Below are 144,179 nucleotides of genomic sequence, written 5' to 3'. Positions count from 1 at the left end.
TCTCTCTATGCTTGGTGTTGTATTTATGACAGAAATACACTATAGAATTTTTTAAACTTTTTTTTTTTGTAGATTTGAAAACTTCAAATCTTTTTCCAGGAAAAGAACTTGACCACCGATTGTCTTATTATCCATACTGATTGGGAAATGCTCTCTGTGATTTTTAGATGGAAGTCTTTTTCCTGACCTATTCGAAATGGTCCAAGATTAAGCCAGAGAGTTTCTGCATGCAAAGCAGAGGGCCAACACAATTGTTCACATTATTAGTCTTCAGAATCAGAATAGAGCTGGAAGGGACCTTGGAGATCTTTTAGTCCAGCCCCCTGCTCAAGCAGGAGACCCTATACCATTTCAGACAAGTGGCTGTCCAGTCTGTTCTTAAAAACTTCCAATGATGAAGCACCCACAACTTCTGAAGGCCAGCTGTTCCGCTGGTTAATTATCCTCACTGTTATCTTGGAGACACCTTTGAGAATTCTGTGGAGAGAAGACTGTGGAGTGTGTGAACAATTTCCTTTATATCTGGCTTTGGGAAAAGGTTGGGATCGACTTGAATCATATCACATTGTGGATTATTTTTATTAGTGTACACAATTCATTTTATTGCATTATTTGAATGTTATATTTCAGGAAGGTGGAGATGCTGTCTCTACTACGGTGACAGCTAGTCAAAATGCCAACCTTCTATATGAAGGTCAAGTATTTGCTTTTAAAATGCTCACTGTATTTTCATTGGCAGTCAGAGCTAATATGCCTGCTCTTGAATCTGAATAGAATAGAATAGAATAGAATAGAATAGAATAGAATAGAATAGAATAGAATAGAATAAACTTCACTCATAATGATGAAATTAAGGTATTGTTATAGAACAATTAATATGTAGGTGTTTCGAAGGCAGTAGAAAAAAATTATAGTTTTAGCTTACAGAAATCATTCGATAATAAAGATAGATTTTATTAGCATGCCTTGCTCAGAAAGCTTTTAAAAAATATTTAGAACATTGGAAAAGACACCCTTTTAAGAAAAAAAGTCAAATCTGTTCAAGAAATATTACTAATGTTTGTCTTTACATCAGAAGTAGCACATCACGGATATCTTAGTTTCTTTTCTCAGGAAAAAAAATCAAATACCCCCTCTCTCTCACACACACACCCCTTTCTGCAGGCATTCTGTATATCAGTCTGTTAAGGTCCTTGATTCTAAAAGCTTTGAAAAGCCAGCTTCCTTTAAAAAAAAAAAAAAACCCGAAAGGGCAGAAAAGTGTCTAAGCAGTTTACAGCACAGCTTCTAGAAGCTCTTGGAGATTAATGCTTTTCTAAAAATGAAATCTGGGAATTACAGCTGATTCAGAGATCAACTATTTTCTCACGGATGCCCTCTGCTAAATTATTGAGTAGTCCAGCACTCACAGGAAGAAGATAGGAGTCAGTATTGTTTGCTATTGTCATTACACATAAGGTATCATTAAGTATATACCTTGCCAAAAAACAGAGGCATTCTAAAATGTTTGCTGTCATCAAGATGTTAAGGGGCATGCATAAGTGCACAAAAGTGCCTACCGTTCCTGTCCTATTGTTTCCTTTCAATATATGTGCTTGTATATAATGTTGTGACAAAAATAAATAAATAAAAAGATATTTACAGGCTCAATTATATGTGTTTTAGAACTTCAGCCCATTTGTTCTTCATGCCAAAGGCAAGAGTTCAGTCCTTGGAGTCTCCAGGTAACTATGGCGAAACCCCAAAATCTTGATTGCTGTTGCAGATAGGCTGTCTCAAGGGTGCTTTTTCAAAAGGCAACTGGTCTGTTGTTGTCTTTTTCTTGGAACGTGGATGAAGCTTCTTGGATGAGAAGCGAAATGTCTTCTTCTTCTTCCTCAAGGAAAAACAAAACAGTCCCGGTGCCTTTTGAAAAAGCACCTTTGAGACAAAAATGACTTGAATGACTGAGAATCTGCACAGACAAATAGACTGTCCTTTGTATCAATCTAGAGCAGCGTTCCCCAATCTTTCCAGCTTGGCTGCCCAGCCCTGCATGGGGGTGGGTGGGGGTGAGTGGTAGGTGCACACCGGTGGTGGGCTGCCCCCGGTTTGGACCAGTTCACAAAAACTGGAAGTAAAACCAGTGGGAGGCTCTGCTCACCGACCTGGATGTCATCAGGAAGTTTTTACGCATGTACAGGAGTGCGCCTGGTCCCATTGCAAACTGGTAGTAAGGGTAAGTAGAACCCACCCCTGGTGCACCCAGTTCCTTTTTTTAAAAATTTGCATTTATATCCCGCCCTTCTCCGAAGACTCAGGGCGGCTTACACTATGTTAGCAATAGTCTTCATCCTATTTGTATATTTATATACAAAGTCAACTTATTGCCCCCAACAATCTGGGTCCTCATTTTACCTACCTTATAAAGGATGGAAGGCTGAGTCAACCTTGGGCCTGGTAGGACTTGAACCTGCAGTAATTGCAGGCAGCTGTGTTAATAACAGACTGTCTTAGCAGTCTGAGCCACAGAGGCCCATTTGTGTGAATAGTGGGCATTGCGCACCCTCCACTGACGTGAATGGAGCTTCGTATGCATGAGCTTGTCCATGTCTCTTGTGACCTGGTTTCAAACAGGTCACAGCCCAGTATTGGGTCGCGGCCTGGGGATTGGGGACCCCCTGGTCCAGAGGGAATCATAATCTGACTCAACATAATGGTTTCTTACGACTTTTGAAGAAACTTCTTTGGTGAGCTAGATTCTGGTTCTGCCTCCTCCTATATCAAAACTTGGTGAGTGAAAAAACATTCCCTGATAATGTACTTAAGAACAAGAGAAAATAGACTGTTTTAGCTCGTGAGTAGATTGTCAACTCCATCCCAGTCATCTGAGGTAGACACTAAGGAGATTAAAACAGAATATAAGGCAGAGAGGAATTGAATATACAGTATGCTTGTGAGTTTATCGTATCATTATAGCTAAGCAATACAGGTTCCTATAGATCCAACTATTACCATTCCTTCTTTATGTCTGGAATTTATCCCATCTTACCCAAGATGAGTTTGGACTTAACTATATTGTTGACTATTACATGCTGGACAAGAACCATTACTGGAATGAGATTCTGACTTGTCATTCCTACCCATGTCAAGGAGGGTATCTGTTTGATGAATGATGCAAAGTGGGAAAGATCAAAGGGTATTTCAGACCTGATTGCTTCATAAAGCTTGGAGTGGGCATCTTATTTCTCACTTGCAGACCACTCTATTTAATGTTATGTCAGTCTCCCAGAAGTGCCAGAAAACAAAACTACGAGGTGATAAACTAGCCAGAAGAAAAATATTCAACCTTTAAAACAAATTGGAGAAGCTGGGCAGAAGCTTTCACAAAATAGTAGCGTTCTAATTTTAATGTTCTTATTTTAGACCTTGATTTAATCACACACAAAAAAATAGCCCTGTTTTACACAACTCAAAATGTTGGCAGCCTGATCCTGTAGGTCGTGTATGAAAGGGGGAGATAATTTGGCTCTGCACCAGCTTGCTATTATAAGAGAAAGGTAGAATAACTAAACAGTCTTCTGACATTTTCTGAATGTAAATTTGGGAATTTTTTCTTTGGGGGAATGAACAAAACAGCCTGAAGTGCAACTAAGCAAACAGGATAGACAAATGGCAAAAATGCCCTTGTTGTGGTATTGAAAACTGACATAATAGTCTGCTAGGAATTTCCTTTAATAAGTGAAAAAGAAGGCTAATGCACACCTGTTTAAAAAAAAATAAATCTGAAAAAAGGAACAGAAAAAGTGGGTCATCTCCCTTGACCTCTTCTGTTTGAAAGACTTCTTAATACACCAGAAATTACAGAGGGCAAAAATTCAACACAGTTCTACTTCAAATGGAGTTAAGTTCTCTTACTGTTGGGACATGTAACCTGTATTTGTTTGGCGCGTATGCCATTGATATTTAAATGAGATGTTTTCCATGGAAACATTTCAGTGCCTCTCCTAGTTAGAGGCTTTGGGCTGTTTTTCCAGAAGGGCATCAGCGTATAATCAAAATCAGCCTTCTAAGGGGCTTCAAGTCAATTTCATGCCTGGCTCATTCATGGCATGGGGGCATCCAGAAGACAATCAAACATTCAGATGTGCCCTCCACAGCAGGGGTCCCCAACCTTTTGTATCTCAGGGACCACCAAGTTCATAATTTTAAATCCCGCGGACTACTCATACGAATCCAGCACGCCGCTTGCTGAAGCGCCTGGACTCCCAGTGACGGGATTGGGTCCTTCTGGCACTGTCCTTCCTCTTTCTTTCTCTCTTTCTCCACCCTGTCTCCCCCCCCCTCTCCCACTCTTTCTCTCTCTCCCCCCCCTCTCTCTCCCACTCATTCTCTCTCGTTCTCTCATCTCTCTTTCTCCCCCTTTCTCTTTCATTCTTTCTCTCTTTCTCTCTCTCTCCCCCTCTCTCATTATCTCATTCTCTCTCCTCCCTCTTTCTCCCACTCATTCTCTCCCTCTCCCCACTCATTCTCTCTCATTCTCTCTCATCTCTCTTTCTCTCTCCCCATCTCTTTCTCTCTCCCTCTCTCCCACTCTTTCTCTCTCTCTCTCTTTCTTTCTCCCCTCTCTTCCACTCATTCTCTCTCTCTCACTCTCACTCTCTCTCTCTCAATCTTTCTCTCTCTCTCTCTCTCTCTCCCCTCTCTCATTCTCTCTTTCTCTCCCCCCCATCCCATTCATTCTCTCTCTCTCCCACTCTTTCTCTCTCATCTCTCTTCTCTCTCTCTCTCCCACTCATTCTCTCTCTCTCCCACTCATTCATTTCTCTTTCTCTCTCTCTCTCTCTCCCTCCCCTCTTTCTCTCTTATTCTTTCTCTCTTTCTCTCTCTCTCCCCCCTCTCTCCCACTCATTCTCTCATTCTCTCATTTCTCTCTCTCTCTCTCTCTCTCTCTCTCTCTCTCTTCCACTCATTCTCTCTCTCTCACTCATTCTCTCTCTCTTTCTCTCTCTCTCACTCTCTCTCTCTTTTCCATTCTTTCTCTCATTCTCTTTCTCTTCCCCTCTCTCCCACTCATTCTCTCTCTCTCTCCCACTCTTTCTCTCATTCTCTCTTCTCTCTCCCCTCTCTCCCACTCATTCTCTCTCTCTCCCACTCATTCTCTCTCATTCTCTCTCTCATCTCTCTCTCTCTCCTTCTCTCTCTCTCTCTCCCACTCTCTCTCTCTCCCCCTCTCTCCCACTCATTCTCTCTCTCTCCCACTCATTCTCTCTCATTCTCTCTCTCATCTCTCTCTCTCTCTCTCCCTCTCTTTCTCTCTCTCTCTTTCCCACTCTTTCTCTCTCTTCCCCCCCTCTCCCACTCACTCTCTCTCTCTCTCCCACTCTTTCTCTCTCATTCTCTCTTTCTCTCTCTCTCCCCCCCTCTCTCCCACTCATTCTCTCTCTCCCACTCATTCTCTCTCATTCTCTCTCATCTCTCTTTCTCTCTCTCTCTCTCTTCTCTCTCTCTTTCTCTCTCTCTTCTCTCTCTCTCCCTCATTCTCTCTCTCCCACTCATTCTCTCTCTCTCTCCCTCTCTTTCTCTCTCTCTTTCCCACTCTTTCTCTCTTTCTCTTCCCCCTCTCTCCCACTCATTCTCTCTCTCTCTCCCACTCTTTCTCTCTCATTCTCTCTTTCTCTCTCTCTCCCCCATTCTCTCGCTCTCATTCTGATTCTCTCTCTCTGATTCTCTTTCATCCTGTCTCTCTTTCTCCTTCTCTCTCTGATTCTCTGTCTCATTCTCTCTCTCATTCTGATTCTCTCTCATTCTCACTCTCTGATTCTCTCTCTGATTCTCTCTCATTCTCTGCGTGTCCCTTTCAGAGCCAGGCAACTTCGAGCAAGAGCTGCAAAGAGAGCGCCCCCCCCGGGCGACATCCCTGGGGAGGCAGGCAAGCTGGGTGGTGGAGCGACCTATGCGTTTTCCCTCTGGCTGAGTAAGCAGCTCAGAGACTCCGGGAGGAAGAGGAGGCGGGCAGAAGCAGGAGGGGGATGGAGTGCTCCAGAGAAACAAGGCAGGCCAGGAAGAATCGCTGCCTGCTGCACCGACCTCATGAAATTGAGGTGGTGTGATCGATACTTAATGCAAGTCATCCCCCTTCGCCCCCCCCTCCCCACACTTCTTTCAAGGAGGCAGTGCTCTCTCTCTCATGCTCATTCTCTCTCTCTCTTATTTTCTCTCTCTTTCATTCTCTCTCATTCTCTCTTATTCTCTTTCTCTGTCTCTCATTCACTCTCATTCTGATTCTCCCTCATTCTCTCTCTTTTGCCTTTTGTGACCTTCTGACTTTGCTTGTCAGAAGGTCACAAAAGGGGATCACCTGACCCCGGGACACTGCAACCATCACAAATATGAGCCAGTTGCCAAGTGTCTAAATTTTGATCACGTGACCATGGGGATGCTGCAATGGTCATAAGTGTGAAAGATGGCCATAGGTCACTTTTTTCAGTGCCGTTGTAACTTTGAACGGTCATTAAATGAATTGTTGTAAGTTGAGGACTACCTGTATTACAAGAGTGATGGGTTAAGGGAGAAGCTTTGGATAATGTCTTTCCATTCTGCAAAAATGTCCCGGAATGAGGAGCCTGGCAGAGATGGCATGATTTATTTCTCCAGCTAAATATACTAAACGTTTCATTACAACAAATATATGTATTTAGCCCAGCCACCAAATAGTTTAGAATCCATACCTGTATTTAGTTGGTATCTTGGAAGATTTGTGGGGGTGGTCAGTACATTATAATCATATAAAGTGGGCCATACAAAGGAGGTAGAAGTGGTTTCAAGTCCCTCCCCCCAGGATTACCCCTTCAGAGAATCATCTTCTTCTTCCTCCTCCCCCCTCTTCCTCCTCCTCTTCTTCTTCTCCTCCTCCTCCTTTTATCTTCCCCTTCTGCTTTGTCTAATACCTGATTAAATGAAGATATTGTCAGTATTCCAAGTAATGCACCCACAGAAAACAGAATTTTGAGGCAGGGAGGTTCCTCAAAAAACAGTGTATTGGATACTTCATATTGGCACAACTGGTGAAACTGAATTTTTCCATGGCTTTGACCTATTATATTTTTCGGAGTATAAGACGCACCAGAGTATAAGATGTATCTTAGTTTTTGGGGAGGAAAATAAGAAAAAGGCTGATTGGTAGGTGGATTGGCCTCCCGAAATACCCCCAATCAACTGTTCCCAGAGGTGAATTTTAGCAACAGGTCCCTTGGCTGTGAGCTCTGTGCCTTGCTTTTTTTTTTTTTTTTTTGCTTTTTTTTCTGCCTCTGAAATTTCTGAAACTCTGTTTCAGGAAAAAACAAATCTGCCTCTGAAAGCCTCCGAAACAGCTTCAGAAAAAAAGCCTCTGAAGCTCTGTTTGGGGACTTCTTTTCTGAAGCTTCGTTTCTGATGCTTTTTTCAGCCTCTGAAACCTCCATTTGAGAAGCTGGTTGTGGCTATATTCAGAGTATAAGATGCACCCAGATTTTCACCCTCTTTTTTTGGGGGAAAAGGTGCGTCTTATACTCTGAAAAATACGGTAATTAAAAATAAAAGTTTCCCCTTTTTCCCCAATTCACTGATCACACTGTCCAATCCAAGTGCTGGCTGGTTGCTTGGTTACTTGCTCCTCCTCTGGCCAGCCACCTATGAGAATATCCTTGGTTCCCACAGAAAACTTTATCCCATCTATTTATTTATTTATTTATTTATTTGATTTTTATACCGCCCTTCTCCCGAAGGACTCAGGGCGGTGTACAGGCAAAAATAAACAGATAATACAATATACAATTTAAAAAGCAGATTAAAAAACTTATTTTAAAATTAGCCTGATAGGTTAAAATATACTAGACTAAAAAACCCCATTTAAAATTAATTAATAAAAATTTAAAATTTAAAATTAATAAAATTCAATTCAATCCAGCCCCACGTGAATGAAAAGATGTGTCTTCAGTTCGCGACAGAAAGTCCGAAGGTCAGGTATTTGGCGTAACTATTTTTATTTATTTATTTATTTATTTATTAATCAAATTTTTATACCGCCCTTCTCCCGAAGGACTCAGGGCGATTTACAGCCAGGTAAAAACAGCAAACAGAATAAATACAGAATAAAATACGACTTAAAAACTGATTCAATTTGGCCCGAGTTAAAATATCACTTAAAGAATAAAACCCACTATAATTAAAACTGGACAAGCCACTGGACAAGGTTCGAAGGTCCGGAAGTTGGCGAAGTCCTGGGGGAAGCTCGTTCCAAAGGGTGGGAGCCCCCACAGAGAAGGCCCTACTTCTGGGGGCCACCAGCCGACATTGTTTGGCGGACAGCACCCTGAGGAGTCCCTCCCTCTCATCATTGTGTGACAACCCTGAAGCCTCCAAGATGGCTTCAGCCAGGTTCACTTCCGGGTTGACAGATATGTTTGCTCAGCTGGAAAAATCCTTGAACTTTTTACAAGAGTGCTATGCACAGACAACTTATTTTCTATTATTCTCAGCAAATGGGTAAGAAAATGGGAGCCTGAGCTACTTACTCTCAGGAAAGAAGCAGCCATGAGAAGTAGAACTGGAAGTAAAGGGTTACAGTAATTGTGACAAGCAGTGGATGACCAGAACAATTTCTCAGCTTTACCATTGCAGCCTATACCTGAAGGGACTTACAGAATTGAGTGCTTCTGTCTATGAACGCACAGATGAGATAAAAAGTTCTGAAAGAGCTTCAGACTGATTCATTAATCTTCCTCTGCAAGTATTTTTTCTCCGTAGTGAAATATTTAGTCTTGTATGTCACTCTGGAGTCAACTGTCTGTAAGACCTATTTATCAATTCTATGAAGCAATTTTGGGTTCCTCCAAAGAGCAACCGAGGGAGCACTCAGGCAAAGACCAAGGTCTATAAGTAAGGAAGGAAATGAATTCTCAAAAACATTCTTTTATTACTAGAAGAGAATATTTGTAGCTCAGGGTTGAACTGTGGGGTTCTTGGTGTTCTCTGAGCTTGGTGGTTTTCTTGCAGACATTTCGTTACCCAAGGTAATATCATCAGTGTTGGAAAGGAGTGGGATTGGTTCTCTGTTCATATACTAGTGGCTTGTCCAGTCAATCACAAATGAAGGTAAATATTACCTGTCCCAGGGTAATGTTGCAGGATCCAATCTGGGATGGTCACCAGGACCAGTCTTCCAAACTTTTGGAGTCATACTGGAGCCCATCTTCAGGGAACTGAAGCCAGAGAGAAGTTCCCTGAAAATGGGCTCCAGCATGAGTCTGAAAGCTCAGAAGACAAAACAACCCAGATTGGATCCTGTCCTGTCAGTGTTGGTGAGAGTGATCTTGGTGGTTCCTTGATTAGGCTCTTGTTTACTGTTAACTTGTTTGTCCAAGTTGTTAGTTACCTGTTTGGGGTATTATTTACTTCTTGATTGTTGGTCTAGCTCAGTGGCTCTCAACACTTTCTTTCACCACAGATCCCCTTTAAATACTGTGACCATGGCCATAGACCACCAAAACTTAACTCAAGATTAAATCATAACATTTCTTAAAGGTTTTGCAGACCCCACCCCGTGACAACATTGTGGGGTGCTCAGGGATCCACAGACCACAGGTTGGGAACCACTGATTTAGTGTTAATCTTGGTGTTAACTTTTGCTCATTTGGGGTTTGATTCAGAGGTGGGTTTCAGCCGATTCTGACCAGTTCTTGCAAACCGGTAGTGGAAATTTTGAGTAGTTCGGAGAACCGGTAAATACCATCTCTGCCTGCCCCTGCCCCCAATCTATTCTCTGCCTCCCAGTCTCCCAGCTGATCAACTAGAAGGAAAAAATCAGGGCTCACTTTTCAGCCAGGAGATTGCTTGACAAAGAAGAAGAAGGGGAAAAAAACTCTAAGATGCCGTCACTTTAAATTGACAAGCCAAGAAGCAGCTGCTGGAAGGAGGTTTTTACTTGCAGAAGCGAAGTGACATTCAGCCGTTTGTTTCTGGGTCAGCTGAACAACAAACTGGATAAGAGGAGGGATTCTTATATGATTCTATGTTTTTGAAGTTTTGGGGTTTGTGCAACATGGGCTTTGTGTTTCTAAAAAGGTTTGGGAGATTTCCATTGTGAAATATCCTGTCTTGAATGAGTTTTCTGCCTGCTTGTAAATGGAGCTGAACTTCCGGCTTCCACTTTATATTATCTCTAAGCACCGGTAGCTGTTTTCTGCTTACAAAGTTTCCTTTATGCAGCTGGCAGAACTGTGGAATGAGCTTCAGGCAGGTTCCTTTGTTAGCAGCTTGATTTTTCCTTGCTTTTCTGGGAGCCTTTTTTTATGAGTAATATTTTATTTGGGGAAATGAAGAGGGGGGAATTTGATTCCTTCCCAGAGCAGGTTAGTGGGGTGGGGAAGGAATGGGGATTTTGAAGTAACTCTCCCCAGGAGTGGGGAGGGAATGGGAATTCTGCAGTATCCTTCCCCTGTCATGCCCACCAAACCACGCCCACCAAGCCATGCCACACCCACCAAGCCACACCCACAGAACCGGTAGTAAAAAAATTTGAAACCCACCACTGCTGCAATGGATTCTTTTGCTAATCCTGGGTCTATCGATGTAAAAAGTATTGTGATATTGAATGAAACTCTGAGCCCACCATTTTCTATTATCAGGTCTTTTATTTGATTTTTTCGGAGGAATTTTTCCCCTCCTCCTGCTATTGAACTACAATTACCGTTCCTATTATGGGAAGGGAGAAAAGGACCAGTGAATGAGCATATATAAAATAAATCAAAAGAAGCATTGTGTATAACACATACAGAGCCCAGAACAGGGGGAACGTGTAAGCTCCAGAGCGGTTGTTCTTCTTTCCCCAGGAGAAGGGAAGTTTTTAAATTAATCATGAGGGAGAGGGAAATGAGTGGAACTCTCTCCCATACTTGCTTTCAACTCAGGAGACTGCCTACCTGTGGAAATTTAAAGAGTTAGAGTTCGTCCTTTTCAAATTTACTCTTCCACACTTCTGAGAATTCTTCTGGCACACAAGGACATTACTTGAATTCATTTGAATTTTTTCACAGATAAATCTTTATACGTTTGCCATTTCTAATGTGCCTCAGAATTAGACTGCCTTCCAGAGTAGCTGTTACCACATGCCTCCCACCGACCTGTACGCTCCCACAGAGAGGGTCTCCTCAGGGTGCCGTCCGCCAAACAATGTCGGCTGGCGGCCCCCAGGGGCAGGGCCTTCTCTGTGGGAGCTCCTACGCTCTGGAATGAACTTCCCCCTGGATTGCATCAATTGCCTGATCTTCGGACCTTTCGCCGTGAGCTGAAAACGCATTTATTTATTCAAGCGGGACTGACTTAATATTTTTAATATTTTTAAATACTTTTAAATCTTTTAACCGGGGTTTTATCATTTTAGGGTCTGTAATTTTAAATTTTAAATCTTTTAATTGGCCATTTTTCTAATATGCTCGGTTTTTAAATTGTTGTTTTAATTGTATATTTTCTATGTTTTTTATCTTTTGGCTGTACACCGCCCTGAGTCCCTTGGGAGAAGGGCGGTATAAAAATTTAATAAATAAAATAAAAAATATATATATACAATATGACAGAAAGTCATAAAAACTCTTTGGACGGAAGAAGGGATTTTTTTAAAAATGCAACCAAAAGAGAAAATACCACAATACTAGCTGGAAAATTGGGAATTATTAGGATAGCCTGAAGAAGGTGAGTGGGGGACATAAAAGGGTAGGATTTAATCGGGATTTATTTTGTGGAGGAGGGTACTATGGATTAATATTACCATAATAGAAATCAAAAAACATCTTGCAAAATGATTTAAAATGTGCCTGTGTCTTTGCCTTTCTAGCTGATTACAGTCCACCAGCAACAAATTACAGCAACAAATTACTGAATCACAAAAGGTTAAAAAGTCTATATCATGGTTGTTTTCTTCCAAAGTGTGTCAATCCTAGAAGAATTTAGGGTAATTAATGAAGCAAAGGAGACATAGAATCAAGCATGGACACCACTAATGAGGTACAAGTTTGCAAGGGATGATTTAGATAAAATTGGTTTGCTTGTTATTTTTAAAGGCTCAGTTTTTTTAGATTCACAGAAACAAGATTAGACTTAGCTGTCAGCTTCCAAAATATAAAAGATGCAGAAACAATGCCATTATCACTAGTGGTTTTAAAGACCTTTCTTGAGGCATGGAGATATAAAAAGACATTCCAGAGAATGTTATTTTCAAGTGCCAAACAAATATCTACTAACAAAGAAAAGAATTCATTTGCTAGGGCTTCCCATTTGCTGAACTCATTTATAACAAGACCTTAGAGATTTTAGTTTACGGATTTCATTTGCAAAAATCACCCGCAGAATCAAAGACAAAGACAATTCCTGTTTCCCCCTTGCAGGGCAGGCAATTGGAGTGCTGACAGTGATGGGTTGTTTAGCTTTCAAGTTCACGTCATATCATCTTTAGGCTTTCAATAACTATTTTTCAGTAAAAAAAAAGTGAGAATATATCTAGTAGAGAACCTGGGTTATCTCAGTTAGGGTTCATTGCACTTTCTTTCTTTCTCCTACATTTGCCAAGTTTCTTATAGTTCTAGTGCATGGGTCTCCAACCTTGGCAACTTTAAGATTTGTGGACTTCAACTCCCAGAATTCCTCAGCCAGCTTTGCTGGCTGAGGGATTCTGGGAGTTGAAGTCTACAAGTCTTAAAGTTGCCAAGGTTGGAGACCCCTGTTCTAGTGCATTTTTAGAAAACATTTTGTTAGAAGGTATTGGCAGCTGATCCTGCTTAAACAACAGAATGGAGACATTTTTCAGGATATGCTGTACCACATCATGCTCTACAGCAGGGGTGTAAACTCGTGTTCTCATGGCGGCATCACATCAGGTATTGGGACTTTTTCCCCCTTTGTTAAACTGGGCAGGGGCATGGCCAGCACGTGACGCATCCGGCCCATGGGCCATAAGTTTGCCAGCTCTGCTCTACAGTTAATCCTAGTTGCTTGCTGACCCTAGCTCTTGCATGGATGTCTATGGAGATTCTCAGTCATCCAGGTCATGGTTGTCCCAAAGGTGCTTTTCAAGAGGCAACTGGACTTTCTGGCTTTTCTTTGAAGACGTTTCGCTTCTCATCCAAGAAGCTTCTTCATCTCTAAGCTGAAGAAGAGCTGAAGAAGCTTCCTGGATGAGAAGCGAAACGTCTTCAAAGAAAAACCAGAAAATCCGGTTGCCTCTTGAAAAAGCACTTTTAGGATCTTGCATGGATGGTGCCAGATCAAAAATTCAACGTAAATTAATTCAGTTCATTTTGAATAATTATGAATAAATGACCACGTACACCTATTTGCTGTTTTGAAATTATTTTCACGCAACTAACACTTTCTCTTTAAACTAATAAAAACCATGTCCTTTGCACACTGTCTTCTACCAGACAATTAGGAATGAGAACTTTTTACAGGAAGGTGATGATAAGTAGCCAGATAGCCAGAGTTTTTTCAAAAAGTTGTTATGGACTGAAAGATTCATAATTTAATTTTTGAAGTTGGAGGATTCTTTGTTTTTAAGGATAATAGAGTTTTTAACAGGCAGAATGGAGAGTGTCTCTCCTCTGGTATTTGCAGTTGCTGCAAAACATAGTTTGCTTGTATAAGAAGTCATAGCCCAGTTTTAGACCAAAAAAAAATCAGCAAGTATAGGAACATTAAAATAAGGACAACAGGAGGAAAAGTAATACTTCTTCATGAAATAATAAGAAAAAAAATTAAAGGCCTGGGGAAAGTAAAATATTTTCAGGAATGAAGGCAAATATACCTGTCTGAGGATAAGTGTACTGCATAAAATTATCTACCATAATGTCTTACCTGTCAATGACTACTTCAGCTTCAACCACAACAATACACGAGCAAATAATAGATACAAACTCAAGGTAAACCGCTCCAAACTCGTTTGCAGAAAATATGACTTCAGTAACAGAGTGGTCAATGCCTGGAAGGCACTACCTGACTCTGTAGTTTCTTCCCCAAGTCCCCAAAGCTTCAACCAAAAACTCTCTACCACTGACCTCACCCCATTCCTAAGAGGTCTGTAAGGGGCGTGCATAAGTGCGTACCGTCCCTGTCCTAATATTCCTTTTTATTCTTACTCTTTCATGTATTCATGTTTATACTTTTGTCTGTTATCTTATATATGATTGACAAAATAAAATAAATAAATAAAAATAAAATAAAATAAAAAATAATGTTGTAGGATACAATCTGGGTCAATCACCGGGACCACAGGTTTAGTCTTCCGAGCTTTTGGACTTGTACGGGAGCCCATCCTCAGGGAACTTCTCTCTAGCAGAAGACATTCCCCGAGGATTAGCTCCAGCACAAATCTGGAAGCTTGGAAGACTAAACCTCTGGTCTCGGTGACCATAAATATTTTCAGCTGGCAAAGCCACTTGAAAGACATGGGAGAGGTCTCTGGCAAGCTACTTTGAGGAAAACATTTCATAGTTAAGCTATGTGCATTCAGAAGAGTCCAGTTTTTGTGACCACAAGGACCCAGAAGAAGACTCCTCAAAAATTCTTAATTCTGAATCCCCCAGGAATTACTTGTGATATTAACTTGCTCAAAAGTTAAGGAACGTTCAATGGAATTATTTGAAAAAAGAAACACCAGCCGTTGAAATGAGTATAGAATGGTCACATTTCATAATCTTGTTTGGGTTTTTTTAAATAATATATTTAGAAATGGTTTAAAATTAAATGGGAGGATTACCTAAACATTACAAAATTGCCAGGCAATTTTAGTATAAGAGGAGCACCAGGAGCAGCTATTAATTTTAGATTAAGACTGTGCCAGTGAGTGATGGCTAATCCATTAGAGTAAAGTGGCTTTGATATAAAGCTAATGTGAATCAATGTCACAAATTATTAGAGGTTACTGATCAATTATAACGCCAAGATCAAATAGAGGTCTAAAGGCTTTTGAAAGGCTTATAATGAATGTAAATAGAAGAAAGCCTCAGATTTCTTTTCAGTTAATATTTGATTGGATTATCAGATGGAAAGGGATTAAATATATGTCAAGAAAAGGTCATTGGGAATTCAGAACAATTCCCAGCAATTCAATTGTTTTAATAAGAATTTCAACAACCTGTTATTCTACACAGCATGTCATGATTAGCTAATGATTTGCTTTAGCTTCCCTGTCAGGAAGTCAGTGAATGGTTTCCTTTTGAACAATTCAAACAGGTTTCTGACTCTGATGCATTTGCTAGCCACCTGGGATGGCCGGGATTGTCGTGATTTTGAGAAAAGCCCTAGTTAGGCATAATTTTTTTTTTATTTGCATTTATATCTCGCCCTTCTCCGAAGACTCAGGGCGGCTTACACTATGTCAAGCAATAATCTTCATCCATTTGTATATTATATACAAAGTCTATATACAAAGTCAACTTATTGCCCCCAACAATCTGGGTCCTCATAATAATTTATTTACTATTTAGGTTCTGTATTTGGAACAGCAGGTGGCTTGTACCAGTGGTGGATTTTAAAAATTTTTGCTACTGGTTTGGTGGGTATGGCTAGGTGGGGGGGGGCATATGACTGAGTGGGCGTGCCCAATTTGACATCACTCATGGCCTCAGTCACATGACACACACCCCAGCCACGCCCGCAGGAAAAACTAAGAAAAGTTTTGGAATTTCCACCTATCTACCCCTGTCCTCCCTTTGCCAGTCACCCCCATTTCCCCTCCTTTAGCGGCCCAGGCTCTAGCCCCACTTCCTCCCCCATCACCTCCTCTTTGTTCAGGCTGCTTACCTTCTGTGGCGGCTGGTCCAGAGTCCGGAAGGCAAGCTGACCGGAGTTTTTGGCAGCCCCCAGCCAGCTGCTGCTGCTGGAAAGCGGCTGACAAAGAAACCTCTCTCTCTTTGAGAGCCACTTTGAGATTGCAGCGGCTGGCTGTAGGCCGCCGAAAAGTACCGGAGGTCACGGGAAAAAACTGCTGCCGTCGCCACCATGTTCTTTGTGCATGCACATCCCATTGGACTTGCAAGGCAATGGGCTGTGCATGAGCGAAGAACATGGTGGTGATGAACATGGTGGGCGGGACAAGGGAGCGGAGACCGGGGGACTGGTTTGGGGGTGTGGCCAGCTGGCCATCTCTACTGGTTTGGTGACCTTGGTCAAATTTCTGCCAATGGTTCGCGCGAACCAATGCAAACCAGCTGAATACTACCTCTCGCTTGTACATTACATTCAGCTTTAAGGACTTCTCCCTGCAACCTCTTGATCCTGAAAGTCAAAATTGTTTGCCCTCAGCCACCACTACCTATGGTGCTACTCTGGAAAAGGAGCAGAGTAGATGAAAAGAGGGGCAAAAACATTTTCTCACTTTTATTGATTAACTAAGTGATTGATGTTCTTTTTCTTCTCAGTCACAATAAATTTGGTGGCATGAAGCAGATGTGTCTCAGGCACAAGGCCAACTTTCTCTCTTTCTTATCTTGACTTTCTATAGGAAGTCCTCAATTTCTACCATTTGTTTAGTGGCTGTTCAAAGTTATAATGGCACTGAAAAAAGTGACTTACAAACAGTGTTGGCATTTTTGACCTTCTCAGCATCATGTGATCCAACTTCAGGCACTTGGTGACCAGTATGTATTTACCTTGGTTGCAAAATCCCAGAGTCACATGATCACCATTTGTGACCCTCCCAGACAGTTTCAGGCAAGCCAAGTCAATGGGGGAAGCTGGATTCAATTAACAATTGTGTGATTCATTCGCTTAACTGTGGCAAAAAGGTCATGAAATTGAATGAGACTTACTTAACAACCACCTTGCTTAGTAATGGAAATTCTGGTTCTAATTGTGGTCGTAAATCAAGGATAACCATTACTGGGAAATAATATTAAATTATAATCCCATTCCTGAAAGTGTTTTTTCCCCCTCTAAATTACAAAAATGTCCTGCATGCTTCCATACAAAAATGAGAGGACGAATTTTAGTTTGATTTTAAATTAAATATCTAACCTTAAAAGAGAGAGTGGTCAACTTCACATACATTAAGCATGAAAGTTTTGGGGGTGTTTCGGTTTTTATTTAGCATGTTGCATAAATCCAGCCACTGAGGTTGAAAATCATGAGGTTTACGATAAAATTTTGTAGAATCACAGTTGAGATTTAATTGATAAATCGTGGTTAATTCAACCATGATTTAGCACAATATGTGAACGGAACCAGCAGTTGCTAGGCATACTTTTTTTAGGAAACATATCACAACCCGAATTTTGAATTGAGAAGGAGAATATTTGTAGCTCAGGGCAGTGGTGAAATCCTCCATGGTTTGCCACCGGTTCGCTGCCCGCCCATGTGTGGTGCACACCAAATGCACGCTGTGGGCGAGCGCACATGCAATGTGCACCAAACACAAGCTGCACGTGCGCATGCGCAATGTGTGCTAAATGTGCGTTTTGCGCAGAAAACGGTACACTTAACAAGGTAAGTAGAACAGCGAGAAGGGGGGGACAGCTGTGCCGCGCTATTTAGATTTGCTACAAAGCAGGATTTCCTGCTTTCTAGCGAATATAAATCATGCAGCACAGCTGATTGTCGGAAATACTGGTTCGGACTAACTGGTAGCTTTTTTTCACTACCTTTTCTCCCGAACCAGTGTGAACTGGCAGGATTTCACCACTGGCTCAGGTTCGAAATGAGGGATCCTTGGTGCCCTCTGAGCTTGCTTGTTTTCTTGCAGATGTTTCATTATCCAAACTAGGTAACATCATCAGGACTAGCACAGATGATGTTACCTAGTGTGGGTAATGAAACATCTGCAAGAAAATAATCAAGCTCAGAGAGCAACAAGGACCCCTGAGAAGGCTCCTTATTGATTGTCATCCATCATAATAGAATACAATGAGCTGGAAGGGACTTTGGAAGCCTTCTAGTCCAGCTTCCTGCTCAAGCAGGAGAACCTGTACCATTTTAGATAAGTGACTATCTAAACACTTCTATAAAAACATCCAGTGATGGGGCACCCACGATTTCTGGAGGCAAGCTGTTCCACTGTTTAATTGCCCTCACTGTTAGGAAGTTTCTCCTTAATTCCAGGTTGCTTTTCTTTTTGATTAGTTTCCAATTATTGTTCTGCCCTCAGGTGCTTTGTGGCCGCCCTTCAAATACTGGAATACTGCTATCATGTTGCCCCTAATTCTTCTTTTCTTTAGACTAGCCAGACCAAATCTTGCATCATCAATTCTCAGATGATGGGTAATCTGAAGAGCACAACAGCATGACAACATATTTGGGCCATATGTTAATGACCTCTCTCTTTATATCATCTTAGTCTTCTCACAGAAAAAAATAACCAAGGACAGACCTGCCTGATGTTTTATAGTTTATCAATTGTACTTGTCAAGATAAATATAATCAGAGTTATGGTATTAAGAGGAACAGTGAACTTGGACAAAGCCCATCTTGGTTCTTAAGTTGATCACAGAGGACCTTCTGGCTTTCTTCCTCCAATAAGCATTACTCCCTCGCTTATCTGGTCAGATAAAAAACTTGCAAAGCCTTTATTGTAACAGCAATGCTGTGTCTGAGTCTTCAGAGATAAAAGGCTGAATCATGCTCCCTTCAGAAGGAACGAAGGGGGTCCTGGGGTTTTCAAAACAGTTGAAATTAGATAAGTTCCATTTCCTTGTAAAAGACCACCCACAATCCATTTTTTTCATGGGTTCCCTCCTCTTTAAGTAGCAACATGTACACTTGCACACTCTTGTTTTACAAGTTTCACATTTGGCAAATGAGTCCTGTTTCCATCCTGATTAATCCAGATAAATCTAGCTTTTCCTCTAAAGTCACTGCAGGAATTTGAGCAATACCTAAGAGTCAGTGTCCAGAGGAAAGTTTTTTTCAGCAGAGTTTCCCTGGCAACAGAGATTAAAGGACACATTATGTCTAAAACATCTTTTTATTTTAGGGTCATTGTGTCAGTGCTGGGCATAGAGAAATCTTTTTGCTCCGTTATGGAATGTTTATTTCTTTATGTATATTCATCAGAATTTAAGATGGAAATTAAATGGCCAAAGAGACCGTTTTTAAAATGTTTGAATCCAAAATAAAATTATTTTAACAGAGAGTTTGCTTTCCTTACATCGTTTTTACAGTTGATGGTGCAGTAGACAAATTTGTCACCAACTACATCAGTAACATAAGAGTCACCTTTTGGGCAGCCATATAAGATGGATAGATATAGATAGATAGATAGATAGATAGATAGATAGATAGATAGATAGATAGATAGATAGATAGATAGATAGATAGAAGACCCACCCAGTCCAAACTCTCTGATTATTATTTTTCTTTTCTATCTTTAACTTTTTTCCTTTTTTTGCATTCTTTTTCTTTTCTTAGTGTCTATTAGTGCTAGCTTTTATTTTCTTGTTTAAAGATTTTAATAAAAATTATACTCAGACTCTTGTGTTTATTAATATTGTTAACATCAAACTCTGTGTTTATTAATGAACTGAATTCAGAATAGATGTTTGACTCCCAATGTCTGAGTGTAGAGGAGCATGGTAATAATGGCATCTTAACTTGATTGAGAGTGGGCCCAGGGATTCTGTGTTTTCTCTTTAGAAAATGATCTGTTTTCTGCTGAATTCCCTCCTAGTCATCACGTTGGCAGATGGATGTTGCAGAGTCTTTGAACATATAATATCGTTCCCATGACAGTACTCAATGTGGAAATGCAATCACATATTACGGATGTAAGAAAAGAGGGCAGTGCCCCTTTTCATGTGAATATCTTTACCTAAATGGATTTTACTGTAATATCCACAGGAGCAGCAAACCGTAGCTTTCGTTCTTCGTTGGAAAGTTGACATGTGGGAAATATTTTTCATACAAAATGTTCGGGAAAGTTGAGCTAACAAAACTTCAGCATAATACGTTCTGACTTAAGTACCTCGTGTTACTTTCCATATCCCTCCAGCTCTTTTATTTTCCTCGTGTCTAACATCAATTTGCCCTATGAGTGTTAATAGCTGTAATCATTTAATTTGCAGCCTTTTAAATCCTAAAATCTCCTGACAATTAGCCAAATCTAGATGCAACATACAGCTTCTAGACTTCTCTACGAGGAGTAAATTTCTGGGGATCTCTTCCATTAGACAATATGATCAGCAGGCTGTGAAAGCAACTAAAAACCGCAGTTCTTTTTACCTGATCATTCCTTATCATCCTGTCCATTACTGGTCATCTCAATTTACAGCAACCAGAATCAGCTGAACTGAAATTTCAGTTTTCTCCGTAATGTGAATCAATCCCTTTCATTTGTCCTTGCTATAAAACAATACATAACCTTTGAATATTAAATTTAAAAAAAATCTTGGAATATCACAAGTTAAGCTGCATGTTAAATAGGATTCAAATACATTTCATCTCATGAGAGCAAAATCTGCAAAGGATTGGGAAAATTGCACAGAAAGAAATACATTAGGGTTAATTGCATATGTAGGGATAATTACATTTTAAAGTATACATAAAACTGCAAAATATGTCCAGAATTCATTCATTCATAGGTAAATTAGATTTTTAAAACGTTAGTTTAAAAAAATGGAAGGTGGCGTGGGAATATCTGCCACACAAATTCTGTCCAGAGTAATACAATTGTTACTATATTAGTCACTGACTCATCCAAAATCAAGTAAATCCCATAAAGTTGTATTTGAATTGGGGAATGTATAAAGGTAAAGGTAAAGGTTCACCTCGCATATATGTGCTAGTTGTTCCCGACTCTAGGGGGAGATGCTCATCTCTGTTTCAAAGCCGAAGAGCCAGCGCTGTCCGAAGATGTCATTGTCATGTGGCCGGCATGACTAAACGCCAAAGGCGCACGGAATGCTGTTACCTTCCCACCAAAGGTGGTCCCTATTTTTCTACTTGCATTTTTTATGTGCTTTTGAACTGCTAGGTTGGCAGAAGCTGGGACAAGTAACGGGAGCTCACCCCATTATGTGGCACTAAGGATTAAAAACGCTGAACTGCCGACCTTTTGATCGACAAGCTCAGCATCTTACCCACTGAGCCACCCTGTCCCTGAGGAATGTGTACAGCAGGTCTAAACTGGTAGGAGTTTGGTTTTGAGAACAAGGAAATGTACTTGCATGCTAGGAACTGGATGCCTGGTGTCTGTAACTGGAAAAAATGCTAATGCTAATGCTAATAATAATAATAACAACAACAACAACAACAACCACAGAGTTGGAAGGGACCTTGGAGGTCTTCTAGTCCAACCCCCTACCCAGGCAGGAAACCCTACACCATTTCAGACAAATGGTTATCCAACATTTTCTTAAAAATTTCCAGTGTTGGAGCATTTACAACTTCTGCAGGCAAGTTATTCCATTGATTAATTGTTCTAACTGTTAGGAAATTTCTCATTAGTTCTAAGTTGCTTCTCTCCTTGATTAGTTTCCACCCATTGCTTCTTGTTCTACCCTCAGGGGCTTTGGAGAATAGTTTGACTCCCTCTTCTTTGTGGCAACCCCTGAGATATTGGAACACTGCTATCATGTCTCCCCTAGTCTTTCTTTTCATTAAACTAGACATTACGAGTTCCTGCAACCGTTCTTCATATGTTTTAGCCTCCAGTCCCCTAATCATCTTTGTTGCTCTTCTCTGCACTTTCTAGAGTCTCAATATCTTTTTTACATCATGGCAGCCAAAACTGAATGCAATATGCCAAGTGTGGCCTTACCAAGGCACTATAAAGTGGTATTAACACTTCACGTGTTCTTGATTCTATCCCTCTGTTTATGCAGCCCAGAACTGTGTTGGCTTTTTTGGCAGCTGCTGCACACTGCTGGCTCATATCTAAATGGTTGTCCACTAGGACTCCAAGATCCCTCTCACAGGTACTACTATTGAGCAAGGTACCACATATACGATACCTGTGCATTTTGGGTTTTTTGCCTAAATGTAGAACCTTACTTTTTTCACTGTTGAATTTTATTTTGTTAGATAGCGCCCAATGTTCAAGTCTGTCAAGATCTTTCTGTATCTTGAGCCTGTCTTCTGGAGTGTTGGCTATTCCTGCCAGCTTGGTGTCATGCAAATTTGATGAGTTTCCCATCTATCCCCTCAAGTCATTGATGAAGATGTTGAAGAGTACTGGGCCTAAAACAGAGCCTTGGGGTACTCCACTGCATACTTCCCTCCATGTGGTTATAATTCCATTGAGGACTACATGTTGAGTGCAGTTGGTCAGCCAGTTATGAATCCATCTGGTGGTGGTGCTGTCTAGCCCACATTTTTCTACTTTATCTAGTAGTAGGTTATGGTCTACTTTATCAAATGCTTTACTGAAGTCCAAATAAATTATATTGACAGCATTCCTCTGGTCCACTAATTTTGTCACTTTGTCAAAGAATGCAATAAGATTAGTCTGGCATGATCTGTTTCTGACAAACCCATGTTGGCTTTTGGTTATTACTTGGTTTGCTTCTAGGTGTTTGGTGATTCGTTGCTTGGTTATCTTTTCCAGAATCTTCCCTGGTATTGAGGTCAGACTGATAGCTCTGTAGTTTCCTGGATCTGTTTCCCCCCCCCCACCTTTTTTGAAGATGGGAACAACACCAGCTCTTTTCCAATCCTCTGGCAGTTCCCCTGTGCTCCAGGATCTTTGAAAGATATAGTTCAGTGGTTCTGAGATTTTGTCTGCCAGTTCCTTCAGAACCTTAGGGTGTAATCCATCCGGTCCTGGTGATTTGAACTCGTCTAGGGTAGACAGATGTTCACTTACCAAATTTTTCCCCTATTTTAACTTGTGTTCCTAATTTGTTTTTTGTGGTGGTGTTTTTGATAGGTTGGATAGTTTTTTTCCTTTTGTATAAAGACAGATGCAAAAAATGAGTTAAGTAGATCTGCTTTCTCCCTGTTGCTTGTCACCTTCTTGCCACTTTCTCCCAGCAATGGGCCAATTGTTTCCTTGACTTTTTTCTTGTTTTTAACATGTTGGAAGAAGCTTTTTTTGTTATTTTTTACTTTTGTCACTAGCCTTTGTTCATTGTAAGCCTTAGCTTTCCTCACTTCATCTTTACAGGCTCGGGCTATTTGCTGATATTCTGCCTTAGTTATTTGCCCCTCTTTCCACTTTTTATACTTGTCCTTTTTGTCTTTCAATTTGTCAGATAGTTCTTTATGCATCCATGCTGGTTTCTTTTGAGATCTATTATTTTTCTTCTTCATTGGTATTGTACTAGACTGGGCTTTTATTATCTCACTTTTCAAAATTTCCCAAGCTTCTTAAGTTGTTTTCCCTTGAGGATTCTCATCCATGGAATCCTTCTCAAGCTCTGCCTAAGTTTACTGAAATTAGCTCTTTTAAAGTCCAAGACTCTAGTTTGACTTTGTTCTGCTACTTGTGTTTGCATAATGTTGAATTCCAATATTGCTTGATCACTTGCCCCCAAGGTTCCTGTAGCTTCGACACCTTCTATCATTTCATCTTTGTTAGTGAGAATTAAGCCCAATATGGCTGATCCCCTTGTTCCCTTCTCTACTTTTTGGGAAACAAAGTTGTCTGATAGGTTTGTTAGGAACCTGTTGGATCTTCCACTTGGTGCGCAGTTTGTCTCCCAGTTGATGTCAGGGTAGTTAAAATCCCCCATTACTACTGTGATGTGCTTCCTACATAACTTAGTTAGCTGACTAGCAAAAACTTCATCTACTTCCTCTGTTTGGTTGGATGGACTATAGTATAGACTTATGGCAATATCATTTCTCCCCCCCCCCCTTTTAATATTTACCCAAATCCATTCAAGATAATTTTCATCATTGTTGTGCTCTATTTCTGTAAAGATGTAGTTATTTTTTACTTTTGTCGCAAGTTCATTGTGAGCCTTAGCTTTCCTTACTTCATCTTTACACACTCGGGCTATTTGCTGATATTCTGCCTTAGTTATATACTCCTCTTTCCACTTTTTATACTTGTCTTTTTTGTCTTTCAATTTGTCAGAGATTTCTTTATGGAGCCATGCTGGTTTCTTTTGAGAGCTATTATTTTTCTTCATTGGTATTGTGCTGGACTGGGCTTTATAATCTCACTTTTCAAAATTTCCCAAGCTTCTTGAGTTGTTTTCCCCTTGAGGATTCTCATCCATGGAATCCTTCTCAAGCTCTCTCTAAGTTTATTGAAATTAGCTCTCTTGAAGTCTAAGACTCTAGTTTGACTTTGTTCTACTACTTGTGTTTGCATAATGTTGAATTCCAATATTGTGTGATCACTTGCCCCCAAGGTTCCTATAGCTTCAACACCTTCTATCATTTCATCTCTGTTAGTGAGAATTAAGTCCAATATAGCTGATCCCCTTGTTCCCTTCTCTACTTTTTGGGAAACAAAGTTGTCTGCTAGGTTTGTTAGGAACCTGTTGGATCTTTCACTTGGTGCAGAGTTTGTCTCCCAGTTGATGTCAGGGTAGTTAAAATCCCCCATTACTACTGTGATGTGCTTCCTACATACCTTAATAAGCTGACTAGCAAAAAGTTCATCTACTTCCTCGGTTTGGTTGGGTGGCCTATATTATAGACCTATGGCAATATCATGTTCCCTCCATTTAATATTGACCCAAATGCATTCAAGATAATTTCCATCATTGTTGTGCTCTATTTCTGTAGAGATGTAGTTATTTTTTCTATATCGTGCAATTATATCGTACACCTCCTCTTTTATTTGGTCTATTTCTTTTAAATAATTTATATCCCTCTAGCTGTATGTTCCATTTGTCAGTTTCATCCCACCAAGTTTCCGTAAGGGCAACAATATCATACCTGCCCTCATTTACTTGAATTTCTAATTCACCCTGTTTATTCCTCATACTCTGTGCATTGGTATACAGACATTTGAGTCCATTTTGACTGACCTTATGTTTACTGTCTACATAATCTGTGTTGTGCACGACTGCCCCTACTTTCTTGCCACCTGTTTGATTAGTGCACATGGTATGGCACTCACTATTAAATGCTTGGTTTTGCTTGATAGCAGGGTTGATAATCTTACCCACACAGACATCTATGTTACATGCACTGATAGCCCTATTAATTTTGGGTTGCTGGGGACAGAAATGTTCTCTATCAATTAATTCTCTGTCCCCGCTGTTCAATTTAAATGTTTATCCAGAAAAATCTATGAATTTATTGCTAAGTAACTCAAACCCTTTCTTTGATGGATGCAATCCATTTTTTTTGTAAAGTTTTTCATTGGACCAGTTGCAGACATCATGACTAATAAAACCAAAGCCTTCCCTTTCACACCACTCCTTTAGCCACACATTAAACTCCACTATACGCTGGCCTTTACCTTTTTGTTCCTTATATACTGGCAAAACCTCTGAAAAGATAAGTCTACAACCTATATTACTAAGTTCATACCCCAAGCTCTGGAATTTACATAGAATAAAATAATTTAAATAGATTACAGGAAGAAATAAGGGATTTGTTCCAGTCAGTGGAGCCTATAAGGAAATTGGAAGGGAAGTAAAGATTGTGCCATTGAGTAGAAGGGGGGGGGAATGAAACTTTGTTGGGAAAAGAGTATAATAGGACTATCAGTCCAAAGCAGTTGGCTGACAGGGGCTACATTAGACAGAAGCAAGTTCCACAGGCCATGAAGCTGAAGTTAGATTGGAACCAATAGGTAGATAAAAAAAGGAATAAGATACAGGTTCTGGGGGATTCAAGACGAGTGAAGAGAAATCAGCAAAGGGTTGCTATGCAATAATGATAGCAATAGTAATACTCTGCACACATTTGCAGCAGAGATCTGAAGACCAGGTGGCACCCCAACATTGGCAGCACAGCAACAGGTAAGATCTTTTTCTTTTGTGAGCTTCTGTATCGTCATTTGCAGGGAAACAGAAGCTCATGAAAGAAACGCCTCAGAGATCTGACCTGGAGCAATGATGCCCGTGCCAGCAGAGACGGCTCTGTGTGCTACCTCTGGCCAGTGTGCCATAGGCTCGCACTCATGGGTATATAGTGTATTAGCTGAATTAAGTTTGCTTTAATTATCCGGGGGGAGGGGGACAGTATTTCAAGAAAAAAGGACGTCTTTCTAGTCTTGTTATGCTAGGAATAAAGAACTGGAATGGTTCACCAGAAAGAGCTTATGCACTTTATTTTGTTGGTTGTTCCAGATTCCAGAACATTCACAACAGTGCTGCTTGAGGGAGCTGCAGGGAATTTAGATCAAAGCTTGGAAGTTTGTGAGAAGTGGCCAAGTTGTGAGACAGGACAGTTGGTTAAGGCTAAGCAGAGAATGAATACATACACCTGGGGAGGGATGACAACTGACAGAGTCAAGGATGGGAAAAAAGAGATCTGGGCAAGTCAGAACACAAGGAGGTCCAGAAGAAGGAGAGGTTCCATGAGAGTTTATGTGATTCCTGTACCTCACATTCATCAGCAGCGTGGCCATTGCATTTTCCCCTCAGTTGTAATTTCTGTACTTTTCAAGGGCAGGCCCTGTAAAATCATTGCTGTAATTGAAACCAAAGCATTGTTAATTGTTGATAGGTCCAACCTGTTCATAGTAACGTAGTTTCTTAGTAATAAATTAGGACTTTCATTAAGAAGGGGGAGGAGGGTTAATTTCCTCAAAGCATACTATTGCACACCACAAAGCTGTTGCCTGGCTTCCTGGCCTGCTAATCTGCAAACACATTAGCCACACTGCAGTTGAGGAAGTGAACGTGTTTGAAGGTTTTAATAAGGCTTGGCTGATGCACAAACAGCCATTTTAGTAAACAAAATAAAAGAGTCCTGTGGTCCTGCTTGTTTTAATCAGAACTTGTAACCTCTGTACATATCCTGAGAATTATGAAATATAACAATTTTAATAGAATTAAAGGAGGAATGGAAAGATTCTTGCAGATCAGGAACCAAAAGAGATCACAAATCAAAGGTCAAATTCAGACTCCAAAATACACTGTACCATTCAAAGTAGGAGGGTACAACATTTCAATTTAAACTCTTTGCAAATTGTGAAATGTCCTATTTTCACTTCGGAGTAATTCACACTGGAAATGGGCTATTTCAAGTATTTTGGAAGCACATTGACTTTGAAAGGCTTCTGCTGCGATTAGAGTGGCCCACTTCAAATGCAAAACAGCCGTTTTGGACTCAAAACAACTGTTTCTTAATGAAAGAGACGGGCTCAGGTTGAAACAGCCAGAATTTAAAATACTTTGCATGAGACCAATTCAAACTCAAGAACTTGGGAAAGGAGAGAAAAGTATACTTTGATGATATTCCATCCATTAAATCTAAGAGTCTCTTTCAGGTGTTTGCTATAAAGTTCTTTTTGTATCTAGATAGAAATGGATCTGGTTGATTTCAGGAACCTGTATTCTTAGGTAAGAGTATATGGAAAGGAAGTCTTAAACCAAGATATCATGAAGAAATATTGGATTGCCCCTCCTTTCCCAGTTCAAGATTTCCAGGTCTGAATATAAGCAAAGCATTTTAATTTTTAATTGAGTGGTTTTATTACTTGTTATTTTAATATTTGGCCTTATGGTTTCAGATTTTCAACTTACATCGGATTGGTTTAACCATGATGCAAAAGGCAGGGTCCCTAACCCTGATTTTATATACTCTATTATAGTTTGAGGAGAGAGTGGATTTCCAGATAAATGCAGGGGGATCGAGAAAGGAAAAGCCATCACCATCTTCACACTGTCATGCATGACTAAAGTTGCCTGAAAACTTATCTCTCCGTTGCATTTTAAATAGAAATGGTGCACATTTTTAAATTCAAATTCTATCTCATGATTTGCAGGAGCAAGACAATCAATGATTAATTCCATTCAATACTTGACCTAAAAATGAACACTCTTGACAAAATTGCTACATATTCATATCCTCTTTGGAGAATCTGCAAATATTTAAATCTCCTACTGAGCTACTTCCTCTGCTCTCCTGCAGATATCTTTAACTTGATGTCCAACCCTCTCTTTTTGGGAAACCAAATAGGTACATGGCAGGTTCTCCTTTTCTTTCTTCTCTATAAAGGAGTTATAATCAAGTTTTTATTATAAGCTAATTTTCAATCAATCATCAGCCAAATGATTAGCATACAAACTTTGGTATCATTTCACAAAAGCACTTGATTTCCTTGGAATGGAAATTGAAATCAGAAAGCCCTATAGATGAGGTTTGTTATGAGGGAGAGAGAGAGGCTTCCTTCTATAAAAGGAGATTTTTAAATAAAAACATAATTTTGAAGTACTTTGAACTAAACTGTATCATTGTTTCTGGGACAAGTTCACAGGTATGCAAGACTTGGAATTTTATTGATAATTGAATCCCAATCTTTGATTACATTTTTATCATTATTTGCCATTTTAACACATTTCACCCAAATCAGTAGGAAAGTCCTATGTAAATTGAACATAGATTAAGGAAAAATGAAGTGAATCAATGCTGCTTATATGTTTCGGATTTAAATAACGTTAGATGTAGTGTTTGGGGCCTCTCTGGATTGTGCTTTGGTAGTGACATTGATGAAGGCTCTTTTATTTCAAGGAGTGTAGTGACATCTTTTAATTTCCCCTTCATATTAAGAAGATTCTAGAAGTTTAGAGTTCATTCTGAATTATCAACTATTATGAATTATGAATTATTAAGTGTCTAATTTGCTTCTTCTTCCTTACTCCTGCTATGGAAGAAATTTTAACACAACTTTAGTACATTAGGGAGGAGCTCAAGATTAGTAAAGTTGGCCCCTGTCTCTCTGTACAGTTGCCAGACTTATGGTCTACCTTCCAGATCTATCAATCTGCATGACTGTCTAGATCAAACTTGTGTCCCGTGGGCTGGATGTGTCACGCACTGACCAGGCCTATGCCAGGTTTACCGAAGGGGGTTTAGCAAAGGGGAAAAAGTTGTGATACATCACATGACCACTCCATGATGATGCAAACTTGAGACCCCTGGTTTAAACAAACAATCTAGGTTGATAAACAATCAAGGTCAGGTTTTTCCAAACTTGGCAACTTTAAGAAATGTAGACATCAACTCCCAGAATTCCTCAGCTAACCATGCTAGCCTAGGAATTTTGGGAATTGAAATCTATGCATCTTAAAGTTGCCAAGGTTGAGAACTAGGGGTAGATCATATAATTGTCTAGTTGTAATTAAGGTCCGGCAATCATGGAATCATACAAAGTCAAGAGGTTTTGGTACCAAATCTCTTACCAGATGGTCTGATGCAAAATAGGGATAAAATACTCTGAAATTGTCACTTGATTTTGGAGCTTTAACACAGATGGGTGTTGATGGGTGACTTAGCTATCTTGGGGTCTCTCCACTGTTGTTCCACTGGGGTTCCCAATATCTGAAAAAAGATTTGTCATCATCTGATTTGGTATATTTTAGTGTTTATGTTTAAATCTGTCTGCTAAAGTTAATTCTCATCATTCCCATCACCCATCTTCTTCCACTTATGACTGTATGACTGTAACTTTGTTGCTTGTATCCTTACGATTTATATTGATATTGTTTCCTGATTGCTTATTTGTTCCCTATGACTATCATTAAGTGTTGTACCTTATGATTCTTGATGAACGTATCTTTTCTTTTATGTACACTGAGAGCGTATGCACCAAGACAAATTCCTTGTGGGTCCAATAACACTTGGCCAACAAAAATTCAATTCAATTCAATTCTATTCTATTCTATTCTATTCTATTCTATTCTATTCTAAAAGAAAGCTTAAAATTTCCTTACTGGTGTGTTTATTGTCTCTGAAACCTCAAAGTACCAATTATGTGGCATTTGGCTATTGCCTGACACTTGGCAATACAACCATTACAAAACACAATATTATTATTAACTTGCAATTTGATATTTTTTATCAATTTATTTCTTTAAATTAGAATAAAATCCCCTTTCCCTGAGTTATTGGCTGCTGTAGTCCTGTCAACTTTTTCAAATGGTTGCTGGATGGCACAGCAAGACATTTACAGTGGAACAATCTGTTTCAGTCTTCAGTTGTATTAAAATTATAAGCATTTTTCTCTGACAGCAAAAAATATTGATTATATTGCAAAAAGAAGAAAATTGTCTCTGTAAGCCATCTATGCCAAATATTTTTCTTTTAAGAAAATCCTAACTTAGGTTCTTTGAGATTCATTGCAATTAGTGGAAAAAATGAAAAGAACTAATTTCTTAAAAGATAAATCAATGATGTATGTATAAGAAATATAATTGCCAAATCACAGCATGAGGGCCTATGATATAATCACTTTGCTGAAGCTAAGTAGATTTGTTTCTTTGTTTTATTCAATTTTGGCAGTGCCCAATTGTGGAACTGGCAAACCACTTCTGAAAAAACTGCCAAGAAAACTGCAGGGGGCAGTTCCCAAGAGTCAAAACTGTGACTTGAAGACATACACAACTTCAGATCAACTTTGGGCAGCTTACAATATAAAAGAACAATATGAAAGATACATTAAAACAAACAAGATGGAAAATCAGGCCGTACTAATGACAAAACATATGCAAACATATCCAAGGGATACCATATACTCTACCCAAGGCCTGGGAGAACAGCTAGATCATTTAGCCCTTCCAGAACTTCATAAGGGTGGAAGCCACCTGGATCTTAGCGAGAAACCACAGTCCAGAGGACAAGTTCCATTACAGAGAAGTCTTCCCAACAGAGGCCACTGTTTAATTGGGGGAACCCTCTCTGCCAGTATGTGCCAGAGAGCACATACTGACAAAACCCATAAAATAAGTAGTTCCTCCAATAACTAGGACCTATTACCAGGGGTGGGAGACTATGGTCCATTTATGATTTGTGGGCTTCAACTCCCAGAATTCCTGAGTTAGCATGGCTGACTCAGGAATTTTGGGAGTTGAAGTCTACAAGTCACAAAAGGGCCATAGTTCTTCACCTCTGCTCTATGCCATGTACAACTTCATACCTTGAATTGCAACTGGAAGCATATTTGCAAACAATGCAGCTCACCAAGGAGGGGTATTGTGCGCACACTGTCACTGCTGCCTCATTGCATTCTGGACCAATTGAAGATTCCAAATAGTTATCAACGGCAAACCCATGTAAAGGACATTGCAATAGATGAGCTGTCAAAAAAGTGATAAAGAAATGACTGCCTGGAGCGCTTCCTGATCCAGGAAGGGGCACAATTGGTGGACCACATGTTCTGTGCAAAGGCCTTCTGCCACATGCTGTTTGAGCAGGAGCTGTAAATCCTAGATTGCACACTACTACTAAATGGGGAAATGCAACCCTATGCAAATCTAGAGATGGTAAATTCTGAGAACTAGGTGGTCCCATATTTGCCTTGGTCAAATTGAACTAGGGTTGTCTGGAAGCTGAGTCATGTCAACTGGACTTCTTTTCTTTTTGATTTGAAACATTTTGCTGCTTCCTCAGACTTCTGACTGTAACTTCTGACTGAAGAAGCTACATTGACTGGAACTGACCCCAAAAGAAGGAAAAGGACCACAGTAAAACAATGCCCCAAATTTCCAACCCTCAGAGCCAATTCAGAAATTATACCACAACTCATCAACAAGTACAACCATGGCTGCCACTTACTGTGGCTATCACTATACTAAATCATAGCTTGAAATCTGAGTGAGTTAGGTCTAGATTTGGGCCTACAAGGGAAATATTCATGAATCTGCTTTGACTTCTATAATAGAAGATAGATAGAATTCTTTATTGGCCAAGTGTGGTTAGACACACAAGGAATTTGTCTTTAGTGCATGCGCTCTCAGTGTAAGTAACGTGAAATGTGGACAACTCCATAAATACCTGCAAGATTAGTTCTGTGAATCACAGGCAGCACATATCTTGCTGTAGGCAGTTCTCTTCCCACTGAAATCATCGCTAGTGCAAGTGTCTACTCAGAGGATCAGCACGGCATCACAAGGCTCATCTGCTAGGAGGAGACCATTTTTTTTAGAAATAGTAGAAAAGATAACTCATCTGAGTCTTGCATTCCCTTCCAAGGTGTCATTGCTAATGGAAACGACTACTTGAGCAAATGGTTATTGTGAGTGTTTTGAAATTGCAGGGTAAAGTCTGCTTATTTAAGTGTGCTCTATCAACAAAATCCAGGTAATTAGAAAGATGTTTGTGGTTTGGATCCCAGAGCATTGGAAAGATTTTTTTTTTTAATAGGACAATTGAGAATTCACTTCATGTCTCCCCATCATCGGTGTTATTGCTGGTGATTCAGAATAGTCGTGATGCCCAGATTATGAAATGGCCTCCCTGGAGTTTCATATTGCCCACACAATCAAGGTTTTCTACCAAGCCGTAAAGATTGTTATATTCCTCTGGGTTTAGCCATGAATGATTTTTAATACCTGGCTGTTTGTGATTGACTTTTACAGTTGTACTACTTTCCTGGGAATACATTGCTCTGTGTGTGTTCGTGTGTGTGTTTTTGTGTGTGTGTGTGTGTGTATGTGTGCGTGCACGTTGTTTTTTTATGACAGTTGATGCTGTTTTATTTTGTTTACTTTTTTATTTTGCTTTGCACATTCTATCTGTTTCAAGAACCTGCGGTTTTAAAAAAAAAATCTTAGAAGTAGAAATTAAAAAAGCAACTAAACTTGTAGCACTATAGCAATTACTTGGTCTATTGAGAGACCATAGGAAGCAATTCAAATGAAAGAACCCTACCAGCAGAATGGCACCTAAGCCACAGGAGTTTCCTTAGATATCACCAAAAAATAAAATGCAGCCGGCTTAAAAGCACTACTGGCAATACTATGGCAGTAGGGATGACAGGGCTGAGAAAGCATATCATGCAATATGCTATGGATGGCTGAGGATCTCTAAGATTCAGCCAACTAGGATAGAACAAAAACAACTGATGAAAACTATCCTACTAACTATAAGATATTTCTTGCTTTACCCCTTACATCAGGGGTGTCAAACTCGTGTTGTCATGGTGTTATCACGTGACATATTGGGACTTTTTTCTTCTTTGCTAAACCGGTGTGAACATGGCCAGCACGTGATGCATCTGGCCCATGGGCCAGTGAGTTTGACAGCCTTGTCTTACAACAACTTAAGCTGACTTGAGGCAGGAGCCAAAGAAGTTTGGTCCTGGTTGCTATCTTTCTGGATTCTGCTGAGATTCTGCTTGGAGAATGTTGGTTGCCATCCAACCATTGGCTGTCTCTGGAAGAATTGTATTTAGGGGACTTCTTTTAAAAAAAGGAAGGTATAGGAGCAGCCTCGTTCCAAGTGTTGTTAATTGTTTCTTTCTTTCCCCAAAAGGATGAGTGTAGGTGCTTTGAGGTGAAATGTTAGAATTTCTCCACTTTGGAATTCAGGTGCAACCCAGCAGGGTCCTAAGTGGCGAGGGAAGAACTGAAGATGGAACCCAGAGTTATTGTAAAATGAAGTCTGCTGGATAGAGATATGTAGAGCATTAGGGTAACTTGAAGCAATAGCCGAGTCCAGTCGTCTTGCTAGTACCTATGTAGCAGTGGTGATACTGCTCAAATATCGCAGTGGTATACTGTATCTAGCCATCCTATTCTGAGTAATAAACAGTAGACTGGTAGAGATTTACTTCGAGGAGTCTCAATAGGGTCTTCTAGAAAATAGCAGTAATTTTGCTCCTGGATCTGAGATAAAGCAGACAAACAGATGGAAGACAGGGTAGAGGAACATATTGGCAATACCCTTGGTGGTAACGATACCTTTGCAAGAGATAAATAAAAGGTTCTATTTTAGTGAAGTGGTCCACTGCTGTGTGATGATAAACCCTAGAAAGTGTGGAAAGTCTATTCAAAAGCTGAATTTTCCAGCACTTGGAGGCTTGCCTGGAAATCTTCAATCTGATTTAGATAAGACAAATGATATCAGTATATCTCAACCTTCAGACCTAACCACCAGAAGTCCCAGATAATTAGATCTATGGTCATACACAAGTTGAAATATCCTGCTGCAGGTGTTTTGTGCACTAGCCTCAGCATTTCCTCTCACAATTTAGGTTGCTTAAAAGGCAGCTGCAATGTTACGAAAGAATTCTCAGTCTCAAACATAATTTTTTTTTGCACTGGTTTCATAGGTAGATCTGTAGCATCTACCTCACAGTTTTAAAATCTGGTCAAGATATTACTTGTTGTACATCTATGCATGTAGAAAACCAGGAGATTGCAATGCAAGAAGAGGTAACATCAGCAAACAGGTTACTTCCAGTACCTAGGAGACTAGATTGCTTTAAGTACTCTCCAAACAAACCCATTAGGGTTTGTTTAAGTACTCTCCAACAACCCCAGCTGTTGTAACAAGATAGTTAACTGTGTACGTCTTGGCAGTACTTATGGCTTCCTCACAAGTCATACACTTTTGCATAGCAAGACTGTATGGTCAATTATGCAGGATGATACTCATTTTTAGGGGGAATAAGACTGCATCCGTGCATTGTACTGACAGACAATGTATCCAGAAAGGCCCAGGGCACTCCAGAGTCTTCTGTGCCTCATGTGTCAGCATCTCCCCTTTGGCTTATTTTGCCGTAAGCACTTTGATACCGACCTGCAATCTAAATGACTTCCATTCATATTTTTTAACATGTCGTTTTCTTGTTCCATTCATAATTAAATTGATATCTCTATTCCTCTGTCTTCACATCTATTGTATGTTTCCCCTTACTTTCAAAGGAAAGGTGAAACTAATGTCATAGTAATGTACTACTAATTAGTGGCAACTAATTAATTACTACCTTAGTAATTAATGCCGAACACAACTACTATTTTTCTTATTTCATTTATTAATTCAAACTCTTGAATAGAATAGAATAAAATAGAATTTTTTATTGGCCAAGTGTGATTGGACACACAAGGAATTTGTCTTGATGCATATGCTCTCAGTGTACATAAAAGAAAAGATACCTTCATCAAGGTACAACATTTACAACACAATCGATGGTCAATATATCAATATAAATCATAAGGATTGCCAGCAACAAGTTATAGTCATACAGTCATAAATGGAAAGAGATTGGTGATGGGAACTATGAGAAGATTAATAGTAGTGCAGATTCAGTAAATAGTTTGACAGTGTTGATGGAATTATTTGTTTAGCAGAGTGATGGCCTTCAGGAAAAAACTGTTCTTGTGTCTAGTTGTTCTGGTGTGCAGTGCTCTATAGCGTCGTTTTGAGGGTAAGAGTTGAAACAGTTTATGTCCAGGATGTGAGGAATCTGTAAATATTTTCACGGCCCTCTTCTTGATTCGTGCAGTATACAGGTCCTCAATGGAAGGCAGGTTGGTAGCAATTATTTTTCCTGCAGTTCTAATTATCCTCTGAAGTCTGTGTTTTTCTTGTTGAGTTGCAGAACCGAACCAATTCAAACTCTTTGCTGCTTGTTTCTCTTACATTTTAAATCACAATACTTCATCTACTATCATTATTACTAGAGAAGCCCATAGATGTTGACTTCCACTGCCGCATCATGGCTTTGCTCAATCAATGTTTTACATAATGTTTTTTAGTAAGGTTAAAAAGTTAGAGACTAAGTTACCAGCCTTAATGACACCTATGTTACATGTGACATTCTCTAGCAGCAGTATAGGCAATACTGATTAGGTTAAATACATTTGACCCAGAATGACATAAATGAGTAGCCTATCAACACTGAGGTACATACAAGATACTGATGCAAACATATTTCTGGAAACTTTTTTTTTTTTTAAAAAATACATTTAGAGTAACATAAAGCGGCTTGATTTTGGATCAGAGTTTTATTAGCTATGTGCAATAAAATTTATATGACGTAAGTCATTAAACCAAGAGCCATTGGAAGGAAGTCCTGGAAAGGACATTTCTGAATGCAGAAATTGATTTTATAAAGGAAAAAAAAATAGGAGGAATATAATAGCTTTTTCTAATATTGATGCTCTCCAGATATGTTAAACTGCAACTCCTGGAAATTTAAGTCATTTTGCGGGCTGGATAGTCCATTCTGGGCTTGGCAATCCAACATACTTGGAAGGAATCTCTTAGAGAAAGCTGCAGTAAGGTAATAAATGGGTTCCCATTCTTCTTAAATTGGTCTTAATGCAAAAGGCTTTTAGGTTGAAAGAATCATTAAAGATTGGTGTAACAAGGGACTAGAATGATTGATAGACAAGTGGAAATGATAACACAAAGGTCAAGTCTACCATCCTGCTGAGGCTTTTCAAACCACAGAGATTATTTGTATAGCAAATGGCTGATATTTAACCTCATATTAATGGACCACTATATGTTTGTTCTAGGGCCTAGAATAATCTCTGTGTTATATTCAATTTCTTCCCAGTAATATGTCCCTCAAGAATTTTTTTACTTATTCCAAACTCTTTGAATGTTAGAAAACATTCATCTTGAGAACCATAATTTGTTGCTGGTGGCAAGAATTCAGGGAAAATCCTGAAAAATGCTGGTGGCAAGGATTCAGGATTCACCCCATTCCTAAGAGGTCTGTAAGGGGCATGCATAAGAGCACCAGCATGCCTACCGTCCCTGTCCTAATGTTCCCTTTAATTGTATTCATTTTATGTATTCAATTCATGCTTATACTTATATATATTATCTAATACGTACTCGACAAATAAATAAATAAATAAAAATCAGGGAGTGTCCAGTTTTTCTGAAAGAATACTAGACATTTCAGGAAAAACGGAGTACTGTGGATTCTTAAAAACTTCAGTTCAATCACCGGAGTTTGAATGGTGTTGTTTTATGTATCACATCATCCCTTCTATTAATGATATTTAGGAATACTGTTGGTAATATTGCAAAAATTGGAGAAATGGAAAATATATCTAATTGAAACATTTCCAGACCAAGCTGTATCTCAAAACATGAAACAATATTTCTGCTTGGTAAGAGTTTTTCAAATTGGAGAGCCAGTTTGATGTAGTGGTTTAGAGACCCAGGCTTGAAACTGGATGATTGTGAGTTCTAGTCCTACCTTAGACACAAAGCGAATTGGATGACATTGGGCCAGTTATTTTTTCTCAGCCCTAAGAAACAGGAATGGCAAACCACTTCCCCAAAAAATTGCCAAAAAACTGCAGGGACTTTCCCAGGCCATTGCCAGGAATCTAAAACTGACTTGAAGGCACCAAAGAAAGAGGGAAGGGGGCCTGGCCACTTTGGAAGTGCTCTAAGATCAAAGCATCTTTTTCCTACTCAAAGCAGTGTTATTTTGAATTCAGGACACTTCCAGAAGGATCCAGCCCTGTCTTAAACTTAAAACAATTATTTCAAGCTTGAAATGGACCAGTTTCAGATAGAAATGAGTCAAGTATAAAATGTTTTGCGCAGTGCTAGGGAAAACAGCAATAACCGTATAGTAAATAAAAAGGATGCCACAGGGACTTCCTGGAGAGGTATGATGAACTGAAGACAGTTCTATGAAAGCAAAGGCAACAACCTTCTTTGTAAGGATGTAAATTGAGACAAAAGGCAATCATGCTGTGGTCACTGTTGGAAAAGGATTCTTTTATTTGTAGATCATAAACTGAGTTTAGACTGTTGCGGAAGTTGAGATCAAGGCAGTTGTTGAGTCCAGTGTTGTTTGTTACTAATTGACCCAGTCCCAGAGTAGTAACAGCATTGTTCAGGGTTGCATGTATAGGTTCAGTTATACATTCATTTAGGGTCCAATTAATAAGAGGTAAATTGAGGCCACCAAGAAAGATAAGAGGGTGTGGACAGGAAACTGCCCACATTAGTAGTGAAGTTAGCTTGTTTGCATGAATGAGTTCGTAATCAGGGGTTCTGTAACATAGTAAGAAGCGAAATGTGGAATTTAGGGACAGTTTGCAGACAATGGTCTCAGGAAGAGCAAGTTCCCATGTAACTTTAATCTTTTTCAGATCTAGGGACTTTTTATAAAAGATAGCAACACCAATCGCTCTACGGATTTCACGGTCGGACCGGTAAGCATGATAGTCACTTACTGTAGTAATGGAGTCTGGGAAGGATATGTTCAACCATGTCTCGCAGACAAATATAAAGTCGAATAGAGCCGTATTTAGTAGGAGGAGAAATTCAGGCATTTTGTTTGCGAGGTTTCCTGCCTTAAGTAGCTTGCATTTAAGGTCTGTAGTGGTGGACTTGGATGAAGTTGGGGGCATGCATGCCTAGTTTTGGTTGTTGGGGGGATGGTTGTTGGGATGCGGGCCGTTGGTCTTGCGTTTGATACAGTCAGCGCAGTAGACCCAACTGTATGTATGTATGTACTATATGTAAATGGCAGGCCAAGGGAATGATCAGGACAAAGAAGCTTTAGGGTATATACAAAAGAAACTGATTGTGATTTTAAAAATTAACAGGAAAATACAAATGATAAATTAGGAGAAACTGGAAAATGTTTTCTTATTGGATCTACAAGTGGCTTGTTAAAGCCCTGAAGAAATCTTTGTAAAGGGATAAAAAAGCATTGAAGAGAAATCAAATCCAACAATATTTATTGTAGGATCCAATCTGGGTCAGTCACCAGGACCAAAGGTTGAGTCTTCCAAGCTTTCAGATTCATGCTGGAACTCAGACTCAGGGAACTTGTATTCTGGAGCCCCTCCTTCCCTGAGGAGGGGCTCCAGCATGAATCTGAAAGCTCAGATATCTCTGATCCCAGTTACTGATCCAGACTGGATTTTGCAACATCATCACGGGACACTTACAGTTGCCTTCATTTATAACAATATTTATAGTTGTATTTATATTTAAGTTGTTTTCATCTTTCTTTCTCTCTCTCTCTCTTTTTTCTTCTTTCTTTCTTTCTTTCTTTCTTTCTTTCTTTCTTTCTTGCTTGCTTGCTTGCTTGCTTGCTTGCTTGCTTGCTAAGGCAGACTTGATATGCTACTTTCAATTGACTCTTTCAATTGACTGTTATATAGGTACATTGATTACAGCCATTCCATTGTGTTCTTTTACTATTAATAAAAACCTAAATTCATTTACATATAATTGCTTATTCATACTGTGCTACCCTGCTAATGTTTTGTATGTCACTTGTATTTATAAACAGTGTTTTTACTTTACTGATTGAACGTACCTATTTCTAGGTAGACATTTTTTTAAAATCTTGACTTGTTTGGAAATTTGCATTGGTTATGCCAGATGATATTGACGCTTACACTATATAACAAATTAATTCCGCTGTAATACATTATTGTTATGGTTATAAATAAATAAAACCTTGGTATTAGGTTCATCCAAACTATATAAGTGAAATTTTCTTTGCACCGAAACTAATTTGACGGACTGTGAATAACCTATCTAACTGATTTTAATAGAATGAAAATTCAATCAACTTGGTTTAGTTCCAAGCCAATAAATATTAAGGCAATGGGTTAGTATACATATGTTAGAAGCCTTATGATTTGTGCTTTTCATGCAGCCCAATCTAATTCTTGAATTTATTTGCATTGATTTTAGATCTGCTGAATTAAATAGCATAGTGCTGCAGTGCTGAGTTTTGCAGTGTTTTGCAACATAATGCTATGTTTCAGTTCTTCTTTTCTGAAAACGTCTGTCTGTAGAGGTTCAGTCATGATTTTTACTCAGTTTCCTTTTGAACAAGAGATTTTAGACACTTCTGTTTGACGTGGCTGTGAGGCCCAAGAGTCCAGTACAGCTGCATCTGGTCATTGTCACCATTAGGAATGCTATGGACTTGGACATCAATTGCTTCCCATTAAACATATTGTGCACGATTGCCCACAATGTGTGTTCTCTGCACAAGAAGACCTGCACAAAGTAACCCCAGAGAGGATTGACTGGATAGCTGAATTGGACATCCAGTTATGAGGCCACTGCTGTAGCTCTGTAACTACGTGGATTGTGCATATATGTTTATTTCTCTTTTAAATAAATAACTAGCAAGAGAAAAAAAGAAAAAATGTAGTTGTTGAAATAAAATACTCTAAGGTGAAGTGCCAAAATGATGCCCCTTTTCCAGCTAACTTTGTTCTTTGGCGATAGAAAGGGAAAAAAGGAGTTCCGTGAATTAAAAAAAAAGGACATGCATGTAATTACCAGCTGATAAGGGGTGAAATCCAGCAGGTTCTGACAGGTTCTGGAGAACTGGTAGTGGAAATTTTGAGCAGTTTGGAGAACCGGTAGCGGAAATTTTGAGTAATTCGGAGAACCGGCAAATACCACCTCTGGCTGGCCCCAGAGTGGGGTGGGTATGGAGATTTTGCAATATCCTTGCCCCAGGAGTGGGATGGGAATGGAGATTTTGCAATATCCTTGCCCCAGGAGTGGGGAGGGAATGGGGATTTTGCAGTATCCTTCCTCTGCCAAAACCAACCAAGCCACGCCCACAGAACTGGTAGTAAAAAAATTGGATTTCACCACTGCAACTGATCAATAAATCCATACAAATACCTTATTCTGCAGTGATATATTATAGTACCTGATGGATTTGGGGGACAAGCTTCAGCTGCTGAAAAGTTCATTATCACAACTAAGCAAACTGGCCATAAGATAATACAGTTTTGCACTTAGGTCTTTTTAGATAATGCAAAGATCAAGCTGTATGCTCGGTTTCATGAGAGACAAACGCTGAAGAGCTCTGTTCAATTCACTTGATTAGCAGAGCTCTAGATGCTACTTCCAAAAACGCTTCAGAACAGCTTCAAACCTCGGAGAAAGAGTACTGCTCCACTCTTCATTAAAGCAGCTTCTTCAATCTGCAAAACAGGGGAAAGTCAGGCTTCTTTGATTAGAAAGTGCAGGGGTGCTGTGTTCCTATAACCTGGAGTACTTCTTCAAATCGTTTTCAATACCTATGCAGACTTATTGATGGGCCTTGCTGGATCTACTCTTGCCACTGAATTTCCAATTAACAAATACGTAAGGGGAAATTTCTTCGGAAAATGTCTGATATGCTTAGGATTTAAAGAAAAATAAAAAAAAGAATAATGTGCAACATGTTTGCCGGTTGTGTCAATGTGAGTTTAGGCTGCCAGCCAGACAATTGGATTATGTTCAAATAAAGCTGCAAAACTCAAGATAGCAAGAGCAACAGCACTTAGACTTATATACCGCTTCACAATGCTTTACAGCCCTCTCTAAGTTGTTTACAGTGTCAGCATGTGGCCCTCATCAATTTGGGTCTTCATTTTACCAACCTCAGAAGAGTGGAAGGCTGAGTCAACCTTGAGCGACTGAGGATTGAACTGCCAGCATCCAGCAGTCAGCAGAAGTAGCCTGCAGTACTGCATTTTAACCACTGTGCCATCACAAGATGACAGTCAAGAAATATAACAAACTCTAACATACTGCAGCCATCTTGTGCTCATCCATAATTTTGTAGAGCAGAACTGGCAGACTTATTTATGAAATCAAGACTCCCTCATTCCAAGATATACTACCAAGACATTGTCTTCACTGCACAAAGAAGCCCTCCATCAAGGAACTGAACAGCTTCAAACCGGTTGCTCTAACATCTGTAGTTATAAAAACCTTTGAAAGGCTAGTGCTGGTCCACCTGAAAATCATCATGGAACCACTGTTAGACCCCTTGCAATTTGTCTACTGAGCAAATAGATAGACAGATGATGCTGTTAATATGACTCTGCGCAACATCTTACAACATCTTGAATCTCCAAAGACCTATGCAAGGGTCCTCTTTATAGACTTCAGCTCAGCATTCAATACCATCATTTCAGATATTCTTCTAACTACACTAAATCAGCTAACTGTATCTGACCACACTTGTAAATTGATCATAAGCTTCCTAACCGACAGGAAGCAACAGGTGAAGCTAGGCAAAATCACATCAGATACCTGTCACATCAGGGGCCCTGCAGGGCTGTGTGCTCTCTCCACTTCTTTTCTCTCTATACACCAATGACTGCAGAAAAAACAAGTGCTACCAACCTGCCATTCCATTGAGGACCTGTATACTGCACGAGTCAAAAAGAGGGTTGAGAAAATATCCTTCCTATTACCTATCTCCCCCCACTTATGACTATAACCATGTTGCTTGTGTTTTTATGATTTATATTGTTCTGTTTGTTTCCTAGTATGATTTGATTGCTTATTAGTAACCTATGACTATCACTAAGTTGCATCTAATGATTATAATGATTCTTATTTTTTTCTTATTTTTTTCCTTTTATTTACACTGAGACCAAATGCACCAAAGACAAATTCCTTGTGTGTCCAATCAGAATAAAATTCTATTCTATTCTATTCTATTCTATTCTATTCTATTCTATTCTATTCTATTCTATTCTATTCTATTCTATTCTATTCTATTCTAAATCCACATTCTATTGCAAAACAGGTAAGGAGCAAAAAGAATAAATACTAAGGCATTGCAAAAAATAATGGTTGGGCAATTTATTCATTTCGTTTTTCAGGATTTATGTGGCCACCCATCTCACAATCACAAAAGTGATTTATGCCTTTTCCTTTTCTGGATGTACGCATTTATACAAGGTACATCTGCAATGAATACAATAATTTCTTCACAAACTACTGGTTTAATCCATTTTCAAGTGATAGAATGCCTATTTTCAGAGAAATCCAGAGTAAATGTCATTAGTAGAAATCCAGCTGATAGTACAACAGTTTGACTAATCTTGACTTGTTCAACATTGTTGACAGAGGAATCACACAGTGACACAATGTAGTGGTGATAGTGAGTCTCCTTGGAAAAAAATCCCTCTCTTGATATTAACCTAGCCCAGTTTATCACCATGAGCCAGCAACTGTGTCTTCCCTTGTGCCATTGATTTTTGCATAAAGCTTCTGATATTTCTACTATTTCTAGGCACTTAATTATACAATCATGGGGCAGGGAGTTGAATGCCTCATTTAAGCAATCCAAGTTACATTTAAGTAGGTCTTCCTTCTTCTTCAATTTTCCGAAAATATATTATCAGTTAGGAGCTGATCTTTTGTTCCTCTGTTGCTTGGGCAGTTTCCTTTCAGGTCAGGGGGACAAAGGCTGTTTTCAACAAGATGCTGTTGGACTGCATCACTACCACACCAGTTAGTAATTCAAAAGTTATTGATAAGCAAGTAATTAGCCTGTAGTTGCCAGGTACTGCCCCTTTTGTTGGATCTTTCATTATTGGGTAGGTTTTGCCAGAGGTTAACCGACCTTCAATTTTATCTCCTTGCATTATGTTGCTAAACTGTGTGGCAATGAGCAGGTGTTGTTATGATTATTGCATAGCCATCCAGATGCTTAGACTGGAGTTTGCATTTGCATCCACCCATTGAGTTCTTCTCAATAGATAATAGACAGGTGTTCTTATTGGATGGTATTAAAAGTTTTGTCTATGGAGATGCTCAGTCATCCAGGTCATGGTTGTCTCAAAGGTGCTTTTTCAAGAGGTGACTGGACTTTCTGGTTTTTATTTGAAGACATTTCACTTCTCATCCAAGAGATCTCTTCTTGGATGAGAAGCGAAACACCTTCAAAGGAAAAACAGAAAGTCCACTTGTTGTCAGGCCTGGAAACCATATTAGACTTTAGGGTTCCAGACGCTGCCACATTTTTCCCCTGAGGGGAGGAAGGGGGGCTGAGGGGTATGGTAACATTCTTCAAGCAGTCAAGGTCGGATGGTGTTCACATCTGCAGGAAGAGTGGCAAGAAGATATTCGAATGAACTGGAAGAACGTGGGACCATGTGACCATCAAAGGGGTCAGGGGGGTGGGACTCTTGGGGTTTGTATAACTGGGGAAAATAATCCGGAAATTCAGTTTTGGAATTTCACTCATCGTGTGCCAGTTTCCTCATGCTAGTAAAGAACTCTGGAAAACAATGGCTTCTGAGTTTTTTTTATGCAGAAGAGGTTTTTCTGGAACCTTGACACTTGTCTCTTGAAAAAGCACCTTTGGGATATTAAAGGTACTGTTGAAAGATGTAAGTTGTTTCAGGTAAAGCTGGTTTTTTTTTGCAATTTACTGATGGTGATTTTGTCAGTGCTGATGGTGTTCAAGTGGTACTCCGGTTGTTTTATTATTGTTTGTTGCATAGTCAGCCAAGCAAAGATAGTAGTACCAATAGTAATCGATGCCATGGGTGCAATCGCAAAACAACTGGAACACCACTTGAACACCATCAGCATTGACACAAATCACCATCAGTAAATTTCAAAAGGCAGCCTTACTCAGAACAGCTTTTATCCTGTGACAATAACTTTAACACCATTTAATATCCATATCTACCTATCCCAGGTACTCGATATGGACTCGATATGTGGGCAAAAATGTCAAAGTCAGTCTGAACATCTGGATGTCATTCTATTTGTATTTGTAGGTCTTCATAGTATTATTAATTGCACAGCCAGTCAGATGTTTAGACTAGATTTGGCATCTTTATTCACCTAACCAGTCCTTCTCAAGGACCTGGGATATTGTTGTGGTTATTATTTTGAATGGTGATTTCATTGATTTCTTGCATGCTACCTAGAGAGTCAAGAATAAAAATATATTAAAAATAAAGAAATACATATCTTGGACACCCATCGGATGTCTAACAGAGATGGTATTCAGAAGGTTCTGACCAGTTCTGGAGAACCGGTAGCGGAAATTTTGAGTAGTTCAGAGAACTGGTAAATACCACCTCTGACTGGCCACGCCCCCATCTATTCTCTGCCTCCCAAGTCCCAGCTGATTGAGAGGAAATGGGGATTTTGCAGTAACCTTCCCCTGGAGTGGGATGGGAATGGAGATTTTACAGTATCCTTCCCCTGCCATGACCACCATGCCACGCCCACCAAGCCATGCCATGCCCACCAAGCCACACCCACAGAACCGGTAGTAAAAAAATTTGAATCCCACCACTGATGTCTAAGGACAGAGAAGCGAAAGAAAACTGCAGAGAGGTAGATTTTTACATATCACCGCATTTCTATTCTGTGGTGCATTTGGCCAATGGTAATAATAACTGGCCAGGATTACATTTGCATGCATTTCACCTATATTGTTTTGGGTGGGTTTGTGGGGGGAAATTCTCCTGGCCTATTAAAAGAGAGGAAAAGCTTTCCAGAAGCGGTAAGGTTAAATATATAATTATAGCTTTGTGTTTATGTGGGGTAGGTTTACATTTTACTCACATCTAGGTTAAATTATATATTGAAGTCACATGGTGTTTGATGCCTGCATGCAAGACATGCTGGCATACTAATTAATAGAAAAATTGATATGGTGCCATGAATGCACTCTACCTAGCCTTATTACTTATTGCTAAAATCAGCTCAGTGCCAGGATTTATTGCTTCTCACAGGCTTGACCCTGTCGGCCAATCAGAGCCGCATATATCTTCTAATTAAAAAAGTAATTTCCCTAGTGAATATAGATGCTTTCTCACAACAAAGTTACACATCTGTGCAGCCAGGAATACCCCGATTGCTCTTCATCCATCCTCCATAGATTTGGGACTAATGCAAGGCTATGAATTTTATGTATTTTACCAAAGAGGAGACCAATTAGTTTGGGGGGGGGAGATCAATATTGCTGAACCTGGGTATATCCATCATTCAGTAAATCCTTGGAATCACCGCTCAGATGTTGTTATTGCAACATCTCCCCCTCCCCACAAGTAGAAGCGATTGTGCTCTCTGAAGGATGTAATCTGAGCTTGATGTTGTCAATGATCCATCACTAGAGCCTCTTAAAGTTGCAATAATACAAGGGCTATGAAAAGCGAAAGGGATGTAAGTGCCTTCAGCTTACAATGATAATGAGTACAACAGTTTGCAGGCATAGCAGTAAATCAAATGAACTGTAGCTATAAAAGAAGTGCTTTGGCAGTTGGATGGGATGCTGGACCGCTTCTGCAATAAAAGAAACCGTGCATACAAATGAGAAGCCATTTATCTCCTGTTTTGGGGGGAACCACCTAGACAGCACATTGATAAGGTTGTTTGCACAAAGCTCGGTATCTTCTCTCTGAAACCAACTCACCTAAAGTGATTGCATGGCAGGCCTTGATGCTTAAATAGATGATCTGTGAGAAAGAAAGAATAATCCATTTTTAGAATGGAAACGGAGCTAAAGACGTTTTTCCATTTGCTGCCTCACAGCCACTTCCTTAGTACAGGGCTCCCCAACCTTGGCAACTTTAAGCCTGGTGGGCTTCAACTCCCAGAATTCCCCAGCCAGCTTTGCTGGCTGGGGTATTCTGGGAGTTGAAGTCCTCCAGGCTTAAAGTTGCCAAGGTTGGAGACCCCTGCCTTAGTAAATACTTGATTGAGAAAGTAACAGGAGCTTTAAAAATATTATTTTTCCTCACAAAAGGCTTGTAAATATAGTCATAAATGCATTAAAAACCCAACATTTAAAAATTGGACACTTAGTTCTTGTTGGTTAACTTGAATGTGTGGGTGTCGATAAATAAAACATATACACGCTGTAGAGACCCATTTTCTAACAAATAAAAATCCACTGGGGTGGAAATCAGGAAATAATGAACTGAGACTTTAAAAAAAGAAATAAAAATGCTTATGGAGGGAGGAGACACTTTCAGTCTAAAGATGCTAATAGGGCGAGATATTAGGAGAAGATAACACACAGACCTCACAAACATTGTCACCTTGGCATTAACTGTGGTTTGAATGAGGGGAAAATGAATCTACAAAGTATGAGCCTGCAATATCTGAAATATTATCTCTTTGCACATAATCAGGTGCTCCATTATAACAAAATTTCCAATTCTCCAGAACTGGTCAAAACCCGCTGAAACCCACCTCTGGTGCAGAGCCTTTCGCGCATGCACAGAACGTAAAAAATGGGACGTGATGACGTCCAGGCAGGTGGGCGGAGCCTCCTGCAGCCATCACTACCATTTTGCCTGAACAGGATCGAACCGGCTGAATACCACCACTGCTTCTAGTCTCCCAGCAGCCAGCCTTCAGAAGCAGTCACCCTGTCATGGAGGTTCTTTATTTTGAATAGGCAGCCGAGCTCCCTCCTTCTACTCCCTTTGTCATTGTCATAAGTCGAGGGTGGAAGATCAATAGCACCAAGACCAAAACAAATGCTTGTGAAATGATCAACGAATTGCCTAAGAACTGCAATTGCACGAACTGCATGTACCGTTATGGTGGGCAATCCTTTCCCCACTGATCATGGGCAGCCCCTAAGACTATCTCTACAGCCACTCACAACTTAGGTCACTTCATAAGCAAAACAATAAATTTCAGCAATGCCATTTCCCCAACTTTTTTTTCTTTTTTTTTTAAAAAGTGCTTTAAAACTGACCCTTTAGCAACCCATGGGGAGTCCTAGTGCTTTGACTCATGGGGTCCCCAGCCAGAGAAAGTTCACCAATTCCTGTAATATTAAAAGAAACTTGCATCTCATCTCATTACAAAGCTAAGTATATGGCTGTACACCGCCCTGAGTCCCTAGGGAGATAGGGCGGTATAAAAGTATGAATAAATAAATAAATAAATAAATAAATAAATAAATAAATAAATAAATAAATAAGTACCAGGGGTGCTATTCAGCAGGTTCTAGAGAATCGGTAATGGAAATTTTGGGTCGTTCAGAGAACTGGCAAATACAATCTCTGGCTGGCCCCAGGAGTGGGGTGGGAATGGAGATTTTGCAATATCCTTCCCCTGCCACACCCACCAAGCTACACCATGCCCACCAAGCCACGCCCACAGAACCGCTAGTAAAAAAAAATTGAATTCTACCACTAACTACCATCTCAAACCGAACAAGGAGAAATGCCTTGCAAGGAGAGCCATTGTGACAGAAGCAACTTGCTGATGATCCAATCTTTAATCTTATAGGATGCCAGATTATCTGCAGATGACAGGAGCAGATGGACAAATATTGACCAACACCTGCTACTATGTCATCCGCCTGGGTCCTGGCCCCTCTCAGGCTAGAGTCTATTAACTAACCGTTTTAAGGCTGTAAATCCAGCAGGCAAACTATAAAAACAGGCTGCATTCAAAGGGACTGGAGTTCACAGCAGAAACGAACTTATCGCTACAGTTATGCAAAGGTTGGGTTTCCCAGAAGGCTTCATGGTGAGGATTATGCAAACCCTTCAGAAGAGATGTTTTGCTTTGGAGCAGGGGTCTCCAACCTTGGCGACTTTAAGCCTGGAGGACTTCAACTCCCAGAAGCTGGCTGGGGATTCTGGGAGTTGAAGTCCGCCAGGCTTAAAGTTGCCAAGTTTGGAGACCCCTGCTTTGGAGCGCAGAACTGCAAGCTAACCATGCGATTGAAACAGCTGTGTATTTTGCCACGTTCACACAGAATTTGGCTCCTGGTTAGTCTTGACATGCAGCAGTAAGCACTGTCGCTTCATTTTGCTTTCTTTCCCTTGCCACCAGGGGTGAAATCTAAAAATTTCCCCTACCGGTTCTGTGGGTGTGGCTTAATTGGTGGGCGTGGCTTGGTGGGCGTGGCCAATAACAATAAATAATAAAAATAATAAACAAAGTATAAAAAAACAATAAGAGGTATCAAAAACCATCTTTCACACTTTACACACACACAACACAACACAACTGACTCACACACAATGTAAAAGCAGCTGCACTTCACACTTCACACAGCCACAAAAAGCTCAAAAACCACCTTTCACACTTTACACACACACAACACAACACAACACAACTGACTCACACACAATGTAAAAGCAGCTGCACTTCACATAGCCACAAAAAGCTCAAAAACCAACTTTCACACTTTACACACACACACACAACACAACACAACTGACTCACACACAATGTAAAAGCAGCTGCACTTCACACTTCACACAGCCACAAAAAGCTCAAAAAACCAACTTTCACACTTTACAAACACACAACTAACACACACACAATACAGCTTTCTGAGATTTTGTGTGTTTGTGTAGTTAGAGTGAAACACTACAGAAACACACCAAATCTCAGAAAGCTGCACAAATATTTTATTTTATTTTATTTTATTTTATTTTATTTTATTTTATTGTGGACTTCAAATCCCAGAGTTCCTCAGCTAGCAAAGCCAGCCAGTTGATCACCGAGGAAATAGATTAGCAGAATAGATTGATTCTGTCTTTTCTGAAACTGAAACTGCTTTCGGGCTGTGGCCATGCGTTCCTCAGTAATCAGGTAAGTGCCTTAGAGTTAGAATCTCTACTCTTACTTGTAGAAAACATGTTTTCTACAAGTAAGAGTACAAGTAAGGTTCTGCTGTTTTTTACTTTTAAAGGCCTGTTTCGGCTGAAGCAAAACCGGCTTTTAAAAGTAAAAAAAAAACACCTCTGCTGATGGTTGGGCTCAGCAGAAGCAGGGGGGTGGGGCCAGAGATTTTTGCTACCGGTCCTCCGAACCAGCAGCCGCCATCGCTACCGGATCGCGTGATCCCGTCCGATCCAGGAGCATTTCACCCCTGCTTGCCACCCAGTATCAATACAAAGCAACTATGGTATAATTTTGAAGGAAAGTACCCAGGCAGAGAGCCATGGAGAGTAGTTCCAGTATCAGGCTGCACTGATGTTATTATGAGAAGCTCTTGCTTCTTCTTGAGCAGTAGGTTGGTCTCCTACTAAGGTCAGATTTCCTTTATTTTCCTGATCTTACCTCTTCATCAGTCTGTAGATTGGACAGGATGAATCCAAATTGGAAGGACCAGATTTAGGAAATGTGGTTTCTGACACCATCTTTATCACTGTTGGGCTGGCATTCTCTTGGTCTCTTCTTGATCTTTCTTCTGAACTGAGAAGCCAGGGATATGATATCTCACTGAATCAGACAGCTCCAGTAAATAAGCAAGAAGAAGAAGAAATAGAAAGAAAGAAGAAATAACAAGGCAACTCTTCAGCAACAGCAAGAAAGGCTGGTGATGTGTCCAATGACTCCAGGACCAAAGCTCCAACCTCAAGGGAAGGTTCTTTCTTCATGATATTGTTAGCAGTGCTATTCAAATAATGGGTGATAAACAGCGTATGGCATTATGCCTGGAGACCTCTACTACTTATCTGAGGTGACATGTAAAGACTTGTTTCTTTTCTTTTTGCTGGATTTACCCAAAAAAAAAAGTTTTTTTTAAAGTATTGAAGACATTTGTAATAAGAATCAACAAACATTTGAATGGATGACAAAGATTGTTATCTTTTTTAAAAAAAAAACAACAATGCAAAGTTGGTTTGTTTAACCGGAGACATGGGGTGAGTCTTTTTGGATTTGACTGGAAAAAGGTAGTATATTTAATTTGCTTATTTTTATTTATTAATTTTTATTTTATTTTATCAAATTTAGAGACTGCCCATCTCACCCTTAGCGTCACTTTTATTTTAATAAGATACTTAATAAATATATCATTTGTTTTATTTATTTATTACATTTGTATCCTGCCTTTATTACTTTATAAGTAATTCAAGGCAGCAAATAGACTTAATATTCCTTCTTTCCTCCTCCTCTTTTCCCAATAACAAGAACCTACTCAAAATCCCAAAATCTTCAACCAAAAACTGTCTACTATTGACCTCACCCCATTCCTAAGAGGACTATAAGGGGCGTGCATAAGAGCACAAAAGTGCCTACCGTTCCTGTCCTATTGTTCCCTTTATTATATCAAATTAACATAACTGTTGCATACTTTTACATATATATATATATATTTTCTTTCATGATGTGTTGTTTTTATTTATGACGATGTTTGTGTATACTGTTATGACAAAATAAATAAATAAATAAAAATCCTGTGAGATGGGTTGGGCTATGAATGACTGGCCTAAGTTTGCCCAGCTGATTTTCATGCTTAAGCCAGGACTAGAATTCACTGTCTGCTGGTTTCTTGGCCAGCACCTAAACCAGTACACCAAACTGGCTCTGAGTCTTTTTATTTAACACTGTCAAACTAAGTCTGCATTACTATTAATCTTCTCATCATTCCCATCACCCATCTCCTCCCACTTATGACTGTATGACTGTAACTTTGTTGCTTGTATCCTTACGATTTATATTGATATTGATTGTTTCCTGATTGCTTATTTGTACCCTATGGCTATCGTTAAGTGTTGTACCTTATGATTCTTGATGAAAATATTTTTTCTTTTATGTACACTGAGAGCATATGCACCAAGACAAATTCCTTCTGTGTCCAATCACACTTGGGCAGTAAAAAACGCTATTCTATTCTAAATTCTATTCTATTAAAGGAAAGAAATTTGGGAGCTTATTCTTTTTAGAAGAAATTCTCCCTTTTTGTTATGCTAAATCGTAATCTTTGTTTATGTTAGGATACCGAGATTACTTTCATAAATGTGGACTTGTTTATAGTTTATAGTTGAGATATGGAATGTTGATTTGGGGTGGCTTTCTTTGGAATTGTTGGCACTTGGAATGGAAAAATATTGTGTATTGGAGTTTATCTCTTTTAAAGGAGAAATGATCCCACTTATCATGTTAAACTTGAGGGGGGGTGCTATTTCCATTAGGATACTGAGATCATGTTTTAAATGGCTTTTCCTTAAAGCTAATGGCTGAAATGTGGGATGTAAAGATGTAAAGAGTTTATAAAATTGAAATTGTTTATACTTGTCAAGATGAAGATGGGAAGTTGCTTTGTGCAGAAAGGGTCTTTTTACCTTTTTTGCTTTACTGCACTCTTTTTTTCCCTTTCCCCTTTTTTTAGTTTGTGTTATCTTTATTGTTGTAATTAAAACTTAATCAAACCTATATAAACTTACCTTTTTTACTATAATGATGTTTCATTCTGCAGTTTGCAAGCCAGAAATCATTCATAAAATAAACTATTGCCCTTTCTTCTTAGCGCTAAGCTCCATTTTTCTTTTTCTATGGCAATGTTTTAAATAATAAGCAATCTAAATGCAATAATCAATGATCAAATTACACTAACCAATTAAAGTTTATTAAAGAGTAACATGATAGTTCAGATAACGGAGTCCAATATTACTTACTCAGTTTGTATATCTCCCTAATCAAGACTCCCAGTACTTTATAAAGATAAAAATGAAACAACTCTAAAATCGATATTAGTACCATAATAACAAAATAAAGCATCTTGACAGCATCTGCTTATCCCCCAAATGCCCACTGGAACAATTTTGTTATCAACATTATACCATTTTCCAGGTCATATTAAGAATCCTAACAATGAGGTTCCCTACTCTCATTAAAGAGGAATAGACAAAACATTGTGAATGCTCCAACACTGGAAGTTTTTAAGATGATGTTGGATAACCATTTTTCTGAAGTGGTGTAGCCAGGGGGTTGGACTAAAAGACCTCCAAGGTCCCTTTCAACTCTGTTATTCTATTCTATTCTATTCTATTCTATTCTATTCTATTCTATTCTATTCTATTCATTGAAGGATAAAACCCACAATAATCTAACCGGGTCCTTTTTTCTCCAGCAGAGAGAGATTTAAGGCCCCACGTCTTCAACCTTGACACAGCCTGAATCCCCACGATGATGACTTCTTATGTTGACTTTCTCTCCTGGCTCCTTCATAGTGATGGGAGCCTTCACCCAAGGGCCCTGGGTGGCTCAGGCTGTAAGACAGCCTGTTATTAACAGCAGCTGCTTGCAATTACTGCAGGCTCGAGTCCCACCAGGCCCAAGGTTGACTCAGCATTCCATACTTTATAAGGTAGGTAAAATGAGGACCCAGATTGTTGGGGGCAATAAGTTGATGTTGTATATAATATGCAAATGAATGACAACTATTGCTAACATAGTCTTCGGAGAAGGGCGGGATATAAATGTAAATAAAAATAAAATAAAATAAAATAAAATAAAAAAAGGAGATACAAAAATGAGAGCGTCTCTTCCAGGGTGAGGTGAGGAATGAGAAAGAGACTATCCCAGATGGAGAAGTCTATCTCTTCACAGCATTCCTTCTACCAATATTTCTCTTCTCAAGTCATTCCAGTGTCATTTTGATGTGATACGGATGGCAAATAAATTTAATAAAGAAATAAAAAGTAGAATAGAATAGAATGGAATGGAATGGAATGGAATGGAATACAATACAATACAATACAATACAATTTTTTATTGGCCAAGTGTGATTGGACACACAAGGAATTTGTCTTGGTGCATATGCTCTCAGTGTACATAAAAGAAAAAAATACATTCGTCAAGAATCATAAGGTACAAAAAATATTTAAAAATAATATAATTAGAAATGCATTATTGAGGGTTTGGAGGAAATATCAATACAAATTAGATGGAAAGATTCCAATATGGGCAAACCCGAGACACATGATAGAAAATATAAATATATATCAAAAGATGGAGGTAGTTACTTATAAAGAACTTCTTTGTATGGAAAAGGGGGAGTTACAATTAAAATCTAGAGAAAAGATGGGGGAAGAAGGGAAAAATTATACATGGTTCCAATATGGACAACTACAAGCTAGATGGAAATTAGATCAAAAAATAGGTGTTAAGCAAATTGAGGATAATTTGTTAAAACAAATGAGAGATCAAGGTCAACAGCATATTAAGAGGTTGTATAATGTATTAGTAGAATAGATTCAGAGACTGATTTGGTTAAGGATTGTATGATTAAGTGGGCACAAAATTTTCAGCAACCAATAATGTTGGAAACTTGGGAAAGAATTTGGGTGAGGAATGTTAAATTTACACAAGCGCAAAATATGAGAGAAAATTTTATAAGATGTTTTATAGATGGCATTTAGACCCCAAAAATTGTCATGTATGTATCCTAATGTACAGGCTAAATGCTGGAGATGTGATTGTGAAGATGCTACTTATTATCATATATGGTGGACTTGCAAAAAGTTAAAGCATTTTGGATTAAAGTATGGTGGATCATGCAGAATATTTTGAAAAGAAGATTAAGTTTACCCGCAGTTCTTTTACTAGGAATAATTATGGATTGTACAGCTATAGAGACTAAATTGATTCTGAACTTAATAACAGCCGCAAGACTTTTGATTGCTCAATATTGGAAGAAAGAAGAATTACCTACAATTGAAGAATGGACTCTTAAAGTATCAAATCTGGCAGAAATGGCAAAAATCTCTGCTTACTTGAAAGACTATACACAAGAAAAATATATTTTAGAATGGAAAATGTGGATTGATTATATTCAAAATAAGTATCAGATAAAAAAATATCAAATAGCATATGAGTAAATTTAGGAAATAATTTGTATTAGATATATTTTTGAAGGAGAGGGGAATTGAGAGTGTGAATAAGCGTGGAGAGACTAGAGATTATAATTTAGGATTTTAGATTATGATTGTTAGTTTTGATACTCTGCATTTTGTTCTGGGAAGTCGGGGTGGGGTGGGGGTAAGGGAAGGGAATTGGGGGTTGAGGTTAGTGATGGAGTGATGGTTAATGTACAGGGATTATTGAAGATGTATAAATATAATTAATGTAGGGTCGGGTCTGACCAGTTGCCATTTTAGAACGGTGGGGAGGGAAAAAAGAGAGAGTAGGAGGTAGGAAAGAGGAGAAGAGGAAGGAAGAGGGGTAGAAGAGGGAGAAGAGTGGAGGGTGGAGGGAGGAGAGGAGGTAGATAAGAGAAGGAGAGGAAGGTTTGGAAAGTAAAAGAAGGTAGAAGAGGGAAGAAGGTTAAAAAGGGGGGTGGTGACTGGGCAGGCCCGACTAATTGTATATAACTGTACATTGGATGAATTATTTGATAAGATTGTAAAAATAAAACTTTAAAAAAAAAAAAAAGAATCATAAGGTACAACACTTAATGATAGTCATAGGGAACAAATGAGCAATCAAATCATACTAGGAAACAGTCGATACAAATCATAAGGATACCAGCAACAAGGTTACAGTCATACAGCCATAAGTGGGAGGAGATGGGTGATAGGAACAATGGGAAGGAGATTTAGTAACTAGTTTGACAATGTTGAGGGAATTATTTGTTTAGCAGAGTGATGGCGTTCGGGAAAAACCTGTTCTTGTGTCTAGTTGTTCTGGTGTGCAATGCTCTATAGTGTTGTTTTGAGGGTAGAAGATGAAACAGTTTATGTCCAGGATGCGAGGGGTCTGTAAATATTTTCACAGCCCTCTTTTTGACTCATGCAGTATGCAGGTCCTCAATGGAAGGCAAGTTGTTAGCAATTGTTTTTTCTGCAGTTGTTTTCTGAAGGGTTGGAGAGCTGAGTATTTCAGATAGAAGCAGCTCTTTACTAGTGGAAATATGTTTCACCTCAATCTTAAATCATTTTATAAAAACATATTATGGATGTGGTTCTATGCCACTGCAGGAGGCAGCTCTACTTTACCTAGAAAAATTCTGTTTCTTTTTTCTGCAAAGTGATTGATCAGTGTGCTATAAATTAAGTGGGATATGTTAACAGTGGAACAAGGTTAGTGGGTAGATTTGTTATGTACATCTGAAAGCTTAAATTATGTTGCCAATGAATTAGAACCAGCAGGATAACTTTACAGCTCAATATACACAACGATGGCAAATTCAAGTCCTCATCTAGGTTTTTGCAAACCAGATATGGTGGCCCTAGTCATCATGACAGATACTTTCTTCACTTGGGATTTTTTGTTCATTTAAACTAATTTTTTTCACTTTCTTTTTTGTTCCTCAGCATTCCCTGGATTGTGGCAGATTTGAACGTAAGAAGCAGAATAAATTATGCAAAATAAGCATGATAATTGGATTTTAGCTGATCAAATCTCATAGCAGCGACTGCAGTATAAAAATAAATCTGAGTATTTCAATTTAATTGGCGTGTGTTTGGAGATGCCTCTCATGTTCTGCTGATTGCTTAGCAAATCTACGTTGTGTGATGTTTGCTGTCTGTGTCTGAGTCACACACACACACACACATACAAATCAGGATGTTTCAAGCTATTTGGCTTTTCTGCTTTGGTGGAGAATATTATCTGCCAAGCAGGAAGGCAGGAAATTCATTCCAGGACCTACCCAACCTTGACCCATTATTTTTCCATCAGATGCAACTAACCACAGTGGTCATTTGAAAATGATGTTGCAACTAAATGTACAATTAATTGATTAGTATGCCTGAAGTTCATTATGGGAATGTGTACTTGTTATATGAGGTCAAGCAACTTTAACTTACTTTCACTTATCAAAACTTCCTTCTCCTTTTCTCTCCCTCCTCATATAACTTCTCGTCTCCCCCTCACTTTACTCCCTGGAAATGTTAGTCTTTGAATCTCTTTAACTTTTCACATTTTAGAAATGCCAATAGACAAAAGCTTGCACTTTCAAACAGGGCATGTGAAAATATCAGTAGTAATATGCAGGTGATAAATCTGTTGGGCCTTTTAACAGTTGTATTGATTTTTGTCTGGTGATATTTCTGTCAAGAGGAGACATCTAACCTAACAGAAAGTGATGTTACCAGTAGCTTGAACTGAAATCACTTCAGGCTTCTCATCAGCGATAAGTATATTTATGGAGCAGTGGCAACACAGCTCTGAAATAATCCCAGCCTATCAAGGAGATGTTATTTCCATACCATCTCCTTCCCACTTACCTGTCACCATTCAAGAACTGAATTAGATTTATAGGTATTTCATTTACCTTCTTTTGTACGTATGGCTCTCTTGGGGTGATTAATAGGAGCTAAGCCCAAACATTTACTCTTAAGGTGTCACAAGAGACAGAGTGCTGGGGATACAGGTGTCAATCTCCACTCAGCCGTGAAACAACCTGCTGCAGTCCCTGAGCCTAAGCTACCATGTAATCCTTTAACAACTGAGAATATTCATTGACCATACTTTAATAGGCAACGTTCACAATATATGTGGAGACAACATTTTTAGTCAGAGTTTGAGGAGAGTGTTAGAAAAAAAAATTAGAAGATGGAGCTTTCTGAGCTTGGTTGTTTGCTTGCAAAGATTTCATTACCCAACCAGCCAACATTATCAGTACGAGTATGAAGTTTCCTCACTGTTTATATACAGTAGTTTGCCCTGCCACTGTTGGTGGGGATGTGGTTTTCTCCTTGGTAGTCCGTTATTTTCTGCTTGATTGTTTGCTTGGTGCTAATCCTTGCTTAATTGGGTGTTGGCTGCTGGAGAAAGTTTTTTTCTGGTCACTTTCTTTTCTTCTTAGCTTTTTCATTGCCTCTTTTGAATGGTGTGTAAATATGGTTTATGTCTATGTGCTTATTGTTGGCCAATTTGTCCGAATGCCAGACTTCCAGGAATTCCTTAGCATTTTTGCCTTTAGTTTGGTCTAGGATGCTAATAGTTTCCCAGTTGAAACTATGGTTGAATCTGTCCATTTGTTGTGAGATTAAATAAATATAATAAATAAAAGAAAATTCCTTGTCAAATTTCAGTATTGCGCATCACATTTCTGTGACTCTGGGCAGATTTTAAATAAAAAGTTAAAAGCAAAGTTAAAAACAGAATTAAAACAGAGTTGAAAAGAACAGTTTAAAAATTAAAAGGCAGAGGGAATGCCTTCAACTCACCAACTATTTTCAGGGTTGCATGACAAACCTCCATGCTATTTAGCAGAACCAGATATTGACACTCTTCTGAAAGGCTAAAAGAATAAGGGCCACCTCACCTCCAGGGATAAGACATTCCATCTGATAGAGACAATGGCAGAGAAGGCTCTCTTCCTAGATCTTACCAGCTAATCTGTAACTGATGAGATCCTCAACATATCCTCTCTGCCTGTTGAGGTAGGACAGGTCAATGAAATAGGGATGAGAAGGTTCCTCAGGTCTCATGCCTCCAAAGGCTTTAAAGTTGATAACCAACATCTTGAACTGAACCTGGAAACAAGCTGGCACGAAATGTAGCTTACATAGCAGAGATGTTACATGAATAAACTAGGGTGTGGGTGTCCCAAACTGCTGGCACCATCACATTCTGCACCAGCTGCAGCTCCTGGATGCTCTTCAAAGGTAGCTCATGTACAGTGCATTGCAGTTGTCAATATCGGAGATGACTAGGGCACGAATAAGAAGGGCTTCTTGATTCAGGAAGGGGCATAACTGGCTATTAGGAGAGGTCTTGGAATGAACCAGCACATAATTGTATCTCCAACCTCCAGCTCCAGAAGCTGACCCAAAAGGGTATCATGGTTGATGGCATCAAAGGCACTGAGAAGTCAAGGAAAGCCAGCATAGATGCATAACCTTCATCACATTCCCACCAGAAGTCATCCAAAAGTGCAACCAGTGCTACTCCTGTTCCATATCTGGGCCTGACTGGTAGACATCCAGATAATCCATTCCATGAAGGATCATCTGAAACTGCAGCACAACCACATTCCCAAAAAGATGGGAGACTAGACAATAAAAATTGTCTAGAACAGTGGCATCCAGTGAGGACTTCTTGAGAAGATGGTGCACCAGTGCCTCTTTGAATGGTGTCAGGAACATCCCCTTCCTCGAGGATGAATTAATCATTGCTAGGCTCCACCCACATATAACTCCCAAGTGGCCTTGACCAACCAGGAAGAGCATGGATCTAATACACAGGTCACTACACTTACATTCTGAAGGACTCTGGTCTCATCAAATCTAATTGGATCAAACTGTTCCCAGATGATAGGGTAGTTCTCCTATTCTAGTGTTGTTGTTGTTGTTGCTAGTTGCAAAATCGTGTAAGACCCATCACAACCCCATGGAAATGTTCCTCCAGGCCTTCATGTCTTCTACCATCCTCTGGAGTCCATTTAAGCTCATGCCTATTGCTTCAGTGACTCCATCCAGCCACCTCATTCTCTTCTTCTTTTGCCCTCAATCTTTCCCAGCATTAGGCTCTTCTCCAGTGAGTTCTTCCATCTCATTAGATGGTCAAAGTATTTCAGTTTCATTTTCAGGACCTGGCTTTCTAAAGAGCAGTCAGGACTGATTGGTTTGATCACCTTGCAGTCCAAGGGACTCGCAGGATTCTTATCCAGCACCATAGTTCAAAGGCCTCACATCTTTGGCTCTCAACCTTTCTTATGGTCCCAACTTTCACAGCCATACATTGCAACTAGGAAAACCATAACCTTGACTATACACACTTTTGTTGGCAGTTCTAGTGTGCTTTTTTTTTTAATTTGCATTTATATCCCGCCCTTCTCCGAAGACTCAGGGCGGCTTACACTATGTCAAGCAATAGTCTTCATCAATTTATATATTATATACAAAGTCAACTTATTGCCCCCAACAATCTGGGTCCTCATTTTACCTACCTTATAAAGGATAGAAGGCTGAGGCAACCTTGGGCCTGGTGGGACTTGAACCTGCAGTAATTGCAAGCAGCTGCTGTTAATAACAGACTGCATTAGTCTGTTGAGCCACCAGAGGTCCTTGCCTGTAAAGAGACAAAAGAGCAATTGCCTTCTTTCTTCCCCAATTTCCAATGCTGTAACTAGCAAATGCTGAAGGTAAACATTCTAAGGATGAACAGAGGCACAGATATAAAATAAATGCATTTATTAAAATATAAAATAAAAACACAATTCCCCTACAGGATGAAAAATAAAATAGAAACCAATTCAAAAGTACTTATCTGGCTTATAAATTCACCCTCAAATAGCCAATTTAAAACTGATAAAGTAGCAAAAGTGCACCAGGCACATGGAGCCAACATAAAGAAACAGAGAAATACATTGCGTGCTAGGACCATTTAACAACTTCTCTATTTTCTGTGCTGCAACGAGAGTAGCTGCTATGCTAGGCAAAACATTCATTTTTTATTTTATTTTATATTTTATTTATTTATTTTGTCACAACAGTATTTATAAGCATAAGCATGAAAGTAACTATATAATATATAAGCATATATATATAAGCATAAGCATGCAATAACTATATTAATTGGATATAATGAAAGAAAACAATAGGACAGGAACAGTAGGCATGTTTGTGCTCTTATGCACGTCCCTTACGGACCTCTTAGGAATGGGGTGAGATCATTATTTTCTTTGCCGTTAGATTCTTTTAATGGTGGGATAGATCTCGAGTCATTAAGTTTGTTGTTCACAAAATTATAAAAAGCACGATTGGAATTTGTGCGCAGAAGGTCTTCTTCTTGCTTGGTGTGGTAATTGGTACATTCAATTTTTATTTGGTTGCATATATCTCTGTATCGGTTTTTGAAATTTGCTACATGTCCCTTTTTGTTTTTTCTTCAAAGGGATTTTTTTTTTTGGATTGAAGTGTTTTTATTGATATGTGTAATTTGTTTTTCTTGATTTCTGTGGTAGTTTGTGGTACGTAGAGTTTAATGACTCTATTGATTTCAAGTAGGAAAACTCGGTAGTGGTCTTCAGCAGTAATACAGGATGAGAATAGATTTTGCCACAAACATTTTTATTTTAATTTTATTTTTATCACAAACGTTTCCACAACTGTTGACAGTTTTAATTTCTCCTATCTTAACATGTCTGTCTGAATTTCATTCCATATGTTAACATAATTATTTTTGAAATAGCATCTCTTCCTCTCAAGGACATTCTAACAAACCATTACAACTGGTGAATCTGGGAGATAGGAAAAGGATCTTCTTTTAAAGCTTCCCTGAAAGTATGACGTCTTGAGAAGACCTCTCTCAGAAAGATAGGATAAGATCCTTCCCCTAGCTGGAGAAGGTTGGGCTGGTGTTAGAAGTATAAGCATACCTGAGCCTTGCCTGAACCTCATATACTTCAGCTTCTCTGCAGACCCTCTGAAATCCAAACGAACACTGTCCCTCTAATTAACTCCTGATGTCTGGCTTATTTCTTCTTGGCTGAGGACACGATCATGTTTTCACCTAATATGCTCAGAAAGGTTGGCTAGAAATCCAAATATTTCCAAAGGGTGGCAGGCTACTTGAAAGCAGACGTTGGCCCAGTTAAGTAAGAACTTCTAAACCCACCAGACTATTAAGAGCTTGATATGTAAATCAAATAATAACATCCAGGGGTGGGCTTCAAAAATTTTAGCAAGGGGTTCTCTGTCCAGTTGCTGGGTGGGTGTGGCCATGGTGGGTGTGACCTAGTCGGCCTCCTGCACCATGGTGGGGGGTTGTTTTTGCCCTCCCCAGGCTCTGGAGGCTTTTCTTGTACCCCTGCAAACTCCCAGCAGGGTGAAAACAGCCTCCCCAGGCTCAGAATGCTCTCGGGATACTGGAAACAGGCCCATTTCTGGCCTTCCCAAATTTCTGTTAGGCCCGTTTTTCACCCTCCACAAGCCTCCGTGCATGCCCTGCACTTACCTGCATCCAAAATGGGCCATGTGGGGACTCCTGGGAGGGGTGGGGTGGGTGGGGCCAGCCAGGAGTGGGATTTGGGGGTTCTCTAAACTGAACAGAATCTTAGCTAGAGGCTTTCCTGTACCCCTGCAAACTCCCAGCAGCCCACCCCTGATAACATCATAAGAATTGTGTAGAAAAACAATGTTCTAAAGGGAGGTTTTCAGGGCCAAATATTAGAACTTAATTGGGCTAATAGGCAAAGTTCCATAGCTATTGTCAATATTGCTCTGTTCGTAGCCACCACCCTCTGAGCTTCTACCCCATAGGAATTATGGACAATTGCTGCTCTCCAGTGGAGAGGAGAGGAGGATGCTCCCCATCCCCACCCACCAGAGCAAGATCCCAAGAAGCCATCATCTTTTTCATTTAATTTTTCTGGAGTGGGCATCTATTGCATCCTACAGAAGCTTTTCAGCCTCCTAGTTCATGGGATGACTTGACAAGTCTCCCCCAAAACTTTTGTTCCCAGAAAACATGAAGGAAAAAATATTAAGCCCATGGAAATATTTCTAAAGAGATCACATCTTTTTCTGGCATTATAGCAAGAGAGGAGATGTTGTCTGCTATGCTGCCTGCCACTCTTCTCAAATCACTGTCACTTTCCCCAGCCTGATTGACAAGTACAGTTGCTCAAAAGTCACCCCATCCCACCCAAGAAAGACAGGCATGCTGACGGCAGACCCGTCAGTTATAGAGGAGAGGCTGTCCTTGACGATCTTCTCGGGGGTTGCATCTTTAATGATTTCTCCAGGGTTCTGCTGCCCTCCTCTAAACAACAGGGGGTGCTAATCCAAAAATTTTAGGAATTAGGATTAGGATCAATTACTTTACAGGAGGATCCATCTTTACATAGAATTATGTAATGATGCAGGAATAATTTGGTAATATTCTCAAAAAGTGTGGCAGCGTGAATGCAAGCTGCTTCTGAAGGCAGCGATTTGACAATTGAAGTAGTAATGAAAATACAGAGAAAAAGTTTTATTAATATAAAAAAATAAAAAAAATTGGCCAAACAAAAAGAAATTTTTTTTATTATCAGCCTTAAAATATTAATATATTTTTTGCCCAAATTTGGATTCTCTATTCCTGGAATATTTTCTAATACTGTGTCACAAATTAGTCCCCTTCACACACACACACACAAAATCAGTCATTTATTACACTCTAGTTATGAGTTTCTAAAAAATAATAATATTTATTGTATCATTTGTAAATTCCACTTGACCCCCTAAAAGGATTAAAAGTATATGCACCAAAACAAATTCCTTGTGTGTCCAATCACACTTGGCCAATAAATTCTATTCTATTCTATTCTATTCTATTCTATTCTATTCTATTCTATTCTATTCTATTCTATTCTATTCTATTCTAAAGGATTAATGAATTTATGTGAAGCCTTATTCCACTTCCTAGGACCTAGGCAGAGTAGGGGTCCTGGCAAAAACTTCCTGTGGGATTTGTTTCCCTATTTGCCCGGCGGGACCAGTATGCATTTGATCTGACAAACTGGGAACAAGGTTTGTTAGCGCTCTCATGTTACCTCTGCGAGACCAATCAGCTTTGCAGGAACAGTATCGTGACTTTCCCTACCTACAGTCCAACTTGCTCATGACCTTCAGTGGGGTCATGATCCATAGTTTGAGAACTCCAGTTTTAAGTTATTTTAAGAACATAGGAGAAAGATGGTTGTTACTAGAAACATACAAATAGGCAAATCAAGGGACAATTTAGGCAGTAAATCCTATGGCTCCTGAGAGGAGGATATGAATTTCCACTTCCATTATGGATGCGACACAAATGAGCTTGATTTTACTTGGACTTCCCAATTACATCTACTCAACCCATCTGGTCTGTCACGGGTCCTATCTGCTAAAGAGTTTCATCTGATGGGGCCCAGGAGGCAGGCCTTTTTCCCATGGCAATTAGCCTCTGGAACATCATCCCGCCCCCCCACATTCCCAAAATGAGATTAGCTCCAACTTTATTAGCATTTAGGAAATCCTTCAAAACCTGGTTCTTTGAACAGGCTTGGGAATCTCAGGAAAATAGGGAACCTGCAGGGTGGCTACCCTATACGTGTGCTGCTAGGCCATTCTCCCACAGTCCTGTTTATACTGTATCACTTTTTAAACTGTTTTTAAATGTCTTTAATTTTTAAAATTGTTGAATTATACCCTTACTTTATAATTCTTTTTTCTGATTGTTTTGTTATATGTCGTCCAGTTCGATAGGTAGCTGAATTAATTAGTTAATTAATTACATACCGTGTTTCCCTGAAAATAAGTCTGGTATTTTTTTGAACCCCGAAATAAGTGCTTGGCCTTATTTTCAGAGAGGTCTTATTATTTTGGGGCACGTGGAGCAAGACGGGGCTCCTCTTGCCATCGTACCTGATTTCCAGCCCTGTCTCCCTAACCCTAACCAGAGGAAATGGCAGGGACCGGCTACATATGCATTAAAATATTTTTGGGGAGGGCTTATTTTCCGGGGGGGGGCTTATTTTAGCACATGTGCTCAAAAAGCCCGATTGAGCTTATTATCAGGGGATGCCTTATTTTAGGGGAAACAGGGTACATACATACATAATACTCTCTTTCAGCACCTGAAAAACCTGTTACTGATTGTGACTTAGGCCACAAACACATTCTTTCAAAATTCAGGTGAATTTGAAGGAAACATAAAATCACCAGGTCAATCAGATACAATGGTTAAGAAAAAATTAGAAGTAATGGATTAGATGGGATAGAGGGCCCGAAGAACTCACAACCAACTTCATGACCTCATTAAAGATGGAACCAACAAGATTATATCCAACTGAATGATGGGGGGGGGAAGCTTCAAAAGGTAATTTATTTTTTCTGTATCGATTAAAGAAAGGCTTTTGACTGAATGGACTCAGCAAGTTGTAGATAGTCTTTGAAAATATAGGTGTACCAGGCCATCTTATCTGCCTATTGAAGAATTGAATGAGGAATAGGTAGAGACAATTAGAATGAAATATGGAGCATCTGAATGGTCCAAAATTGGGAAAGGCCGTAATAGCTCAGGCTGTAAGGAGCCTGTTATTAGAACACAGTAGCCTGCAATTACTGCAGGTTCAAGCCCCACCAGGTCCAAGGTTGACTCAGCCTTCCATCCTTTATAAGGTAGGTAAAATGAGGACCCAGATTGTTGGGGGGGCAATAAGTTGACTTTGTAAATATACAATAGAATGAGACTATTGCCTTATACACTGTAAGCCGCCCTGAGTCTTTGGAGAAGGGCGGGATATAAATCTAAATTTTTTTTAAAAAAAATATCAAGGTTTTATATTGATTCTATGATTTTTTTATTTTTTTTATTATTGTTTGTAAGCTGCCCAGGATTATAATATATGAGACGGGTAGCTATTATAAATCTTTTAATTAAATAAATAATATATTTAAAATAATAAAAAATGCTAGACTAAGAAGAAATTGAAATCACTCCTGTGCTGATGATGGTGCCACTTTAATAGCTGAAGGTGAGGAACACACAACACGCTTCTTGTTGAAAATGCTCATTAGCAAAAGCAAACAAACATGCCAACTCAAATGAGCAGGAAAAAAAGTAAATGTAAAGAAAGCTTTCTCTAGTTTCTCTCATTGACCAGAAAACTCAGTGCTTGTGAGCATAGAAGAAAATTTTTACTTGGGTCACATCACAATTCCGTTTGGTCCAACCAGAAGCATTCAGGAAATTCACAGTTGTAATTCTAATGTGGACAGAAGTTGGAGGAAGTTTCCTTTACATTTTGCGTCTTCGGTGGCTGTCATTTTTTTGTCCGTTGTTCTTTCTCATAAAAAATTGGAAGAAATCTTTCACAAATATCTTTTCAGGCTTATAGATGAATGGACAGATGCCCATTTTAGAAAGTTTTTATGGTAGCCCTATCTTCCTTTATCTAGTTCTGATTGATATAGGTGTATGAGCCCGAGGAGGGGTCAAAGGCATCATAGGTCTCGAGTCCCTGTGTGCCCGCAAGAGATCTAAGTCCAGCCCACTTTGAATGCCTTTCTTATCTCCTACTTATTTCCCTTGACCAATAGTTGGCCAGATTCTTGTACAGAGCTTAAGCTTGCAATAAATCTTTATACTCATTTGAATTGCCTAAATCTCCTGATTTCCCTGGTGCTTGACATTAAGACTGCAAAAAATTGATTTATTATCTCTGAGTAATTATATAAATGAGAAAATGTTGCCTACAAGTATTTGATTTATTTCTTCTCTTTGTCATGAGAAAGACAATACTTCTAGTTATAAAAACTGAGAATGGAAATAGGGTAACCAGGAAACATGTTAGAAAAAGATATCAGACAGATCTTTCTAATTAGGTCAGATGAGAACAACACATAAGCTATCTTGTTACACCAGCTAGAGCTGAAATGTTTCCATTTCTTTGTGTTATCACTACATTTAACTTTTGGGGAGTAGCTTTATTGTTTTTGCTAAATTCTCCCTCAAGAAGTAAAATATCTCTTTCTTTCAAATGAACTGTTTCCTGAGTGTCATTTTGCATGGATAGTAATCTTTATTCTGAAACCAGTTGCGACACAGCACAATAGATCCCATAGTTCAGGGGTCTCCAACCTTGGCAACTTTAAGCCTGGCGGACTTCAACTCCCAGAATCCACCTGGGAGGTTCTGGGAGTTGAAGTCTTCCAGGCTTAAAGTTGCCAAGGTTGGGGCTTCTGGTGGCTCCGCTCTCTCCGAAGGACACCCTAAGGGTGCCCGCGCTGGGATTCTGTAAAAGCCGGCGAAATCAACGGCTGAAAGTACCTTCCCCGGTAAGGAGAAGGGAAAGAGCAGAAGAGGGAAGGGTAGAGCTCTCTCTAGAGGCCCGTTTGGGGAACTCGAAGGAAAGTTCCTGAATTCCTTCTGCAAAGCCCCAGCCCCAGTGTGTTTCTGCTTTAAGCAGACAGAGAAGAGAGCGACCACTTCTGCTTCAATTGATTGTTATGGATATTTATAAGCAGACGGAATAAAACACAGGAGATCAGTCATTTAAATTGCAAGTATTAAATCTGACTTCTATTTTTTCTTTTAAAAAAAAAATATTTTTTTCTCTCATCTACAATCAACACAATGAAATAAAATGGCGTTTACTTGTTGAGAAAGTGAAACTGAATGGAGATTTTATCTTATTGTACTGGACTGTGGATTGTTGGATTATTTTAGTTTGTTTAAGTATTTCATAAGGGGATTTTCAGCAAGAACTTTGCCATGAAGAATGGATTCGAACTTTTTCAGAAGAATGGATTCGTGACTTTATACAGGATTATACAGAAAGAATGTATTTAATTATTCAACAATACGAATTGGAAAAAAATGGAGGCGTTTTGGATGAGAGTTTGGAGGAAATTAACCAAAGTAATCAGGACTTGGAATATGGAATGGATGTAAAGAAGCCTTTTTTAAAAAGTTTGGATGAAAAGCCTGAAGTTGTGCTACAGGAGGCTGTCTCCCGAAATGGAAAAATTCACAGGGTTAATGCTTTCCAAGAGTTCTCTTTTCGGATTGAGGGAATATACGGCAGTAACTCGTGGATTCTTGGACATAAGGAACTATTAGGAAATATTGTGACTGACTTTTCAAAAGGAGTAATGAAGGAAAGACAGAGACTAATGCATCAAAAATGGCAAGAGACAAAAGTATCATTTTTGAAAGAATTTTTTTTTTTTTGAAATATTAACAGAAAAAGATTTTAGCCTTTCTGAAAGACAATACGTAAGGAAGATTTGGAAGAAATGGGTTGATTATATGTTTTATAACCATCATAAAAGACTAGATATTTGGATTTATACTGGATTTTGACGAGGAAGGACTAAAGTTGAACAGATATTGTAATTTCCCTGTATTGAAATTCTATAATCTGTTGTATTGAATTTTAAATAGAATATTCTCGAAAGATCTTATGTAAGAAAGACTTGGGGGGGAAATTATATGGTTATAGAAGTTATAAGGGAGATATTCTCTGAATTGGATTGGATTTTTATGCTTTAGCTGGTTTTAAATATTTTAGGATTAATTTGTTCTACTGATCTATATATTTTATTACTGTTTATTGTTAATTTTTTGAAGGATTTTGGTTATGTAAGGACCAAAATTAAGGACCCTATCCTTAATTGTTTTATTAATCCAATAAAAATATTAGGAGGAAGTCCCTTGTCAGAGGCTAGTCTGAAAGCTATGCTTCTCTCTCTTCTAAGCTACATCAAACAAGTCAGGTGAAAATTGTTATTGTTAATTTTTTGAAGGATTTTGGTTATGTAAGGAGGAAGTCAGAGCTAGAGAGGGAGAATTGGTATTATAGTTTTGGGAAAAAAATTTTTTTTAGCATATGGTTGTTTTATTTTTAACTATACCTTGTGTTTGTTCCGGGAAGCCAGGGGGGGAGGGGGGAGGGGGTTTGTGAAGGGAGAGGGGTTGGGGGGAAAGGGGGGAAAAATTTTTTTTGTAAAACTTTTTGAATTAAAAAAAAAAAAGTTGCCAAGGTTGGAGATCTCTGTCATGCTAAACTTCTCAAGTGAAATCAGTTTGCTTTCATGAAACTAAACCAGAAAATATTCTGCACCTTAACAGGATCACTATTATGTGGGGCCTTTGAGAGTAAAATTGTCGACCCTTGATGTGGTGTTTGAATCCAACACACTTGTTTTCAAGGACTGAGATCTTTAGTTCTTTACTGCTGCCTGGAATGTACACAAACCCAAGTATTAATTGTTGTGCATTCATATGCTATAGAGAGGAACTGGCTGTAGTATTCACAATAACATTCTGGCTTGGCTGAACAGCATCTGAACTCATTGTTTTTCCCTCAAGAACAGTGGTTCTCAAGCTTGACAACTTTAAGACTCGTGGACTTCAACTCCTAGAATTCCCCAGCCAGCTTCTCTAGAAAATTGCTTCTTAATAGACCATATTTCCCACAAAATCATCTTTTCCAATAGCTTCCCTTTGAAGCTATTGATGGTATTTACTACTCACAATGGGACATGTCCCTTAGGCCTCCTTAGTTTCGCCTAAAAGCCAGTCAGCAAAGATGGATACCTGTCATTCTTTCACAGTCACATCAGACTCAAATGGAGCAAAAATCTTATCATTGTGTTAGGAGCTGACAGACAGAAACCTGTTAATACACAGGAAGGAAGCAAAGGCTCCCATCTTCTGAGTCTATATAATTGAAGTTATTAGAAACCATTTTGTAGCATTTCCATTTTCACCTGACTTGTTTGATGTAGCTTAGAAGAGAGAGAAGCATAGCTTTCAGACTAGCCTCTGACAAGGGACTTCCTCCTAATATTTTTATTGGATTAATAAAACAATTAAGGATAGGGAAGAGATAGGGAAGATATTTGTGAAGGGAGTCATCTAGGTCTCTGTTTTTATTGCTTGGACCACATTGGCAGGGGTAAGATCTAGGCTTCATCCTCACAGTAAGGGTATCCTCTTCTCACTATCTGGAACTTCCCCCTTATGAGCATTTTGGATTCCATTCTGTGTGGCAAAAATGGAGATCTATGAAAAGAAAGCCATGCATATAAGAATGAGACCTATCTGGGTAGCATTCCACATGCAGCCATACCTGAAGATGGCCAAGTATACAATCCTACACAAAACCATCCTGGTCTCTACTCACGTCTACTCAAAAACTGATAATTTCAATCAAGCTTATTCCCAGGAAAAGTACATATGGCAGTCTTTCTCAGCCTGATCGCCACCCTCCAGAAGATTTTAAAAATTGCACTGACTTCAACTACCAGAATTTCTAGGTCATTCTGACATACCAAGAGTGGAAGACAATGTGACTGAAGGATACCTGGGTTGAGAATACAACATCACAAACTTCCTCTAGGACTAAAGAGACCAAGATTTAAATCTTTTTGAGCAATGAAATGCAGGCCAGTGAGTTTAATTTACATCATAGGGTTGATGTGAGGATAAAATGTCAGGGAGGATCAGAACTTCTTGGGTTTGTTTTTTTTTTTTTTAAATGGAATCAGGTCTTGAAAAATTCAGGTCATCCTCTAAGGAATTGTTTGGCCTGAGACGTTATTGCAGATATCTGGAAATGTTATGCCTAGCTGAGAATGCCTGTGACTCTAGAGACATCCCCTGTTAACGCAAGTGAGAGAAAAGAGCAAAGAGTAATTTCTAAATCAAACGCAGTGTCTAATTAGTGCAGCATTTTAATTTAACGAACAAATAGTCTGGGCGAGGGGCATGCCTTCCATTCAGCTGGGATGCCGGACTTAGTATAAAATAAGCAGTAAGGTAATATCTTGGCATGTTCCCTGGTGTCTAAGTAAAGCAGTAGCTGTCTAGGATATAAAGTGTTCATCACATTGCCAATTTATAAAAGAAGACAACCAATCAACCAACCAGTATTCTTTGTTCCCACAGGATAATGAGCGGAGCTAGTCCTTTCCAATATGGAAGTTATTTAGGGAAATTGATTACAACAGAATAACAGAGTTGGAAGGGATCTTGGAGGTCTTCTAGTCCAACCCCCTGCTCAAGCAGGAGAACCTATATACCATTTCAGACAGGTGGCTATCCAGTCTCTTCTTAAAAGCCTCCAGTGATGGAACACCCATAACTTCTGAAGGCAAAGTTGTTCCACTGGTTAATTGTTCTTCATGTCAGGTTGAGAGTGTATAAAATAATCCTGACTTGAAGAGAAGTTCGAGTTTAACAGTTCTGTTTTATCTTTGATGATGCAGCTATAGGATAACGTCCAGGATATAAGACACCATAAGAAATGTTCCCCACATGATTCCCAGAATCTATGGAAGATGTTACAAGCTTTCGTTGAAGTATTCAGCACTTGTAATCTATCTTGTGTCATAGCATATCATACATGGTGATATATGACATACGAAGACAGTGCTTTTTCCAGGAACAGGGGGAATAGCATGAAATCAAAAGCTTATTTCCACTGGTGAGCCGAAAAAGCAAGTGGATAAAGTATAGATAGTTCTCAACTTATAGCAGTTTGTTTAGTGACCGTTTGAAGTTACAACAGCACTGAAAAAATGACTTATTTTTTTTAAAGTTTTTTTTTTTTTATTTTATAGACAAACATACATTTAAAACACCAGTAATTCCTTCCATGTGATGTCTCGGTGTTTTCTTCCTGGATCCATCTTTTGTTGTTTCTTCTTTCTTCACTCCAATTTAAACTATTACCATTTTTCCACAGATACATTATTATCCTTTTCTTACATAATTGTCCATTGCTCATCTATACCTTTCTTCTAATCAATAACACAATTTGTCCCATATCTTAAAGTATTCTGAATCCTCTCTTTCTTTAATTATCAAAGTTAATCTATTCATTTCTCCACAATCTAAATTTTTTCTAATAATTTCTTCTTCCAGAGGTATTTTCTCTGCTTTCCAATTTTGCGCAAAAACAATTCTTGCTGCTGTAATTACATGTATAATCGAACAAATATTTTCTTTACTAATTTTTTCTGGTAGGATCCCCAATAAAAATAACTCTGGTTTTGAATCAATATGTTGTTGGGTCATTTCTTCTAACCAACCCTTTATTTTCTCCCAATAATTTTTGGCTTCTGGACATGTCCACCACATATGATAATAAGATCCTGGTAACTGATGACATTTCCAACATTTAGCTGATTTATCTTTAAACATTTTTGCCAGTTTCTCAGGTGGCATATGACATCTATAAAACGTTTTATATTGATTTTCTTTATATGCAGTGGACATTGTTAATTTATAATTCCTCTCCCATAGCTGTTGACTTATGACCATTTTTCACAGTTACGACTGTTGTTGCACTGTCCCGGGGTCACACGATCACCTTTTGCAACCTTCTGACAAGCAAAGCTAATGGACAAGCCAGATTCATTTAACAACCGTGTTACTAACTTAACAACTGCAGGGATTCACTTAACAAATGCGACCAAAAAAAGTCATAAAAATGAGGCAAAACCCACTTAACAAATTTCTCACATAGTTAAATAAATTTTGGGTTCAATTGTGGCCGTAACTCGAGGACAACCTGTAATAACAATTCATTAGTATTTACAGATGTTGTGGATTGAGTCTGTCAGTATGGAAAAGATTTTGTTCCAATTCTTTCATAATGCACAGGAACTTGGTCTCTGCATGCGTGGGTATTTCTTTCAGAATTCAATTAACTGGGATCCTCCTGTAATGCTCACAAATAGGTCATTTGCTTTTAATTACAAAGTAATTCGTATGAAAAATTAGAAGAACAAAGCAAAACTGGGAAGAGAAGGAAGAGGCTAGAAAGTGACTCAGTTGTAAATGCCGAGAGGAAAACAGAACTGTTTAAACATTCTCAAAAGTGTTCAATTAAGGAGGCAAAAGAAACCTACAGGGAGACCCACAGTAACAAAACAAAACTTGAAATATGAACTCAGTTGATAATGTCAAAAGAATTGCTCAGAGACTCCTATTGTGACGAAAGCGTATAATATTGTTCTAGAGCCTTTAAAATATTGTCTTTACTGATGGGAATTTCTTCCCTTGCAGGGAAAATTTCAGTGTTGAAAACTCTTTTGCTTTCAAAATGACGCTGCCTTTGTCACGAGGCAGTTGACATTCCGTACAGCTCAGGGGCTTGTATAATGATCCACTAAATTACCATCAGTAGGGAGAGACAAATAGATAAATGTGAGGAAAAACTTTCTCAATTTGAAATAATTCAAAGGAGGAGAAGAAAAATGATGAAGGGGTAGGGTCGTGCCATGAGAAATAGCAGACAATTTTATCACTCAAGCGCAATCTCTCCCATTCAGGAAGAAATAGTTACAAATTGCTCTTGTTTTCTCTAAAACAGGGGTGTCAAACTCTAGGCCTCGGGGGGTTGGATCTGACGCACAGGGTGCTTAGTTCTGGCCCGCGGGGCCACCCTGGAAACAGCAAAGGACTAACACGCCAATGCCTCTATCAGTGAAAATGGAGCTCGGGAGGGCTGCACATGGCCCTCCCGAGTTCCCTTTTCACTTGCAGAGGATTGCAGGAAGCCATCATAGCCAAAAACGGTGCTTGGGAGGGCCCCACATGGCCCTCCTGAGCTCTGTTTTTGCAGGTAGAGGGTTGCAAGAGGCCATTGCAACCGGAAATGGAGTTCAGGAGCCCATTTTGGCTGGCAGAGCACTTGGGCCACCTGCTCGGGCCACTCATGTCAGGCACCCCTGACATGAGTGACATTGAGCTGGCCATGCCAGGGTGGGTATGGCCAGCTTGACATCACTCATGTCAGGGCCATCTGTGGTAGCCCAAGCGCTCTGCCAGTGAAAAGGTGCTCCCAAGCTCTGTTTTCAGCTGCGATGGCTCCTGCCGCCCTCTGCTAGCTGCATGAGCCCTCCCCACGAGCTCTGTTTTCACTGGCAGAGGGCAGCAGGAGGCTGTTGGAGCCAAAAACGGAGCCTGATGAGGCAGCATGCAGCCCTCCCGAGCTCTGTTTTCGCTGGCAGACGCACTACAGGCTGGCCGTTTGCTGTTTCCAGGGTGGCCCCATGGGCCAGATCTAAGCACCCCACAGGCCACATCTGGCTCCCAGGCCTTGAGTTTGACACCCCTGTTCTACTCCATCTCAAATTGTTTTTTATTTGTTTATTAAATTTAGATGTCCATCTCGCTGTCAGGTGACTCTGGGTGCTTACAACAGTATAAAAGCCTACTATAAAACAATAAAGACATTAAACACAATAAGAAGATTCACCAATAAGAATTAAAACATAAAAATAAACCAAGAGCTAAGTAAAATGGGAACAAATAGCTCACTATATTAAAAGTAAGTGCACAACCACAAAAACTTGACAAAGATACATCCACCTGCCGCTGCCGTCCTAGTTGGCATTCCTTCTATGAACCTAACCCGGTTAGACTGTTGCTGAACCTCTTTTAACAATGATAACAAAATCATGTTTTCCACTGTCCTTAAGGGCTGCAGGTTAACTTAAAGGATCTGGAGCAGGCGAGCTGACAAACAAGGGTTTTGTTTTCCAATCTTTTACAGCACCTCCCGCAACCCAGAATATACTGCCTCTGGTCATTACTGCACTCTGCTTGATGGGCTCAGCCTTATTCCCATTCATCTATGAAGCTCACAGGGAGACCTTTAACCAGCCACCTCAATTTAGGTTAACCCAGTTCCTAGCATTATCACAAGGGTAAAAGGGAGGGAAAGCATTTTCCCCCCCAAAGCTTCCTTGTGAAAGGGCAGGATTTTTAAATTTTAATGGATGAATAAATAAATAGCAAGACCAAATGAGTGAAGAAAACAATCCATTAGCATGTAAAAAATGGTTTTGGAATTCAATAGTACCCCTTCTGGCATTCTCAGTGAATCTATTTCTTTTACGTTTAAAATCAAATATTCCTATTTTATAAATCCAAAATGCTATTGCAAATGCTTAATGATTTCATTACAACTTTGATTTTATTTTATTTTTGGGTTAGTGGTAAGAGCTTTTTAAAACTGTAGCAGAAAAGCCTCAGGATAACAGGGGGGCAATTTCTAGAATTGCTCACTGCACATCTACCACAAAGACTATTGCTTTTTTCTTAATGTGGTTTTGTCTTTCCTGATGACAATTAGTGAGAAAGAAATGCTAAACATTTGTTCTTAATATCCATTCAGAAAATATTTCCCATTTTTCCTGCATTCTCTCACTCCACAGGTAGTCCTTGACTTCTGACTACAACTGGGATCTGAATTTCTGTTCCTAAGCAAGGCAGGGGTTAAATGAATTCAGTCTGATTTTACGATCTTTTTTTGTCATGGTTGTTTACCAAGTCATGCAGTTGTTAAGTGAATCACACAGTCATGAAGTGAATCCGACTTGCCTCATTGACTTTGCTTGTGGGAACCTGACTGATAAGCCAACAAATGATGATCACCATACAATGACATGCTGTAACCAAAGGTTTTTATCTTTGTAAGCCATCCAGAGACACAGAGTGAATTGGACAGTCATATAGCAATAGCAAAAGCACTTAGACTTATAAACCGCTTCATAGTGCTTTACAGCCCTCTCTAAGCAGTTTTACTGAGTCAGCCTATTGCCCCCAACAATCTGGGTCCTCATTTTACCGACCTCGGAAGGATGGAAAGCTGAATCAACCTTGAGCCTGGTGAAATTCGATCTGCCAAACTGCTGGCAGCCGGTGATCAGCAGAAGTAGCCTGCAGTACTGCGCTCTAACCACTGCGCTACAGTTGCTATGCTCTTAAACTTTGATAACATGATCGTGAGGATCCTGCAATAATCATAAGTACAAGAATTGGTTGGAAGTCACTTTTTTCAATGCTGTTGTAACTTCAAATAGTTGCTAATGGGTTATCGTAAATGGAGGACAACTTGCATTTAGGACTTTCAGTACTCCTGCCATTCTTCAGAAGAGTTGCCATTACCAGCAGGAATGTGTGGGTCATTCCTAGTTGGCCTTGCTAGATGTACATATTATGCTGTTCTATAGCATTTTGATATAACCGAAAATTGATACAGGAAGATTCAACACTTTTCCTTATATATGGAATTACAGATTCAGCTCATTCATACCCATTTTAAAACATGTTATTATTTTCTTCTGGCGGCTGTTGTTTTCAGCCCATCCAATATCCAAATTTCCCCAGGCCGATTGCCAAGATCTGATAAAGGTATACGGGGGAAAAAAATAAAATGAATAAAAACAGTAAAATGAAATTAATATATAGCACAAGAGAGATACAAAGCCTCTTAAAAAGGCTCTGATTAAATCAAAATGACTACAAAACTGTAAAAGTGCCTGGGAGAAAAAAGACGGCGTTGCAAAGAAATCCACTTATTTTGAAGATATCCTTTGTGGCTTCCCAGTGAGGAGTCACGTAACTTCCCTTGTCAGGGGTGGCCCAAGGAAAATTTCCGAATATAAGTCACATTCCTAGGTTGGTATATAAGGGGAGAAACATCCTTGGAAAAATTCTTCCTCCCTCACACCCTGCCCCAAACTGTCACAGCTTTCAAATTGCGAGCAACGCTTGTTTTGGGCCTCAGATTAGACTGCCGGCTGATGAGACTTCCAACCCAATCCCAATGTAACCCCAATGTAACCCCAATACACTCTTTTTCTGGATATGTCATCCTCTCGTTTCTCTGTGACTATGTGAGCCGAAAATGACAGGCTGTCAGGGTTCCAAGCAGGGGTGAAATGTAAAATTTGTTACTACCGGTTCTGTGGGCGTGGCTTGGTGGTGGTGGAGTAATGTGACTGGGTGGGGTGGCCAACTTTTTTTTTTACTTTTAAAAGCATTTTTTCTACAACCTCTTCAGCCAAACTGGGAGCATTTCACCCCTGGTTCCAAGTAACACCCACAACGAAAGAAGACTCGGAGGCTTGAAGTTCCTCAAAGTTCCATTTCATTAGAGATGTCATATTGGCACATCTGGGAAAACCTGAATCTAAAACTTCCAGGTGTTCCCCACCCAAAAGAAAGTCCAAGTCCCTTCTCCCTGCACCCATATGTCCATCACATGGTCCAATCAATGCACCGTCCCAACTGGAGATGCCTCCCAGTTCCAACCCTCCAGGTTCAGGGCAGGATGTTGTTGACTCTCTGAGAAAGGAATGTTATTATGACTATATATCACCCATGCTCCATACACCCCCCCCTCCCAATTTCCCACAGTAGTAAATGTGGCAGGCCTAAAGGCCCAATGCAAAAGATGCAAAAGGCCTGACACGGGCACTCGCTGAGTCCATTCATGGCAGCTGCTAATTCATGGTTGTGGCAGTGTGCATTTGAGAGATTTACACCAAGGCCATTTCCTCAATCATGATTTATATTCTGGTGTCATCCAACCATCATTGTATCGATATAACAATAATGAGGACTGGCTTTAAATCGCCTTGACAACGGCTTGGCGATGCCAAAAGTCTCTATAAATCCATAGTGAGGAAATGGTTGAAATCACTCCCATTGGAATTCATGGCAGATTTGTTTAACATCGCTATATCACAGCACCCTGACATCTTAGGTTTCAAGCCATATCCCAAGAAACTTCATTTTGATTTATACAAGCCTTGACCCTTTGTGCAAGGACATAAAGTACTAATCGAATCTTTCAGAGTCTGGATCTAATAAGAAATATTGTGGCAATTTTAGAGTCCATTTCAAAATAATTCTCGATGAAATCGGGGAGGATTCCGTTTGAGAAATTGCTAGTGCTGTTTGTTGTTTGGTAAACTGTATTTGGGCGGGTGGGGGGAGGTAATTACATCATTCTTTTTTAAAGTTGTGTAAGAAAACAGTACTTAAAAATCAATCAATTTCTATGAGAAACATCAACTGAATTAAAAAGAAGAAAACAAAAATCTGTCTGCAGTTATGACACTATAGTTACAAAAGCCCATTCTATTATTAACAGACTACCCAAGATTGAGGTGTTGATCCAAGTTCTTTATATTTCTAATTCAAATTACTAAAGCAAATTTTAAAGGGTTTTATGTCGGTTTTGACTGTTTTAGTAAATTGGCCAATTAATATATTCATTTTAAATGTTTTTAAATTTGTTATTTATATTATGTGTACTTTTGTGTTTTTTAACATGGCTGCAAATCACCCTGAGTCCTTCGGGAGAAGGGCGGTATAGAAATTGGATTATAAATAAATAAATAAATAAACTACCTAAATTCCACTTCTGTTAAAATTTAAATTAAATCTTGTAGCTTTCTCCTCTAACAAAACCTCTGACAAAAATCAAAATTACATAGAAAAGCTGGTATCATTTCATGACATATTGACACAAAATAAATTCAGGGGGCTTTATGTAAGTAAAAATGGTAAGCATATTGAGCAACGGGACAAGTTTAGTTGCATTTTCTGCCATTTTCATAGACAACTTGTTCTAACATCTAACATTATCTATCTATCTATCTATCTATCTATCTATCTATCTATCTATCATCTATCTATATCATATCTATCATCTATATTATATCTATCTATCTATTTATCTATCTGTCTATCTATCATCTAGCTATCATCTAGCATCCATCTCTATCTAGCTGTCATCCATATCTACCCTGTTTCCCCCCAAATAAGACATCCCCTGATAATAAGCCCAATTAGGCTTTTGAGCGTATGGCAATAAGGCCAAACACTTATTTTAGGGTTCAAAAAAATATAAGACAGGGTATTATTTTGGAGAAAACATGGTATCTGTCTATCATCTCTCATCCATCTATCTATCTATCTATCTATCTATCTATCTATCTATCTATCTATCTATCTATCTATCTATCTATCTATCTATCTATCTATCTATAAGTGATGGCTTCTCACATCATTTTGGAGAAACAGGGCATTATATAAATCTGTATTTTACATGAAAGTCTACACTGTATAGATATTTACATCACATGCATGTAAAAAGGGAGGCTGATAGAAATATCTGTGCTTCATTATTGCTTCATAGAAGACCTTGGGCTAGATCAGGTCCATGTGGGATTGTTTAACATAGCAAAAGATTAATTTGTATCGAGTCAGAGAAATATTTGTCTCAACTAATTTTCACCAGGTCTCCTCATTTAGCAAATTACAAAGCTCATTATTCCTAAGCAGCAAGACCATGCTGACTGGGGGTTATGAAGTCTATAATGCAACATATCTGGGATTGCCAGATTGAGGAAGGTCAACCTAGGCAAGTAGTTGGAGGATCAAACCAAGTGTGATTTAATGTGTTTTAATTTTCATTCAATGGTCTCAACAAAGTTGTTTGTTGCTTCTCCAAAGCAAGTGAGAAATATCTATAGAAATCACATCTTTATAAGAGATCTTGAAAAATATCTCTCTACTGAATTTAATTAAAATTATATAATTAATATAATTAAATTTTAAATTTTCCTGGGTGACCTCAATCTATCTCATATTAACTGGATAACAAATGAATGTACAACTGAACCCATCCATACAACCCTATATAACGCTATCACAAATCTAGGTCTTGAACAACTAGTAACTAACAATACAAGAATCAACAACTGCCTTGACCTCATCTTCTGCAACAACACAAACTCAGTTTATGGACTACAAATAAAAGAACCCTTTTCCAACAGTGACCACAGCATGATAGACTTTTGTCTCAATATACGCCCTTACAAAAATCGTCATAATAATAGTAGTAATAATAATAATAATAATTATTATTATTATTATTATTGTTGTTGTTGTTGTTGTTGTTGTTGTTGTTGTTGTTGTTATTTAATTTTTATACCGCCCTTCTGCCGAAGGACTCAGGGCGGTTCACAGCCAAGTAAAAACAACAATGAATAAATACAATACAAATAAAATCAACAATTAAAAAACTTATTCAATTTGGCCCCAATTTAAAATACATTTCAAACGATAAAACCCATTAAAATTTAAAACCCAATAATAAAAATTCTAAAAATTCTATGCCAGTCCTGCGCGGAAAAATAGATATGTCTTCAGCTCACGGCAGAAGGTCCGAAGGTCAGGAAGTTGTTGAAGTCCTGGGGGAAGTTTGTTCCAGAGGGTGGGAGCCCCCACAGAGAAGGCCCTTCCCCTGGGGGCACCAGCCGACATTGCTTGGCTGACGGTACCCTGAGGAGTCCCTCTCTGTGAGAGTGCACAGGTCAGTGGGAGGCAAATGGTGGCAGTAGGCGGTCCCGTAAGTAACCCAGTCCTAAGCCATGGAGCGCTTTAAAGGTGGTAACCAGCACCTTGAAGTGCACCCGGAAGACCACAGGCAGCCAGTGCAGCTTGCGCAGGAGTGGTTTATATGGGAGCCACAAGTGGCTCCCTCTATCACCTGTGCAGCTGCATTCTGGACCAACTGGAGCCTTCGGGTGCTCTTCAAGCGGAGCCCCATGTAGAGAGCATTGCAGTAGTCCAGGCGAGAGGTAACAAGAGCATGAGTGACTGTGCATGAGGAATCCCGGTCAAGAAAGGGGCGCAACTGGCAGATCAGGCGTACCTGATGAAAAGCTCTTCTGGAAACGGTCGTCAAATGTTCTTCAAAAGACAACCGTCCATCCAGGAGAACGCCTAAGTTGCACACCCTCTTTATCGGGGCCAATGACTCGCCCCCAACAGTCAGCTGCGGGTGCAGCTGACTGTACCGTGGTGCTGGCATCCACAGCCACTCCGTCTTGGAGGGGTTGAGCTTGAGCCTGTTTCTCCCCATCCAGACCCGTACGGCTTCCAGACACCAGGACAGCACTTTGACAGCTTCGTTGGGGTGGCCTGGGGTGGAAAAGTACAGCTGCGTATCATCAGCGTACAGTTGGTACCTCACCCCAAAACCACCGATGATCTCACCCAGCGGCTTCATATAGATGTTGAACAGGAGAGGTAAGAGAATCGACCCCTGTGGCACCCCACACATGAGGCGCCTCGCGGTCGATCTCTGCCCTCCTGCCAACATTGTCTGTGACCGGTCAGAGAGATAGGAGGAGAACCACCGAAAAATGGTGCCTCCCACTCCCAAACTCCCCAGCCGGCGCAGCAGGATACCATGGTCGATGGTATCAAAAGCTGCTGAGAAATCTAACAGGACCAGGGCAGAGGAATAACCCCTGTCCTGTGCCCTCCAGAGATCATCAACCAACGTGACCAAAGCTGTCTCTGTGCTGTACCCAGGCCGAAAGCCAGACTGGAATGGGTTCAGATAGACAGTTTCATCCAGGTACTGGGGTAACTGACGTGTCACCACACTCTCTACAACCTTCGCAACAAAGCGAAGGTTGGAGATGGGACGATAATTTCCTAAAACAGTTGGATCCAGGGAAGGCTTCTTAAGGAGGGGTCTCACCACCGCCTCTTTCAAGGTGGAAGGAACAACCCCTTCCAACAAAGAAGCATTAATAATCCCCTGGAGCCAGCCTCGTGTCACCTCCTGTGTGGCCAGCACCAACCAGGAGGGACACGGGTCCAATAAACATGTGGTGGCATTCAGCCTTCCCAGCAACCTGTCCATGTCCTCAGGAGCCACAGGATCAAACTCATCCCAAATGGTCTCAACAAGACGAGTCTCTGATGTCTCACCTGAAACTACCCAATTTTGATTCAACCCGTCCCGAAGCTGAGCGATTTTATCGTGCAGATACACACTAAAATCCTCGGCACGCCCTTGTAGGGGGTCATCCCGCACCTCCTGCTGCAGAAGAGAGCAGGTCACCTGAAACAGGGCGGCCGGGCGGTTATCTGCTGATGCAATGAGGGAGGAAACGTAAGAACGCTTAGCCTCCCTCAATGCCACTAGGTAGGTCTGAATATATGACCTAACTAGTGTTCGGTCAGCTTCCGAACGGCTGGATCTCCAGGCACTCTCTAGGTGTCTTTTCCGGCGCTTCATCTCCCTCAGCTCCTTGGAAAACTAAGGAGCCGGTTGAGCTCTACGCCAGGTCAGAGGCCGCAAAGGCACGACACGGTCCAAAGCCCCGGCCGCAGCCTGTTCCCAGGCTGCGACTAGCTCTTCAGCCGTGCCGTGGGCTAGATCCTCAGGGAACGGCCCAAGCTCCGTCAGGAACCTCTCCACGTCCATCAGGCACCTGGGACGGAACCAACGCATTGGTCCCATCTCCCTGCGGTGTTGAGTAGCGGTCCAAAAGTCCAGACGAAGAAGAGAATGATCTGACCATGACAAAGGCTCAATAACTAAATCTCCTATTTCCAGATCATTCATCCACTGCCCAGAGACAAAGATCAGATCCAGTGTGCCTCCCCCGATGTGAGTAGGGCCATTAACTACTTGAATCAGGCCCATGGCTGTCATGGAGGCCATGAACTCCCGAGCTGTCGTCGATGCCACGCCAATTGATGGCAAGCTGAAATCCCCCATGACCATAAGTCTAGGGGTCTCAACCGCCATCACGGCAAGCACCTCCAACAGCTTGGGCAGGGCTGTTGTCACGCAGCATGAAGCCAGGTACGTGATCAACAAGCCCACCTGAATCCTACGACCCCACTTCACATAGAGGGATTCACAACCAGCTATCTGAGGTACAGTGGTCTCCCTCGGTTCTAGACTCTCCTTAATAACGACCGCCACCCCCACCCCTACCTTGGGTCCTCGGCTGATGGAATGCTCGGAAGCCCGGTGGGCACATTTCAACAAGGGGAACCCCCCCTTCCGTGCCCAACCAGGTCTCCGTAATGTCCATAAGTATTCCAAACTACAATTTCAAAAAAGCCAACTATGACCTTATAAACACCTACCTCTCATTTCTTGACTGGCAAAATCTATTCTCATCCTGTATCACTGCTGAAGACCACTACAGAGTTTTCCTACTTGAAATCAATAGAGTCATTAAACTCTACGTACCACAAACCACCACAAAAATCAAGAAAAACAAATTACCCATATCAATAAAAAAGCTTCAATCCAAAAAAAAATCCCTTTGGAGAAAAAACAAAAAGGGACATGTAGCTAATTTCAAAAACCGATACAGAGATATATGCAACCAAATAAAAATTGAATGCACCAATTACCACACCAAGCAAGAAGAAGACCTTCTGCGCACAAATTCCAATCGTGCTTTTTATAATTTTGTGAACAACAAACTTAATGACTCGAGATCCATCCCACCACTAAAAGAATCTAACGGCAAAGAAAATAATGATGAAACAGTTAAAGCAAACCTCTTTAACACATTCTTCGGCTCAGTCTTTGTTAACAGTAATGGCTCATACCCAACATTCCCCAACCGCACCAACAACAACCTAACACATATAGATTTCACTGAAGAAAATGTTGAAAAAGCTCTTCGCAAACTGAAACCATCCCTATCTATAGGACCTGATGGACTATGTGCATACTTCTTAAAAAAGCTTTCCACTAATATAGCAGAACCCCTAAGCATAATCTTTGGAAAAGCCTTCACGACCAGTTCCCTTCCCAAACTTTGGTCACTAGCCACGGTCATCCCTGTCTTCAAAAAAGGAGACCCCAGCTTAGTTGAAAATTACAGACCAATCTCTATGCTGCGTCACCTGTAAAGTTATGGAATCTATCATCAACCAATCCATTATCCTCCACCTAGAAACAAACAATCTACTCTCTAATAAACAATTTGGTTTCAGAAAAAAATTATCATGTAACTTACAACTTCTTCACTGCAAAAAGATATGGACTACAAATCTTGATCAAGGCAAAACAATAGGTGCAATTTACATAGACTTCTGTAAAGCTTTTGACTCTGTGGTACATGACAAACTTCTCCTAAAAGTAAAATCCTACGGCATCTCCAGACCCCTCCACAATTGGATAACAGCGTTCCTGTCAAACAGACAAGTGGTCAAAATAGGCAGTGCCCTATCAAATCCTGCTCCTGTCAATAGTGGTGTTCCTCAAGGCAGTGTTCTTGGACCAACACTCTTCATATTATACATTAATGATCTCTGTCACCATATTAAAAGTAATTGTGTTCTTTTCGCTGATGATGTCAAACTATTTAACACTACCAACAATACAGCTACCCTTCAAAAAGACCTTGACTTTGTGTCAGAATGGTCAAAAACTTGGCAACTCCAAATCTCAACCAGCAAATGCTCTGTCTTACACATTGGAAAAAAGAATCTAAACACTAAATACAAACTCGATGGACATTACCTTACAGATGACCCCCACCCTGTTAAAGACCTTGGAGTTTTCATATCCAATGATCTAAGTGCCAAAGCCCACTGCAACTACATCGCAAAAAAGGCTTTAAGAGTTGTAAACCTAATCTTACGTAGCTTCTTCTCCAGAAACACTACACTACTAACCAGAGCTTATAAAACATTTGCTAGACCAATTCTTGAATACAGCTCACCTGTCTGGAACCCATACCACATTTCAGACATCAATACAATTGAACGTGTCCAGAAATATTTTACAAGAAGAGTTCTCCACTCCTCTGAATACAACAAAATACCTTATGCCACCAGACTTGAAATCTTGGGTTTAGAAAACTTAGAACTCCAGCACCTTCGACAGGACCTGTGTTTAACTCATAGAATCATCTATTGCAATATCCTTCCTGTTGAAGACTACTTCAGCTTCAATCACAACAATACAAGAGCAAACAATAGATTTCACTGAAGAAAATGTTGAAAAAGCTCTTCGCAAACTGAAACCATCCCTATCTATAGGACCTGATGGACTATGTGCATACTTCTTAAAAAAGCTTTCCACTAATATAGCAGAACCCCTAAGCATAATCTTTGGAAAAGCCTTCACGACCAGTTCCCTTCCCAAACTTTGGTCACTAGCCACGGTCATCCCTGTCTTCAAAAAAGGAGACCCCAGCTTAGTTGAAAATTACAGACCAATCTCTCTATGCTGCGTCACCTGTAAAGTTATGGAATCTATCATCAACCAATCCATTATCCTCCACCTAGAAACAAACAATCTACTCTCTAATAAACAATTTGGTTTCAGAAAAAAATTATCATGTAACTTACAACTTCTTCACTGCAAAAACATATGGACTACAAATCTTGATCAAGGCAAAACAATAGATGCAATTTACATAGACTTCTGTAAAGCTTTTGACTCAGTGGTACATGACAAACTTCTCCTAAAACTAAAATCCTACGGCATCTCCAGACCCTTCCATAATTGGATAACAGCGTTCCTGTCAAACAGACAACAAGGGGGTCAAAATAGGCAGTGCCCTATCAAATCCTGTTCCTGTCAATAGTGGCGTTCCCCAAGGTATTTTTGGACCAACACTTTTCATATTATATATGATATAATATGATTAATTAATATGTGACCATATTAAAAATAATTGTGTTCTCTTCGCTGACGATGTCAAACTATTTAACACTACCAACAATACAGCTACCCTTCAAAAAGACCTTGACTTTGTGTCAGAATGGTCAAAAACTTGGCAACTCCAAATCTCAACCAGCAAATGCTCTGTCTTACACATTGGAAAAAAAATCTAAACACTAAATACAAACTCGATGGACATTACCTTACAGATGACCCCCACCCTGTTAAAGACCTTGGAGTTTTCATATCCAATGATCTAAGTGCCAAAGCCCACTGCAACTACATCGCAAAAAAGGCTTTAAGAGTTGTAAACCTAATCTTACGTAGCTTCTTCTCCAGAAACACTACACTACTAACCAGAGCTTATAAAACATTTGCTAGACCAATTCTTGAATACAGCTCACCTGTCTGGAACCCATACCACATTTCAGACATCAATACAATTGAACGTGTCCAGAAATATTTTACAAGAAGAGTTCTCCACTCCTCTGAATACAACAAAATACCTTATGCCACCAGACTTGAAATCTTGGGTTTAGAAAACTTAGAACTCCACCACCTTCGACAGGACCTGTGTTTAACTCATAGAATCATCTATTGCAATGTCCTTCCTGTTGAAGACTACTTCAGCTTCAATCACAACAATACAAGAGCAAACAATAGATTTAAACTTAATGTTAACCGCTTCAATCTTGATTGCAGAAAATATGACTTCTGTAACAGAGTTGTTAATGCTTGGAACACACTACCTGACTCTGTGGTCTCTTCTCAAAATCCCCAAAGCTTTAACCAAAAACTGTCTACTATTGACCTCACCCCATTCCTAAGAGGTCTGTAAGGGGCGTGCATAAGAGCACAAACGTGCCTACCGTTCCTGTCCTATTGTTTCCTTTCATTATATCCAATTAATATAGTTATTACATACTTATGCTTATATATATGCTTATATATTATATAGTTATTTTCATGCTTATGCTTATATATACTGTTGTGACAAAATCAATCAATCAATCAATCAATCTGATTCGGTATGCTAACAGCCAATCAGACATTTCAGGAATGCTCAAAATGTCTTATCTTTTTTCCCCTGCAATTTTAAGCCTTCTGTTCAGCTATCCTGATCAACAGCAACAGCAATTTTCTATTGGAGGTATACAGTATATCAGATCTGGGTCTATTCCAAATTTAAACAGAATTGAACTGATTTAGAAAAATTCCAGAGATGTTTGAATTGAAGTGAGGATCCTTGGAGCACAGGGACTCAATCTCCTGATGCTATGTTGGTCTTTTCCAAGATCTGTGAAGTGATTGTGCAATTCATAATTCTAATTTTTATTACCCATGACTGGGCTTACCTGCTCTCCGTGCTTTGTGGGGAGGTTGCTAAAGTAAGAATTATTCCATTGTTTAGTGTTCTTTGCTAGTTCTCCACCCCAAGATAAAGAAGAATAGAAGGATTTTGGAGGCATCTTAGAGCTTCCTTTTGCAGCCTTAAAACTTTCCCTTCTAAGTAATTCTATTACCTCCAATCATTTCCAGTCCAGTATTTTCAGATATCCATTCTCAACGCACAGTCTCTCATTCTTTGATTTACTACATTGATTCTGGCTCTTGTTTGACTCTCCATTTGTGGTTGTTCCTGTATCACTTCTATATCCCCTTTTCTTAGCTCCAATTTTGACCATAGCTGTCTACCTTTTTCTTTGATTAAGTCCAGTGCTTTTGCTCTTGTTTAACATGTGTACCATGTATTCTTCCAGACAGCGACATTGAAATATCCATTGGTCTCTGACCATTGGAAAAAATATGTTGATATAAATTATTCTGCCCCTATTGCTGACCTCTAATCGGTAATAGTATTGGGCCACTGGGCCAGGCAATGGATGTTGACCTGTACAGTTTTCATAGCAGAGTTCCTGTCAGATCCAAAGAACCAAGAACAACATATTCAGTTACTTCTGAGTAGTTCCTTTATTGTTGCTTGCCTATGGACAGAATCTTGCCAGAGTAATGCAATTATCTGCATAACTAAAGATATGGTAATATCTATAGATATATTCCTTGAATTACTAGGGAGGGTTGGGTCATTGCTCACTTCCTACTTACCACACATTCCAAGCTCTGCTGTCTCTTTTCTCTCTGGGAAAGAGACCCTCCCGCCCCCCCGTGACTCCAGACTACATTCCACCACACTTCCTAAGTTGTGTGTGCCTCACAGAAAGCTAATGTATAACATCTTTCAGAATAGGTATCTCTACAGTACAATCCCTGCCATCAGGAAGGGTATCCAATAGATCAGCTGGCATCGGACCATTACCAATAGGAGGACTGATACCTTCACAAATGGATAGTGAGATATGTGTGTGTGTGGAGGGGGGTTATAGGCATGTGTGTGTATGTGTGTGTTATGTATGTGTATGAGTTGATATATACTTTCTTTTGAGAGTAGGCAACATAATTTCATTTTTAATGAAAATGTACGCTCACAGTAAAAAAATGACAATAAAACTTATCTTATCTTATCTATCCTATGCTATTACCATCTTAAATGCATGTCAGCTTCTGGTATTTCACTTTGTGCCTGTCCATGGGACACACCCATTGGCAACTCTGACTAGGAGGGCAGGGGAATGAGGTGGGAGAAAAGGGGAGCTATGGAAGTTCAACCATGGCTAGGCGAGCAAAACACATAAACTCATCCTTACCTAAGGACCGGCAGTGATGGTGGTGGTGGTAGTGACCTAGGCTTCGGGACTTCTTGGGAAAAAAGTCTGTGGTTGGGGGAAAGCCAGGCTGCCTCACTCAATGTACCACATGATCCTGCTGCCTGGCTGTGGTCCGCCAGCAGCCTGTGGAGCTGGCAGTGGAGTCGGACAGTGAGGAGGCTGGGGAGGATGATGGGCCAGTCCTGGAGTCAGGGGAAGGCCCAGATGAGGACTCTGCATCAGAGGCAGAGATGGGGCCAGGGCCATCTGAGAGCAATGGACGGACTCCGGAGCCTGCAGAGGCGGACAGTAGAGAGGCAGAGGTACAGGAGGAGCCTGTTCCTAGTGCATGCATGAGAACAGCTGCCAGAAGGTAAGAGCAGCTAAAGCAAAAAGGACGACTCAGGAGTAAGGCCAGAAGATGATTGGCCACTCCCTTAAGAGCAGCAATAAGTTCTTTGTGGAAAAGCAACATTGATTCCATTGCTTCTTGTCAGCATCTCTTTAACTTTGTGAGGGTTAACTTTGTGAGGGAGAAAAGCCTTTGGCAGGTTGCCAAAGACAACAAAGGTTGGTGACAAGGCTGAAGGACTGTTTATAAAGAATTTGTTTTGGACTAATAAAGTAAGTTTGTTTTAATAAACTAAGTTTGTTCAGGATTGTGTTTGGTAATCACTACTTGGGCCTCCGTCACAACATGCCTCTTCTCCATAATCTAATGATCTCTTCTCCATTATTGCTCTTTCCTCCAGTTACCAGCCTTCAAAAACTCACAGCTAAGATAAAGATTTCTCCCCCTCCCCTCCCTGCCTCATTTCTTCCCCCACCTGTTTATGGGAAACAGACACTAACATGAGATAGAGATGGAACGGCTTTGGTTGAATATAGATTTATGTGCTTAGAACAATGGGATTAGCCACCGGTCTGGCCAGCAGTAGTCAGAATGTTCTGAAAGGAACATCCATGGGACACTTGCTTGGTGCAATCCCTTGTCTTTCCCTGTAGCCCATTAACCAGATTATTTCTGACCTTGGATTCCTGCTAAGAAGTAAATTATTTTCATGAAAATCACTCTCTTCCCTCTTAATTCCTCCTGTCCTGTAGGGTTAAATAAATCCAAGTTCCTCCATCCACTCAGAAAGCTATCCGTGAGAAGAAACTACTCATAAGGCAGGCATTTCTATTGAAATAAATGGGAACTCTTCCCAAGAATAAGTGGGACATTAGTGTCAACAGACCATTAGTCACCTGAAGAGACTGCTAAGTAGAGTTTGTGGCACATCTGTAATACTTCTCCAGTTATGTATAAATGCATCCATTGCCCTAGTCACATAAAAGTCCTAAAAACAGATAGAGCTTTTTAAAAGTAGCTGAAATATATTATTTGTATTTTCACTTATCAGAAACTGAGGCAAGGGGCTTTTTGCATGCATTGATGTTCAGGTAGTCTTTTCCAAATTATGGGAAGATTTGTGGTCAAAGCCTCCCTGCTAAAGTTTTTCTTTCCTTTATATTTGTACAATGGCTCACTAGGCAAAATGCTACAGAAGTCAGCATTGCCTCACAGCTAAAATGAAATGCAAGGACTGGACAAACAAAGGAATGGCATGCATACAGATTTCAAGGACAAAAACAAAAGACAAATCTGCTTATTGCTATTAAAAGGAAAGAGTCCCTAGAAGCTTCAAGCATAGAATATCCTATTATATACCATTGATATAACACACACACACACCACAACAGCAATTCAAAGTTATTATTTATGCTTCTTCTAAATAATTGAGTTTGGCAACCTATATCCTCCCGTGAACTGGAACTCCCAGGGCTATTCATCTTTGCTGGGGGGTGTTGCAGTTCAGCAATTACTGAAGGCCCACAAGTTCTTCTTCCAACTCTGTTATTCTGTTAATGTCTTTGTTTTTTATTACTTTGTCTATTCTGTGGTCCTATCAGTTCTTGCCAGCAGGCAAATAATATTATTATTAATAACACAAGCTTCCTGCTCGTTTGTATAGAGGTAGACGAGGAGGAAGTGGTCCTGTTTTTATTTTTAAAAGCCATGAGCAGAGATCCTGGCATTTGGTGTTTAGGAACACAGACTTTTTTCAGTAATGGCAAACTGTGTGCGTTCTTTTTGATAGTTTGACAAACCGAGTCTATCTCTATGATAATTTTTTTTTCTAGAACAGGATGTCAACGTTCCAACAGACAAACCTAACCAAAGCAAGCACGGCTGAGACGATCCAATCTCTTAATGCAAAACTTTATTGAGTACATCATATCAACAAAGATAAGGGCAACACCACGGAAACCCATATAGTTAAAGTACAGGTCTTCCCTCTCCCCTATTAAACCAGATCACATTGTCCAATGGAGACTTCTGGAATTGTTGTGAGAAAGTCTTTTTGACTCTGGTAAACACCTGCCAAAGCGTCCTTGGTTCCCATGGCAGGCATCTAGGTGTCTGGAGCTTAGTTCTATCTCCCCCTCCTTTCCCCCATAGTACGTTGGCAAGCTGAGAAGCGATAGTCGTTGCAACAGAAAAAATACCATTTGAAGCTTGACTCAGGATTGGCAGTTTGGTACTCACATACAATAGTGTATACCCTAGATGCCTGTGTGACAGCTACAGTATATCCCCATCAAATTATTTCATGTTAAATGGCCAAAAACTTGAGAAATTGTTAAACATTCTCACAGGTTGTTGAACAAGAAGCACATCACAATAGATTCTAGTATTCTTTTACTTGGTAGACAAGATTATTGAAATCTAGTATAATTTTATGCTGTCATCAAATTTGGATCAACGCAAACCAAAAGGTATCTAACTTCAGTAAGCGAGCAATGTACAATCGGTGTTTTACCAAATGAAGATTTCAACATGGAGGCAATAAACCTAAGCTTAATGCTTGTCTGGACACTCACTACAATATGAAGAATATTGATTAATGAAATGAACAAACTACTTCCTGAACAACTTTTATTCCATTTGTTTTTAATGAGATTTGCTTCCACTTAGACCATTGTTGACTTTCATTTTTTCTGCTGTAGTTATGACCTCTCCCTACCCATCTTTAGAAAGGTAAGAAAATCCTTTTTTATTATTATATCCTAAGTTATTATCAAAGGCTTAGCAAAGTTTTGAGCTTGAGAAATATATGAAAAGCTGTCAATATAACTTTCATAGTGGCGGAACAAGCAGAAATATTCTTTCTTATCAATGGTCCATTTTTCTAACTTTTGTGCTACAAGCATCTTTTCGCAAGGATTTATAAAGCAGATGAACTTTGGAATGAACTAGCTTTCCAAGTGGAAATACCTGGAAATCCAGGTATTAGTGTGGCCATTTTTAATGCGATCAGTGGGGTCTTCCACTTCCTTGCAAGTTGTTTATGCAGAATTATCGTATCATATCAGAATTTCCATAATAGTATGGAAATTTCAAAATATATAAAATATCAATCTTTTTAAAAGGTACAAAAATACCTACTGGTATCCACAGAGTGTTATGATTTAGGGAAAGTACAACACAATCTAAAGAACTGTATTGCTGTCAACTATTAAATATGATGGAACAGTGAATTTAAGGAATAAGTCATATCTGTAAACATTTACTGAAGAAATATGTGGCTCAAAAATTAAGATATTGGATTAGGATGATGGAGGCCCAGATCAAGTTAATGCTTAACCAGACAAACCCACAGGGTGACTTTGGACCAGTCACTCCCTCTTGTTGGAAGAAAAATCCAGGTCCGGTTCCAAACCAGGAATAAAATGGAGACTGATTGGAAAGAAAGTTGGTTTATTGATGAAGGTGAACCACCAGCAGTGTGTGGTTCTGGGACAGATGACCAAATGGAGTTGACAGTGGGTGGGTTTTAAAACTTTTGGATCCCTATGGGGTCATGTCAGGGTCATGGCTGGCTCTATAGGCAAAAGGGGAAATGTTTGTCTGAATTAATCTTATCAACCTTTGGCTTGTTGCTTATCTGAGTTTCTGTCTGACCCAGTCTTTCTGAATGGAATAACAAATCTGCATTTCTAAAAGCTGGCCTCCTCAGTTTCTGCTTGGAGCAGGGAAACTCAGGCTGGCTTCTGCCTCCCTTAATATTTTTTTCCTATTTCTTCTTTAGGGGAAATATTCTATCCTGCCTCCCCAAAATAGTTCATTCTCCAGGAGGGTGCCTGGATGCTGACTTTTCTACACTCTCGAGACCACATATCACACATAGTTGTTGCTATGAAGATAAAATGAAGGGAGGAACTTACAGAAACCCTCTTGAACACCTGGAGGAAAGGTGTTATATATCAAGCAAACAAACAAACAAAGAAAGACAGCAAAGCTCCTTTGATTAAATGTGATTCCCTTTGTAAGAAATAGGCATTCTAATCCATTTCTGCATCAGATTGAAGTGCTATTGTTAACCCATGATTTTCCATTTATTGTGTTTTTCACAAAACAGACGTTTCTTTGGGGGTTTTCTGAGAAATGGGAAAATAGAAGGACGTTGGTCTTCTGAACCATGTGTTTTTCCAGGAAGAACAGATCAAGAACATTTGCCTGAAAGCTTAATGAAACAAGATCCTTGAAGTTTTTTTTTTTTTTTTTTGTTTACATTTATACCCCGCCCTTCTCCGAAGACTCAGGGCGGCTTACAATGTATAAGGCAATAGTCTCATTCTATTTGTATATTTTTTACAAAGTCAACTTATTGCCCCCCCAACAATCTGGGTCCTCATTTTACCTACCTTATAAAGGGTGGAAGGCTGAGTCAACCTTGGGCCGGGCTCGAACCTGCAGTAATTGCAGGCTTTGTGTTCTAATAACAGGCTTCTCTATTGCCTGAGATATCCCGGCCCCTCTACATAGAGCTCCCTCTATGTTTGAACACTTACCATTTCCTCAATGAAACAAAAGCCATTCATATGCCAACTTGTGTCTCCCATCACATCAAGCCAGGTTGGAAATAAACCTCTTAGGAAATGGCCACCAGAGTCTCCACTGGACCCTGCATTTGGAGGGCCTTGAACATGCAGCCTCATCTTTCCAAACTTCACTACAAATAGTCATCCTGCACTAGTGGTTTATGAAATATTTTGGCATGACTTCTTCCCAGGGAAATTTGATTTTGTTCCATAATTACATTTTTATTCTCCCATCTGTTCCATGGAACCCTAAAGGAAATAAATTTCTGGAAAATATTGTAATTTGTTTTAAATCCTAAAATATACAACAGGTAAAAATAAGAATCTGGTCCTTGCAGGCTTTTTTTTTTTAGTCACCATTCCAATATATAATTTCATTTCTCCATATGGCCTTTAAGCTCACTGAAATATTTGAACTACCAGCCCTCAGGACTGACTGAAGTACTTACGCAAGCTTTAATTTAGTTAGCTATCAGTGTTTTATCCCCTCAGGACTTGAATCCAAAACATTCAGCTTTCTAAGAGGAAGAGAAGAGGGTGCAAGGATTGAATTATGCATAATTATGAATTATGCACAGTCACAGTCACGGGATGCCTTATGCACAGTCACTCATGCTCTGGTTACGTCTCGGCTGGATTATTGCAATGCTCTCTACATGGGGCTGCCCTTGAGGTGTACCCGGAGGCTGCAGTTAGTCCAGAATGCAGCTGCGCGAGTGGTAATGGGAGCCGCTCGTGGCTCCCATGTAACACCACTGCTCCGTAGTCTGCACTGGCTTCCTGTAGTCTTTCGGGTGCGCTTCAAGATCCTGGTTACCACCTTTAAAGCGCTCCATGGCTTAGGGCCCAGGTACTTACGAGACCACCTGCTGTTACCTTATGCCTCCCATCGACCCGTACGCTCTCACAGAGAGGGCCTTCTCAGGGTGCCATCCGCCAAACAATGTTGGCTGGCGGCCCCCAGGAGTAGGGCCTTCTCTGTGGGAGCACCGACGCTCTGGAACGAACTCCCCCCTGGCTTACGTCAAGTGCCTGATCTTCGGACCTTTCGTCGTGAGCTAAAAACATATTTATTCATTCAAGCAGGACTGGCATAAATAGTTGATTTTAAATTGGGGTTTTATTAATATTTTAAATTTTTAAATCTTTTTTAATTATCAGCCGTTTAGTAATAGTTTTATTTTAAATTCTTTTAATTGTATATATTCTGTATTTTATTCTGGCTGTACACCGCCCTGAGTCCTTCGGGAGAAGGGCGGTATAAAAATTTAATAAAATAAATAAAATAAATAAAAATAAATAAATTGCTCCCATACTCTACCCTAGGATCATTTGGCAGTGGGAGTGCCTTTAAGTCAGTTTTTGACTCCTGGCAACTGCCTAGACAAGCCCCTGCAGTTTTTCTGGCAAGATTTAAGAAGTGATTTGCCCTTGCCTGCTTCCTGGGGCTGAGAGACAACATCTGCATCAAGATCTCCTAGTTGGCTTTGTGCCAAAGGCAGACTAGAACTTGGGACTTCTTAGTTCCTAGCCTGATGCTTTAACCATTACACCATACTATGATCTTGCCCTGCCTTTATCACCAGGAAGTTTGGGACTGGTCCTCGGATCCAAAAACAGCAAATAATGTGGCAAAATATGATGACAAGTATGGTCAGAACTAATGAGAGATAAAATTTGGAGATATTTGTTCATATTAAAAAAAAACATTACAAGTTATAAAACTAAAATTTCTATTATAAAATTTCTTTTCTTTGTCATTTTAGTTTTCCCTTCCAAAGGCAGCTTTTGGATGGCACAGATGTTGTTAGTATGTTTTTGGTGAGAACAAAATATCAGCACCATTCCTAGGTGGAGTTTGTAGTTTTTTAAAAATATAGATGTGTGTGTTTAAAAGTAGTTAAATCTCATGACCTAGTTCTATCATCCTAGAGTTGGATACTTTCACATGAAATCACTCATGGTCGTAGCATTATCCTGTGAAACTGTGCAAGAGTATAATGGTTCTTGCAAGATCCAGGGGAAGACTGCTGAAATTTCACAATATTTGTTCTTGTTCTCATAAGATTTTAATATTTAATATTTTAATAGTATATAAGAGCCACAGTGACACAGTGGTTAGAATGCAGTATTGCAGGATACTTCTGCTGACCGCCGACTGCCTGCAATTTGGCAGTCCAAATGTCACCAGGCTCAAGGTTGGCTCAGCCTTCCATCCTTCCGAGGTCAGTAAAAATGAGGACCCAGATTTTGGGGGGCAATAGGCTGACTCTGTAAACTGCTTAGAGAGGGCTGTAAAAGCACCGTGAAGCGGTATATAAGTCTAAGTGCTATTTTCAATTATTCTCCTTTAGACTATTGAACTATTAAAAAAGCAACCAGTTCTTTACAGAAAATCAACAGTCCTGATCTCAGTTATCTATCTAAACATTTTGATGACTGGCCCACCATGAGCCACTCTCAATCCTACTGTGTCGTACTCAATCAATCCTTTCTGCTTGGCTATCCTAGAAGAAGAGATGCCAAAGGATCCTTGACCAGAGCACTATAAGAGACTATAAACACTATAATTTTCAAGACATTTTACTTACCTATTTATCTGAAAGTAGGAAAAACTCTAGTAGGAAAAAAAAAACCCGACAGGCGATAGTACAACAGGTCCTCACACTGACTGTATTATTTGAGCTACTTTTTTTTTCTATTCCATTCATGAATATTTGTTGCAGTTCAAGTTCCCACTTTCCCCGCTCTCCATCACTTTCTTTGGATACACACAGATGTACTCTCAAGAGTCAATCTCAGAGCTGAAAGTATGATATATGTGTCACATCAGCAGTTACCATAAGGAAAATTGCTCTGAATTCAGTCTTTGAAACAGATGTCATGGCTCTGCACAGCCATGATCCTGATCTTATGATTCTGTAATGCAAATTATAACCAATTTGTACTGATATATCAAGGCTGGACTGCAGAGAAAATGTTCTTATGTAGAACCAAAGTTGCTTTTTTCAAGAGGCAACTGGACTTTCTTGGTTTTTTTTGAACACGTTTCACTTCTCATCCAAGAAGCTTCTTCAGTTTCTTCAGAGAAGCTCAAAAAACCCCCAAGAAAGTCCAGTTGCCTCTTGAGAAAAGCACCTTTGGGACAATCATGACCTGGATGACTGAGAATCTCCATAGACTTTCTTATATAGAAGTACACCAACTAACTTTATAACCGACTCAAGACTCATTTTGTAATATTCAGAATATTTCAGAATATTCCTGATTTGTTCAGCTTCTTACCTATTACACTGAACCACCACCCTGGTAATAATAATGGTATCGTATTGTATTGTATTGTAATAGTATATTGTAATAGTAACAGAATCCCTTTATTGTATGTCACTTTGAGAGCTGTTTCACTACAAATTATTTGGTATGTTCATAGCACAAAAAATGTTTCAAGTATACAGTATCTGCCCATTTACAAATATGCATTGCAAACTTTCCTGGACCAGGAAGCTTTAGCAATGGTAATTTTTATGTTTATATGAACTGTTGTTAGGATTTCAAAGCGATTTTGCAAGACTTGTAGATGGTTCAGAAAGCTGCCCATTTCCTGACCAGTGGATGTTAGTACCACAGGGTAAAGCTGGTTTTAGATAAGTCTCAAGGTTGGGGTTATGACATGACCTGAGTTTAACTCATAGAATCATCTACTACAATGTCCTTCCTGTCGAAGACTACTTCAGCTTCAATTGCAACAATACATAAGCACACAATAGATTTAAGCTTAATGTTAACCACTCCAATCTTGATTGGAGAAAATATGACTGCAGTAACAGAGTTGTTAATTTTATTTATTTATTTATTTTTTGCATTTATATCCCGCCCTTCTCCGAAGACTCAGGACGGCTTACACTATGTTAGCAATAGTCTTCATCCATTTGTATATTATATACAAAGTCAACTTATTGCCCCCAACAATCTGGGTCCTCATTTTACCTACCTTATAAAGGATGGAAGGCTGAGTCAACCTTGGGCCTGGTGGGACTAGAACCTGCAGTAATTGCAGGCAGCTGCTGTTAATAACAGACTGCATTAGCAGTCTGAGCAACAGAGGCCCTAATGCTTGGAATACACTACCTGACTCTATGGTCTCTTTCCAAAATCCCCAAAGCTTCAACCAAAAACTATCTACCATTGACCTCACCCCATTGCTAAGAGGTCTGTAAGGAGCATGCATAAGAGCACAAACGTGCCTACTGTTCCTGTCCTATTGTTTCCTTTTGTTATATCCAATTAATATAGTTATTTCATACTCAGACTCATATATATGCTTATATACTGTATAATTATTTCATGCTTATGCTTACATATACTGTGTGATAAAATAAATATAAAATATAAAAATAAATAAATAAATAAATAAATAAAGACAAATTCCTTGTGTGTCCAATCACACTTGGCCAATAAAAATTCTATTCTATTCTATTCTAAATAAAATATGTAAGAGGAGAACACGTATAGCCCACACATTGCAGTTGGTAAAATGTAGTTTATGATTCTTGCCAACAAAAGTATATATAGTCAAGGCTATTGTTTTTCCCAGTTGCAATGTATGGCTGTGAAAGTTGGACCATAAGAAAGGTTGAGTGTCAAAGAATTGAGGCCTTTGAACTCTGATGTTGGAGAAGACTCCTGCGAGTCCCTTGGACTGCAAGGCAAACAAACAAGTCAGTTCTAGAGGAGATCAACCCTGACTTCTCTTTAGAAGACCAGATCCTGAAGATGAAACTGAAATACTTTGGCCACCTAATGAGAAGGAAGAATTAACTGGAGAAGAGCTTAATGCTGGGAAAGATTGAGGGCAAAAGAAGAAGGGGACGACAGAGAACAAGGTGGCTGAATGGAGTCACTGAAGCAGTTGGCGTGAGCTTAAATGGATTTAAATGGTAGAGGACAGGAAGGCCTGGAGGAACGTTGTCCATGGGGTCGTGATGGATCGGACACACCTTCACAACTAACAACAACAAAGTTTATGATTTAGTACCATATGTGAGCTCAGTCAGTTGAGTCTTATTTGCCAAACCCTAGTTAAAAAATGGTTGCAAATGATGTATGGGCCCACTTGTTTGGTTGCAACAGATTTTCAGGCACAGGGATTTTTTTTAACTATAGAATGAAAAAAGACAAAATGTTTGTTTTGAAGATAATTATATCCCAAAGGAAATCCTGATTGGATAATGGAAGAGCTTTTCTATTATTTTTAATGCCAAGGATAGCATTTGTTTTCTTAGTTGCTCAGAAGTGTCATGAGCTGCTGACAGCTAAAAAGATGTATGTATCGTACCACAACCATCCTCCCCTCTGTATCTAAAGTTCCCACATGTATCCTGAGCGTGATCCATTAGTGAGTAACTACTAGGTTTATAGCATTCTTTGGGTGCATGATTCAGTGATATCAATCAAGTGCAAATATTATACCAGATTATTATCCCTAAAATAATATGTTTGTACAATGAAATATGAGAGGATTTATGTTACCTCTATTGGTGAAGAAATCCTTTCTCAGATATGTCTTTGAAAGCTACCTAAATTACTACTTAAGTTACAACCCAACATCAAGAGATATAGCATCTCTATTATAACAAAATATAAAAAACAAAATCTGTTGCAACAAAAAAACCAGCAACCCTCTTTGTCTGGGAACATATTTTATACGATACATTTGTACATACAACTGTATACATACAATACAGTTTATCACCATCACATTAATATATTTAGGACTTCTTACAATTGAACTGGTGGTGATTGGGTCATATAAGAGGATGATGTTGCTACAAGCTGAATTAATCTAGAAGAAGGCAGTGGCAAAGCATTTCCACAGTTACCAGGATTTGAGCAGATTAATAATCAAATTGATCGTAGCCATTTATACAGGAATATTATTATTATTATTATTATTATTATTATTATTATTATTATTATTATTATTATTAATTAGATTTTATTTTTTTTTACATTTATACCCCGCCCTTCTCCGAAGACTCAGGGCGGCTTACAATGTATAAGGCAATAGTCTCATTCTATTTGTATATTTTATATTTTATATTGTATATTTTATACCGCCCTTCTCCCGAAGGACTCAGGGCGGTTCACAGCCATAATAAAAGATAGACAATATACAAATAAAACAAAGATTAAAAAAACTTATTATGTAATTGGCTAAAATTTAAAACAATATACCATTAAAATTAAACTCTCTAAAACTTATAAAATTATAAAATTTAAAATTACGAAGCCAGTCCCGTGCGAATAAACAAATAGGTCTTCAGCTTGCGGCGGAAGGTCCGAAGGTCAGGCAGTTGACGTAATCCAGGGGGAAGTTCGTTCCAGAGGGTAGGAGCCCCCACAGAGAAGGACCTTCCCCTGGGGGCCGCCAGCCGACATTGCTTGGCGGACGGCACCCTGAGAAGCCCCTCTCTGTGTGAGCGTACGGGTCGGTGGGAGGTATTCGGTAGCAGAAGGCGGTCCCGTAAGTCCCCTGGCCCTAAGCCATGGAGCGCTTTAAAGGTAGTAGCCAACACCTTGAAGTGCACCCAAGAGACCACGGGCAGCCAGTGCAGTCTGTGCAGGAGTGGTGTTACATGGGAGCCACGTGTGGCTCCCTCTATCACCCGTGCAGCCGCATTTTGAACTAACTGCAGCCTCCGGGTGCTCTTCAAGGGGAGCCCCATGTAGAGAGCATTGCAATAATCCAGGCGGGAGGTAACAAGAACGTGAGTGACCGTGTATAGGGCATCCCCGTCAAGGAAGGGGCGCAACTGGCGGATCAGGTGAACCTGATGAAAAGCTCTCCTGGAGACGGGCATCAAGTGATCTTCAAATGACAGCTGTTCATCCAGGAGAACGCCCAAGTTGTGCACCCTTTCCATAGGGCCAATGATTCACCCCCAACAGTCAGCTGCAACTGCAGCTGCCTGTACCGGGGTGCCGGCATCCACAGCCACTCTGTTTTGGAGGGATTGAGCTTGAGTCTGTTTCTCCCCATCCAGACCCATACGGCTTCCAGGCACCGGGACAATACTTCGATAGCTTTGTTGGGGTGGCCTTGGGTGGAAAAGTACAGCTGCGTATCGTCAGCGTACAGTTGGTACCTCACCCCAAAACCACTGATGATCTCACCCAGCGGCTTCATATAGATGTTGAACAGGAGAGGCGAGAGAATCGACCCCTGCGGCACCCCACAAGTGAGGCGCCTCGTGGTCGATCTCAGCCCCCCTGTCAACACTGTCTGCGACCAGTCAGAGAGATAGGAGGAGAACCACTGATAAACGGTGCCTCCCACTCCCAAACTCTCCAACCGGTGCAGCAAGATACCATGGTCGATGGTATCAAAAGCCGCTGAGAGATCTAATAGGACCAGGGCAGAGGAACAACCCCTGTCCCTGGCCCTCCAGAGATCATCCACCAACGCGACCAAAGCCATCTCCGTACACTAGTTAAGTCTTATTCTAGTGTCCGGTCAGCTTCGGAACGGCTGGATCTCCTGGCACTCTCTAGGCGTCTTCTCCGGCATTTCATCTCCCTCAGCTCCTCGGAGAACCAAGGGGCTGGTTGAGATCTACGCCAGGTCAGAGGCCGCAAAGGCACGACCCGGTCTAAAGCCCCAGCCGCGGCCTGTTCCCAGGCCGCAACTAGTTCTTCAGCCGTGCCATGGGCCAGATCCTCAGGGAACGGCCCAAGCTCCATCAGGAACCTCTCCGGGTCCACCAGGCGCCTGGGACGGAACCACCATATTGGTTCCGTCTCCCTGCGGTGGTGGGTAGCGGTCCGAAAGTCCAAGCGAAGGAGAAAATGATCTGACCATGACAAATTTATATCTGTCCAGAGATATAAATCAGGTCCAGCGTGCCTCCCCCAATGTGCGTAGGGCCATCAACTACTTGTATCAAGTCCAAGGCCGTCATGGAGGCCTGGAATTCCCGAGCCGCCGTTGAAGACAAGCCGGTCGATGGCAAGTTGAAATCCCCCATGACCATAAGTCTGGGGGTCTCAACCGCCACCCCGGCAAGTACCTCCAACAGCTCAGGCAGGGCTGTACTCATGCAGCAAGGAGCCAGGTACGTGATCAACAAGCCCATCTGACCCCTATGGCCCCACTTCACAAAGAGGGATTCACAACCAGCTATCTGAGGCACAGTGGACTCCCTCGGCTGTAGACTTTCCCTAGTAACAACCGCCACCCCCCCACTCCTACCTTGGGCCCTCAGTTGATGGAATGCTCGGAAACCCGGGGGGCACAGCTCAAGAAGGGGGACACCCCCTTCTGTGCCCAACCAGGTCTCCTGGTCTCCGTGCCCAACCAGGTCTCCAACCAGGTCTTTACCAAAATTTGGTAAAGCTTCACGTTATACGTGTAAAACTGATATCAGGGGTTTGGCTAGGATTCAAACACCCCCAGGGTGAAACCATCCAGATATTGTTGGACTATGTCCATGAGTATCACAGAGCACGGTTAGTCTTCAGGAAGAGCTACAAATTCCAATGAAGGAGAATATTTGTAGCTCAGAGTTGAAATGAGGGGTCCTTGGTACTCTCTGATCTTTGTTTTTTTCTTGCAGATGTTTCATTACCCAAACTAATATAATCAGTGCTAGCAACGAGTGGGATTTGCTCACAGTTTATATTCTATGCTGTGATGGCAAACCTATGAAGCTCAGCTTCAGCGCACATGCGCACACTGGCCAGCTGATTTTTGGGTCTTCTGGGCCCACTGGAAGTCAGGAAAAAGGCTGTTTTCACCCTCCCCAGCCTCCTAGAAAGGCTCTGGAGCCTGGGGAGAGCAAAAAACAGGCCTTCTGGACCCACCATGCCATCGCGTGCCAAAAGCAGGGGGAGCACGGGGTGGGGAGGTCGTGCACACATGCACGGTGGGGCGGGATGCATAGAATTATGGGTGTGGGCACGTGTGTGTGATCCCGCCCTGCACTCCCCTCGCTTTTGGCACGCGATAGTAAAAAGGTTAGCCATCACTGTTCTAGTGGCTTGCCCTGGCATGCTCTTAAAGGTTCTTTGATTGAGCTGTTTTCTGTTGGCTTATTTGGCATTCTTTGATTAGGGTATTTTTTAGTTGATTGTTGGTTTGATATTGATCTTGGAGTTCATATATGCTCATCTGGATGCCGAATGCTGATGGGGAGATGTTTTGGTCTTTTTGTATGATTGATTGTCTCTTTTGCATAGTATATAAATATTGTTTATATCTATGTGTCTATTGATGGCTAATTTGTCAGAGTCCAGGCTTCTAGAAATTCCCTAGCATCTTTTGACTTGGATGGCCACAATTTCCCAATTGAAACTATAGTTGAATATGTTCATATGTTGTGAAATTAAAGAGTTTTCATTATGTCTTCTGGTTGCTAGTTGGTGTTCACGGATGTTTTTCTGTCAGTCTTCTACTTGTTTGTCCTATGTAGTAGGACTGCTGATAGTCTCATTACTGAGGTCGGTGGCATTATTCTTGTCCTAATAATAATAAATATACGATGGGTTCAGCTAAGCTGAATGCCAAAATCTGCTACATCAAATGTTAAGTTAATCACCACAGGGAGAGAAACTTTTCAAGGCAAGCGTCTGAATTGTACAGAGATTACCTGTGGAAGGGAAAAAAATCCAAGCAGGTTGTCATTTAATAGTCTCACAAGGCATCATTGTAAATTAAACTATGTTAAACCCTCTATTCCCTTGGCTGCTGTATGCAAAGTAATGTTCAAGTTGCAAAGATCTATGTCTTTGTGAAGAAATGAACATTAAGTTTAAAAAATGTTTAAAATTAAAAATAAATAAACAGATGTTAAAAGGCTAATTAGTTTTACAAAACATAGGCATGTATATCTTCAAGAGATCAAGGAGATTACAACAAAGCTCAGGGAACTCAGGGAAAGAAAAATGATTCTTCTATAGTGCAAGTGACTATAGAGCAGGGGTGCCCAATCTTGCCAACTTTAAGACCTGTGGACTTCAACTCCCAGAATTCCCTAGCCAACCATGGAATTTTGGGAGTTGAAGTCCACAGGTTTCAGAGTTGCTAAAATTGGACATCCCTGGTCTAGAGGATAAAAACCAACAAAAGTGCAACAGTTTGTAAAATTTGTTGGAACGTACCAGTTTTGCAGTCCTGTTCCCCACCCAATCAGGCACATCCATGAGGAATGGGGGAGTGGGAACACAAAAGGCCAAGATGCCAGATGAGACCACATAATTAGGGACCCACCTCTATATTAATTTGATATAATGAAAGGAAACAATAGGACAGGAACTTTTGTACTCTTATACACGCCCCTTATAGTCCTCTTAGGAATGGGGTGAGGTCAATAGTAGATAGTTTTTTGGTTAAAGCTTTTGGGAGTTTGAGAAGAGACCACAGAGTCAGGTAGTGTGTTCCAAGTGTTAATAACTCTGTTGCAGAAGTCATATTTTCTGCAATCAAGATTGAAGCGGTTAACATTAAGTTTAAATCTATTGTTTGCTCTTGTATTATTGTGATTGAAGCTGAAGTAGTCTTCAACAGGAAGGACATTGCAATAGATGATTCTATGAGTTAAGCACAGGTCTTGTCGGAGTCGGAGGAGTTCTAAGTTTTCTAAACCCAGGATTTCAAGTCTGGTGATATAAGGTATTTTGTTGTTTTCAGAGGAGCGGAGAACTCTTCTAGTAAAATATTTCTGGGCACGTTCAATTGTATTGATGTCAGAAATGTGGTATGGGTTCCAGACAGGTGAGCTGTATTCAAGAATAGGTCTAGCAAATGTTTTGTATGCTCTGGTTAGTAGTGTAGAGTTTTTGGAAAAGAAGCTACACAAAATTAGGTTTACAACTCTTAGAGCCTTTTTTGCTATGTAGTTGCAGTGGGCTTTGGCACTTAGATCATTGGATATGAAAACTCCAAGGTCTTTAACAGGGTGGGGGTCATCTGTAAGGTAATGTCCATCAAGCTTGTACTTAGTGTTTAGGTTCTTTTTTCCAATATGTAAGACTGAGAATTTGCTGGTTGAGATTTGGAGTTGCCAAGTTTTAGACCAATCGGATACAAAGTCAAGGTCTTTTTGAAGGGTAGTAGTATTGTTGGTGGTGTTAAATAGTTTGACATCATCAGCAAAGAGAACACAATAACTTGAGATATGGTCACAGAGATTATTTATGTATAGTATGAAGAGCATTGGTCCAAGAATGCTGCCTTGAGGAACACCTCTTTGTAATGTAGTGTTAATCACATGACATGAAGCTTCAATCATGCAATCCTGCTCACCAATTGAGTCCCCCAACTTCCATCCCTTAGAAAGTCTTGCTCCTAATCCTTTGTCTGCTTTCCTATTCATATTTGCCTTTATACCTTTCTCCATTCAGATTTCCCTGAAGGTACTGCATTAGGGTTTGGGGAGATGTAAGACTATATAAACCAATCAGCAGTCCCTGACCTTTCCACCTTAACGGCCTGGCCTGGCACAGTGGGGGGATGTATTAGTGGCACATGCACACAGTTCCATTTGTACGAGTAGCAGACATGGGCACTCTCCACTTTCACGAACGGAGCTTCGCACCCGAGTGGGGGCTGCTTGTGCTCCGGCACAAAGTTCCACTCACACAGAAGGAGGGCTCTCATGCACGAAACTCCATTCACACAAATCCAATGATGGGATTCGGCTAGTTCGCACCATTGTGTTCTAAATGTTGTACCTTGATGAACGTATCTTTTCTTTTATGTACACTGAGAGCATATGCACCAAGACAAATTCCTTGTGTGTCCAATCACACTTGGCCAATAAAAATTCTATTCTATTCTATTCTATTCTTCAGGACAACCGGCTGTTAACTTTCTGAGCAGTTTGGTGAACTGATTGTTGGAAGAAATCATTAGGGCAGAGAAAAAATTATTTGAATCCCATCACTGCACAAATCCATCTACATGCAAGTGCAGGCACCCCTGTTCATGCAAGTGGAGCTTCGCGCATGCTTGCCCATCATTCCCATGGCTCGGTTTCAAACAGGTCGTGGCCCAGTAGTGGGCTACAGCCAGCAATTGGGGACCCCTAATATAAACCACCATTATTACAAATACAGTCTTCTTATACTTTGCAACTCTTTGGTGACTGATTCTATGCTAATGTCATTTAAATACATCATCTTTCTGATTAATGTGAGCCATTTCCTATAATTTAGTCAGTTAGATATTAGATTTTTAGAAAAGCATTATCAACTAATACACATAAGAATTGTAAGAATTTTATGTATGTATTATAAAGATTTATAACTTGTCCTTCAATCAAAATTCCAACTGTGCTTTGTCTCAGGCACAATGAGTCCTAGGTCATCAGTTATTGTGTCATTGTTCATGCATTTAATTCTCTGACATTTCTCTCTCTTAGGCAGTACGATCTACAAAAAAGAAAGAAAGAAAAAAGTAAAAGCTATTTCTGGCTAGAGCTGGAAGATTAAAAACATTCTTTACTAAATGGACACGTTTGTATTCTCAGCAGACGAGATAACCGAGATTGTAACAGGAGGAGGGAGGGAGGGAGGGAGGGAGGGAGGGAGGGAGGGAAGGAAGGAAGGAAGGAAGGAAGGAAGGAAGGAAGGAAGGAAGGAAGGAAGGAAGGAAGGAAGGAAGGATCAAAACTGGGAATTCATTGTATATCCCAACGTACCCCAACGAGGCCGTTGACGTCATGTCCCGGTGTCTGGAAGCCGTACGGGTCTGGATGGGGAGGAACAGACTTCGGCTCAATCCCTCGAAGACCGAGTGGCTGTGGATGCCGGCCTCCCGGTACAGCCAGCTTACTCCATTGCTGACTGTTGGGGGCGAGTCATTGGCCCCCACAGAGAGGTTACGCAACTTAGGCATCCTCCTGGATGCACGGCTGTCTTTTGAAGATCATCTGACGGCCATCGCCAGGGTTTTTTTTTATCAGGTCCGCCTGATTCGCCAGTTGCGTCCCTTTCTGGACCGGGTTGCACTGCGCACAGTCACCCATGCCCTCGTCACATCTCGCCTGGACTACTGCAATGGTCTCTACATGGGGCTCCCCTTGAAGAGCACCCGGAAGCTCCAACTGGTCCAGAATGCGGCCGCGCGGGTGATAGAGGGAGCACCTTGTGGCTCCCATATAACACCTATCCTGTGCGGGCTACGCTGGCTCCAGGTGGTCTTTTGGGTGCAATTCAAGGTGTTGATTACCATCTTCAAAGTGCTCCATGGCTTAGGACCGGGCTATTTACGGGACCGCCTACTGCCACAAACAGCCTCCCACTGACCTGTGTGCTCCCACAGGAAGGGCCTCCTTGGGGTACCATCGGTGAAACAATGTCGTCTGGCGACCCCCAGGGCTAGGGCCTTCTCTGTAGGGGCTCCTGCCCTCTGGAACGAGCTGCCTCCAGGGCTTCGCCAACTCCCCGACCTCCGGACTTTCCGCCGTGAACTGAAGACTCTTTTATTCCGTCGAGCTGGGCTAGCCTGATTAAGTAATTTTAAATGGGGTTTTAGTTTTTATATTACTTAGTTTTTAATTTTGGCCACTATTTATATAAATTTTAGTTTTGTTTTGATTGTATATTTATTGTATCTTTTAAATTGGCTGTTAACTGCCCTGAGTCCTTCGGGAGAAGGGCGGTATACAAATGAAATAAATAAATAAATAAATAAATAAATATATATATATATATATATATATATATATATATATATATATATATATATATATATATATATATATATATATATATATATATATATATATATATATATATATCCCAAAGGAAGATAATCTTGAATTTAATCTAAACATCTCCACTCCCCAGGATGTGTAAGTAGAGAAAAAATTATAATCCCTCTTGCTAGGCCAGGTTCACACAGGTCTTAATGTTGGTTTATCAGATTTTTTTTAAAAATAATTTTATTAATAATACAAATTTAAAAACATTGGACATGGTTTGACTTTCCCGGTTTACAACAAAAACCATTCCTTATTGCTGTACATATTTATATTAGTTATCACATTTCAGACACGTGGGTTCTTTCACCTGTGAATGTTACATCAATGCCCAGTTCATTCGTATCTATCACAGATGACTAACATAAAAATTACTAACCATTCAATTCATCAATAATCCTTTATTCCAACATTCTTCCTCCTCTCCGTCCAATAATAAAATTTGTTACAGATTCCTGATTCGCTCTTATCCTTGAGTTCCAGCGTCAACCTGTCCATTTCCACACAAGTTAATATTTTAGCTAAAACTTCTTCTTCTATGGGAGTCTCTTTATTTTCCGTTTTTGTGCAAAGGCCAATCTTGCTGCTGTTAATATATGTAACATTAGATAAATTGTACCCTTATTGTACTTGTCCTTTATAATAGCTAATAAAAAGAATTCTGGTTTTAATTCTATATTTTGTGTTAATATCTCTTCCAACCATTGTTTTATCTGTTGTCAAAATTTTTTAGCTTTTGGGCATTCCCACCACATATGATAAAAGGTCCCCAGTAATACCTCACACTTCCAACATATTGATGAATAATTTTTGCTAATTTTTGCAAGTCTTGTGGGTAGGAGATGCCACCTATAGAACATCTTGTATAAATTTTCTTTATACGTGGTAGCTAGAGTAATTTTTAAATTTTTTTCCCATAAATCCTGCCAATTGTCTAAATTGATGCCATAGCCGAAATTTTTACTCCAAATTAACTTGGTTTCTTTTACTTGTTCCTCTAACATATCCTGACCCAATAAATAATGATATATTTTCCTTATCATCTTCTCCTCTGTTCCTAATAAAGTTTTATCTAATTCCATTAGTTCTGTTTTTATGCCCCATTCTTTTTTGTCTTTCATATATTTTGATTGTACTTGGAAATACACCCACCATTCAAGTTCTATTCCTTCTTCATTCAGATTTTTCCTAGATTTCAATTCTCCTCTTTCATTTAACAAATCTTTGTATGTAAATACTCTTCCTGACTTGATAAAATTTGGGTGTGTAAACATCTCAAGTGTCGATATCCAATTCGGAACTTCCATGTAATTACATTGCTTAGTTTTCACCCAAACATCTAGTAGTGGCCATCTAATAAAATGCTCCTGGAAGTACTGGTGAATCTTGTGTTTCTCTTCCCAGAGAATGGTGTGCTACCCTATTTGCATGTCATGGCCTTCCAGCATTAAAAGCCTCCTATTTTTTAGCTGTATCCAATCTCTGGATACAGTGATGTTGCTGTTGCTTGATAGTATTTTTCCTAGTCTGGAAGGCCAAATCCCCTTCTTTCCTTAGAATCCTGTAAAAGTTTTAGTTTAATTCTCAGTTTTCTGCCTTGCCGATATGATGTTGTTTAAGTTTCTGAAAAATTTCTTTTCTAATTTGATTGGAATACATTGAAATAAAAAGAGTATTTTGGGTAGTACATTCATCTTTATTGTCACAATTCTCCCCATAAAGGAGAGTTGCAATTTTTTCCACCTATTTAATTTAATTTAATTTAATCCAGTTTAATTTGGTCAATTAATTTATCGTAATTGTCTCTTTTGAGTGTAATACAACTTGCCATCATTTGAATTCCTAGATACTTTTTTTGTTGTCTGAATGTTTATTTTCTCCACCAATTCCTTTTCTTGCAATTTAGTCATATTTTTAAGTAGCATTTTCATTTTTTCCTTGTTTATCTTCAGGCTGGCTACTTCCCCATATTCTCCCAGTACTTCCATTAACCCTACATCAGATTGTAGGGGCTCTTCTATAATAAAAACCAGGTCATCTGCAAAAGCTTGTGCTTTAAAGATTTCTTTCTTAATTTCTAGTCCTTTAATATGTTCATCTTCCCAAATTATTCTAGTCAAAATTTCTAAAGATAGTACAAACAATAGCGGCGATAGTGGACAACCTTGTCTTGTGCCTTTTTGGATTTGGAAACTATTAGTTGTTTCTCCGTTAATTACTACTTTGGCTTCTTCTTTTGAATTGATTGCTTTAAACATATTTATAAAATGTTCACCAAATTCCATATAACTTAGCTGGTTCAACATAAATTGACATTTAACACTGTCAAATGCTTTTTGTGCATCAACAAATATTAACACCATTTGCTTTTCATTGTGTGCCTCATAATATTCCAAGATGTCTAGTACAGTCCTGACATTATTTCTAATTTGCCTCTTAAGCAGAAAGCCATTTTGATTGGTATGAATGAATTCTTTCAAAAAAAATTTTAGCCTTTCTGCCATTATTGTCATGAAGATTTTATAGTCCAAATTTAATAATGATATGGACCTATAGTTTTTAATAAGTGTCAGGTTGGAATTTCCCTTGGGAATCAGTGTGATAGTCGCTTCTCTCTATGAGGCTGGTGTCTTTGCATCTTTCAAGACTTCATTAAACACCTCTAACAATGTGGGGCCTAATGTCACTTGGAGGTTTTTGTATATTTCAGTTGGTAGTCCATCAGGGTCTGGTGTTTTGTTATTTTTTGGGGGGGGGGGTTATTGCCTCTATTAATTCTAAATAGAATTTGACAGTTTTGACATGTCAATTGGACAACAGCTCACTTGCAGAGTGTATGGTACCAGGTTCAGTTCCAATTAAGAGGAGCTAAGTAGCAAGTGATGGGAGTCTGATGCACTGCAATCAATAGACCCATATATAATGACATAAATACCTTGACCGATAGCAGAAAGCTTCTTCTAAGCTTTTTAGCACAGAGGGATCTCATACTGCTTATTGGCAGAGAAAGGTTTCTTTTGAAATTGAGAAACTGGTGAGACATTAGGAAACAAACACAGAGACTGTGACAAAATGAAATCCGAGAGCAGTGGCCCCTAACCTTTGGGGCATCAGGGACTGGTTCCTGGCATGCCACAGACCCCTGGCCTAGAGCAGAACTTCTTCCCACTGATTGAGGAATACTTCTGATTTATAAGAGCCATGGTGGCACAGTATGCAGTATTATAGGCTAACTCATTGCTCACTCCAGGAGTTTGATCCTCACTGGCTCAAGGTTGACTCAAATTTCCATCCTTCTGAGGTTGGTAAAATGAGGACCCAAATTGTTGGGGGCAATATACTGACTCTGTAAACTGCTTAGAGAGTAAAGCACTATGAAACGGTATATAATTGTAAATGCTATTGCTATTCTGCTCTATCTTAGGGACCTCCCTAGTGCAAACTGCGCTGTAAACTCATCACCCCCCAAGTTCAAATGTTCTCAGTTTGCACAGTTTATTTAGGCTGCAAAGTTAAGATTTTGTCAAAGCAAAATCTGATTTTCTGGACTCCAGAACTTTTATTGCTAAGTTATAGAGCTTCCCTAAGGCATATCTTTGTCGGAGAAAAGCAACAATATTTTAGCATGTTACCGATCCATGAAAACATAGATGCCTTCCTCTGAATTCTTACTCTGATGGAAGCTGTCAACAAATCTATTTTATCTATTTTGCTTCTGTCCCCTTCCCCCCTCCAAAGTTTTATAGCTTGCATTATGATTTTTTTTAAAAAAAGTAAGTCAATAACTACTTTTTGTTTATATAATGCATTTATTTTATTTATTATTGAATTACATTCCACATTCTTATTTATTCAAACACTTGAGGCGGCTTCCAATACTACATTAGTTGCAGAGTTATTTTAGCATAAAAGAGATGGATACAAGGGAACGCCAGCATCTTATCTTTTTTTTTTTTTAATTATGAACATAAATACAAAATGTGATAATAGACTTGGCTGCAGGACTATAGAGCCACCTACTGGTCTTAGACAGTTTTCCTTCAGAAATGCTGAAATTTTCTTATAGCATCATCGTCCCGTATGTTGGATATTTCTCTTGGCAATTATGTCACACGCTGCAACCAAATGAACTCTGTGGAAGCCCTGTGTACATATCCTTGATATAATTTATTTAATAATCATTCTACAATATTCCAGAACAATATGAATCATTAATGTATTTAATGGGACATAATTTAGCAGTATCTTCAGCAAACGTCAGTAACATCAAAATGATGGAATGCACACAATAATATTTATTATGTGCTGGCTTCCCTGTATCAGATGTCACATCAATTGTGGGATAATATCACATTATGTCACTTGCCCTGTACCCAGTGGTGGGTTTCAAAAATTTTTACTACCGGTTCTGTGGGTGTTGCTTGGTGGGCGTGGCATGACTTGGTGGGCATGGCATGAGAAGGATACTGTAAAATCTCCATTCCCGCCCCACTCCAGGGGAAGGATACTGTAAAATCTCCATTCCCTCTCCAATCCATGGGGAGGTTACTGCAAAATCCCCATTTCCTCCTTATCAGCAGGGACTCAGGAGGCAGAGAATAGATGGGGTCAGGGCCAGTCAGAATTTTTACTACCAGTTCTCCAAACTACTCAAAATTTCAGCTACCGGTTCTCCAGAACTGGTCAGAAGTTGCTTAAACCCATCTCTGCCTGTACCTCATCTACATAGCTTCATCCAAGATATGGATGTACAGGACTGTAATCCTGAAGTATTAGTTTTGGCTCCAAAGCAGATTTCTCTAGTCATTCTTACCTTAGAACAGGTAAATTCTAAGTTCAAACTCACAGCCTGCAGGCCAGCTGCGTCACATGCAGGCCACGCCTACGCCCGGTTTAGCAAAGGGAGAAAATGTCCCATTACGTCACATGATGTTGCTGTGACAATGCGAGTTTGACACTTCTGCCTTAGAAGACGCTTCCTACCATCTCTCAGAGATGGAACTCAAAAAGAATGAAGAGTTTCTTCCATATAACCAACAAGAGCATCTGTTCTTGTCTTTTAGGATTCTGCAAAGAGAACAGAATCTCACAAGCCGCAATGTGCAAATATGAAGGGCCTGAGATGTTTTCTCAAGTTACTTTCCTGCCTGGGCTCAAGCTCCTCTTCTCTGGCCATTGTCTCAGTAGTAGTTCTTTGTCCTATCCTTCTCCATCAGGATACTGGAAGACACAACTAGAACTGCAGGAAGTGACAATAAATGCATGGGTGAGGACAAAAAGGGGATTTGGTGGGGTAATAATCAAGCAGTTTGGGCAGGAAGGATTCATACTTCCAGACTTTTGGCACAAATGGATTATGCTGGCACAAATCATACAACAACATTGGTTTTACATAAAGAAGATTATTGAGTGAAAATTATCAGTCTCATAATAACAAATTTGCTTAAAATGAGGGAAATCTGTATTACCATAAGGATAGTTATGCACAAGCCTCATCCTTTCTCCTGCCTAGCTCTCTCCAGATAATGATAACATTACGAATTTCCCGTCCCCATCAGTGACAGCCAATATTAAGAAAAGAGTCAGAAAAATAGTTATCACTTGTTAAGTTCGGGCAGTAACGAGGCTGGAGACCAGGGTAGTGACAACAGCTCTTTAATATATGGTGAACCCAGCAACCGGGCTGGGGAAAAACCTCTCCTTATATACAGTTTAGCCGGCGGCTTCAACCAATCAGCAACGTGCTTGTTTCCCGCCAAAACATTTAAAGATACATTACACTCCTTCCCTCCCAGAAAACACTTTACCAATATTTACATGATATTTACATATTATTTTTCAACGTAATCACGCAAATAGACTGGGCGTCTCCTGACTCTTTCGGACCTGCGCAGTTCATTCCCTGGGAGTGGGTCGAGCTGACCGGAGGGGCTGTTTGCTCCTCTCAGCTCCTCCTCTAGGCCATCCGGCCCTGGATTATTTGCAGAGTCGTCCCTGCTGTTTTCTAATGGAACCTGTTGGCGTCGCTGGACCTCCGGGAACTCAGATAAGTCCTGCGATTTTCCCGGGTTTGAGTCAGCTGTGATTCAAACATTGTATAGTCAGGGCCTGTTTCGTCTAATTCGGATTGTTTGGCTATGCGTCTTCTTATTTGGTCTATGTGGCGCCTCCATACCCGGCCGTCCTGTATCTCCACCAAGTATGATTTTGGACCTGTTATGTTTAGGATTTTCCTGCTACCCAGGTCGGGCCTTCACCATAGTTGTGTGCCCACACTCGGTCGCCTAAGGCCAAACCCCTTCTTTCCTTAGAATCCTGTAAAAGTTTTAGTTTAATTCTCAGTTTTCTACCTTGCCAGATGAATTTCAATATGATGTTGTTTAAATTTCTGAAAAATTCTTTTCTAATTTGATTGGAATACATTGAAATAAAAAGAGTATTTTGGGTAGTACATTCATCTTTATTGTCACAATTCTCCCATAAAGGAGAGTTGCAATTTTCCACCTATTTAATTTAATTTAATTTAATCCAGTTTAATTTGGTCAATTAATTTATCATAATTGTCTCTTTGAGTGTAATACAACTTGCCATCATTTGAATTCCTAGATACTTTTTTGTTGTCTGAATGTTTATTTTCTCCACCAATTCCTTTTCTTGCAATTTAGTCATATTTTTAACTAGCATTTTCATTTTTCCTTGTTTATCTTCAGGCTGGCTACTTCCCATATTCTCCCAGTACTTCCATTAACCCTACATCAGATTGTAGGGCTCTTCTATAATAAAACCAGGTCATCTGCAAAAGCTTGTGCTTTAAAGATTTCTTTCTTAATTTCTAGACCTTTAATTTGTTCATCTTCCCAAATTATTCTAGTCAAAATTTCTAAAGATAGTACAAACAATAGTGGCGATAGTGGACAACCTTGTCTTGTGCCTTTTGGATTTGGAAACTATTAGTTGTTTCTCCGTTAATTACTACTTTGGCTTCTTCTTTTGAATTGATTGCTTTAAACATATTTATAAAATTCTCACCAAATTCCATATAACTTAGCTGGTTCAACATAAATTGACATTTAACATTGTCAAATGCTTTTTGTGCATCAACAAATATTAACACCATTTGCTTTTCATTGTGTGCCTCATAATATTCCAAGATGTCTAGTACAGTCCTGACATTATTTCTAATTTGCCTCTTAAGCAGAAAGCCATTTTGATTGGTATGAATGAATTCTTTCAAAAAAAATTTTAGCCTTTCTGCCATTATTGTCATGAAGATTTTATAGTCCAAATTTAATAATGATATGGACCTATAGTTTTTAATAAGTGTCAGGTTGGAATTTCCCTTGGGAATCAGTGTGATAGTCGCTTCTCTCTATGAGGCTGGTGTCTTTGCATCTTTCAAGACTTCATTAAACACCTCTAACAATGTGGGGCCTAATGTCACTTGGAGGTTTTTGTATATTTCAGTTGGTAGTCCATCAGGGTCTGGTGTTTTGTTATTTTTTTTTTGGGGGGGGGGTTATTGCCTCTATTAATTCTAAATAGAATTTGACAGTTTTGACATGTCAATTGGACAACAGCTCACTTGCAGAGTGTATGGTACCAGGTTCAGTTCCAATTAAGAGGAGCTAAGTAGCAAGTGATGGGAGTCTGATGCACTGCAGTCAATAGTCCCATATATAATGACATAATTATACCTTGACCGATAGCAGAAAGCTTCTTCTAAGCTTTTTAGCACAGAGGGATCTCATACTGCTTATTGGCAGAGAAAGGTTTCTTTTGAAATCGAGAAACTGGTGAGACATTAGGAAACAAACACAGAGACTGTGACAAAATGAAATCCGAGGGCAGTGGCCCCTAACCTTTGGGGCATCAGGGACTGGTTCCTGGCATGCCACAGACCCCTGGCCTAGAGCAGAACTTCTTCCCACTGATTGAGGAATACTTCTGATTTATAAGAGCCATGGTGGCACAGTATGCAGTATTATAGGCTAACTCATTGCTCACTCCAGGAGTTTGATCCTCACTGGCTCAAGGTTGACTCAAATTTCCATCCTTCTGAGGTTGGTAAAACGAGGACCCAGATTGTTGGGGGCAATATACTGACTCTGTAAACTGCTTAGAGAGTAAAGCACTATGAAACGGTATATAATTGTAAATGCTATTGCTATTCTGCTCTATCTTAGGGACCTCCCTAGTGCAAACTGCGCTGTAAACTCATCACCCCCCAAGTTCAAATGTTCTCAGTTTGCACAGTTTATTTAGGCTGCAAAGTTAAGATTTTGTCAAAGCAAAATCTGATTTTCTGGACTCCAGAACTTTTATTGCTAAGTTATAGAGCTTCCCTAAGGCATATCTTTGTCGGAGAAAAGCAACAATATTTTAGCATGTTACCGATCCATGAAAACATAGATGCCTTCCTCTGAATTCTTACTCTGATGGAAGCTGTCAACAAATCTATTTTATCTATTTTGCTTCTGTCCCCTTCCCCCCTCCAAAGTTTTATAGCTTGCATTATGATTTTTTTTAAAAAAAGTAAGTCAATAACTACTTTTTGTTTATATAATGCATTTATTTTATTTATTATTGAATTACATTCCACATTCTTATTTATTCAAACACTTGAGGCGGCTTCCAATACTACATTAGTTGCAGAGTTATTTTAGCATAAAAGAGATGGATACAAGGGAACGCCAGCATCTTATCTTTTTTTTTTTTTTAATTATGAACATAAATAGAAAATGTGATAATAGACTTGGCTGCAGGACTATAGAGCCACCTACTGGTCTTAGACAGTTTTCCTTCAGAAATGCTGAAATTTTCTTATAGCATCATCGTCTCTTATGTTGGATATTTCTCTTGGCAATTATGTCACACGCTGCAACCAAATGAACTTTGTGGAAGCCCTGTGTACATATCCTTGATATAATTTATTTAATAATCATTCTACAATATTCCAGAACAATATGAATCATTAATGTATTTAATGGGACATAATTTAGCAGTATCTTCAGCAAACGTCAGTAACATCAAAATGATGGAATGCACACAATAATATTTATTATGTGCTGGCTTCCCTGTATCAGATGTCACATCAATTGTGGGATAATATCACATTATGTCACTTGCCCTGTACCCAGTGGTGGGTTTCAAAATTTTTTACTACCGGTTCTGTGGGTGTTGCTTGGTGGGCGTGGCATGACTTGGTGGGCATGGCATGAGAAGGATACTGTAAAATCTCCATTCCCGCCCCACTCCAGGGGAAGGATACTGTAAAATCTCATTCCCTCTCCAATCCATGGGGAGGTTACTGCAAAATCCCCATTTCCTCCTTATAAGCAGGGACTCAGGAGGCAGAGAATAGATAGGGTCGGGGCCAGTCAGAATTTTTACTACCAGTTCTCCAAACTACTCAAAATTTCAGCTACCGGTTCTCCAGAACTGGTCAGAAGTTGCTTAAACCCATCTCTGCCTGTACCTCATCTACATAGCTTCATCCAAGATATGGATGTACAGGACTGTAATCCTGAAGTATTAGTTTTGGCTCCAAAGCAGATTTCTCTAGTCATTCTTACCTTAGAACAGGTAAATTCTAAGTTCAAACTCACAGTCTGCAGGCCAGCTGCGTCACATGCAGGCCACGCCTACGCCCGGTTTAGCAAAGGGAGAAAATGTCCCATTACGTCACATGATGTTGCTGTGACAATGCGAGTTTGACACTTCTGCCTTAGAAGACGCTTCCTACCATCTCTCAGAGATGGAACTCAAAAAGAATGAAGAGTTTCTTCCATATAACCAACAAGAGCATCTGTTCTTGTCTTTTAGGATTCTGCAAAGACAACAGAATCTCACAAGCCGCAATGTGCAAATATGAAGGGCCTGAGATGTTTTCTCAAGTTACTTTCCTGCCTGGGCTCAAGCTCCTCTTCTCTGGCCATTGTCTCAGTAGTAGTTCTTTGTCCTATCCTTCTCCATCAGGATACTGGAAGACACAACTAGAACTGCAGGAAGCGACAATAAATGCATGGGTGAGGACAAAAAGGGGATTTGGTGGGGTAATAATCAAGCAGTTTGGGCAGGAAGGATTCATACTTCCAGACTTTTGGCACAAATGGATTATGCTGGCACAAATCATACAACAACATTGGCTTTACATAAAGAAGATTATTGAGTGAAAATTATCAGTCTCATAATAACAAATTTGCTTAAAATGAGGGAAATCTGTATTACCATAAGGATAGTTATGCACAAGCCTCATCCTTTCTCCTGCCTAGCTCTCTCCAGATAATGATAACATTACGAATTTCCCGTCCCCATCAGTGACAGCCAATATTAAGAAAAGAGTCAGAAAAATAGTTATCACTGATATTACAAAATGTATGCCCTTGAGAAATGATATAGACTAAGCTAATCACTTTTCCAAGTTTGCATTGTCTTTTGACGTTCAAAATAGGGATTAGTGTTCTATAAACATAAATAAACCAAAAAGCACAGTTGGGGAACATCAAATAGGAAACACTGCTCTGTATTATAGAGAAGAAAACAATTCTTGTTTTGATAGGCAATCCATACTTCCCATAATGAATTAGCAGGTCCAAACTGCCAGAAGGTCCTTGAGGATAGGAATGGGCATTTATTGATTGATTGATTTGATCTGATTTATATTCTTTCTTCCAGGAGTCAAAGTGGCATACATATTTCCTCTACTTTAACTCCCACAATAATTCTCTGGTAACATAGTTTGGGCTAAGAGAGAGATTGGACTATCTACCCCATCAGCTTTCATGGAGGATCTTAAGTGTATCTCCCTGGACTTATTCCAACATTCTAGGCACTGCATCATGCTGAAATCATAGATGTAGATCAGGGGTGCCAAACTCAAAGTCCAGGGGTTGGATCCGGCCCACAGGGTGCTTAGATCTGGCCCATGGAAACACCGCCCCGCAGTGCCTCTGCCAGCAAAAAGGGAGCTCAGAAAGGCAGTGTGTGACCCTCCCAGGCTCTGTTTTGGGCTGCAATGGCCTCCTGCAACCCTCTGCCAGTGAAAATGGACATTTTCAACATCACAGTTGAAAATAGAGCCTCAATGAGTGAAATCAAGCTGGCCACGCCCACTCTGGCCATGCCCTCCCACGGCCCCCCAAGGTCAAACGCAACCCTGATGCGGCCCTGAGTGAAATCGAGTTTGATACTCCTGATATAGATTAACCTACACGGTGCTTTATATTCATTTTCCAAAGCAGCAAAGAAGAGAGATACCCAAGTGTGGTTGAGTTTCAAAATGTCCATGCATTCTGGGTAAATAACAGACTCTTTATGATGTGTATGTGTGGGGGGGGGGGCGCAGCAAATTATTTCTGATGTAATTATAGGCTATTAATTACCCTCCCAGTCTCCTTCTCCTACCCGAAGCCCTAGCACTATTTATTATAGCGTACATGTTGAACAAATCAAAATCACACAGAGAACTACGAGCGTATGTTTTATAAATTGTCTCTCATGCTGCCGCAACAGTGAGAAAAGGTGGAAAGCAATATCATGATTAAAATGACTATCAAACTCTTGCTAGCTAGGCTGTATTTGAAATGGTGAAAATTACAATATAAATGCTCCAGTGTGCAATTGGCTTACTGAATATATTAACACAAGTCTAAGGAGAATCGATAGTCCCTCACGCTGTATTTGTTTCCTTGTTGATACACAGTTTTTGTAATAACAGCACAGAGTGATTACAGTAAAATAAGATAATACGTTAACTTTTTGAGGAGCTATAGATTGAAGCCCATATATATTTGGCCAAGTTTCCAAAGAGATAAATCAGAGCAGCTGTCAAGACACCAATATAGAGCTAATTTATTTCCTTGGAAATGTGAGGATGTGATTTCAGATGCCATCTCAGTGATGAATAAGCCACATTCTGTAATCAGTCACCCAACATAAACTATTATTTAGGAACTATTGGAAAGTGAGCCAGCAAACATATGTTTCCTTGAAACAGTGCTCATAATGGCTATGGAAATACATTGTTATTATCTCAATCAAGATTAGAATACTGTACAACGTATGCATTTCTGCAAGTGCTGGCTCAGCTGTAACATTCACAAATGCCATAAATTGGAAAAAAAAGGGTAGGTGTTTCCTAGGCATGCATGAACTGCAGTGCATGCGCACACAAGCATAAATAGCCACCAATTACTCCCATTGAGTAATTATGGTGGGGCCTCTGGTGGCTCAACAGACTAATGCAGTCTGTTATTAACAGCAGCTGCTTGCAATTACTGCAGGTTCAAGTCCCACCAGGCCCAAGGTTGACTCAGCCTTCCATCCTTTATAAGGTAGGTAAAATGAGGACCCAGATTGTTGGGGGCAATAAGTTTTATTTTGTATATAATATACAAATGGATGAAGACTATTGCTTGACATAGTGTAAGCCGCCCTGAGTCTTCGGAGAAGGGCGGGATATAAATGCAAATTTTTTAAAAAGTTACATTTTAGGGGAATGTTGAGTAATTGTCGATTGGGCCATTAGTTGCTTGTCTTTAAGCCCCTCAAAGGGACTGACTCTAGAGGAGTATGATCTGCTGACATCTTAATTCTGATGTCTCCAAATATGATGGACTTTTTTTCATAATCCATGGTAATTCATCTGGAAAATCCAAAGAAGAGAAAGGTTGGCCTGGAGCTTTTCCAATTTTTTATTTAATTTGTTAGCTATGATCAAGTTGTTCTGATGATAAATTCAGATGCTGCTCCAAACTTACTTGTGACCCTATTTTTTCAATATGTGTTTCTGATTAAAATATAGTAGTATTCAGTTTCATCCCCATCTTGACTTTTGTCAACTTTACAATTGCCCATTTAATAGAAGCCCAACAACAGAAGGTGATCAACTGCTAAGAATGTAGTTCTTTGCTGCCACAGCTGATTTCTAACCAAGGTATTGCTCCTAAAAGCAAGAACAGCAATTCAGGCAAGTTTAATTCTTGGGTGTTCAGTTGATTGCCTAAGTAAGTACACATTCCAAAATGCTACGCAGCACTTCAGGTTTCTTTTTTTCTTTTCTTTTTTAAAGTTTTTTATTAGTAATTCAAATTAAAAACAATTGACATGGTTTAACGTATCTGGTTTTAAGCATTGTCATCAAATTTAAGCTAATAAATGATATACTTCTTTATCTTTGTATAAATCTACATTACTTCTTATATGTCAAGTATGTAGGTTAATTCCTCCTAAACAGCTACATCCATAATCAATATAATCATATCTCACATACAGGTTTAACATACATTGACATATCCATTTCTAGACATTCACTACACCTTCATCTTGGCATTCCTGCTCCTGTCCAACCATTCATAAAATTTAGTCCAGATTTCATAGTACGCTGATTCACTTTTGTCCTTGAGCTCCAAGGTAAGTCTGTCCATTTCTGCACAATTAAAGATTTTAGTTAGCACTTCTTCCGAGGGGGTTTCTTCACTCTTCCATTTTTGACAAAAGCTATTCTTGCTGCTGTTAATATGTGTAGACACTTCAGGTTTCTGATGGGATACCAGAGAACAGGTGGAGGTGTGTGAAACCAGGAAGGAAACAGGAGGATGTTTTCTCAACATTCAGTGTAGCGGGATGATGTAAAGCTAGATTGAAGATGGCATGTCCTAGCCACACTCTTTCCTTAGTTCATGCCTAGTGACCAAGCTAGCATCCAGTTAAGGTCACATTTGATGAGACTTTTAGGTCTCATCAAATTATTTCCCTATGTCGGGTCTTTTGTTTACACAGTTCTTACCCTGCTACTTTTTGTACTGATGTATAATTCTATAACACATAAAAGATCAACTCTGCAGTATCCGAGGCTACTAAAATACTCTGGTGTTCACATTAAAAAACACTCCAGTTCAATGCTCATGTCCACAATCCCAAACTACTTTTTCCTTTGCAGCTATAGTATTCCTCGGCAACAGTTGTTTCAACGAATGAAGAAATTCTGATAAATTTTCAGCATTTCAGACTAGCATATTTATATTAAACAGGACAGAAGCTCAGGGACTGAAAAAAGCCTACCAGCATTAATTATGCATCTCCATACTGGAGATGTTGTTCCTTCTTTCTTTCTTTCCTTTCTTCATTCCTTCTTGCCTGCCTGCCTGCCTGAAACTCTTCCCTCTCTCCTTCTCTTTGAATTTAGAATTTAGAGTAACAGAATTGAAAGGGACCTTGGAGGTCTTCTAGTCCAGCCCCCTGCTCAGACAAATAGTTGTCCAACCTCTTCTTTAAAACTTCTGGTATTGGAAAATTCTCTAGTTCTGGAGATAAGTTGTTCCACTGGTTAATTGAACTAACTGTCAGGAAATTTCTTCTTAGTTCTAGGTTGGTTCTCTCCTTGATTAGTTTCCATCCATTGCTTCTTGTCCTGCCCTTTCTATTCCTTCCATTTTGCTCACTACTCCACACCAATAAATATCTATGAATTGAGAAAGTTTTCTTTCATTCTTCCCTGATACGAGTAGAAGAAACATTGGGAATGAATGAACAGATGAATGATGCTTTTAAAGGATGCTAAAGGGGAGCTGCTTTGGTATAGTGGTCAAGGCACCAGGCTAGAAATTGGGAGATCCTGAGTTCTAGTCCCACCTTGGGTACAAGCTCACTGGGTGCTGTTGGACCAGTCACTCATTCTCAGCTCTAGGACAGAGGCGAAGGCAAACCATTTCCAAAAATCTTGCCAAGAAAAGGACTCATCCAGGCAGTTGCAGAAGGCAATACAAAGGAAGGAAAAAATGTTTATGGTTGCAGACTTGGGTTGCTGAAAAACATGGATGCTCATGAAAATAAACCACTGCTCAAAAGGGGGATATTTGCTTACAGAATGCAACTTTTTTGGTAACGCCTAAAACAGGGATTATCTCTCTTTTCCTTTTTTTACCTTTGCCTCTTCGTTCTTTTTTTCCCCCTTCCTCTCCCTTCAAGGCAATTCTCCCAATTTTCACCCGCTCTTATCCTTTTATTGTTATTATTTTTTGCTTGGGGTTGCTTCTGAGGGAAGAAGGGCTGTATTTTAGTGGACAGCAATTATTTGTGTGTAAGAGATAGAAAAAGAGCATATGCAAATAAGGGATAATTAATATTTTATAAGTAATTGTAATTAATAATTCAATTACTGAATTAAGAGCCACGCCGGCACAGTGGTTAGAATGCAGTACTGCAGGCTACTTCTGCTGATCGTCAGCTGCCAGCAGTTTGGCTGTTTCAATCTCACCAGGTTTAAGGTTGACTTAGCCTTCCATCCTTCCGAGGTGGGTAAAATGAGGACCCAGATTATTGGGGGAAATAGGCTGTCTCTGTAAACCGTTTAGAGAGGGCTGTAAAAGCACTGTGAAGCGGTATATAAGTCTATGTGCTATTGCTACTCTCTGTGTGTGCATGCACATTTGTGTGCCTTCCTTTTTAGGAGGCAAAATCAATTTCAATTCAAGGACATCACCCCTTTAGTTAAATAGATCATTGTGAGGCTAATGGTTGCTGAGAGTGACCAGGAGAAATGGGGGTGGGAATTAGAGGGAGAGATGCGGTCTAGGGGACAATCAGATAAAAGGCGGAGTAGCCCACAACTGCTTAATAGGCAGAGAGAGAAACTCAAAAAGGACCCTCTCAAATTTATTAGTCAGTTAAAAAAATAGAGTGAGATTTGTACTTTCAAACTTGCAAGGTTTGGTTACAGTAAAGTAGAATTAGTTCATCTGATCATGTTTCTTGTCTGAACTATTTGGGAAGATTGACAGGTTCTGGCATGTGTACAATATTTCTTTTTCTGACAAAAAGACACAAACTACACCCTATTTTGTTATCGGAGGCAAAAGTGAAGGGACTAGAAAAGAGAGCTGCTGCACTAAAATTCACTAGGAGAAAAAAAGAGGTTCTTGAACAGGAGAGCTGTGACTTTCCTGGAGGGGAAAAGAAGTGAAAAGAATACCAAAAAATGGGGGGGAAGCAACTCTTTGATAGATGAAAGTCTACAAGTCAAAGAAGATACAAAATGATCAGGAGGCACTCAGTATGATTGGAAATCAGGGACCAAAACCACACTCTTCCTCTAGAGGATTATCAACAGCCATCTAAGCAAACTATGGCATAAGGCATTGTAGAAGACATTGAGAGCCTTAGACAAAAGAAATGTAGGAACCCCCCTGAGAAATAGTGCACATGTCATGGTGGTGGGTGATTCCCCAACTTCATTTGTCTGAAGGTGGAAGAACGGAGAATTCTGTACCTAATCTTTATCCACATGGAGAACCTGGTTGAACAAGTAAAGGTGATTGGCACCTTGTAGAAAGTAATCATGTTGCCCTTGAATTTGAGATGTTCATAGGAGATGAAACTGACAAGAATGTCTATTTCCAAAGAATGGATTTTGATAAACTCCAGGAGAAGGTAGATCAGGGCTCAGATCCAAATTGGTCCTGAATGAGTTAGTGGAAGTGATGGAGAACCATTCTCAGTAAACTTTAGAGTTCCTGAGGACCGACAAGTTCCCAAAAGATGAGGGGAGATCAAATGTCATCCCTGCCTTCAAAAGGGAAAATGAGAAGAACCTAGGAAACTACAGACAGTCAGCTTTACTTTTATAATAGGGAAGGTCTTTAAATTGATGAGCAAGCAGCATATTCGTGAACACTTGGATAGGCATGTAGATCAGGGAAGTACCATAGGCATCATATATCTGGACATCAGCAGAGCCTTCTCAAAAGGATCTCGTTAGTTTCTTCTTCATAAAATTGTAATATATATATATATATATATATATATATATATATATATATATATATATATATATATATATATATATATATATATTAAGTTATACTAGTTAGATAGACTTATAATTGGCTGAATGACCACACCCAAGAATGTATCTTACTACACTTTAAGTTGGAGGGAAGTATAAATAGTGTGACACAGGGTGCTATTAGAATAGAATAGAATGGAATAGAATTTTATTGGCCAAGTGTGATTGGACACACAAGGAATTTGTCTTGGTGCATATGCTCTCAGTGTACATAAAAGAAAAGATACGTTCATCAAGGTACAACATTTACAACACAATTGATGGTCAATATATCGATATAAATCATAAGGATTGCCAGCAACAAGTTATAGTCATACAGACATAAGTGGAAAGAGATTGGTGATGGGAACAATGAGAAGATTAATAGTAGTGCAGATTCAGTAAATAGTCTGACAGTGTTGAGGGAATTATTTGTTTAGCAGAGTGATGGCCTTCGGGGAAAAACTGTTCTTGTGTCTAGTTGTTCTGGTGTGCAGTGCTCTATAGCGTCGTTTTGAGGGTAGGAGTTGAAACAGTTTATGTCCAGGATGCGAGGGGTCTGTAAATATTTTCACCTTATGACCTTATGCTGGTCAGCACCATTACCAATTACCTAGATGAGAAGTCATGTAAAAGTCTACAGATGACACAAAGCTGGGAAGAATGATTAAAACTATAGATGAAAGAGAAGATCCAAAGAGATGTACAATGGACCCAAAAAAATAGAATGGAATATTAACAGGTGGGAGGAATATAAAATTCTGCACCTGAAAAGGAAAAATAATGTAAGTCACAAGAACAGGATGGAGGAGACTTGGTTTCAGAGTAGCACACATGAAAGGAATTTGGATGTTCTTGTTGACTGTGGGTTAAGCATAAAGCAGCAGTATGATGCAGCTGTTAAAAAGGCAAAGCTCTATTTGGGTGCGTTAAAAGGATCTAAGAGTCCAAGGGAATAATAATTCTACACTATATTTGAAGTATGGTGTTTAGTTCTGGACAACACAATTCAAATGGGACAATGATAAACTGGGACAAGAGTAGCAGAGGGCTACCAAGATCCTCCAATGGTGAATGTTCTAAAAGTTAAGTCCCATGAGGAATAAGTAAAGGATCTGAGAGAGACAACTGAGTAGAGATATGATACCATCGTCAGATATATGAATGACTATCACACGGGAAAAAGAAATGGACATCTTCTACCCTGTTTCCCCCAACATAAGACATCCCCTGATAATAAGACCCAATTGAAATAAGGCCAAGCGCTTATTTCAGGGTTCAAAAAAATATAAGACAGGGTCTTATTTTTGGGAAAACATGGTATGGGCTCATAGAGCAGAACCAATGAGTTAAAATCACAATGAAAGAGGATGAGACTAGTATTAGGAAGAACTACCTGACTGTACAAGGTGTCAGCCAGGGGAACAAGCTATCACATAGAATGGTGAACTTTTCTGGTAGTGTCAAATAGAAGCTTTGTAGTCAAATTAGCAGAGAGTTGGGCTAGATAACTTCAAAGATACCTTCCAATTCTATGATTCCATGGAAACTGCACATAATTCATTCTCTATGTGTGCAGAGCCATTGAAACTTTGATGAATTAATATTGTAACCAATATAAATACTCTTCCCACTTTTCCATTAGGTATTTTGATATTTATGATGGCATGGAGAAGAACCCTAGAGTTATTTTTTTCCTAATTTAACTTGTATGTATGTGGTCCAACTGGTCTTTATGGTGTTTATTATAATCGGGAGACAAAGGCAATTCAAGCCTGGAAGATGTGATTTCTTCAAGAAAAGAAGCCCTATCTTCAATTTTGGCCCTTCCGTCCTGAACTAGAAATAAGGTTCAGTGTGGGTTTTTGCTTCTGCCAGAGTTTGTTGCAGCACACACAATCAGACAATTCAGCAGGATTCAAAACTTCTTTATATACATAACAACACATAAGGCATGTATACAATACCCTTGTAGGTTTTTCCGCATTGTAGAGAAGGGAAATAGCAAGTACAAACACAGGCTGGAAATGGAAGAACAAAATGGAGGCCAGCAAAAGGAGGCAAGCAAATGGAAGCAGCAAAATGGAGAAGGCAAAGTGAAGAAGGGAGAAGCTAGTGTCCTCAAGCTTATATACAGAACAGTTAAGCCACGCCCAGGCTCCAAACTGTCTCTTATGGCCCCCATACAACAAATACTATATTTCAGTTACCAAACAGTCCCCCATTGGCTGACCTGTTGCTATGCCAGTTCCAGTTCATGAATACATTTACACTGAAAGCTTCCCTTTCCTGATGCTACTTTTCCCGCACTTGTTCTTTCTGTGCGGCCTTCATTTTGAATGCATGCTGAATCAGATATTTTGCTGCCCTGCACTTACTGATTGCCATAATCACCATTTTCTACAAGAGATTTAATTTATTCTGATTATCACCTGCTTCCTGTTACTCACACCATCCAAGTCCTGAAACACGATGTCCTGTTTCCAGCGAACCCACCTTCAATTATTAGCTTTTATTGGAAAAAGCAGTAATTTCAAATCATATGCCATAGTCCAATCAAGGCACAAATTGTATGTCTTTTTCCTTATTTTCCAAAGTCACCCAGACTTTGGAAAATGCAGGTCTATCTAGCTTCTTCTTCTTTCTGTCTGTCTCCCTCCCTTCCTCTTTTAATGGAGTCCCCAATTACTATTTTATTTGACAGCCTTGGATTCTTATTTTACATATTCGGTTAGAGAACAGAGCTTGGTACAAGTCCTGTTTAAAAGAGTGTCTTTCTTTTGTCACCTTAAGGATGAGTTTGCCACAAATATATTAAGCTGGAGAAATTCATTGAGACATGTTACAATGCTGGCTTACAACCAAAGGTCAGGAAAACAGATTTAAATTCTATTCTTCTGCCGCAGAGAGGAAAATATCCTTTCAAACATCTAAAGCAAGGTTAAGTCAACAGACGCTTTAGAGTTTTTCACCAAGGTGCCTCTATTCAGAGGGGGGAAAGGATGTATTTGTACAATACTTTACTGTCGGTAAAATAAGAGCGTAGAGGCCTCAATAGTGCTTGTTCCAGTCAGTTTTGATACAGATAAAAACAGTGAACTGACTACCTACAAATATCAATGCACTCATTCAAGGGAACCAGGTGGCATGCATGCCCCTTCTTCAGATCTAAAAAGCAATCCTGCAAAACTTCTAGAAAGTTCTCCAACATGAAGGGACTGCAATGACAAAGGCTCAGGAATAAAAAAAATGTCGTGTCCCACTCCTCCGCTGATGGCCGGGTCAGGGAAATCCGAATCAGACATGCCTCTGCAACTCTGCCCAAAGTCCTAGCAAAGTCCTCAAGGCAGGCAGGAGACCAGAAAGTGACTTCAGCAAGATATGTATGACTTTGCCTGACTCAGAGAATGCCAGAAAGCAGATCCTTTATATAGGCCATGGGGTGTGGCTCCATGATTCAGCACTTATCCAGGCCTGCCCCTCCCTTCCTTCTGACGCCGCCGCCTATCAATTCTTCTGAAGCGAGGGTCACTAAAGTCGGCAGCTGTTGGTAATTGACCTCCCTCAGGCTCACATGCTGTGGGGGAGGGGGAGGGGTCTAGTTGCTCTGTTTGCCTGGGCATGGAGCCAGGGCTGGGGCCGCGAGGTGCTTCCTCCTCCTCAGCCTGTCTGGGCATGGAGCCAGGGCTGGGGCCGGGAGGTGCTTCCTCCTCCTCAGCCTGTCTGGGCATGGAGCCAGGGCTGGGGCCAGGAGGCATACTAGGACATTCCTCAGCGTTCGGAAGCAGATAAGAAGGCCCCGGCTGCGGTGAGAGCGGGCAAGACACAACAAAAAAATGGGACCATTGTCAAACACAAAGAAGTGGACAAGACTATTTGCATATTTTTCTTCAGTCTTCATAGCCTGATTTAGAAAATAAGCCAAGTTCTTGGTCACTGAGATGACCAAGTTTATTTCAAGCCAAAGCTACATTTGCTTGTAAGCTAAAAAGCCACACCTCCCCTCCTTACCACTCATGCAGCAGAATGGGACAATTGGCCACAACTGCCTGGCCCCAACGACTTCACCCCAGCCCCCCACCACCCTCCAATCTGGCCCCAGTTGACCCACCATTGTTGGCACTGCACTGCCACTCTTCCCCTGCCGCTTCCAGGGAGGAAGTGGCAGGAGAAGAGTGACAGGGGAAGGACCACCACTGTGGGTCAACTGGGGTGGGGAGCTGGGGTAAAAAGAGTGGGACCAGGTGGCTGTGGCCAATTGTCATAGGCCCCCATGTAGATTCCTTAACTTCTTTCATCCTGTCCTTTTCTTTATATCACATTCATCAGCAGGACTGGATGTAATGAGGGCAACTGTACTAGGCCATAGCTAGAGCAAAGAAAGGGCTCAATAATAATGATACAATACTGCACTGAGTGGTGATGTTAATGATACTGCATTGCATATACTTGGGGACCATATATTTTACATCAAGAACTGCATGGAAGAGGAAAATTAGAAACACCTGCAAGGGATGATGGTTCTATTTTAGGGTTGTACAACCTAGTCAGAGGGCTTCATCCACTGATCCAAAGGCCCACTCCAAACCTGCTGCCTAAAGCTGTAAAAAGAAGTTTAAAGAGAAAAGAGCTGATGACTAGCAAGATGCATAGATGCAAGTGGTTAAAACCAAAAGGTGTTTTTTTTCAAATTTCTGTTCTCAAATCTCTTCCAGTCCTGCAGCCATATACACAGATAAGAAGGCCCGGCTGCGGTGAGAGCGGGCAAGACACAACAAAAAATGGGACCAGGTGGCTGTGGCCAATTGTCATAGGCCCCCATGTAGATTCCTTAACTTCTATCATCCTGTCCTTTTCTTTATATCACATTCATCAGCAGGACTGGATGTAATGAGGGCAACCGTACTAGGCCATAGCTAGAGCAAAGAAAGGGCTCAATAATAATGATACAATACTGCACTGAGTGGTGACGTTAATGATACTGCATTGCATATACTTGGGGACCATATATTTTACATCAAGAACTGCATGGAAGAGGAAAATTAGAAACACCTGCAAGGGATGATGGTTCTATTTTAGGGTTGTACAACCTAGTCAGAGGGCTTCATCCACTGATCCAAAGGCCCACTCCAAACCTGCTGCCTAAAGCTGTAAAAAGAAGTTTAAAGAGAAAAGAGCTGATGACTAGCAAGATGCATAGATGCAAGTGGTTAAAACCAAAAGGTTTTTTTTTTCAAATTTCTGTTCTCAAATCTCTTCCAGTCCTGCAGCCATATACACAGATAAGAAGATTCCCAAAGAGGATTCTGTTGAACTATAAACCAATCTATTCCCATGGACATCAGTGGGTGTGCATCAGAGATGGTATTCAGCAAGTTCTGACCAGTTCTGGAGAACTGGTAGCATAAATTTTGAGTAGTTTGGAGAACCGGTAAATACCACCTCTGACTGGCCCCGCCCTCATCTATTCTCTGCCTCCCAAGTCCCACTGATCAGGAGGGAATGGGGATTTTGCAATATCCTTCCCCTGCCACGCCCACCAAGCCACACCCACAGAACCAATAGTAAAAAAAAATTGAATCCCATCACTGGTGTGCATCTCCCTAGTTTTAGTCTCAGAACCCTACCTCTATTTAAAAACATGATCAGTGCACTTTGGTAGCCCATCCTGCCTTAACATGTCTGCTCAGCTGCAATTGGGGGAACCCTTCCTTCCAAGCCACAAAAAGGGAAAAGAAAGAGCTCAGAAATGCATTGGAATGACTTCCAATTGTTATATTACCTAAATTCAGAATATTGGGAGCGGTGGGGGGTGCTGTTTCGTTGTTTTCATCTGATGAAAAATCCAGTTCCCAGTCAGCCTGTCAACCCCGAAGCTGTTCTGGCTAGGGGGCAGGAAGGGTGTTTCCTTTTTCCTTTTCTGAAGTTTTCTATTAGGGATTCTGTCACATGGCTTCGGGCTTGACAAAGCTTGGAGCTGGAGGGGGGAGGGTTGTAACTAAAACAAAGTGGTTCATTCATGGGTCAAGGATATTCCAACCGCCAGCTGGCTGGAGGTGGAGGAAGGAGTTGCCAAGGAACCAGCCAGTGGTTGGACAATGTCATTTATTGATTTGTGGGGAAAGTGAAACTTTCAGTTTTATTGAGGTGGAAAACCCGGGAAAATTCACCGGCTAGTGCCAGGATGATGTCTCCTAAATAAAAACTGTTCTTTGAGAATCTGCCCCAGAGTTCTTTTTTGAAATGGGGTCATTACTTGGAATCCTGACACAGCCATTGTTAGATGCTATACACTCCTTGGCAGTTAATCAAGTTGCTTTCATTTTTTAAAAAAATCGACTTAATTTGGACATTTTCCAGGATGCTAATTTAATCCCAATAACACTTAATTGTAATGACTGCAGCTTTAATAGGTACGGTAATTCTAGGAGATCTTTAAGTGGGTATATCAGTGTTGCTGCAGGGGTATAGTAGGTAGAAACGTAATGTGGCAGATTTAGAGGCTCTCAGACTAGCATTCAAGGAATTGGATGACTAACAAGTCAGCGTTGGACCTGCCTGACTTACCAGCTAATTGTATCTAAAGTTATTGCTGTAAAATGGTCTTGTTCAAGCCTTGGGGAAACGTCAGGAAGCAACATAGAAGCTGGCAACCAAACTCAAGAGAGAAGCTAAAGCAAAACTCCATGCTTACAGCATCTACTCTGATTTTTACTAAAACCTGGAAATCCATTAAGTGAAATGTAGGCACAGTTTGGTATGAATTAAAGCTCATTCCATCAAAAACAAAAAAACCCCCACTACTGGCTTAAACTGTTTTGACGTCATCACAATTTATTAGTATTCTAATGTGGTCAATCATGGCATGAGGAAAAAAAATCACTCTGATGATGTGATGAATATTGAAAGTCAACAATGCCTGATAATTTCCTCTGGAACATTCAGAGATTGACCAGTAAATCCAGCTGTTTTTCCTTTTCTGAAGTTTTCTATTAGGGATTCTGTCACATGGCTTCGGGCTTGACAAAGCTTGGAGCTGGAGGGGGGAGGGTTGTAACTAAAACAAAGTGGTTCATTCATGGGTCAAGGATATTCCAACTGCCAGCTGGCTGGAGGTGGAGGAAGGAGTTGCCAAGGAACCAGCCAGTGCCCGGATTGGACAATGTGATTTATTGATTTGTGGGGAAAGTGAAACTTTCAGTTTTATTGAAGTGGAAAACCTGGGAAAATTCACCGGCTAGTGCCAGAATTATGTCTCCTAAATAAAAACTGTTCTTTGAGAATCTACCCCAGAGTTCTTTTTTGAAATGGGGTCATTACTTGGAATCCTGACACAGCCATTGTTAGATGCTATACACTCCTTGGCAGTTAATCAAGTTGCTTTCATTTTTAAAAAAAATCGACTTAATTTGGACATTTTCCAGGATGCTAATTTAATCCCAATAACACTTAATTGTAATGACTGCAGCTTTAATAGGTACAGTAATTCTAGGAGATCTTTAAGTGGGTATATCAGTGTTGCTGCAGGGGTATAGTAGGTAGAAACGTAATGTGGCAGATTTAGAGGCTCTCAGACTAGCATTCAAGGAATTGGATGACTAACAAGTCAGCGTTGGACCTGCCTGACTTACCAGCTAATTGTATCTAAAGTTATTGCTGTAAAATGGTCTTGTTCAAGCCTTGGGGAAACGTCAGGAAGCAACATAGAAGCTGGCAACCAAACTCAAGAGAGAAGCTAAAGCAAAACTCCATGCTTACAGCATCTACTCTGATTTTTACTAAAACCTGGAAATCCATTAAGTGAAATGTAGGCACAGTTTGGTATGAATTAAAGCTCATTCCATCAAAAACAAAAACAAAAAAACCCCCACTACTGTCTTAAACTGTTTTGACGTCATCACAATTTATTAGTATTCTAATGTGGTCAATCATGGCATGAGGAAAAAAAATCACTCTGATGATGTGATGAATATTGAAAGTCAACAATGCCTGATAATTTCCTCTGGAACATTCAGAGATTGACCAGTAAATCCAGCTGTTTTTTTTGCCCATTTTTATTGCAGAAGAATCGAATGAGAATGTGGCTCTAGCACCAAATGAAAGCTTCAACCTTTAGCTAATTAGATTCTGCTCATCAGAACTCAAACAGGGAATTCAAATGCACTAAACTACTATTCAGACTATTGATGGAAGCCGTACAAGTAACGAAAAGTTGGGGGAATCCAATAAAAAGCAAACACATTTCCCCTTAAGTTAATTTTTTAATTATTTTTTATCGCATTTTATCATTTTTAAAAGAGTGAGCTGCTTTGAGTGCACTTCAAGATGATAATACTAGTACTAAGATTATAATGATAATAGTACAGTGGTAGCCGTAATAAGCATCTCAGATCTTATTTCCTTAACCTTAGGGAACACTGCCCAGCAGATTATAATAGCTTGGTAAAATGCCTGAAGGCTCTTCATATGCAGAACTTTGAAACAAAAATTAAGGTTCCAAAAAATTGTGCTGCAGGCTCATGTTTTTCCAAACTTCTGACCTGGCAAATCTGTGAACCATGCATTTTGGAACAAAAGTATACCTCAAACAAGCCAACTTTATTTTCAAAATCCCCTTCCATCCCAGCTCTATCCGTTCAGAGCTCTAACTCCATGTGGCTTGATTTTATTTCAAAATTATTCTGCAAGTTGGAGCAGCTTCATCAAAATATTAGGCTCCAATTCTTGCCTCTTTATTTTTCAAGGTTGTTGATTGTGTCACTGTCTGATAGCCTGCTATTCAAATGGAAAGCAAGGTAGTTTAGATGCATCACTTTTGACACCAAAGCCAATGAAAAATGAGAAGTTAGGGCCAATGCTGGAATTAAGGAGCAGATCACATTGTGTGTGAACTGCTACTGCTGTGCCTGCCACTGGATGCTAAAGCTTGTTGCCATGGTAAAACAATATGACTAACAAGATTCACCTGAAAACAAAGCCATCAAGTATAACAGTCAAGGAAACGCTTTTCTTCTTCTTCTTCTTCTTCTTCTTCTTCTTCTTCTTCTTCTTCTTCTTCTTCTTCTTCTTCTTCTTCTTCTTCTTCTTCTTCTTCTTCTTCTTCTTCTTCTTCTTCTTCTTTTCTCCTCCTCCTCCTCCTGCTTCTTCCAAATCTGTCATCAGATGTTGACGATCATATAGGTGATCCTATTTTTATCAACAGCTGCACAAAACCCACTTAATACTGGCAATTAGTTTACTGTCCCTGCCACCATGAAATACTATAGTTTTTAGCCTCCTTTGATCCAAGATTAAGATAAATATTGAATTTAAGAACTGTGCTTACGTATGGACATTTAAAGACACAAAGTACCATGTGCAAGTTCTCTTTAAATCGCAGAAATGAATAATTCATTATTTAAATATAACAATAAAAAGTGTTGGTTCAATCAGATGGTTTTAAAAATAACCGGGAAAGCTTGTAGTGACTTTTTTTCATTAAAAAATGGTTTTACGTTCTTTTATATGTTAAGCCTTCGTCGTGGCTACCTTGCTTGTAAGGACACTATTCATTGCAGCTGTTGATTAAACTGCTGCAGCAGAAATGGAAAACCTTTGGAGACCCACAGAGATTTCTGAACTATAGTTCCCAAGCATCTCCACCTAGTTTGACCACAGCTGAAGGATGATGGCACTTGCAGTTCAGCAACACCTCCAGGACACCAGATTCTTTACTCCTAGGTTATGACCAGAGGTGGGCTTCACATAATTTAATAACTAGTTCACCTAGTGCAGAACTGAAAATGTGAGCACAAGTGTGGCTTCCATGCTTGCACGTGGCTTCCAGCACACCTTCTCGGGCAGACGCCGTGAGCAGAGTGGGCAAGGTGCGGAAATCAGCTTGGCTGCCAGAGACTGAGATATACAGGATGGGATAGCTCCGGGGTGGGTGGTCAGAACTACCATGCTAGCTCAGGAATTCTGGGAATTGAAGTCCACAAGTCACAAAAGTGCCATAATTCCCCACCCCTGATCTAAGGCCTCACATCCTGTAAGCTGCCTTTAGCCTCCTCACTTCCAGAGACATCCTTGGGCTGACTGGAATGTCCGATGGTTCTTTCTCTGGATCCAGCTCTCCCTGGTTGCAGTGGCTTTGGCCAGCCCCATTTTCAGTTGGCACTGCCCTCTGAGTCTCTCTTCCCTGGCACTGAAGGGGTTTGTTTTGCAGGTGCTGGGCTGGATTATTGATGAACCAAAGAGCTTGCTTTGGTCTGCTGGGATAGATTCTACTACTGACATGACATCTCCTTGCCAAGCCCATTTCCATTTTTTGCCATATATGAAGCCTGGGAGGAGAAGACATAAAATGGGCCTCCATTTGAAACCAGAAGAGCAGGAGGGGGAAAACACATCAAAAACACTCACAGAATGAATGCATCTGGTGTATTTAAATGGATTGTAAATATACTTGGATGCCCTGGAAAAAAACAAACTTTGGATATGAGGGACAATATTCAGTGTTTAAATTCACCCACAGGATTTATTATTCTGCCCACTTCTAACCTGAACGGCCTATTTCCTTTAGTATTTGGAGTCAGTGAATCACTGGGCTTGCAGTATTTTCAGCAAACATGAATTACTCAAAGAAAAACAACAGCGCCACATAACACATAACTGATTAATTTCCTCCTGCCATTCTCTCTAACCTGCCACTTTATGGATTTCTGACAATCAGAGCTGAAGTGGGCAAATGTAGGGAGTAATTTGAAATAATTACATCCCTTGCTCATGTACTAGTGCAACATAATAAATATTTACCAACCAGGAGTCACGGGAGACAATACCATATCCATTTGGTGCTCAAGAGACAGGCTTCATTTAATTTCATGTTGCATTTCAATGATAAGGGCATTTAAGGAAAGAAAACGAGTAAGCCTTTGCGACAGTTCTGCATGAACCACCGGATGGAGGAAAAAAGGGATGGTTGATTATGAATGCTCCAAGTGTACTGAAACCCATTCATAAAGTTGCCAAGATTCTATCTAAAATTTGATTCAATAGAAAGGACGTCTTGTTTCTCTGGCTGTAGACGGAGGAGGCAGTATGCATGCATAATCAGTTCTGACTGCAGAATACGAGCTTCAGGAGGACTGAAAGGATAATCTGCATTTAAAAATATATTTTTTTAAACAGAAAGAGAAGAAAGGACAACCTTCACAAGTCCAGTCCTCGCTAGTGTTTCTAAAATGGAGCTCTTTCATAACAGATCATGTAGCGAACTGGAGGCTTTAGTTGGGAAAACTCCCAGCATGGTAGGGAAGAGGGGTCAAGTGTGGAACTAGCTTAGAATCCTTGAATATTCACCAGAGGCATAAGCTTGACCCACACCCCAAATTCCATGACACCTTATCTATACTTTTCTGGAGAAATTCTTGTAATATAGAATGCAATAAAGTAGCTGGCTTGGACCTTTCACAAATGGATCTAGTTGCTTGTGCCTGACAGCTTTAAACACAAAGTAGTTCTTTCCATTCAGAAGCAAAGAGCCATTAATGGAATCTAAAACAAAATCTTGGCTTGCAAATTACAAGTAAGTGGAGCTTAAGCTAGATCCATTCCACATTTGATCCTTTTCACTTCCTGCAAAATTATCTTTAAGTGGCAGTGATGCCACAAGAATAAGATGCTTGCTCTTGGGATACATTAAATCCTACAATCTTACCACCAGGGAGACAAAAAACCCCTGGGAATGTAGTTTCCTCAGTCTTCTGGGCTATTAGGAAGGACCTGGGATCCACATCTGGCATCAGCTCTTTGAACTTAGAACTCTCTCTTTCATGAAAGCATTCAGTCTCAAAATGGAGTTTCCTACCTTATCCTACCATCTTTTTTTTTTTTTTTGAAAAATACATTTTCAGAAAACACAGCAACTCCTCTCTTTATATCAGTACTAAACTATAGATACTTTTGATAGAATCACTCAGAGTAAGCCATGCCATGAAGAAGGGTATATGTGTCAATTCTTCTGAGAGATGGAGAGACTCTTCAAGACCACCAGAGCTATATACTCCATCCTATTTCTCTGAATTAACTAAATTAAATTCCTTTCCCAGAAAGTGAAGTGGAAAAAGATAGCTGTTGAATCATTAATTCCAGGCACTGAGTAATCTTTTAATTGTACCATTAGGATTTTCATGCCTTCCACTGAGGACCTGTATACTGCACAAGCTAGAAAGAGGACTGAGAAAATATCTACCGACCCCCTCACTTCCTGGGGGTAGTGTCTCAATTGTTTCAGCTCCTCCTTTAGGATGTTGCTATAGAGCATTGCATGCCAAAACATCTAGATGCAGGAACAGGGGTTTTTTCCTCATATCTAATTCCCGAATTCCCACAGCACTGTCTTATGCCTAAGGATATTTACTCATGTAGTAGTGCTGTGTTGCTGTTATCCTTCTCATCTTTCCTATTACCTTCTCCTATTGGTATCTTATGATTTATCAGTTTATGTTTGTATCTTATTATTTATGATTGTATCTTATGATTTACAATTTATCACTTTGTTGTTTGTATGTACGCTGAGAACTTAAGCACCAGAGATAAATTCCTTGGCCAAATAAAGCTGTTCTGTTCTGTTCTGTTCTATTCTATTCCATTCCATTCCACTCCACTCCACTCCACTCCACTTTATTATTTTTATTATTTATATTTATATTTATATTTGCATTCTATTCATCTACTAGCCTAGTGATTTTTAAAATCATGACTTGAATATACCAGAAAGTCCAGTTGGAATTGGAGCTTTCTTCTGCTCTAAATAATCTTTGACTACTGAGATGATTCCTATCAAGCTAACTCTGATCTTGCTATGGTAATGAAAAAGAGAGAAGATGAACGGGTGTTCTGGTTTGTGTTTGTTGTGCAATTGCTCAGTGTGAAGTCATCAGCAACAAAATAGAAAAAATGCTGCTTTGGTGGCAGAAGTTCAGAGTAATTTTGGTTTGAAGAACAATTTTATGCAGGAAGTCTGACAGAGGCAGAGACAGAGGCAGGGATGCAATGTAGGAAGTTGAAAACTGGGACAATAGCTGAGAATTGTAAGTAGCAGATATGAGATTTAAGGAGATATGAAGACACAGAAAAGAGGAGATATCAGCAAAAGGTCTTTTACTTCATGTCTGCACCATTTGTAATAATGTAGAATCTTTTAATTTATTTCTGTAATTAAGGAATGGGCAAAGTACACCCTTCTGCATTTGGCTGAATTACAACTCCTACCATTTTCCTCCATTGCCTATATGCTTACTGGAACAATTAAATACAGTACTATCTGGAAGTCAGAAGTTAAACCCTCCTGTTGATCAGTATGACAAAGTACAGGCATTCCTCGAGTCATGACAGTTCAATTAGCAACCGTTCAAAATTATGACCATCACCCCCAAAAAAGGATGACCCGGTCCCAAAGTTACACATGTTGTAGCACCACAGTGGTCAATCACCCTTATGACTGACCACAGAGATGCCACAACATGCCGCCTGCCTATTCCCGCACCTATCCTGCCCCAAAAAGTACTTATTTTCCGATGAGCTCCAGAAGAGGCTAACCCAGGTGCGGGGAAGCTGAAGTCTTTTATTCAGAAGCCAGTGAAGCTGTAAGAACCTGAGATGTAAGGAAAACAGCTTCCTCCCATCTGAATAAAAGATCGGCTCCTCTGCATAAGGGCCTGGAGGCTTAGTTTGGGCCCAGACTGGCTGGCGCTGACCAGCCTCCTGCTTACTGGCTAATTTGAATGAACCGCTTCTGGGACTGAGGCGTGGCAGCCAATCAGCACGGAGCCCAATGAAATAAATGAAACAAGCTCCGTGTTGATTGGCTGCCACACCCAAATCCCTGAAGCTTTTTATTTTGAACTAGGCTGGCCCAGTGCCTGGGTAGACATGGCGGGTTAGGATTTGTGGGGACCCCAGGGGAACATGAGGTATCTCAGTGGATCAGGGGAAGCCTTGGATGCCCTGCTTCAGTACCAGGCCCAGCGTGGTCTTCCCAACCCTGAGGTACCTGATGCGCATTTAATGACCTGCTCATTCAATTAGCAAATGTATTGGGGAAAGCAGGAACTGATCACGTTCATTTAACATGATTCAATCAAATGAATCCTTGGGTTATAAATGTAATTGCCATTCATAACATGAAGATTACTTGTCGATTAATTATGAATTCAAATCAACACTAGTTAATATAATTTATGTTGCCTTAAGGTTAATCATACATATTAAAGAAAATATAAATAGGAAAGGTGGAGTATAAATTTAACAAATAAATAAAATTTGCCTCTTTAATGAATAACCAATCCATTACCTCACACTTAGAAACTAACAACCTACTCTCCAATAAACAATTTGGTTTCTGGAAAAAATTATCATGTAACTTACAACTTCTCCACTGTAAAAACATATGGACTACAAATCTTGATCAAGGTAAAACAATAGATGCAATCTACCTAGACTTCTGCAAAGCTTTTGACTCAGTAGTACACGATAAACTTCTCCTAAAACTAATTTCCTATGGCATCTCAGGACCCCTTCACAAATGGATATTTGCTTTTCTGTCTAACAGACAACAAGTGGTCAAAATTGGCAATGCTCTATCAAATCCTGTTCCTGTCAAGAGTGGCGTCCCTCAAGGCAGCGTCCTTGGACCAACACTCTTCAGACTATACATTAATGATCTTTGTGACCATATCTCAAGTAATTGTGTTCTCTTTGCTGACGATGTCAAACTATTTAACACCACAGACAATACATCTATCATTCAAAAAGACCTTGATCATCTAACCACTTGGTCTAAAACTTGGCAACTCCAAATCTCAACCAGCAAATGCTCAGTCTTACATATAGGAAAAAAGAACCCAAACACTAAGTGGACATTACCTTACAGATGACCCCCATCCCGTTAAAGACCTTGGAGTTTTCATGTCAAATGATCTAAGTGCCAAAGCCCACTGCAACTACATAGCAAAAAAAAGCTCTATGACTTGTAAACCTAATCTTGCGTAGCTTCTTTTCCAAAAACACCACACTACTAACCAGAGCATATAAAACATTTGCTAGACCAATTCTAGAATACAGCTCGCCTGTTTGGAACCCTCACCACATCTCTGACATCAATACAATTGAATGTGTCCAGAAATATTTTACAAGAAGAGTTCTCCATTCCTCTGAAAACAATAAAATACCTTACCCCACCAGACTTGAAATCCTAGGCTTAGAAAACTTGGAACTCCGTCGCCTTTGACAAGACCTAAGTTTAACTCACAGAATCATCTATTGTAATGTCTTTCCTGTTAAAGACTACTTCAGCTTCAATTGCAATAATACTAGAGCAACCAATAGATTTAAACTTAATGTCAACCGCTTTAATCTAGATTGCAGAAAATATGACTTCTGTAACAGAATCATCAGTGCTTAGAATACTTTACCTGACTCTGTGGTCTCTTCCCATAATCCTAAAAGCTTTAACCAAAAACTCTCTACTATTGACCTCACCCCATTCCTAAGAGGACCATAAGGGGTGTGCATAAGCGCACAAACGTGCCTACCGTTCCTGTCCTATTGTTTTTCTTTTCTTCTTCCTATATACATATATGCTTATACCTCCTTATATTTACTCATATATGTGTTTATATATTATATAATCTTTTTGTATGATTCCTACATATATTGTTATGACAAAATAAATAAATAAATAAATAAACTAGAGGAGTAGGAAGAACGATGGAGCATTAAGGTCACTGGCCTCCTTTATTAAGAACCTACTACTCTGAAGCAATTATCTATTGCTACTTCATGTTCAAATGTTAAAAGCTGCATTCTGAGAATCTGCTGTGGACTTTCAATCAATTAATTGTCCAGAAATAGCTGCTTTGTTGAATGCAGAAATAGTGGCCTCAAAAGCATAATCAAGATAAAAGCATCATCATTCCACTCTCTACCAAGATTAGTAGGTTGCCATTTCAGAAGGTGTATGAAGTAACATAGAGGCACCCACAGAAATAATAGGAGTTTTTTTTTTACTCCCATGTGCATTCTTTAAAGTTTATAGTGAAGGTGAAAGCTGAAGATCAATCACCAAATTGAGCGATGTTACCATGAGGCATTGATTTGGGAACATTTCTAATCCAGTGGAAGCAGTCTACGCTTAAGTATCTTCCTGAACGTTTAATCTCAAAGTTTAATAGGATTATGCAAAGGAGTTGCTTGCCAGATTTCATGGATATGGATGGAATTTAGTTCTTTCAGACTAGAGTATTATTCTCCCAAAAGCAAATCAGTCTTTTAAATTTTTACTATTCATGTTAAGGTGACAAGAATTCAGGATGTGCTGCAAGGATGGAGTGAAATGGCTGTTTTCCTTTCTCCTTTGTCCATTGATGAGCAGATGTGTATTTGTGCATTCTCAGATATATCTGCAGTGCCTAAGTGCATGATAAGAGCTTAAGAAGCAAAGGCATTGTTCCAAATCAGGGGTGTCCAAACTTGGCAACTTTAAGACTTGTGGACAGCAAAGCTGGCTGAGGATTTCAGGGAACTAAGGCCACAAGTCTTAAAGTTGCCAAGTTTGGACTACCCTGTCCTAAATCCTTAAACATTTCTTTATATCTCAAGCCTCAAGCAGGCTTGCCTAGGTTAAAAAAAGTAACGTGTAAATTTCTCCTTTGCAAACAGAAAGAAGTGTCCCTAATTCTAATACTTGAAAAATAAGGATGAATTGAATTTTATCATGTACATGCCATTTTGAAAATATCCTTGGTCGTTTACAGCTCTATACTTTTTGGTTGCTCCATGTTTGAATTTTCAAATCCTGAAAACCCTTTTTTTTAAAAATTTCAACTTATTACTTAATAACTAATATCCAGAAAATAATACAAAACTCAGACCTATTCTTCCAGCCTCTCATCTAAGAACTCTGTCAATTAAATTTCTATGAGTGCTGATGCCCCCTGCTTTGATTCAAAAGATGTTCTTAAAAATCTCATCCAAAACTTGCAACTCATTCATCTTGAAACATAAGAATCATGACTGTCTTCTTAATTTATGCTTGCATAAAGAGGTCAAAAACAAATGCAGAACTATATAGATTCTGAACTTAATGGTTAGCATTCAAAAGTACAAGAAACCTACAGTATTTATTCAATACACAGCCAGGATGGTGGGGAAGGTGAAAGATTCTGTTTGCTGCTCTCCAAGGTGCTGAAACTGGCAAGCCAGGGAATTGATTTACAAATTAAGAAAGAGAAGTTTCAACGCATTGGCTTACACTTCCAATCGCATTAAAAAAAAACACCAGCCAATTTAACGTACCCTCATTATGTATAAAAGAGTTATTGGCATTTATGGAAACTTATACTCACTAAATGTGATGGATCCTCATTTGTCAATGGAGTCTCCTTCCTCATATATGTAATAAATGAGTGGCACTATATATTGCTGATGATTATGAAAATGATCTCCCATTAGAAATGGGTTAATAATACTAAAGCAGTGTTTCTCAATTGTGACAACTTGAAGAGGTATGGACTTCAATTCCCAGAATTCCCCAGCCAGCACAGCTGGCTGGGGAATTCTGGGAGTTGAAGTCCACACCTCTTCAAGTTGTCACAATTGAGAAACTCTGTACTAAAGTAATACTTAAGTAATTGATAGGACTATATCTTGAGGGGCTGGCAAAAGATTAATGAACTTTGGATGTTTTAAAATTAATGTACCATCTATAGCGCATTGTTTTTCAAACTGTGATATGATAGGAGTTTTCAAACTCTACCTTACATCTTGTCGTGTCCCACTCCTCCGCTGACGGCCGGGTCAGGGAAATCCGAATCAGGCTTGCCTCTGCAGCTCTGCCCAAAGTCCTAGCAAAGTCCTCAGAGCAGGCAGGAGACCAGTAAGTGACTTCAGCAAGATAAGTTCGACTTTGCCTGACTCAGAGACTGCCAGAAAGCAGATCCTTTATATAGGCCATGGGGTGTGACTCCATGACTCAGCACTCATTAAGGCCTGCCCCTCCCTTCCTTCTGTTGCCTCCGCCTATCCAATCTTCTGATGCGAGGGTCACTCCAATCAGCTGTTGGAAGTAAACTTTCCTCAGGCTCACATGCTGTGGAGGAGGGGGAGGGGTCTAGCTGCTCCATTTGCCTGGGCATGGAGCCAGGGCTGGGGCCGGGGGATGCTCCCTCCTCTGCAGCCTGCTTGGGCATGGAGCCAGGGCTGGGACCGGGAGGTGCCCCCTCCTCTGCAGCTTGTCTGGGCATGGAGCCAGGACTGGGGCCGGGAGGCATACATTCCTCCGTGTTCGGGAGCAGATAAGCAGACCCCAGCTGCGGTGAGAGCGGACAAGACACAACACATCTGGGAATTACTCCTTCATGCCTCATGGACATTAAATAATGAAAAATTTAAATAATTGATTATGATTATGATTATCTTGACCTGGCCCACAATGCTACTTATAAATGTGGCTAGCAACAGAATTAACAACTAACTCCATCAAAAGGCTATTATCAGTCTTCTTCTTCTTGTGCCATATCCATCATCGGACATTAGTGATCATGTTGGTGATCCTATTTTTATCAACAGCCGCACGAAAAAGTGCTGCTGAGTTTTGTCCAAACTAGCCTCTTAGATTTTGAAGCAATGATGTTCTTCTTCTGCCTGGACCTCGTTTGCCTGCAGTCTTTCCCTGGAGGAAATATTTTAACTTTAGATTTTTAATGGTTTTGATGATTTCCCTCGGCTTTCCCAGGTGACTTATCACCTCCTCATTTCTGATTTTGTCAACCCAGTTTATATGTAACAGCCTTCTGTAAATCCACATTTCAAATGCTTCTAGTCTCTTCAAGTGGCTTTCTGTCAGAGACCAACTCTCTGTCCACAGAGCAGGATAAAAAAGATCTAACATCTGACAAGCCTGATTTTTTTATTATTATTGTTGTTGTTGTTGTTGTTGTTGTTATTTACTTTATTCATTAAACATGAAACTCAGTCAACTGAACATTCAAAAATACATCACAAATAGCATTGACTGGTGCTAATGGTTGATACGGGTTGCTGCCAGCATCCTAGGTATCAACCAAGTACCTTCTTAAGATGTACGTTGTTCCAAGTAGCGCAGTTTTTGCAGTTCTGCTGGTGTTATTGCAGAAAACTGCAATTTGTTTTTTTTTTTTTTATAAAAAAGTTTTATTTTTACAATCTTATCAAATAATTCATCCAATGTACAGTTATATACAATTAGTCGGGCCTGCCCAGTCACCACCCCCCTTTTTAACCTTCTTCCCTCTTCTACCTTCTTTTACTTTCCAAACCTTCCTCTCCTTCTCTTATCTACCTCCTCTCCTCCCTCCACCCTACACTCTTCTCCCTCTTCTACCCCTCTTCCTTCCTCTTCTCCTCTTTCCTACCTCCTACTCTCTCTTTTTTCCCTCCCCACCGTTCTAAAATGGCAACTGGTCAGACCCGACCCTACATTAATTATATTTATACATCTTCAATAATCCCTGTACATTAACCATCACTCCATCACTAACCTCAACCCCCAATTCCTTCCCTTTACCCCCACCCCCACCCCGACTTCCCAGAACAAAATGCAGGGTATCAAAACTAACAATCATAATCTAAAATAATTCCTAAATTATAATCTCTAGTCTCTCCACGCTTATTCACACTCTCAATTCCCCTCTCCTTCAAAAATATATCTAATACAAATTATTTCCTAAATTTACTCATATGCTATTTGATATTTTTTTATCTGATACTTATTTTGAATATAATCAATCCACATTTTCCATTCTAAAATATATTTTTCTTGTGTATAGTCTTTCAAGTAAGCAGAGATTTTTGCCATTTCTGCCAGATTTGATACTTTAAGAGTCCATTCTTCAATTGTAGGTAATTCTTCTTTCTTCCAATATTGAGCAATCAAAAGTCTTGCGGCTGTTATTAAGTTCAGAATCAATTTAGTCTCTATAGCTGTACAATCCATAATTATTCCTAGTAAAAAGAACTGCGGGGTAAACTTAATCTTCTTTTCAAAATATTCTGCATGATCCACCTTACTTTAATCCAAAATGCTTTAACTGTTTTGCAAGTCCACCATATATGATAATAAGTAGCATCTTCACAATCACATCTCCAGCATTTAGCCTGTACATTAGGATACATACATGACAATTTTTTGGGGTCTAAATGCCATCTATAAAACATCTTATACAAATTTTCTCTCATATTTTGCGCTTGTGTAAATTTAACATTCCTCACCCAAATTCTTTCCCAAGTTTCCAACATTATTGGTTGCTGAAAATTTTGTGCCCACTTAATCATACAATCCTTAACCAAATCAGTCTCTGAATCTATTTCTACTAATACATTATACAACCTGTTAATATGCTGTTGACCTTGATCTCTCATTTGTTTTAACAAATTATCCTCAATTTGCTTAACACCTATTTTTGATCTAATTTCCATCTAGCTTGTAGTTGTCCATATTGGAACCATGTATAATTTTTCCCTTCTTCCCCCATCTTTTCTCTAGATTTTAATTGTATCTCCCCCTTTTCCATACAAAGAAGTTCTTTATAAGTAACTACCTCCATCTTTTGATATATATTTATATTTTCTATCATGTGTCTCGGTTTGCCCATATTGGAATCTTTCCATCTAATTTGTATTGATATTTCCTCCAAACCCTCAATAATGCATTTCTAATTATATTATTTTTAAATATTTTATCAACTTTCTTATCATATAATAAATAGGCATGCCACCCATATAACAAACCATAACCTTCTATATTCAGAACTCTTTCCTCAGTTAAATTAATCCAATCAGTAATTAATGATAAAACAACTGCTTCATAATACAATTTTAAATTAGGCATTTTAAGACCCCCTTTCCTTATATCCTGCATTACTTTTAATTTTATTCTTGGTTTTTGCCCATCCATACAAATTTACTAATCCCTTTTGCCATTCCTGTAATTTAATATCATTCTTAAACACCGGTATCATTTGAAACAAAACAAAACCTGGGCAAAACATTCATTTTATAGCCGCTATTCTTCCCAGCAAAGATAGTTGTAACTTCTTCCAACTCTCCATTTCTTTCCATACCTTCTGCCACAATACCTCATAATTATTTTTGTATAATTTAACATTTGAAGCTGTAATATATATTCCTAAATATTTAACCTTTTAACGATTTCAAAACCTGAAGTTCTTTCTAACTCTTCTTTTGTTGTATATTCATATTTTTAGTTATCATCTTTGTCTTTTGCTGATTCACCTTAAATCCAGATACTTTACCATACTGACCAATTATATCTTTTAAACCAGTTACTGAGTATATTGGTTGAGATACAGTAACAACCAGGTCATCTGCAAAAGCTCTTAATCTATAATCTTGATGTTTAACTCTAATTCCCTTTATTCGATCGGAACCACGATGTTATTCAGAAGAATTTCTAAAGTTAAAATAAAAGTAATGGGGACAAGGGACATCCCTGTCTCGTCCCTTTCTCAATTTTAAAAGTTTCTGTTAACCCACCATTTACTATTATTTGTGCTGTTTGCTTCTGATATATTGCTTTAATTGCACGAATAAAATAATCCCCAAATTGCATTTTTTCTATTACTTTAAACAAAAACTGCCAATCCAATCTATCAAAAGCTTTTTCAGCATCCAAAAAAAGGAATGCCGCTGAGACTTGGTTGTTTCGTTCCAAATATTCAAGTAAATTTACGATTTGCCTCACATTATATCTCATCTGCCTACCCTTAATAAATCCTGACTGATCATTATGAATTATTTGATTCATCACTGGCATTAATCTATTAGCCAATATCTTGGTAAATATCTTGTAATCAGTATTTAAAAGTGATATAGGCCTATAATTCTCTGCTTTAATACCATCTCGATCTTCCTTCGGTATTAACGAAATA

At 39.7% G+C, this 144,179-nt stretch overlaps 1 long non-coding RNA gene across 1 annotated transcript; it reads right to left on the bottom strand.

The window, feature by feature from the left end:
• Positions 1-40,475: 40,475 nt before the first annotated feature.
• Positions 40,476-128,062, bottom strand: LOC131192406 (uncharacterized). The gene is made up of 3 exons (XR_009153732.1): positions 127,991-128,062; positions 45,977-46,019; positions 40,476-40,739 (listed from the first exon to the last, which is right to left on the bottom strand). It is a non-coding gene; the product is annotated as an uncharacterized LOC131192406 (long non-coding RNA).
• Between the last annotated feature and the right edge of the window lie 16,117 nt (positions 128,063-144,179).

Source organism: Ahaetulla prasina, chromosome 2 (genome assembly GCF_028640845.1).
Source record: "Ahaetulla prasina isolate Xishuangbanna chromosome 2, ASM2864084v1, whole genome shotgun sequence".
NCBI classification, from domain to species: domain Eukaryota; kingdom Metazoa; phylum Chordata; class Lepidosauria; order Squamata; family Colubridae; genus Ahaetulla; species Ahaetulla prasina.
Note: the sequence above shows the minus strand (reverse complement) of the source record. Positions and strands in the feature narration are given on the sequence as shown.